The sequence below is a fragment of the Camellia sinensis genome, chromosome 10 (assembly GCF_055761805.1).
Source record: "Camellia sinensis isolate YWXY chromosome 10, ASM5576180v1, whole genome shotgun sequence".
Classification (NCBI taxonomy): Eukaryota; Viridiplantae; Streptophyta; class Magnoliopsida; order Ericales; family Theaceae; genus Camellia; species Camellia sinensis.
This window is the reverse complement of record NC_138970.1, coordinates 121,262,624-121,406,802: the sequence shown is the minus strand read 5'-3', so window position 1 is coordinate 121,406,802 and position 144,179 is coordinate 121,262,624. Positions and strand designations below refer to the sequence as shown.

Genomic DNA, 144,179 nt, shown 5'->3' with positions numbered 1-144,179 from the left:
AAGTTTACAAGTTTGCAGACCGCTCGAGCGACTAGAGTTGCGCTCGAGCCAAGACCTCAGTTTCACGCTCAAGCGACTGTCGAGCGTGCGTCAAGCGAAAAATTCAAGCAACCAGTACTTTTACAGAGTTTTACAGACCGCTTGAGCTACGGAAGTTGCGCTCGAGCGACCACCCTTATTTTTTGCCCTCCGCTCGAGCGAAGAAAGCTACACTTGAGCTAATACCCTGTTTTCAGCAAATTTGACTAAGTGTTTTGAATCACATTTTGGCATCTTCATTGCATCTTAGGCATTCTTAAACCCTAATTAAAACATAATAATGAGGATAAGACTTAGAAACACACTAAGAACGAAATGAAATAAGTTAAGTACTATCCGAGTGTGCGTTTTAATATGTGTATCTGTTATGTTTGTATAGGTCACACGCCGTAAGCTAGTTGATTTGTCTGCTTAATCTATTCTGCAAATAAAGCCATCTGTGAGTAATTATAGCAATCCCCGTTTTGACCCGACCTTTGTTACATTCCGGACTCGGGTTTCGTGGTTTAATATTGTATCCATGTCTTGCTTTTCTCCTCTAACTCTTTGAATTTGAGTTTTAGAATATGTTGGGCGTGTTTGGAACAAGTTGGTTATTAGTCGGTCTAGATTTTTGTTGCCTAGATTTTGGCTTCTTCGCTCGAGTGAGGCTTCCTGTGCTCGAGCGAGGCTTGTGAAAATTGCTCCTTCACTCGAGCGAGGTTTCTTGCACTTAAGCGAGAATTGAGAGTCCTCAGGTTTCTTTCCCAGACGCAGAATTTCTGAGAATGTTGAGGTCTTCGCTCGAGCGAGGCCTCTTGCGCTTGAGTGAGCATATGTGTCTGTAAAACTTCTGAAGCTTTGCATTTTGTGCTCGAGCGAGGTCACTTATTATGTCTGGTCACTCGAGCGACAACTCCTTTGCTCGAGCGAAGGTCACCTATATCAGTTCGCAACAGGGTGATTTTACATCACTTTTTGATTTCCATTCTCCTAAAAACCATAATTCGACTCTCTCTCTCTCTCTCTAAAACTTTATCTCTCTACAAATACTCCATGATCTAAGGGTCTCTCCATCTTACTCCCTTTGACAAAAAGTTAGAGCATCTTGTAGGCTTCCTCTTGATCCGAGCAAAATCAGGTTTGGACACTTTTGAGTTTCTTCTTCATCTTCTTTGAGCTTTTACACTTGAGGTAGGGACATTCTACACCTTGATATGGTTTTTAACCTAGGTATTTGTCATTTTGTATAAGTAGTGGAATTTGGAAGGATTTTGGTGAAGTTAGGGTTTGGGTCCAAAATTTAAAAGAGGGATTTTTATATTGGGTTCCATGAAAATATATGGGGTATTGAATATGAGGTTATATGGATTAAAATGATGAAATTTGGACTTGGGATTGATATTTGGAAAAGGCAGAAAATTGCCCTAATTTGTATTAAATAATTATTCTGTATAAATAATGAAATTGACATGGGAAATATGAAATTGGGAGGATATGTGAATGAATGGAGTAGTTGGATTTGACAAATCACTCACCTATGAAAAAATTGATAAATTATTTGTTTGATAATTGTACATCTGTTTAGAAATATATGTTTTGGGCTATCGGTGGAGAATAGTTATGATCGTTATAGAAACTGTATGAGGACTAGGTGAATTAAAACTGGTCATTTGAATTATGTCATTGAATATGACTGTTTGATTAAACCATTGAATATGTGATTTGGATAGTCATTGTATATGACAACGCTTTTAAATAAATTGTTTTGGAGGAGATAGGGAATGTACTTCATTGTTTCGGAGGAGATAAGGGATGGACTCCATTTTAAATTAAGTTGGCCGAAGTGTCCAGGGTGAAAGTCCCGAAATCTTATATGTGTATATTTAGGTGCCGATTCCCTCGGACGAGAATCCGTAAAATGGAAAGAAGTTTGAAGTGCTTGAATAATAAACATTATTGAATTGTGAATGAATGAGTAGTAGTCTCATTTGGGATTGCTTAGATGATAAGGAACTACACTTATGCATTGATTTGAAATGAATGAATGGAAATGAATTAATATGTGGTTATCAAAATTGAATGGAAATGGGGAGAATGTAAGTTTGCCTTGAGTATTGGACCTTTATCTGACATTTATATCTTAGTTAAATTTCATATATTGTGTTAATTTATCTCTATTGGGTTTTGGCTCACCCTACTTGGGAAACCATTTTCAGGTACAAGTGATATACCTCCTCCAAGGGCGTAGCTTGGGAGGACTTAGGGGTTGGAGGCTTTGTTTTGTTACTTTTGTGTTTAAATGTTAATTCAAGCCAAGGGCTTTACATGTATAGAGCTTAGGACTCTTTTGTTGTAACCAAGTGATATCTTGGAAAGATGTAAGCCCGTAGGGCGTTTATTTTGTTGTAATCAATTAGTGTTACATGTTGTAGTTTTAGAATGAATATTTATGAAAATATAATGCATGTAATATCTCTTGTATTCATGGATCTCATGGGTTGGATTATTCACTTTATTTTGAAGGCATTACAGTAATAACTTAGTAAAGCTATGTTCAATTTTATTTATTTTATGTATGATGAAATAAGATCTTTTTAATGAAATGTTATATTCTGTACAATGAATGACTGTCCAATTTCTAACAAGTACTCGTGGCATCCTTAGCACAAGGCCCTAGCCCAGAGGTAACAATACTGTAATCTATGAGCACAAGACCCTTACCCGGGGGTAATAATATCGTGGTCTCATAGCCCTCGCCCAGGGGTAACAACACTGTGGCTCAAGTATGTTATATGTCCCTGGTACTAGAGGTTCCTTTATGGAGCTGGTTAAGTTTGACCTTTAATGCTCTGTATATGATCTGTTAGCGCTAATAGGTGTACCACATATGATCCTCTGTGAAACTAAATAAGTACATGTTTCTGAACTTTGAATAAGAATATGAATCTGTTTCTGCTTTCTAAATCTGATATGGGACATCATTCATTAAACCCTTTACTCTGTTATTATTCACTGGGCTTTCACTCACTATTTATATTATGTATGTAGGTGAGCAGGCGCATGACCAAGCCTAAGCTGCTACCTGGAGAGTTTTAGATCAGCCAGCCACTGTGTCTCCTAGGGAGGTTCCCATTTGAAGAAGTCAAGTTTTGTGAATCATGTTAAGGATGTTTAGGTTTTGTTTTGTTTTTGTTTATCCGTACACTGGGCTAAGTCCCTTTTGATAATACTTGTACGGTGTTGCATGACTTATGTGGATATGACGTCATACATGTATATATTTTATATAAAGTTTTAAGTTATCTGTCTCATGTGTGTCTGCACAGCTCAATGGACGTTGTATTTTCTATATTTGCTTCCGCAGTCCCCTTATTACGTGATAATCTATTCAGAGGCCTTTGGTAATACAAGTATTACTGGCCGGTTACAACACTAAACCTATAGGAGTGAGTTTGGGTCATGACACATCTAATTCAAAACCTAGAAGTGCTTACTCTATCAAGCTACAGAGATCTTTGTACGAGTTAAAACAATCCGAACGCATGTGGTACAATCGCCTTAGTGAATATTTGTTGAAAGAGGGATATGAAAATGATCCAATTTTTCTACGCATTTTGATTAAGAAATCCGAATCCAGATTTACAATCATTGCAATATATGTTGATGATTTGAATCTTGTGGGAATTCTAGAAGAGCTTACAAAAATTGCAAGATATTTTAAAAAGGAATTTGAAATGAAAGATCTTAGCAAATGAAATTTTGTCTACAGATCGAACACTTGCCAAATAGGATTTGTAATAGCTCGGGTTGAGACCCAACCCTTATTTCTTTTCATATAAAGATGTTATGGTAGAAAAAGATTTTTTGTAAAAAATTTGACTTAACTTGAAAATCTACTAAGTGTGAAAATTAAGTTTTTCAAAACTTACAATTTTGAAAATAATTTTTGGCGGTAATTGTTCCTTTTATATTAAGTAGTCTAATTCAATTTTATAGGATTTTTCTACCAAGTATTAACTCTTTTACTTCAACATCAAACTTAGAAATTTCAAATGAAAAATTATTTTTGTACTAAAATTTGGGGAATTACTTTTTGATTTACTTGGATTTTTACATATGTCAATAAGGTTGAAGTGTTGGGAGTGTCTTAAGAGCTGAGTTGTGGGACTAGCTGTGTCCAGGGTGATTGCTCGAGCGTCACTCAAGCGGTGAGGAGGGTGCATCTAGTATCTTGTTTTGCAGACAGAAATGCTAAGAGATTGAGTTCACCGCTTGAGCGGTAGAAAGATCGCTCAAGCGGTCTACGCGATATTAGCAACTTAAAAGTTACTTTTTGGATCATTTCTTTTACTTTTTCTTTTCCTCTTTCTTTCCCCTGTCCTAAACACCTAAACCCTAGCTTTCTCTCTCTAAAAATCTCTCTTTCACTAAGAATCAAGCCTAGATCCCATGCAAAAAACGAAGATGGAGTGAAGATCAATGTTTCTATCGATTGAATTGTGCTTTTCTTGAAGCTCTCTTTGGGTTTTCATCTTTTTGCCTCCATTGTTGAGGTAAGGATACTTTTAACTTAGTATATCTATGACTTGATGTATATATGTGGTATTTTCTTAGTAATAGAAATGTACAAGATGATTTTGTTATATAAAATGGGTTGACAAACAAAAAATGAATTATACCTAATGTTTTTAGGAAAGATTATAAATGTTTCTTGTTGATTATTATTGTTGATGATGAATATTGACTCTTTAAGTGTAAAAAAAGGAAAAAGTCCCAATTTTCTCAAAAACTCTAATTTCTAAATTTGATTTAATAATGAAGTTTGACTCAATTGACTTTTAAACCTTGAATTTGGGAGAATGATTGTTACAAATGTGTTGAAACATGTAAGTTTGATTCATCTTGGAAATGTGTGTTAAGATAGATGAATGTTGGAGTTGTGGAAATGAGAAATTGGAGAAAATTCTTTTGTTTCTTGTGATTGTTAAATCTTGCTTATAAACTGAATGAATCTTAGGCAAATTGGGTTTGGAAACTCATGCATCATGTGCATTATGATTTTCTCGTATGATCTTACAATTTTGTAGATGTTTGGAAAATGTTGAAAAATTGTAAATAGCATATGAGTCCAGGTAGTTGAGTCAGATTTTGGGAAATCGTTGTGTTGTGTTGGAACCCACACGGGGGAGTTAAGGTGCCCAATTACCCTGTCTTAAGCTTATCGCCGAATGAATGTGGAAAAATGTTTTGAGTGTCCACTGGTCCTACCGTATTATAGTCGGTAAAAGTGAAAAAAAAATAATGATTTTGGGTGCCCATTTCCTACCGTATTAATGGCCGGCAAATGTGGGAATATTTTTAGTGTACAAGTCTATAGATGTAAGTATGGTTTTGTGGCTCTTACTTGGGATGTCATAGCGTATTTTCCACCCCACGATTGTAAATGAGACTTTGAATGGAAATCATGCATTAAGTATTTTTTATTTTAGAAGAGAAAATATAGATTTTATAACAAGTGTATGGCATGATTATATACATCTTGATTATTTATATACTCTGTTAAATGTATTCCTACTGGGCATTAGTTCACTCCACTAACAACATTTCAGCAAATGATGGTGTGATTCCGCCGAAGTGACTTGGCGATGGATGGATTTTTACTGGAGCATGAAGGCTCACTAGATGTGTTACTTGTTGAAGCTCCCAAGCTATTTTGTGGTTTGGGTCTGAATGTCCATTTTTGTATAATCAAGGACTATCCTTGAAAATGTGTACGACATTAGGGCACTTTATTTTTGTATTCTCTTACTCTCTAAACTGTTGTTATTCATGATTGTATGTTAATGAACAATAATGTATATTTCACTTGAAATAGTACAATGATAAGAGATTATCTTGGGTAAAAGACTTTGTTCTTTAATGGTATTCATTGTAATGGTTGAAAAACATTGAATAGATTTAATTATAAAATGGGTGATAAATTTTGGGATGTTACAAGATTCTTATACATCAATCAACATATACAAAAAAAAAAAAAAAAAAAGTCTTGAAGAATTTTTATATGGATAAAGCTCATCATTTGAGTACTCTTATGGCTATTCGATCATTTGATATAAAAAAAATAAAAATAAAAATAAAAAAGAAGATCATGTTCGACCTCAATAAGATAACGAAGAACTCCTTGGTCCTGAAATACCACATCTTAGTGCAATTGATGCTCTTATGTATCTTGCAAATTATACCAAGCCCAATATTGCATTTGTTGTTAATTTATTAGCAAGATATAGTTTTGTACCATCATGAAGACATTGGTATGGAGTGAAACAGATATTACATTATCTTCGTGGAACAACATGTATGGGTTTATTTTATTCAAATAAATCAAAACCACAACTAATTGGATATGCAAATCTTTGATATCTCTCCAATCCACATAAAGTCAGATCACAAACATGATATCTTTTTCTCTATGGAAATACTACTATATTTTGGCGATCAGTAAAACAAACCTTGACTTCTACTTCTTCAAACCACTCAGAAATACTTGCAATTCATGAAGCAAGTCGATGATGTATTTGGCTAATATCCATGATCTATCATATTCAAGAAAGGTGTGGATTATTTTCAATAACGGATAGCCCAACTATATTATATGAAGATAATGTTGTGTGTATCACACAAATCAAAGGAGGTTATATCAAAGGTGATAAGACCAAGCACATTTTACCATAATTCTTTTATACACGAGTTTCAGAAGAACAGTGACATTGATGCCCAACAAATACGTTCAAGTGATAATCTGACAAATTTGTTTACTAAAGCTCTATCGACTACGACATTTAAAAAAATAGCACACAATATTGGGATGCGTCAACATAAAGATCTATTATGCAGCATTGAGAGTGAGTCATCTATTTAATTAAATTTATGGATTGTACTCTTTTTCCTTTATTTAAGGTTTTTCCCACTGGGTTTTCCTCAGTAAGGTTTTAATGAGGTAATCTAAGAATATTGCAATATTGTACTCTTGCCTTTCACCTAAGATCCTAGCAAGGTTTTTAACGAGATAAATTCTTTATGTATGTTCATTTAAGGGGGAGTGTTATATATATAAATGACTACAATAGAATATTATTTGATGTAAGATAAGAAGATAAAGTTGATGGAAGCAAATGTAACAAGGTAGAAAAATGGAAATAATGATGAACTAAGATAAACTTGAAATGAGATAAGGGTTGTAATCTTTTTGTAGACAAAAAGAAAGAAGTAGAAGATAGGAGAAGGATAGAGAAACTTTGAGGATAAGATTGTGTTGAATTTTCTCCACCAAATTTGGCTATAAAAGCAAATGTTTGCCAGGTGTATTTGCATGCATGAGAATCAAGAACAATATCGACACTTATTCTCTTTTGACTCAAAAGTTCTTTGTTATTCTCGTTAGCCCTCACTTTTCCTTTTATTATTCTAGTTTTATAACAGTTTTTTTTCGTGTTTTTTTTTTCTTGTTTTTGGTATTTTTTTTAAATATTTTTAATAAATTTTTTACTTTTTAAATATACATAATTTAGATGCACCTAAAAAGTAAAATATTTATGAAAAATATTTTTAAAGTTCAAGATATACATACGAATGCAAAAATGTACTCAATTTTTATATATTTCTTTACATTTTTTGTATTTAATTAATTTTTAAAAGACTTGTTTTTATAAATATTATACTTTTTAAGTGTATCTAGATAGGTGCATCTAAAACATACAAAAAAATTTCTTAAAATATTAAATTTTTTGACTTAAAACAATATATATATATATATATATATGAAAAATAAAAAACTCAATTTTTTAAAAAATGGGCTCAATTTTTTGAAGCCAAACAAGGCTCTAGTTTCGTGAAGGAAAACAATCTTAAGAAGACTACGCTTGTAGTTTCGTGTTTCTTTGTCTTTAATTAATTTCTTTTTTCCAAAATTAAATTAGTTAAACTTTTTCAATAATGTAAAAAGAAATAAAATTTAGAACAATCTTACAAATTTGGGTTAAGTAGATACATGCATTATAAAAATCCATTTCTTACAGTTTATTAATGCTCCAAATGATTCCCAATGGTCAATAAGGAAGATATTCAAATTTAGAGAGACTGGGCATAAGGAAGATATTCAAACTTCGAGAGATTGGGCAGCCTCTTATTCAGTATAAGATAGGCTATGGCAGATTAACTTTCTTATGGCTTGACTGGGCCACTCTATTAGAAGTTTGGTAATAGAATTGTGCAAAATATTGGTAGTGCTCTTTCTTTCTGTAAGGGTCTCAGATATTATAACTAATAATGGGTGGCATTGGCCTAGATTGAGAAATAGTGCTATTCAACAAGTCATTGCTCTTACCCCATTTAGCTTCATTTCTGATGTTGCTGAGTCTGATGTTGTTACATGGCTGCCCTCTAAGAATGACATATATTCATCTAAATTTGCTTGGGAAGCACCCGTCAAAACAATATCCAATTGTGTGGTTTAAAGGAAATATCCCTAGATAGACTTTTATACAATGGCTGATTTGCTTACAAAGATTATCAACTAAAGACAGAGTGAATGTTGAAGATTGGCTCAGATTTGCTTTGTTTACTTTATCAACAATGGCTGCTGATTGAAGAAAAAAATGAAGAAGCTAGACATTTCCAACCGAGCTACTCATGGTAGGGTGACTAATCTTGTTGGTTGTTGGTCGTTGCCTTCAATGAAATCGGCAACTTGGCTCTCCCATTGATCTATAAATAGGTAATGAATGAGAGGAGTTTTATGTGGTGAAATCAGAGACTGTGAGAGTGACAACGTGTAAGCAACTGAGTGAGTGTGAGTGTGAATGTGAGTGTGAGTGTGAGTAGAGTGAGAGTATTGTCTCCTCCTCCAATGTTGTAATCTGTGCATTTCTCTCCATATAGTGAAATCCGTTGCCGATGGACATAGGCGATTTGCCGAACTACGTAAATCTTTGTGTGTTCTTGCTTGTGTGATTGTTTTCTCCTTCCTAAGTTCCTAGGCACAACATTGAAATGAGGTATGCAGGTAGATACTGTTTGCAATTTTTGTAGGAATGAAGAGGAATCTCATGAACATTTGTTCTTCTTATCTCCTTTTACAGGGAGTATCTGTTCAAAGTTGCTTTGATTGAATCATATTGACAAGGATCCTTTGGGTTGGTCTGGTGAGCTTCAGTGAGCAATTTCATGTTGTAATAACAACAATCTAAGATGCATGCACTATGTTCAAGCTTTCTTTGGCTTGTACTCCATATCAAGTCTGGCTAGAAAGGAATGGGAGAGTTTTTGCTCAGAAGTTTAGACATCAAGATGTGATTGTGGCTGAAATGGCCAAGCATATTGGAGCTAGAGCTAGCTCATTAAGGGGAATTAAGAATTCTTCGCCAAATCGGCAAAGTTTGTGGGAGTAGGGATTGCATTGCTCTATGCTGCAAGCAAAAAGCTTAGTCCCTCTATTATTTTTTGTTTTTTTGTTGCTGGTTCTATAGTTGTTTTACGGTTTGATTGTTTGTTTTGGTTTTATTGTTGCTGTTCTATTTTGAGGTGCAGAGGGTATGGCCCTTGTTTTTGTTTTGGTGTTTTCTTGTGAAATAAAATGTAAGTTACAAAAAGAAAAAAACAAAGAAAAGAAAAAGCGTAATGCCAACTTGAAAATATAGGGTAATTGTTGCCCAGATGTTTCAGGTTTCAAAACAGTGAATAATTCCATACACTTGAAAAACAGTGTGGAACCCAGGCATTTCACATATTCAACAAAAGATATAAGTCCAAAATTTATAAACAAAAGTTACAGCTTCATTCCTCTGCAGAGCTTTATGTACATACATTAAACATAAACAAATGTACAATCTTTTCTCATAGTCGAAAAAATTTACATACATAAACATACATACGAAAAATCATACTAAAAACAAAGAAAGAGAGAGATTAGGTTTTGTGGTGAGTGATACAATGGAATCTGCTATCGGGATCTCTGAACTAAAGTCTGAAGCTGAAGGATCTCCAAAGCAGCCTTCTCAGTCCTCCATGCTTGCTTGAAGAGCTAAAAAATGAAGGACTAAATTAATCCCACTCATCACAACTTTGCAATCATTGAACCCTTGTGTAGGTTGTGGAAAGGAGGGCTATTGCTGCAGGTTGCGTTGGTGGCAAGAAAGGCAAGGAGGTTGGCAATAGAGGGAGGGGATCACGATGGAGGGAGGAAGGCATAGGATGGAGGAGCGAACCATAGAGAGGCTGTCTTGCGAAGCAAAGACGGAAGATCAAAGGGAAAGAGGTTAACCAGTTGACCAGGTGCTTATTTTCCACCATTAAATAATTCTAATGGCTAAGATGAAATGTTTTGTATACAACGGATGTCAAAGGGAGTGCATATGGTGCACACCAATGAAGGGGGGGTGTACCGAAGGCGTACACTTGAAGGTATCCAAACAACAAAGTAATTCATTTAAATGTCAAAGTTGATTTCATTATTTTTGTAGAAGTCTAGTGGTTTCAACAAGATAACCTTTTATTTTATTTTCAAAGAAAATACCCAAATTTTAGGCCAACTCACCGGTTTGATTAAAAATTCCTGAACTTGTTCCCTCATACTTAGCATACCCTCACATAAGCATAAAATCATACATTCATGAAATGAAATGCAGGAAAAAAGATAAGGGATGGTGATTAGGCAGTTTCAAAATTGAACTGCGCATCTTCACTATGATGATAGCGAACATTTTTGACAATTACCTAGTGATACCTACTATGTATTCAAATTGAAGGCATCAGATGGATTCCTCATTGGCATTGGCATTGGCATTGGCATCAAACACCCAGCATCCAAACTTGGAATTATTCAATGCATCCATTGCACATTCACTATGATTCACTGTATCATGGAGTTTTAATGTTTTTTTTTCACAGAAGTACATGATATCTAGTTCTCAACTGAACTCACAGAACCTCCTTATCCATGCAAATCTATGGTTATCAATTTTCACATTACCACCCTACCAGTAATCACAACAAGAGCAGGTTCCATCTCTGAATCGATGGAAGCGATTTGCATCTCTTAGCACAATTTCACGTTGAGACACCTTTGATATATATTTGATTGCATTATGGCAATCCCCACAAACTCGAAGGTTTTTTATCACCCGGATTATTGTAGATGGAGAAGTGACTATCAGTCCAAAAGCTATTGCTAGCTTCTCACTGTGGTAATAGAGAGCACGTTCTTTTTCTTCTTCCTCCACATCAAGCATCACGTAGCCTGTATCAGGAACATATCCTTCCTTCTTTATCAGTGTTATCAAATCCTCCACCTTGTCATATATCATGCCAGCTTGTGGATGTGATCTATCATCCACCACAAACAAATGCATTTTATTTTTCACATCTATCCAACTAAACCCCGGATCCTTCTTTACATTATTTCTCTTCATCATTTTCCGAGCATTGTTCATATCATCCCATTGATCAGTGGAAGCATAGATATTAGATAAAAGAACGTAAGCTGCTGAGTCTAATGGCTCTAAAGCCAAGAGCCGACTAGCCACCCGTTTTCCAGATTCTGTGTCACCTAGAACCCTACAAGCACCAAGCAGGGCTCTATACATGGAAGCAGATGCTTCAAAGGGCATTGATGCAATCAAATTTTGTGCCTCTTGAACATGTCCTGCACGACCAAGAGCATCAACAAGGCAAGAATAATGCTCGATCTCTGGTTGAATGCCATGATCTTGATGCATTGAATGGAAGTATGAATAAGCTTCAGAAATTAATCCAGAATGGCTACACGCTGAAAGAACTCCAATAAAGGTTACCCGATCAGGTTTAATGCCAAGAAGTTTCATGTTTTTGAAAAGTTTTAGAGCTTCCTCGCCATGTCCATGTTGAGCTAAACCAACCAACATGGCATTCCACAAGGAAATATCTTGGACATTTGTTCTTTTAAATAAGCGATATGAATCTTCTATGTTGCCGCACTTTGCATACATGTCAATTAGAGAAGTCCTTAAATAAGTGTCTGAAGCACAATCCAACTTGATCACATTTGCATGAATTTGTCTTCCTTGTTCTAATGCCGTTAAGCAAGAGCTGGCTTTGATGAGTGTAGTAAAGGTGTATTCATCGGGGGTTACACCAGACTGCCTCATCCGATAGTATATCAAAAGAGCAAGGTCTTCTTCTCCATTTTCCACACATCCCGATATCATAGTTGTCCAAGCAACATCATCGGGGGAAGGAATTTCTTGGAAAACCGTACGTGCATCCTCCATCTCTCCACATTTAATATACATATCAAGAATACCACCACTGACACATAAATCCAAATCAATTCCAAGTTTTATAGCATGATCATGAATTTGCCTACCGTGTTTCAAATCCACTAAGCAACCACAGGCTTTCGCAGCAGTTGCTAACGTGATCTCATCTGATCTCTCTCCTCTTTTGTGCATCAGACAGAAGAGTTTTAATGCTTTACAACTGTTGTTGCATATTATGTACCCAAACATCATGGCATTCCAAGATGCCAAATCAAATTCATCCTTATTTTGTAGAAGCAACTCTGCCTCTTCCATCTTTCCTATCCGAGAATAAACATCAATTAGTGCTGTCGAAACAAAACTGTCCGTTACGATCCCAGTTTTCAATGCATGAACATGAATTTGTTCAACAAGAGACAATCCTGAAGTAAGTGAAGAGCATGCCCTCAAAACACTTGCAAATGTATAATGATCAGGTCTGAAGCCATCACTCAACAGACCTAGATAGAGGGTCACAGATTCCTCCTCTAAATCACTTTGTGCATAAGTAGTTATCATCGAGTTCCATGAAATTAAATCCAACTCCTCCATGCTAGCAAATACTTTGCGTGCAAAACTTAGGCACCCAGCCTTTGAATACATGTTAATAAGACTATTTGCAACTGTAACATCTAAATTGAAACCCAATTTCATTGCCATGTCATGAATTTGCTGCCCCAACTCTAATAAATCATTGCTCCCCGTAACGGCAGAAAGAGCAATTACAAGTGTCACGCTATCACAGTCTACATTCGATCTATTCATATCTATAAAGCATTCAACAGCAGCATAACGATCGCCAGCATGGATATAGTCAGACATGTGTTTATTCCACAAGAATACATCTGAAGTTTGATTGTGCAGAAACAATTTAGTTGCATATGCTTGAACTTGCTTCACAAACATGTCATTACCTTGTTGGTCGTCAGATTCAGAAACCCCGCCAAGAACACATTGGACACTGAGGTCATTGGGGTGCAATCCACTTCGATGAAATTCGGAGAAAAGAAGGAAAGCTTCATACTTGAGACCCATCTGGATAAATGCCTTAAGCATTATATTCCACAACACAACATCCTTTTCAGGATCAGGCATGTCATTAAACAAAGCCCAAGCATCCCAAACTCGCCCCAACTTTGAGTGAATGTTAACAAGAGCACCAGAGACAAAAACATCACGATCCAAACCCATTTTAACCGCATACCCATGAACCATTTGAGCAGCGGGGAGGCATCCGGAAATCAAACACAGCTTTAAAACGGGAGCTAAAGTGAGCTTAGTGGGAAGAAAGGAGGAAGAGGAGTGAAGAAGACGAAAAAGGCGAAAACCCTGTTGAAGAGTGTGGTGATGAAGAATGGAAGAAGAGTCGTGGGGAGAAGAAGAGATGGCATGGGCATAGGCGGAGAGAATGGAATTCCAGGAGACGAGATCGGGGTGGGGATAATGATCGAACAGGTGGCGGGCAGAGGAGAGAGAAGAGCACTTGGAATAAGCAGTGATGAGGTTGTTAGTGAGGAAACGGTCTGAGGAGGAGTGGCCTGAGGTTATGGTAAGAGCGTGGGTGCGTTTGAGGAGGAGCAAGTCGGTTGTGGAAATGGCGACGCGAAGAAGAGACAACCACTTGGAGCCACAAGAGGAGGAGGATTGCATTTCGTGGCGGCAGTGTCCTCAGGGTAATTATTCACGTATACTTAACAATGCTAGGTATAATGAAAAGTCTTTCATGAAAATGATCGTGACAGATTTATAACTTTTGAATTACACTTAAAATAAAGTACCACACATTATTTAAGGTAATTTAAGGGTTACAAATCTTTCATGATCATTTTCATAAAAGACTTTTCATGATCCCTAACATTTTTCTTTTAAGTAACATTGTGATTGACAAAAAAAAGTAAGTAGATGAGATACTTTTGCATGTGTTAAGAGAATAAAAAGCATAAAAGCATATTAAATAATAATTAATTAAAGAGTATAAACCCGTAATATTATAAAAAATATTGAATAATTTCCGGTCCTCCTCCTCCTCCTGGGCTGGGGCTGTATGGTCTGGGGCTGTATGGTTTGCTGTTTAAGTTAGTGTTGGTTGGGGTTGGTAGTGGGAGCTCCTTTGTCCTCTGTTTTGTTTTCCATGTTTGGTAGGGAAGTAAACCAAGCCTATACCAGGAATTATCTTGTTTTTCAAAAATTTCAACTGTGTCTTTGAATTGTATTGGTTAGTCTATCTATTATATAAGAGGAAATATAAAAAATAACGAATATGTAATTAATAAAATTATAATGATATATCACGTAGGATATGAGATAGATTTACGTAATAGGTTTTTTTTTTTCTTTTCTTTTCTTTTCTATATGACAGCCTGACCAAATTGCTAGGCCAAACAAAAAGAAGGGAAAATATCAACCCAAAAAAAAAAAAAAAAAGTAGAAACATAATTACAAATTTATGAGAGTACAAGTGATTTATAAATTTGTGCAAATAAGTGTTATATTTTTTTGAATTTACAATTATTTTTTTTATTTTTTATTTTTTTGATATTTTTGCAAAGAAAAAAAGGAATAATTCAATATAGATTAACATTCTTATTAAAAAATTTACTAAAATTATAAAACGTCAAATATAATTGATTGTAATAATGATAATATTTCAATATCTAATAACATTTGTACACAAGTAAAATTTTGGAAAAATTGGTCTAGGGTCCTTCCCCCACTTTTCGTAATGGAAGAGATTCACAAAATTATTTTTTGATGTCTAAAGTCCCTAAACATATATCAGATAAATTTGTCTCTCTTCCTCGCACACGAGAAACCTCTCTCTCATTCTCACCCAAAAATGGCGTCAGACATTCTCGTGGGAAGATTAATCGTTGCCATTACAAAACAAAATCAAAATATACACACACACAGAGAGAGAGAGAGAGAGAGAGAGGGGTTTTGTAGCAGTTTTTGTGGTTGATTATGAAAAGGAACACAAGAGGAGGCGGAGCTATATATATATATGTATGTGGCAAAGGTGCAAAGCTATGGATCTAGATCCTTCAACGAAGTTAACTTAGATCCTTCAACGAAGTTATGGATCTAGATCTTCGCAGAGGCGCAAAGCTTCAGTGATGGAGTGTTCTTGGAGGATAAGAGGTAAGAAGCTTCACTGTGCAAAGGTAGAAAAAAGTGATGAAAACAGGAGAGATGAAAAAAAATATATATATATATATATATATATATAAATATATCTCCAAACCACAAGTTTATCTATCTATGTTTTTTTTCTCTCTGTGTTTTGGGAAAATTGGTTCTTTGGCTGTAAGTTCGGTTTGTAAAATTGTTCCGGCACTCTCGATATATCCCCACAGAAATTCTCTGGATTTGAACTAAAATTTCTCTGGATTGAACTAAATATATATGTTGTCCAGGAGTACTTGATAATATGTAATCGTGAAAGGTCCAATTTTTAGCTCTGTATATAATTGCATTTGTTTTAAATTATTTTGATTTTCTTTCTGGATTTTGAACTCTACTGTACTTGTGTGATGCATCATTGTAGTGAAAATGCAACATGAAATTGTTTTGCATCTGTTTTGTACTAGCCTTAATAATGTAATAAATTTTGTGCTGATGCAAAGAGGTTGATTGGTAGGAGGTTCACTGATGCCTCGGTACAGAGTGACATGAAGTTGTGGCCTTTCAAGGTCATTGTTGGCCCTGGTGACAAACCCATGATCGGTGTCAACTACAAGGGTGAGGAGAAGCTCTTTGCAGCTGAGGAGATCTCCTCCATGGTTCTAATTAAGATGCGTGAAATTGCCGAGGCATACCTTGGTTCCACTGTGAAGAATGTTGTGGTCACTATTGAATCCAGAGAATTTCTCTGGTTTCAACCCAGAGAAAATTCAGCTTTCTTTTACCTAGAGACTGTAAATTTGATCTTGAAGTTTCAATTCTGTGCATAAATGTAAAATAAATGGTATTTTTCTTCAGGTAGTAACTCTATGGCTCACCGTGTTGCTTGAAAGGGCTTCCATAAAAAATGGCACACTTTCTTCTGGGGGATTGGACTCCAGCATAACATAGGAATTTCCATCACTATCACAGTTCTGTCTCCAAAATTCCAGAAGTGGAGTGTGTTCCCAGTGGAAATCACAAGAAGCCATCGACCTCTATTTGCTGGTGAAACCAAGCTTCATCACCTGCATCAAACTTCAATTTGAGAGTAAGAAATTTGAAAATTTCTCTGACTCCACAGACCTTCCCACAAAATTACCACTCCGGAGAAATTTGAAAATTTCTCTGACTTCGCAGGCCTTTTCACAAAATTACCACTCCAGAGAAATTTGAAAATTTCTCTGACTTCACAGGCCTTCCCACAAAATTACCACTCTAGAGAAATTTGAAAATTTCTCTACAACCTCCTTCACTTGTGCATGTGTTAAGCACCGGACCAATCAACCTGCCAAAACCTGGGGCATAGACATATATGAATGAAAAAGTATGCAAACGGGACACCAACAAAATTGCAGCATAGATACAAGGGTGGGTGTGGGTTCTACACCACTCTGTTCTGTGAATTTTTACTGTATCTGTAGCAAAAATTGTTGAGAGATTATCCTTAATTATGTTGAGAATAAGAGTGTAATCCAGAAGATCATTACATTTTTTAGAAATCTATCATCAATAATTCTGTATCATGGAATCCACCTACTAAACTCCAACACTAGCATGTGTTGAATTATGTAATGTCAGAGCATTTATTCTATGTTGGTCTGGCATTGCTTGAAAAATGTTGCTCTTCAAAAAAATTTCTTTTTAATTAAAAAAATTCAGATATTTGTAACCCAAAGCTGTAGAAGATGCAAAAAACAAAGTAAAGAGTCATAAAAGACCAAAATGCAAGTATGAATCATCTGAACAATAATCTAGAAGAAAGACATTGAGATTGTGTCAATTGAAAATACAAAACTAAAAGATCTATTAGAACTGTAGCTGTAACTACATTTGTGTACAAACATCTCAAGTTTTTTATCGTTAACATTACAAGAAATTGGAATCATTTGATTTCCATTAACCAGAGGTATTTTCCAGTCTCTACTCAGATTTTTACAGAATTTCTCTGGTGCTGGTAAGTTGTCATTGTTATCCCATTCTAATGTTGCTTACATATTACAATGTGAAATTTTTCCAGTTGAATTTAGTTTAACAATGTTGCTTACCTAATGAATCACAATGATTTGGATATGAATGAGAAGAAAAGTAGAGAAACTCATCCAGAGAAATTGGTCCAGAGAAATTTCTCTGGACCAGAATTTCTCTGACCAATTTTCTCTGGACTGAAATTTCTCTGGACCAATTTTCTCTGGACTGAAATTTCTCTGGATCAAGGTTGAGGGACCTTAGACATTATGAAAATATTGTTGAGGGACCTTAGACATTATGAAAATATTTGGTGTCCTTTATGCTATAAAATCATAATACCAGGGACCTTAAAAAAAAAACCCAAAAATTTTTAGTAAGAAGTTTGTGCATCTATCTATATTTATGTATATATATTTTATGAAGATAAATATTAATTGAAACTTATATTATTAGATGTATAATAAATTAAAAATTAATACTTATAATAACATATATTGTAAGTCAAATTACAAGATTAACCAGCTAAGTAGAGCTTAGTTGATCACCATGACTTTCTTAACGACTAAAGAGTTAAATTAAGGAGACAAACACTTTGTGCTTTGCAATAGGTGATAATCTAACAACTAACACCTGAATTTCACCGATAAAAAAATAAAAATTCAGAATTGCAAGATTAAGATTATCTCAATAATGATTGTGTAGAGAATCTCAATCCTTACTTAAACTAGCATTACAAGCTTATTGATTAGTGTATAGAATCTCAATCCCAGATTTAAGACCTCACGGCAGTGAGACAATATGGGAAAGAAACAGACCAAGTAAGGCTTCCGATTTGGGATTTTGCAGTGAAAATCAATATTTGAAAAAATTGCTACTCACATCTTTAGAATTTGTAAAGGGAGAACCAACATATGTACCTTACCCTAAATTATTTTTATTTAACTAGGCCTGTAATTAAAGCACATAAACATTATATATCTTCTACAAAACAGATATTTGGCAGAAGATGCCATTTAGGCTCCTGCAATTATGAATCTGAATATCAATTTCCAATATGTCAAACCCTCATAGAGACATCACATGCATGTGAAATTGAGCCATCATATAAACCAATTCTATCAGTTACATCTGAAATTTATAAAACAAAAACAAAAACAAAAACAAAATTACAAAAGACCGGCTCTGATGTAGATCCCAATGGCTACCATAATGTAATTCCACTAGGAGCAATGTCCATGTCCATAGGATCAGATTGCTTTGAATTCATGATTTCCAAGCTTCTCTTCAGAGGCTTCAGTGCCTCGGCTTCTTCTGAGGAATGCATTCAATCAACACCAAACAAAAGCCTCTCTCTTAACAATAAATTATTTATATAAATTTTTAAGGGATGGGTGAAAAAGGACGAGCCCTAAATATCAACAATGAGAATGGCATGAGGAAATATATGTATGACTTTTGTACGATTGTGTGTGTTGGTACTGCGTATCGAGGTTGTATACTTTTCTTGAGTAGTACAGCAAGAGTTTTTAAACACAAACCGGAAGAGAACAAAACACAGGCAACCCTTTCAGTTTATTAAAAGTAAAAAACAGGAGAAGAGACGAAGGAGTTTGAAGTCCGTCGAAGGTGTCCCAAGTACCTTTGGTCACTTACTAAGTACTTGCTGTTACCACATGTTGTGTTTGGTTTGAGAATTTAGGGAGGAATTTGGAAAGAAAAAAGGGAAAGGTGTGTGAAACTATGTGAAATATAGGCATATTTTATTCGGAATTGAGGTGGCTGACGTGCGGGGGTGCACAGCAACCACTGTTGTGCAGCCAATTGGGCCCCTTTCGGGCCCATTTTGATAATCCAAACCGTTCACATTTTAGAATACATCAAGTAGAGTATACCTATAAAAAATCAAGTTAATCGGATATCGTTTACACATTCATCCACTCACATTTGTATTCATTTTAATACTTTAAATTACAATTGTTATTTATTTTTGTAGATACAAATGTGAGTGGATGAATGTGTAAACGATATCCGATTAACTTGATTTTTTACAGGTATGTTCTACTTGATGTATTCTAAAATGTGAACGATTCGGATTACCAAAATAGACCCCGAAAAGGGCCCAATTGGCTGCACAACAATGGCTGTTGTGCACCCCGCACAGCAGCCACCCCAATTCCGTTTTATTCACATTTCACGAACCTTTTTCATTTCCCTTTCTAAATCCCTCCCCAAATCCCCCAACCAAACACAGCATTAAGTTATAGGAGAGAAGAAAATGAAGTATTAGTTAAGTTATAAGAGAAAAAGGAAAGATAATAAAAAATTATGATTTTTTTTTTAATAAGTAAGAAATAAAATAAAAGAAATGATTGTGATTTCTTTCTTTTTTATTTGGTAAGATTTTATAAGAAAAAAGAAAATAAACTATTTATGTTATATTACCAAAGTGATTTTTTTATATTTTCAATCATTTTATTTTTTTTTATTTTTATAGGGACAAAATTGATATTATGAAAATATAAGAATATGTTGATTTCTTTTCTCTCCCAATCTCTCTGCTTTTGGAAAGATTGAAAATAAGGATTATAAGATAAATGAGTTTCTCTTTATTTCTCTCCATTTTTTTTCATTTCTATCCATTTAAGTTATCCAAACAAGTTAAAGAAATATATATCTCTCTATTTTTTTTCTTCTTTTTTTTTCTCTCCAAATCACTTAATCCAAACATAGCATTAGTGCGAACTTCTAGTTACAGTGCATTTCGTTTAGAATTTTTAAAAATAATTTTTTTAATTATATTTTTATATTTTTTAAAATATTTAATCGATTTGTTTTGTTTTTTAAATTTAATTAATTTTGATATATTTAAAAAAAATTAAAAATTCATTTGATACAATAAAATACAAAAATATATATTAAAAAATCATATTTTTTTGTATTTAATGAATTTTTTAAAAAAAAATCACAAATATTATTGTACTTTTTCAAATTATCTAAAAAATAAAAAAAAATTACTTAAAATATGAAAAAAAAAATTCGTTAAAATTAAAAATAAAATAAATAAAATAAAAACTTAATTTCCAGAAATACAAACCTAACCAAACTAGGTGAATGTGATTTTCTCTTTTTACATTACTAATTTTTAATTACACCTCTCATAAATAAAATAAAAATTAGTTTTTACACCTTTCATAATTTTAAAATTTAACATTTGTAACACTTAATATTTTGAAAATCAAACTGGATCGATTGATTCAACTGGTTGACCCTTGCTTTAATTTGAAAACCGACCCAATTTTGTCAAACTGATGAAACACATGACAAATGCACGCATGAGCTTAGAGCATCTCCAATGGTGTTTGTTAAAATAGCATTACTATTGCTATAATTTGGCAATGAATAGTACTATTTTGTCAAATTGTAGTAATGTTACTCCAATGGTCACTTGCTATTTTAGCAAATTTTAACCAACTTTCCCTCCAAGTTTGTAGGTGTTGTTTGGATATAGGTTTTTTAGTGATTTTTTTTTTTGTTTATTTTTTGTCTTTTGTGACCTTTTTTAATTGTTTCTAAAGAAAATTATATATTTATATTTTTCCCGATTAGATAAATATAAAAAAATGAAAAAAAAAATTGAAAAAAAAATTAAATATAATTCACCCCAAAAAAAAAATATATCACTACAAAAAAACAAATTTATCAGGAGGCAAGGGACAAATTTAAATTGTAAATAACAAATTTATCAGGAGGCAAGGAACAAATTTGTAAAACAAATTTAATGGGTTGATCACTGAACAAGATCTCAGTCGTTGATTAAATAACAATCCAACGGCTGAAATCAATACTCTAGAATGATCTTCTCAATCCTCTAGATCACTGTCTCTCTCAACAAACCCCTCTGCTGACATTTGTTCTATCTCTTTGCGTTTTTATCCTCTCATTACTCTCTTCATCATTGTTGCCTCTATCTCCATCACTCTCACCGCCTTCTTCTCTTTCTCCCTGGTTCTCACCTTCTTTATGACCGATTCACCACAACATTTGTTTGGTTGTCAACAAATAGAGCAAACAGATAGTGATTATTTATTTAATTGTTCTCATTTTCTCCGATCTTGATTTTCTTCGATCTTCTCCGATCTTCTCTGATTTTTATGTCGAAGCTCTCTGCTCTCATATTCTCCGATCTTGATTTTATTTGTTTGTTTATTTTGTTTCAAAATACACTGTCACTAACCAAAAACAAATTTTATTTTATTTTATTTTTCCTTTCAGGATTCTCGACTACCAAACAAAGAATGACTATGCAATGAATTGAGTCTTAGATGAATTTTGTTGTAGTTTCAGATGCTACTAATAGTGCCTTTGTATCTCCAAACATGTCATGGTCTAAGATTTTCAGATTGCCTCAGCTTTACAAGCATGTACATCACTCCTCGTATGGATGCAAGTAACTTCGTTCATCAAAATGTATTAATATATCTAATTCATATTTACCACACACAAACAAATTTGGGCTTACACACATTACTCCAATTTGTGATTTTTTGTTGAAATTTGTGAGTAATTGGTGAATTTGGTGAAATTTGATATTGCTGAAATTTGGTAATTTTTGTATTGGTGAAATTTGTCTGGAAAAGGCACAAATTGATGAATTTAGTGATTTTTTTTTTAGACCCACCTTGAAGTAGTTGGTGAATTCTGTTTTAAACAAAATGATGAATTTCATTTTTTTTTTTTTTTAAATTTCAAACATTCTGGAAAAATCCCAACTGAAAGGGAAGGAGGGAACGAAGAAATCAATTGGTTTTTGGATGACTTGGCAGATTTGACAGCTACCAAATTTGACACATGATTTGGCAGTTGCCAAATTTGACAATTGCTATAGCATACTGTTAGAGCATCTCCAATGGAGCTGCTATTTCACTTGCCAAAGCTAAACAATGACAGGAATAACAAAAAGTTGTCTCCAATGCTCTGTTATTTCACTTGCCAAAGATAGCAGATGCCATATGTGTTCTCAAATTTGGCAAGTGAAATAGCAGCTCCCAAGCTTGCCAGATCAACAAAAATCAACAGCAATTTGGCACCAAATTCAGTTGAAAACAACAGAATTAATCCAGTAGGGAACCCATTTTTTCAGAATCAACCCAATTTTTAAAATCAAACAAATTTCATAATGAAATTGACAAGCCCAAATTCGGTTTCTCAATTATTTATTTTTTTTAATTCATTTATCACCAAATCAGTCAATTCAAATCAGATGGTATGCATTCACAATAAACCAAACAAAATCAGATAATCCAGTATCACAATAAAATGATCGAAAGTCGAAAAATTTGCAGAATGAAGATTGAGAGGGAGACAGATATCAAACCTGGATCCTAGCAACCATTGATGGGAAAATGATGATCCTAGCTGGATCGATGGTGGGTGGTGGTTCTACTGTGAATTGGTCAGCATCTATCAAAACTCCCAAGTTTGTGCTAAAGGAATGGGCAGAGACCCACAAAATCCCACTTTTCTCAAGCCCTCAATATCTTTCTGCCATGGATGTAGTGTGTGAAAGAATCGGTTTTACAGAGAAATGCGTTCAAGAAGGGTTTCAGAATCAAATCCTCTGTAAAGGATGTGAAAAACTTGGTCTGGACATCGAGGGATAAGGATAGGGCATGATCTAGTGGTGGTTTTGGGGAAGAAGAGAGAGAGAGAAACGACTTTGAAGTGGAAATAGGGGGGTGAAAGAGAATCGGTGAGTGTGAGTGAAAGAAAAAGGGTCAGTGATGAGAGATGAAGAGGGAATCGGTGAGTATGAGTGAGAGAAAATCAGTCAATTAGTTTGTGCCGTTGGACAGTCGGATGAAGAGAAAGAGAGAGAGAGAATTGGTTTTGATGGGTGGCTGATCAAAATGGAGATGGAAAGAAAGAAAGTAAAGGTGATCAATCTGTATCCGAAGATTCCAGATGATCAATTTCAGCTGTTGGATTATGAAAACATCAACGATGGAAAAAATCTTGAAATTTTGAATTTTCTCACAACGGCTCCTTTTCCTATTTTTTATTTTTTAAACAGAACACTATTGTCACAATGGCTATAAATGAATGTAGTTTAATATTTTTATTTTATTTTATTTTATTTTTAATTTTGTAGTGATATATGAATGGTGGGGTGAATTATATATATATTTTTTTCCAATTTTCCAATTTTTTTTATTTTTTATATTTGTCTAATCGGAAATAATATAAATATATAATTTTTTTTACAAGCAGTTAAAAAAAAGTCACAAAAGACAAAAAATAAACAAAATTAAAATCATAAAAAAACCTATATCCAAACAACATCTACAAATTTGGAGGAAAAGTTGATTGAGATTTGCCAAAGTCGCAAATGACCATTGGAGCACAATTGCTATAATTTGGCAAAATAGCACTATTCATTGCCAAATTATAGCAATACCAATGACAATATAGCAATAACCATTAGAGATGCTCTCACTACAAGAAATGTGACTTTTCAGGACGTTTATTTAACGGCGTTTTATTAAACGCCACATTTTATAATATTTAACGACGTTTTTTAAACGTCGCTTTTTGTTTAAATCAAAACGGCACCGTTTCATTAACCAAAGGCGTTTGAAAACGCCTTCGAATGTCCTATATCTCTCCCTCTCTTAAGTGGGCGAGCGGGTGAATATCAAATATAATAGCCCTAATCTCTCAGTCTCTCACCCTCTCGTTCGCTCTCTCGCTCTCCTTCATCTCTCGCTGTAGCCCTAATCGAAGTTCTCTCTCTCGATTTCGATTTCGAAATCTATGTTTGGGTGATTCTTTCTCAATTTCGAAGCTTATTTTGAATCTCAGAATAATTGTTAAAGCCTTTGTAAACCCTTATTTTGAATCCTCACGCCTTCAAATCTCGCCTCTCTCTCAACGCTCTGTAAACCCTTATCATTCTCACGATGTTGCTCCAGAGCGGTGTCATCTTTCAGAGCGATTTCGATTTCGAAGCTCCACAGCCACCACCGGCGACATAGCGACCACCATCGGCGAGTGATTTCGATTTCAAAGCTCCAGAGCGGTCTCTCTCTCTCTTGATCTCTCTTCATCTTAGAGATTCAGATCGGTCTCAGTGATTTCATCTCAGAGCGATTTCGAAGCTCCAACAAGGTATAGATTTCTCTCTCTCTCTCTCTCTCTCTCAAGCCCTTCCTTCCCGTCTTTCTCAATTTCTCAATTTGGTATGTATTTGCTTGGAAACCTGTTCAATTTCTTCTTTTGTTTGCTTTGTCATTCTTCCTTAATATGTTGTTTTTCGCAAATTTTATGTCATTCCTAGATAGTTGGCCCTTGTTTCTGTGTCATTACTGTAATTGAATGATGAAATTCTAGGAGTTTCATATCTTACAAAGCCATAAGATATGTATCTTGTTCAAAATGCAAAGTTTAGTTTGCTTATCCCTCCATGGCTTCTGCTTAGTTCAAGTGTTCTTTGCATAGTTTTTGTAGTACTTGGACTCTAGGTATTAAAGGCACTGTTATGCACATTCCCCTAGTGTTAGTATTCTTTTTCATATATGAATTGTAGAGACTGTTGGTCACTGCTGCATCTACAAATTTTTGGGATGATGCTCTTCAATCTTTTTGTTCTTTTAAGGTTCTAAATTATACATTTTGTTTTTAAGCTTATATTGACTATCTTATGCATTTGATATGCTTTGCAATCCTGCAATTCTTAGGTATCTTGCTTGTGCATTTCCTAGAGTAGCTGATCACTGGTGAGAATTGTTGCTTCTTTTTTGCAATTAGTTTGCCTATAAGGACCTGTGTTATAGCATTGAAATGACAATTCTAGTTGGGCCAAATGGTTCTATTGAAATGACAATTCTAGAAGCTTAAATTTGTTCACTTTAATTTGCACAAATCCCTCCCAGAAATCTGCTATTGTGTGTACAATATAACATGAGTCTACCATTTGATCAACATATAGGCTATAGTTTGAAAACATCACAATACAAGCTTGTTGTAATACTTTAACTTGAATTGCACATACCCTTCTTATTTTTTTTTTTTTGGGGGGGGGGGGGAGAAGGGGGGAAAGTTGGTGGGTTTTGTTAATTGTGTGATATTGATTGTCTTCTTGTAAGGAGGAATTTTTGGGTTTTGGGTCATAGACCCACCCATGGTTTTGATGGCTGAAACTGTTGTGTTGATACGATTGATACATTCCTACAGTTCAAGCAGCACTGCCTCGCCTTTTAAGAGCTGCTGCTTCTCCTGCAGTTGCTGCTCGTGAAAATCGCCGTCAGTGTCTCAAGGTAATTGTAACACTTCATACTAGTGAGGGTGCCATCATTTTTTTGCTAAAGATAAATTGAATTTATTGTATCCCATAGGTTTTGCGATTATGGCTTGAGAGGAAAATCTTACCTGAGTCTCTTCTTCGCCAATATATGGATGACATTGGAGTTTCAAATGACGATGCATCTGCTGGATTTTTCCTTCAACGTCCGTCTCGAGCTGAGCGTGCTATAGATGGTCCAATTAGAGATATGGAAGGCATGCTTGTTGGTGAATATGGGAGGTCTGATGCTTCTTAATTGCTATTCTTATTTGAATAATTTTTGCTTTTACTTTTTTTTAGTACTTAAATATGATGTTTTGTCACGATGGGAACTGTTAAACATAGCCATTGGTTGTCTATCTATTGTTTCTGCTGGATATCAAGAAAATGAGTTAGTAAAGTAGTAATCATGTTTAATGCTAATCAATTTGTCGCATGCGTTCACTTATTCACTTATAGTTATTTTGTCTCATAAAACTTTATATTGTCATTATTCTCAATGTATTCAACAATTCAGTGTATAAAAACTTTAGAAGAAAGTTACTATGTCCATTCACATAACTGGATTGGCTAAATGGAAGCGACTGTACCTTTCTAATGATGGAGACCAAGTTGTCAAATAATGTGTCGTGTTGCGTGCCCTTTCTTATTTTATTTTTTATTTTTTTTGTATTGCATATCATAATTCTTTTACATCTTGAAAATTGGTAAACATGGATAGGCAACCTTACATTTATCATTAGAGTGAAGCATTAAGCAATCTTTATTTACCCTGAAAATTGCTCTGGGTCATACATACACTTTTTGATATCATTGTTTCATAAATATTGAAGCTTCTTTTACCAATCTGTTTTGCTTTGAAAATGAAAGCTTATAAGGATAGAGATGGAGATTTGAATGTACTCCAGAAGCCGCCAAACTTTGCATCTTTTTTTTTTTTTTTTTATTAAGACCCAAAACTAGTTTTTTGTTCAATTAAGCTGTCCAACTACTCAAATTAGCTGAATGTAGCCCTCCCTTCCACTTCTATCTGAGTGTCGAAAAATTATGGCATTGCCGCCATACAGTGGTTGTTGAGGGCAATTTATTCTGTTGTCACCAAACATTCTTGCTCACATTAGCCTCCTAAAAAAAGCTCTAAATGTCATGTTTTCTCACTAGCTACTTAATATGAGAGAGAGAACTGAGAAAAGATTAGAGGAATAAGAGGAAAACTTCCATTGCCAGCCTCTCTATAGAAATGAATATCTACCGTGACTGGACAAGGCCATATTGAGGCCATTATGGGAAAATGTGATAGGAACTTGGTTTTGATGATGTCATGTCAGCTGGGTGGATAACAGGCTTGACTGAATGAAACGTACATCGATTACATTTTTTTTTCCCCGTCTTTTTTGCCCACAGTGGTCCTCATTTTGATTGGGTGTGTAAAACATTTAATTGAATGTGAATATTGGTAGTTGCTTGTGTTAATTAGTTAAGAGTACTGTTTTTTCTCAGAGGAAAATCTTGCTACTTGCATCTTTGCATGTCTTATCAGCATGCTGGTCTCCCTCCTGTTGGATAAAGATTATGTTTCAAGGTTATACTACAATTTTGGAGCTGAAGTCTGTTTTGGTTTGGTCATTTTTTGTCATATTTATGGGTAAAACTATGGACTTAAGTTGTTCTAACTTCTGAGTTCTACGCTCTTGGTGTGCTACATTGATATCTCTCTTTATGTCTTTAGATAGTTCTGAAAATCAGTACCATCCTTGAATACTAAAACAGAAGGATGTCTTTAGATAGTTCTGAAAATCAGTACCATCTTTGGGGTATCTCTTTTTTCTGTTTTATAAGTTAGACTTGGTCTAGCTTAATTGTGGTCTTTTTCCCTTTCCATTTCAATAAATGTGTATGTTCCCAAAGATAGAGTCACCAATCTTCATCAAGGATATGGCTTTGTGGAATTCAGAAGTGAGGATGATGCAGATTATGTAAGCTATGCTTCATTGCTTTGTACTTTCTTTATTGTTCATCAGTTATGCTCTTTGTATTTATTTTACTGTTCTCTTGAGTTTTGATTTCCCTACTTGCTCATGGCTGTATGATCGGTTCTTTTTTTTAATTTTATTTATCTATTATTTTTTAAATCCACAATGCAGGCAATAAAAGTTCTGAATATGATTAAACTTTATGGGAAGCCAATAAGAGTGAATAAGGTGTGAATGTTTATCCTTGTCATGCATCATTTTCTGTTTCTTTATGCTTATGCTTAGGATATTGCCACAGGAGCCATCATTAATGATTTCATGGTTTGACTTTCAGAGCCTTTGCTTGAATTAGATTTAAAATCTGATCAATAGTTTTATCTTCTTGTTTTTGGGTTCCAGGCGTATCAAGATAAACAGAGCTTGGATGTTGGAGCTAACCTTTTTGTGGGAAACCTCGATCCTGTAAGAAATTTGATGCACTCGAATGTATTTTCATGCCTTGTAAACTGCTATATGCCTATGACATAGTTTTTCAATTTCGAACCTGGCTCTGATTTCTTTGCAGGATGTAGATGAGAAACTTTTGTATGATACTTTCAGTGCATTTGGAGTCATTGTTACAAATCCCAAGGTCAAACTTTTTTTCTCTTGCTCCCGTATAGTTGTGTTGTTTGTTTCTTATTGATATATATAATAGAACTAAGGACATGCACTGCTCTTCCATCCTTAAAATCTTATCACTATGTTTTTATTCGTGCATATTATTATTTTTACTCCTTTGGTTATGAAACTCAGTTTACATTATAGAGATTGTTCTTTGTTTTGCCCGTGTGTGCTTTCTTGTCATAGGTTCTTTGACTAGGGCATGAACAAATTAACAATGTTTTAATTTTTTTGGTATGGACTGACACAGTAGTTTAAGATAATATGTGGATTAAGAGGATTAGTCTTTACCATTTTCTGTTGGATTGGGGGAATGGGTAACGTAGGTATATTAGACAATTGAGAACTTGAACGTTAAGAGAAACAAGAAGACAATAGGAGGAAAATTCTTGTCAGTTGCATCCAAATTCGTAGGCGCGCGCGCACACACACACACTAAAGAGAGTACGTGCAGATTTTCAATCATGAATTGAGATTTTGGAATCTCAATTGCAAACTGCAGGCGTGCCCGTTGCACCAGCTGTTGCACCCTCAAACCCAGTACATAGGTAGCAAGTATTTTCATTATTTTTACTAGTTATTACTTTAAATTGTCCAGAGCTACTATACAACTTCAGCCTCTTATTCAATGATAGGTTGTTGATTCACTTAGTAGTCGTCCCACTGTTTGGCCAATGTCACATCAACAACAATCTCATGCATTCTCATCCCAAGAGGTGAGCAATCATTTAATCAAAGCTTTTTTGACAATGCAATATCTTATTAATTACAATACTTGTCCTTATTAAATATAGGTTCACCTTTCAAAGAAAGGAAAGAAGAAGAAGAAGAAGAAGAACTAACAAGGTAAAAGTACTAAACATCACTAGTTTTTAATTTTTCACTTTTCTAATTCTATTAAGACATGATGTGATTTGGTGTTGGAAATTAGTGATTTTGTCATGGACCTAGTCAGGTCTTTCTTATTAGCCATTGTGTAGTTGGTTAGAACATTATGAGTCTAGTATGTAGACCTGACGAGTCTTCATATGAATTCTGTAAGTGGGTTAACTTATAATGTCCCATTACATCATGGTTCTGTCTGTTTGACCCTTCTATATTGAATGGAGACCCTTACCTCATGGTTAAGTTGCAATTCTTTTTTGTTGGCAATCCAAAAAAAAAAAAAAAAAAAAAAAAGAATAGGCCTTATTGATTCTACATGTTCAATTTGAAAGTTGAGGATCTTGTTTAATGTGTGTTTTGCATGTTGTTTTTTACTTTGTTTTACTGCTGGGACATTTGTTGCTATTTTGGGAACAGTCGGAGCTGGTTTTTTTGTTGAATTAATGGGTTCTTTTTAGGGATTTTTATATTTTTCTGCTGCCCTATTCTGGAACTTATATTCTACAGGAGGGAGAGAGAGAGAGAGAGAGAGAGAGAGAGAGAGTCAATTTGTATTTTAAGATAATTCTAATTGCCTTCTATATTAGATTGTTGGATGATTGAGACCCCTGTTGCTTTTCTTTTGGAGTGGTAAAATGGCATGCTTTTTGGCCTTTTTGGCTGCTGTTTGTTTAATGAGAAATCAGTAAACATGTTGGGAAAACAACTATTTGTTCCTGCACTTCTTCCCAATTTACTTTTATTTTTTTTTTAGCACTCAATTGAGAATTTGTATATGTGGAGATCATATGATATGCTTGTTTTAATTCCTCTGGTTTTGGGCATTTCTTGTGGATATGTATGTTGGGTGAATGGCAAGGTTAAGTTGGGAGTCTTGCACCACTCACTTTTATGTACATTAATGTAATAGGAAGGCTTTTAAACATAGCAACTTTATATTAGTGCTATTTTTCAATTTTATTATAGGAATTTTTTAGTTCAATTACATAAAATTAAAAAAAAAAAAAAAAAGCAAGGCTATTGCGGCGTTTCTAAAAATGTCGCTAAATATCACACCAAGGGCTGGATAACTTTTAAAAAAGAGATACGGCGGCATTTTAAAACGTCGCTAAATAGCATGGTGACGTCATGTTAACGTTAGTAAAACTTTTAAACGCCGTCTATAGTCATATAGCGATGTTTCTAAAGCGCCATAGAGTTATAGCGACGGCCGCGTCTTCAGCATTTGGTGCCAAATGTCACAAAAGGTTTTGACGGCATTTTTAGGACCTAACGCCGCTAAATCCTTGATTTCCAGCAGTGTCTTAGAGAAGTGATTTTTACCCAAGCTGCTATATTATGACTTTCGGATCTGTTTTAGCCATCATGCTCTTAACGATTCTGCCATTGCAAACACGCACGCATTAGCTAAACTATTTGGCCATTGCAAACACTTTTTTTACATGATCAAAACTGAGACCGCTTATACAATAACCCAACTTCATGCCGCTGGAGCAACAAAGTTCCATGTTAACAAATAGTAAATCATTATATATTCATAAAAAAATTAATATTTTTAATTATCAATATTTATAAATTTTATCACTTATTTATAATTATTTTTTAGGATAAAATTTATTTTACTCCCTTATAGTTTGATGTAAAAGCATTTTACCCCCTATAGTTTAAATATAATCAAAAAGTCCCATATGATTTTGGATCAAATGTAACTGTTAATACCATTAATTATAGATGTGAAATGATTATAATATCCTTAAATCCTATATTTTTTTTTTTGTTATTTTGTTTCTCTCTTATCTCTCATACCTATAATTTATATTATCTAACATTAATTCAATTAAATCACAATCATTATGAATTTTTTTATTATTTATTGTAATTCTTAACTTTTCATTCTAATTTTAATTTAATTATATTTTAGATCACAATTAATTCTAAATATTTAATTATTTATTATAAATCCTATCTTTTTATTCTAATTTTAATTTAATTATATTTTAGATCACAATTAATTCTAAATATTTAATTATCAACAATGCTAGGTATCTCAAAATTTTGTGGTTCAAATAGCTTAAATCCCTCAAAAACGACGTCGTTTTGAGTGTAAATAAGTGTAAAACGATGTCGTTTTGAGAGATTTAAGCCATTTGAGCCACAAAATTTTGAGCTACCAAACATTTTCCTTTAACTATTTATTATAAATCCTATTTTTATTTTTATTTTAATTTAATTATATTTTAAGATTACAATTAATTCTAAATATTTAATTATTTGTTGTAATTCCTAACTTTTTAATCTAATTTTAATTTAATTATATTTTATATCACTATTAATTCTAAATTCTTTATTATTTATTGTAATTTATAACATGTTAATCTAATTTTGGTTTAGTTATATTTTAGATCAATTTTTAATTATTATTTATTTTATATTTTTATTTAATTATATTTTAGATCAATCTTAATTATATTTTAATTTAATTTATTTTAATTAATATATTAATCTAATTTTAGATTTGGAGAAAATGGAGGTAAAATCATCTTTTTGTTGTATTAATTTCAGTTTATTTTTTCAGAAAATCAATCACACTCTTAGAAAAATGATGTGTATGATACACCTTCTATTAGTTTGGCTAGAAAACCTAACGGTGACACTTTAGTCAAAAAATCACATGGGGGCATTCTAACTATATTTGAACCATAAGAGATAAAATGCTCCAATCTCAAATCACAAAAGGATAAAATGAATTTAACCCTATTTTTTAAACCACCTAAAGTGAAATTTTTCTATATTTTATATATTCCTTTCGGTGTATTTTCTCTTATACACAGTAAGGTGTGCAAGAACCCGTCCAAACCAATAAACCTGCCTGGCCCAATGTGAGACTTTGTCTTTTGTAAATTCTATTAAGGCCCTTACTTTTGAGAAATTCTATTTCTATACGCCTAATTATTTCAGCGCACACACTTAATGAAATATTATTTTAATTGCAATTATATCCTAAACTAATGACCATAATGGACATCCATTGACACCCATAATATTATATAGAAATATTCTTTATACACATCTTTTAAAAAATAAAAAAATCTCAATGTATATCTTTTGAGTAAAAAAAAAAAAAACTAAACCCTAGTTTTTTCATTGTTTGTCACTTCGTCCATTGTTTCTCAATTTGCTTGCTACACACTTTATATTCCGCTATTACTTACAAAGCAATATTGTCATAACAACTCTCATATTGCTTTACTTTTTAGATTTAAACTCCATTATTTATATTGTTTTCTCCTTAGTTTCACAATTTTGTACAAGTCTATGATCACGACTTGGTGGTACAAAGCTGCGATTGCTGCTCCAATAAATGGTCCCACCCAAAAAATCCACTGCAAATCAATAAAATAAAAAAAGAAAAAAAGCAAAACAACATCACCCATTTATATGAGTAAATGGCAATCAAGATCAAATGTCTCAGAATGCATATTGCTTTTATATGTGGACCCCTTACAAATAGACTATTGGAAAGAAATAAAGGTTTGTGAGTGGAGCTTATGTGGTCATCCCATGCGTGGTCCTTGTTGTAGACGATGGCTGCACCCAGACTCCTTGCTGGGTTGATACCTATACCAGTTACGAGGATGGTGGCCAAGTGCACGAAGAACACAACGAACCCAATGGGCAATGGTGCCAAAATTGTGGGTCTACAAGTCTGGAAGCAGTGGACCACTCAACAAATGTGTGAAAATGAAGGTTGAGTGGTGTGTGTACAATAGTTATGAGTGAAAGGTATAATTATAATTTTTGGTGTGTGAATTGAGAAAATTAATTAATAATCAAATTAATAAGTGTGTGCACTGAGGTAATTAAGTGTGTGGAAATAGAATTTCCCTTTACTTTTGCATAATTATAATGAAAGCCCTCGGTTCCTCGTTTATTCACAATTTTAACCCTAGAATCGAAAACGCATCACAGTCAAAATCGTGCAAACCCTAATCGACCCCGATAGCTTAGCGATCATTTCTAACACTCTAATATTAATTATTTAACTCTCTAATTATAGATTAATCGCTCAAAATTCTAATTTCTAATTTTCACAGTTTTCATTCAGTCATTCACCTTTTTAATTTAGAGTGAAGTAACTCAAAACGAATTAATTTCCCTAACGCTATTTTAATTAATTCTACACTTGACATAGATATTTTAATTAAGCCCATGGCCTCACATTTTATTAAAATTGCACTTTAGCCGCAAAATCATCCTTTATATATAAAAGGTAAATCATTATTATATTCTTTTTTCACAAAAATATCTACAATATATATATATATATATAAGTAATTTGTACACAAAAGGAATTTTAAAAAAATCCCTCAAAACCCCCTCACATGGTTGGCCACCCTAAGAGCATGTATATGTGGTGTATTTTGCAAACATATAGCATGAAATATGGAAGAAAATTGACCGAAGTACCAAAAATCAAGGATTTGTGTTTGTACTTGACCTCAATCTAGTTCAATCTTGACAAACATATAACTAAATCATGCTTTAGCACATAATTAGACCTCCTAATCATCCTTTATTCCATTACATTCAAACTAAATCCAAAACAGTTCCATTCCATTAGAACCAAGGCTATTTAAGACATTTCACCACATTTTTACTATAAATAGACCACCCCCTTGCATATTCTTCACACTCAAACACACACCCAAACCAACGGCATAGAGAGAGAGAGAGAGAAGAGAAGGTGTGAGCTTGGAAGAGAAAGGAAGAAAAAGAGAGCCAACTTTGTCCAAGCCTTAGCAATCCAGCAAATGTAAACCACAACACAACCTATCTGTCACGACCCATACCCGCCCTTAAATGTTTGAACCGTAATTGGCCAGTAATCTTAGATTACTCGACCTCAAAGATAAAATTAACAAAAATATTTAATTAATAACTGGGCCAGAAGTGGAAGCAGACTAACAAATTTTGTACAGTAAATAGTGTGTATATAAAGTAAACAGATTATTCATACGGTAATAACTCACATCCGAAAACAAACACATAGATACCATATATGTGCTGGAGTCCATCACAAGTACGAGTCATTGCATTACAAAACTCAAAAGGGGTACATATAGTAGATACAAAAAGGAGTTCAAGTATGACTGACAAAGTAAAGGACAAAGATAAAAGCCTTGTGCGTGAGGCATCATCGGCTAACTGCACAAAACTCGGTAATCTTTTCACAGGTTTATTGGGGCTGAACAACTCCCTGCTCACCTACATACATATATTGTTAGACTTATTTATTTTGATGATTTATTTAATTATGTTTTAATTTATTTGAAAGAGAAAAATAAAATCCAAAATTTATTTTGATGATTTATTTGAAAGAAAAAAATAGAATCAAAATTTATTTTGTCCCATTATTTCTCACATAAACCTTTATCCTAAATGTTGTTAGAATGTATTTAATATTTGATTAAATCAGGAGTTCAACACAGTTCAAAACAAAGGTTCAAACAGCTTAGCACAGCAGCAAGCCAAAAGGTTCAAGTGGAAGATATTCAAATTAGTAATGATGGAAGTACAACGGTTATAAACGGCTATAAAGGTTCAAAAGGCCAAAAGGTTCAAAAGGTTCAAGTGGAAGATATTCAAATTTGTAATGATGGAGTGGAAGATATTCAAATTGGTAATGATGGAAGTACAACGGCTATAAATTCAAATGACTACAATGGCTATAAACGGTTATAAATTCAAATGAATACAACGGCTATAAACGGCTATAATTTTCATTATATATGCTAAAGCCTCTAATGTAAACAAGTTACAAAAAACCTGAAAATATTCTTTGATCTATAATCACTCACATCTTTTCTCAGAAATTATACACTAAGCCTTATAGCTTTAAGCTCATCTTTCCTGTGTGAGATTTACAGAAAAATCAAAGCTTCATTTTATATATCTATCTTTGAGAGATATTTATTGTAAGCTTTCTTTGAAAGCAAAAATACCATTTTATCTTGTAAAAGTGTTATAAACACTGTATTCTTGAAATCTTGAGAGTGATTGTGAATCACCTAAGATTTGCAAGGGTTTGGGCTTGTGAAGTCTGTGTAAAATCCGTAGAGGATTACTCCATTTGTAAAGAGGTTGCTAGCACCTCTATGAAGCTAGAAGATAGTGGAAAATCTCAAATGAAGCTTGAGGAGTGGATGTAGGCCGAGTTGAAGCCGAACCACTATAAATTTGTTTGCCTCTCTCTCCCTTATCTCTTTATTTTATTTTAAATTGCCATAGCTATATTTCACATTTTTACTGTGCTAAAATTATTAACTGACATAGTTGTTAAGACACTTGTTTTAATTATTTTTATTTCATTAATTATATTTATATATTGTGCTAGTCATAATTTTTATTAGGGTATTATTAATTTTTAATTATAAAAACCTAATTCACCCCCCTCTTAAGTTGTCTTTTGGGTAATAATTGGTATCAGAGCATAGGGGCTCTTGTTTAGATTTAACAATCTTGAGTTTTTTATCCATAGCAACCATGTATTCTACTTACTCTGCTGTAGGACAAGCTAGCAATAGGCCACCTCTCTTTGATGGTAGTAATTACATTCATTAGAAAGAAAAAATGACTTTGTGCCTTCAAGCTATCAATTATGCTTTGTAACTCATTATCACTAAAGGTCCTAAAATCCCTACCAAGGTAATAGACCATATCAGTGTGCCTAAACTTGAGGATGAATTTGATGAGCTTGATTATAAACTCCTTCAAGCTAATGTTAAAGCCAAGCCTATTCTTGTGTGTGGACTAGATGCAAATGAGTACAATAGAATTTCTGGGTGTATTACTGCTAAAGAGATTTGAGATAAACTTGAAATCACCTATGAAGGAACTAGCCAAATAAAAGAGTCTCAGATTGACATGCTTCTTCATGATTATGAACTCTTTACTATGGAATCATTTGAATCTATGTCTAAGATATTTTATAAATTTACCAATATTATTAATGCTCTAAAATCTCTTGGTAAATCTTATACTAATGATGAGCTTGTAAGAAAAATACTTAGGTCTTTGCCAAATGAATAGGAAGCTAAGGTTACAGCTATCCAAGAAGCAAAAGACCTAACAAAATTAGGCTTTGAAAAACTCCTAGGCTCACTCATGACTCTTGGAAAAGAAGAATTCACTCAAGATAAGGTAATTTCTAATTATGTAGAACTTGAAAGTGCTTTCAATGAATTACATGACATATTTAGAAACGTTTGTGTTAAGAATTCTAAATTAAAGAAATTAGTTACTTCTCTGTCAAATGATGTGGGTATTTTAAAAATGAAAAATGCTACTTTGAAAAATGGCTTTACGTCTATTGCCAATAAGAAAAACATTTTGAAAAACAATGATGAGGATTTAAACAAAACTCTTGAAAATTTTGTAAAAGGAAAAGAAAACCTCAACAAGCTTCTTGGAAATAAAAGATGTGTTTTTGACAAAGTAGGCATTGGTTTTGATCCTCCTAAACTTTTTATGAGATTAAATATTCTTGAGACCAATCCTCATGGACCCAAGAAACTATGAGTACCAAGAAAGAAATCAAGATATTTTGTAGGTGGAATCTCAAAGAACACCAAGGACTTCGAAAGGAAATGCACAACAAGAGTGTTCAATCTAAAGAGCAAAATCAGCTCCTACAAGAAGAAGAATGATGAAATGAAAATCACCAAGATGAACAATAGAGGTAATGTATGGGTGAAGATTCCAAAGAGGTAAATGAAGGTATAACTCCTAACACACCTTTAAGCTTAAAGTTCTATATTATTTAAGGTGTGATTTGTGTACAATAGGTTGTGTCTAATCATTGCTTCCATATATCCTAATTGTACTAAGTTTGCTAAGTCATGTTCTGCTAGTTTCTTTCAAACATTCATTGAACTCAAAAATGAGAATTATATTATTTTGATGAATGCTTATTAGAATATGAATGATTCATGTATTCATTAACATTTTATATCATGTCATCCATTGCTATGAAAAAGAGATAAGAAGTGATAATTTTTTTTGTGAGCATATTTTTCACATCTTATATATGACTTCATACTAATATGTTAATTCCTTTTTGAGTCATATCTTTGTAAAATCAATTTTGATGTCATAGCATGTTTTTGAGATGTATACTATCTATATTTTGAATTCTACATTTGTGATCTCAAGAATATGCTCAATATGAAAATTTCATGCTTATATGCTTTACATTGGAATATTTGAATGAGTTGTGAAATTCCTTAATTATGATCCATCAACAATGTCTAAATGAAAAGAATGATCATACGTTTGTAGAGACATTGCATCTATCCTATTGAATATCTTTTGAATATGAATTATATTGGCATACATCTCATAAAATGCTTTTGATTGATAAATTGTTGAATTAATTGTTTATAACATTCACGTTGTGTTCCATATTAAGTAAAATATTTTATCACACTTGAGCATGTGGATTGAATTGATGAAAATGCCTCTTGATAATGTTATGTGATTAAATGAGATTGTTGCATCATTTCTTAATAAAACAAAGAGCATAAAACTATTTTCTTATGCATATTATGCTATGCATTACAACTTAAAAATTCTAAAAAATAGCATTCCAAACTCTTGTTTGATCATTGAACTATTTTTCACTTTTTTAGTTTGTGATAAGAAGTGATTTGTGTTGTATTTTTATTGAGTAATAGTAATTGTTCTATGAATGCTATATTTACACAAAATAGAAAAAGGTAGCACTAACTTAGGAGGAGAAATCATTTTGCTAACATACTTGTTAATCCCTTTTGAGATGAACTCCTCATGAAAGAAAATTAAAGATTGAAAAACTTCCATCTCTTGAACCTAAGGTATGCCTCATATACTCTCTTAAGCTTTTGAGGTAAAAATTGTATCTTATATCCCTTGAGCTAATACTGTTATTACTTTGATATGAAAAAGATTGATTATACTTCATATGATTTACAATGTATACTCTTTGATGATGCTCTTACCAAAAAATCATGCATATGCTTAAATGTGTGGTACATATTGAAATTCATGATTTTTCTTGGCATATGAATTGCTATACCTTGAGCATGCTTCATTTTTTTTTGGAATTACATTAGTTCCATGAGATTATATTAAGTTGAACCTATTATGAGCAATATTTGGTATTCTACATAATGCTTGAGCAATGATTGTTAAATCTTCTAGATTGCATATTGGTATCCTTGCTAGATTGCTTGTTGGTATCATTTTGGCATCCTATTTGATATTATTGACGAGAACATTTCAGTTATGAGCTTTCATTTATTATATCTCCTATTGATTTTGACAAATGAAACAAGGGAAAGAATTTAAACTTGATTATTTTTTAAAATTCCCTCAATTTCTATTCTGTTTTTGATATCAAACTTATGGGCTTGCACCTTCACATGTTACTATTTTTTTTGCCCATTATTGTCAAATGGTATGAGCTTCAATTATATGATGATTATGTGTTATCATTTTTTTTGGTATCATAGAGCTACCTTGATATAAATGATTATTTGTACTATAATGAGACTTACATTCTTTCATCCTATATGTTGTACCATACTCCCTTCTTGTGCTTGATTTGTTGAAAATGTCATCGGGGGAGAAAAAGAGACTTGATTGTTTTAGTATCTCTAATTATTTTAGTATCTCTATGCTTTTGGTATCTTAATTCTTACAACATGACCTTTGAGCTGATTAGTTGTTGATAATGTAAGAGGAAGATTGTTTTCCTCAAGGGAGATTGTTTTCCTCAAGGAAGAGTAACTTGAACTTTAGCTCCATATTTATGCTCTTGCTTGGCAACCTTATTTGATCTATGCACTGTTATGTCTATTATAGTCTTGAGATTGGTATGATCTTGCTAAGAAATTGAGAATTAGATCATGCTCAAATGCTTCTCATATACTAATTAACAATTTGGTCTCTCATTATTATTTTGTGTTTGGGCTTAATTTTCTTATTTTTTTTCTCTGCTTTTTAATTTCATTTTTCAGTATTTAAACATAAACACAACAACAAATCAAAATACAAATATTTACATAAAAAAAAAAACCAAAAAAAAAAAACACCCTTCATTTTTTTTACAACTACACGCCGATCAAAATAAACATAAAAAAAAAAAACCCTTCATTTTTTTTCAGCCATACGCCGATCTTACGTACTCGTCTCTTCCATCGTTTTTTTTTTCTTTTTATCACCTTAGGCGACCCTTGACACCCCCACCCCCGTGCTTTCGTCGAGAGTGATTATTTATTTAATTATGTTTTAATTTATTTGAAAGAGAAAAATAAAATCCAAAATTTATTTTGATAATTTATTTAATTATATTTTAATCAAATTTATTTTGATGATTTATTTGAAAGCAAAAAATAGAATCAAAATTTATTTTGTCCCATTATTTCTCACCTAAACCTTTATCCTAAATGTTGTTAGAATGTATTTAATAAATGATTAAATCAGGAGTTCAAACAGTTCAAAACAAAGGTTCAAACAGCCTAGCACAGCAGCAAGCCAAAAGGTTCAAGTGGAAGATATTCAAATTAGTAATGATGGAAGTACAACGGCCATAAACGGCTATAAAGGTTCAAAAGGTTCAAGTGGAAGATATTCAAATTGGTAATGATAGAAGTACAACGGTTATAAACGGCTATAAATTCAAATGACTACAACGGCTATAAACGGTTATAAATTCAAATGAATATAACGGCTATAATTTTCATTATATATATCAAAGCCTCTAATGTAAACAAGTTACAAAAAAACCTGAAAATATTCTTTGATCTATAATCACTCACATATTTTCTCAGAAATTATATACTAAGCCGTATAACTTTAAGCTCATTTTTCCTGTATGAGATTTACAGAAAAATCAAAGCTTCATTTTATATATTTATCTTTGAGAGATATTTATTGTAAGCTTTCTTTGAAAGCAAAAATACCATTTCATCTTGTAAAAGTGTTGCAAACACTGTGTTCTTGAAATCTTGAGAGTGATTGTGAATCACTTAAGATTTGCAAGGGTTTGGGCTTGTGAAGTCTGTGTAAAATCCGTGGAAGATTGCTCCATTTGTAAAGAGGTTGCTAGCACCCCTATGAAGCTAGAAGATAGTGGAAAATCTCCAACGAAACTTGAGGAGTGGACATAGGCCGAGTTGAAGCCGAACCACTATAAATTTGTTTGTCTCTCTCTCCCTTATCTCTTTATTTTATTTTAAATTGCCATAGCTATATTTCATATTATTACTGTGCTAAAATTATAACTGACATAGTTGTTAAGACACTTGTTTTAATTATTTTTACTTCATTAATTATATTTATCTATTGTGCTAGTCATAATTTTTATTAAGGTATTATTAATTTTTAATTGTAAAAACCTAATTCACCCCCCCCCTTTTAGGTTGTCTTTTGGGTAACATATATATATAACGAAGTGAGAGAAAGTCCAGCGAATAATATCAAAGTAAAGAGGTTATATGAATGAGTTCTACATACATAAGTAAAATCATAAAATAACCTTATTACATAGCAGAACGACCTCAGGTCCAATATATGACAAGACGACCTCAGGTCCAATATATGACAAGACGACCTCGGGTTCATAACAGAATGACCTCGGTCTATCATATGACAGAACGACCTTGGGTTCAATACAGCTGTATAAAATGGCCTCTGACCCAATACATAGCAGAACGACCTCAGGTCCATACATGAGACACACGGAACAACCTCGGGTCCAACAGATACATTACAAATAACATACCGATCAAACCGATAGAAGGTTCATTCATACTTTTAAAGTCATAAGTGTAACGCCCCAAACCTTCACACATCATCAATATTGTCCGCTTTGGGCTACGTCCGCATGGATTTGTTCTTCCCAATGAGTCACTCATCCCAAAACTACTCCAACCTGAGTATGCTTAACTAGGCAGTTTTACTAAGGATTTTACTACCCGGAAAAAGGCCTCGATACTGTATAAGGGTCTAGGTTTTTACTTTTATAACCCAGGAACTCCCCTCCATTCTCGATGTGGAACACTGGGACCCCAATATGCATATTATGGTTATATTTATTTAATTATGTGTTCATTATTAATTGTGATATATGTCATATGATTAATTTGAGTATATCTATCCGATTTGAAAATTATCTGTTTAAATTGGAAACTATTTGTTATGATTTTTGCTTAGAATTCAAAATTGGTGGCTTAAATGATTTCAGAAACCGAATTTGGTTTTATGAATAGACTTATTGGAATTTTTAGAACCTTATGGCAAGTTTGATTAAAAAAAGATTCAGTATAATTAATTACGTTGTGTTTAATTAGCCTATTGTTCTAATTATTGTATTAAGCCATCCTAACTATATATATGAATGCCTTAAACTCATTTGAGCTCATCTTCTTCATTTTGAGTTCACAAAATCTGAGAGAGAGCTTCTAGAGAGAGAGAGAGAGACTTCATTCTAGATAGAGAAAGTTATATTTATGTTGAATTGATAAAGAATTGAGGTAATTAAAGGGAAATCATCTCTTAAACTTGAAGATTCAAGACTTTAGGTTTGAATATTGTGAAAGAACAACAACCTACTCAAGCTGAGTAATATCTTAATAAAGATATTTTCTCCTATTCTATTTTTTGACTATATCAACGTGGTAAACTTTTCTGTGCTTATTGTAACGCCCCAACCTTTTACATGTCATCGATATTGTCCACTTTGGACCACGTCCGCACGGATTTGTTGTCCCAGTGGGTCACCCCTCCTAGAACTACTTCAGCCTAAGCATGCTTAACTGGGGAGTTCTTTTAGGGATTTTACCACCCGGGAAAAGGCCTCGATGCTATATAAAGGTCTAGGTTTTTACTTTTATAGTCCAGGAACTCCCTCTCCATTCCCAATGTGGGACACCGAGACCTTACAATCCATCTCCTTTAGGGCTGTACGTCACTTTGCAGTAGCCTGCTAGCTCACAACCCCGCCCACATACACTGAGAGACGCCGGGGGCCCACACTCGGTACTTTGGAGAGTCAGCTTTGATACCATTTGTAATGCCCTAACCCTTCACATGTCATCGATATTGTCTGCTTTGGGCTATGTTCGCATGGATTTGTTCTTCTCATTGGGTCACCCATCCCAGAACTACTCCAATCTAAGCATGCTTAATAGTAGAATTTCCATTGGACCCTTATATAGCATTGAGGCCTTTTCTCGGGTGGTGAAATCCCTAGTAGAACTCTGTAGTTAAGCATACTTAGGCTGGAGTAGTTCTGGGATGGCTGACCTAATGGAAAGAACAAATCCGTGCAGACGTGGCCCAAAGAGAACAATATCGATGACATGTGAAGGGTTGGGGCATTACAAATGGTATCAGAGCCGACTCTCCAAAGTACCGAGTGTGGCCCCTAGCGTCTCTCGATGTAAGTGGACAAGCTTTCGAGCTGGCAGGCTACTACACAGGGACGTGCAACCCTAAGGGAGGTGGATCGTAAAGTCCCGGTGTCCCACATCGGGAATGGAGGGGAGTTCTTGAGCTAGAAAAGTAAAAAGCTGGACCCTCATATAGCATCGAGGCCTTTTCTCGGGTGGTGAAATCCCTAACAAAACTCCCCAGTTAAGCGTACTTAGGCTGGAGTAGTTCTGGGATAGGTGACCCACTAGGAAGAACAAATCCATGCGAACGTGGTCCAAAACGGACAATATCGATGACATGTAAAGGGTTGGGGCATTACATCATCACACTATCCTTCTCTTTTCTCTACTAAATACATGACATTATATGCTTAGAATATTATTTTCATATGTTAATGTATAGGGTTCTTCTGTTTGAAGAAGAGAAGTTGAGTTTTGATTGCTATCTTACTTGTATTCTCTATTTGTTGAAGTAAAATCACCTATTTCTACCTATATCTATATTATTTTTAAAGGCACACCTTCAAACTAAAAATCTGAATTATTAATTTGGCATATTTTCATCATAAGAGAATTGTAAAATTACACATTGTTGCCCCATTTTCTTATAACTCTTTCTATTTCAAGTTTATGTACAAATAACTAGTATTTTTAGTCCACTTCCAAAATTCTAAAAAAATGTAGAAAAATCAATTTGAGCTCAATTTTAAATCAAAACCTTCATTAAAGTGTTAAATTTCAAGAAACATTGGTTTTACCAAAAATGAATGAGTGGTTTGAGAGAAAAATCGATTTTCGTAGAAGTCAACAAATCTTGATATAGTTGGAGTATTTCATTAAGAATTAAAAATCTAGAAAAGCTATCCTTCTTTTGTAAATTGATTTTAGACTATACAAAATTATCTACAAATACTAAAGAGGCCGAATTTGGAAAAAATCTAAAAATTCTATTTTGATAGTTATCTTCAAAGTAAATCAAATCTGAAAATCTGTAAATCTTAATAGTTTCTGTGACACCCCAAAAATCGGGAGTATCAGAGAATATGTTAACAAATAAATACAGGGTTTATCTAAGGTTACAAGAGTAGGACTAATGAGTCCTTTGGCTAATAACCAAGTAAAATCTCAAGAAGGTCGAAGGAGTCAATATAGCCTCCCTTCTAAGTCCAACCACCTTAGATACCAAAGTTACTTTTTTGACAAATCTTAACAAAGTATTAACACAAAGCCTACATGAGTTGACGGAGTACAAGGAAAGGTTACAAATGATATATATAATAATTATAAAATCATGTCTTAAATACAACAAGCGATTAATCACGTACAGTCTCAAAATGTGTTTACAAAACTAGTTCCTAACTCTCATAGGGTAGCCATATGTCTTGAAATACTTTAGTTTTGCCTTTGACTGGTCTAATAGTCTTCAATACCTAGTATGAAACGCCATGAGCTTTGAATGCCTAGTAAACGCACACACACCCCGTCTCTTTTTCCCAATCGAATACACCATCACAATTATAACAAGCACGTAATGAAGCATGATAATCATTAAATAATAAAGGGTTACAAGGTTAGATGTTAGTAATCTAGAAATCTCCCAAAGAGATTTCATCCTCCCAACCGTAAGAATTGGACACCGGACTATTCGAAACTCCCCCTTTTGGTGCTTTGCAGAACTTACCACAGATGCTTACAACGATTATATATCGGGCAGTGCCATCAGTGGACCTCGAAAAGGACAATGAAAAGAAAAATGTTTTATCATCCTGAATTCAACCTTATCCTTCAAATATATATATATATATATATATTCTCCTGAATGTCCCATCTAGATCCAACCTTATCTCACCAAATTAAATCATCACAAAGAGTCCAAATACGTCCGTTCCATTCTAGGGTTTACGCGATAACTGTTTGCACAAGACTTAAACCTTTAATTAGGAAACACATCCCATTAATCCATACATAGCATATTATCATCTCTTCATTATTCAAGTGATCGAAAACCCAATACCACCCCAATTAAGGTTTCCGTTGAGTTAGATGTCTTAAATTAAAGTTAAAACAACTTAACAAGATAATAATATCCACATAAGTATGAGTATCATCAAATGAAGAAGATAAGGAATATAACCATAACACATGAAATATCATACCAAGACATGATATACTAATAAGCATATTCATGAATACAAGAGCATAGAATACCAATGCAAAACTAAATTTCCAGATTCAGTACCATTTAAAGATTAAAATCAAAAGGACCATTTCAGATTTTTCCCGAGCTTGGCCTTCCTATAGTTCGTAGAGAATTTTATCTAGTTTTCAGAACATATTTCGGAAATGGAATAGCTTTTCCATATTTTTAGTCATTTAAGAAACACTACAGCACTGTCCAGATTCGTCAACCGTTACAAAAATCAATTTTTCTTACAAACCGCTCACTCTTTTTCAATGAAACCAATTTTTATTAGAAGCTAACTCTTTAAAGATTTTTTTTTTCATAAAAATGAGGTTCAGGAGATTTTTCTATATTTTTTTAGAATTTTCGAAAGTTGGCCGTAAAACTAGTGTTTTTCATGCACAATACTCAAAATAAGAAAATTGGTGAGAAAATGAGCCAACTAAGGGAAATTTTTCACTTATTTTGTGATGAAAACATACTAAATAATGTATCAATAACTCATATTTTTAGATTGATGGTATGCCTTTGGAAATAGTGTAAGATATGGGAAGAAAAAGGTAGTTTTGCATTTGTTAAGAGGAAATATAAGTAGAAGAAGGATCAAAGCCCAATTCATCTACTTTGAACACATGAACACCATTACAATACATCTGAAAATATGATTTTAAATATCTAATAACATATATTTGAAAAAGGAAATAGAAGGAGAGATGGTGATGTGGCTTACTTGAGGCTTGATTGGTTTGCTAACAAGGCCTTCTCTTTCTCTACTTTCCTCCACCAAGCTCACTCTCTTGCCCTCTCTTCCTCTCAGCCAAATAGGGTGTTTGTGTGTGTGTTCTTGTGTGCAAAATGTTAAGGGAGAGGTTTTATTTATACTAAAATTGGTGCAAAATGTCCAAATTGCCCATTGGTTGGAAATGGATTGGATATTTTGGATTTACTTTGAACTTAATGGAATAGTGGATGATTAGAGGCCTTAATTATGCAATTAATCATGATCTAGTTAGGCTTTAGTTAGGATGGAACTTGAGATGGAAACAAAGTTCCATGTTTTAGATGTACTTGAAAACTTTTTCATGAATTCATGGATCATGTTTGAAAAAGTTGTATATATTTCTTTTCCCTAGGGTGGCTAGCCAAGTGAGGTGGATTTGGGGGGATTTTTATTTTTATTTTGTGTGCAAATGAATATATTTATTATAGATTTTTTGTACAAAAAAAATTGGTACATATATGTATATAATGGTTACTAGTTTGGGGTCAAAATGTGATTCAAGAAAAATATGAGGGCTAAAATCTTAGTTTATGAATTTGAACATTTAATTAAGTGTAGTATTTAATTTAATTAGGATTTGAAAATTCATTTCGGTTAAAATTTCTTTATTTCGTAATTTGGTTAATGTTATCAAAGATTAAAGTGTATCATAAGCTATTATTTGTTTTAAATATTTCTATTAAATTTTATATAATTATTATGAGAATAAATATGCTATAAATTTTGTAACTGTTAAGGCTTTAGAGTACTTTATGTTTTTTGAGGAATGATTAGAGCTGCAAACGAACCGAGCCGAGCCGAGCTTTGCTGAGCTCGAGCTCGGCTCGTTTACTTATCGAGCTTGTTTATTGAGCTCCAGCTCGGCTCGATAAGGAATTGGGCTCGAGCTCGGCTCGGCTCGGCTTGTTAATTTTAATGAAACTCGAGCTCGGCTCGACTCAGCTTGGCTCAATAAATTTTTTTTAATATTATTTAAATATAAGTATTTAAATAAAAAATATTATTTATATTATTTAATATATAAAAAATGTATTTATATTATTTTTTTATATATATTTATATATTTTTAATATATAAATAATGTATTTATATATATTTATATATTATTTAATATATAAATAATATATTTATTATATAATTTAAATAAAGATAAACGAGCCGAGCTTATGCGAGCTCGAGCTCAGCTCGTTTATTAACGAACCTAATATTCAAGCTTGAGCTCGGCTCGTTTACTAAACGAGTCGAACCGAGCCGAGCCCTTAACGAGCCGAGCCGAGCTTATTCATGAACAGCTCGGTTCATTTGCAGCCCTAGGCATGATCAAGTGGATGCAACTATGTATGTGATAATAGATTTGACATGAATAATGAAAGTATTTCTAATCTGTAATAACTCATTTATTTGTATATTGTGTTTGTCAACATTAGATTATTTGATCATGTGTTCGTAACTGGTTTTGTTAAAAATATTTATGGTTTGTAACGGACAAAAATTAGAATACAAATTATTTTGTACAGTAATGCTAGGTATCATGAGAAATCTTTCATGAAAATAATCATGAAAGTTTTGTGACCCTTGGATTACACGTAGAATAAAGCACCACACACTAATTAAGGTAATTCAAGGATCATAAATCATTCATGATCATTTTCATGAAAAAAATTTCATGATCCCTAACTTTTCTCTATTTTGTAACGGTTAAAATTTTAAAGGATATCATCAATCTTACAATTGGTGAATTAAAAGTTATTGGCCTTGTTAATGATGTTAGTGGGTTAGTAAAATAATTAAGTTTGTAACATATATTTTATTCATGGTATTGACTATAGAGTAATTACCTAATTTAATGCTTTATAAATTACGTGAAAACATGTGTAAGCCCATTAGTGTCATCTAATTAGAGATGGTGGTGCTATTATTGACCCCACTCATTATACAAATTACAAATATTAAAAATCTCTTAAATTATGTCACATCATTAATTAGTACACTAATTAATATACTAATTGGTGTATATAGTATTATTCAATTAGCAATGTTAAATTTGCATATATTAAATGCTATTATCTTTTACTGATCATGTTTCTTTTATTGGTACATTACGAGTATAAATGGTAGCGGACTAGACTTTGTGCGGTAAAAGGAGAATGATTTCTTTTAATGTGGTAGATTTTTGTATATGCTATAGCTATCAACTTATCTTCACAATTGTTGTTTTTTTTTTTTTTTTTGTTACTTTTAGGTGCTGTAAATTGAAATGTACAAATACAAATTGGTTGGTTTCATCTAATAAATATTTGATTAATTATATTTTATGGGTTAGGTTATTCCTTTGGACTGGTTTACATTTACTTGTTGAAAGTTACAATATTATAACCATTGCAATGCAATGTTACTGTTAGAAATTGGGCGCCCATGTGGAATGACCCTTAGAACCTTTTGAACCTCATCCAAATAGGTTTTGAATTTGAATTCAAACCTATTTGGATAGCCACTCAGGATATATATCTATCATATCATGATATGGATAGATGATATAGATATCAGATATTATCTCATTTAACAAATGGATAAATGAGATAAATAGATTATATATCTGATATATGGGATATGGGTGATTAAGTGGAAAAACAACGTATGTTTGTTTTTTTTCAAGATACTGACTCTCTCCCAAAATAACGATCAAAGCCATTTGCACTGTGGTTTGTGTGGGTGATATTCAATATTGTAATATCACTTCACTGCTGGGTTGATTGACTAGATTCAGGAAGCACGTGATTTATCCACGAGGTTTTAGATCAAAAAAGGTATGATCTAAACATTTTATTCCGCTGCATGTTTTATACTTTGATTTACATTGGTATCAGAGCCTTTGATGGATATTTTCGTGTTTCCTTTAATCATGTGTATATTTTTACATGTGTATATTTACATTATATACATGAATGTTTGTAAAGAAAAAAAAAATCTACTTTGATTAGATTAAGAGCATAAATATTTTTTTTATGTTCATTAATGTCTTTTTTCATACCATAAATGGTTTTATTTTGAAAAAAGGAGTCCGACAGTATAAAAATCGGACCAGAAAACACTCTGGAAGGCGGCGCGTGGTATGCACGCGCCACCAGACGCCGTGACCCGCTGCCACGCGCTGCCACGCGCTCCCACGCGCCCACACGCGCCAGAAGCCCTACAGACGCGCCTACACGCGCCGTCACGCGCGCGTCAGCGGCGCTGTCCACGCGCACGCCGTCCGCGCCTCGCACGCGCGCCGCGTGCTGGAGCCGAGTGCCGAGCCGCGTTGGAGCCGAGCGCCGAGTCGCGTTTGAGCCGTGAGCCGAGCCACACCGAGCCGCGGGCTGAGCCGCGCGCCGAGCCACTCCTTGAGCCGACTCGCGCCGAGTTGCACTGAGCGGCGGCGAGCCGAGCCGTTTTTTCCGCGCTGGCTTGGCTCTAAGGCTCTGTTTGTTTGTTTTTAATTCTGAATTGCGTTAATTGGCCATAATTTATTCGTTATAGCTTTGTTTTAAGTATGGTTGGTACCGTTAGACTCAGAATTAATTTTTCTACATTCTGCAAAATTTTGTAAATTTTATGAAAATAAAAAATATTTTTCCTGAAATAATAATGCATTATTTTTGCTTTAAAATGCATCTGGTGTTGCATGATTAAATTTCTGGGGCTGAATTTTTTATTGTAGACTATTGATATAGTTTACTATTTACTGGTATAGTTATAGCATTTTATCAGATTCTGAATATTTATTTATGATTTTATGTGTGTTTATTAGTTATTTAAAATTCCAGAAAATTCCAGAAAATACCAGAAAATTCCAGAAAATTTCAGGATGATGTACTTTCTGTTATGGCATAATTTAAATATTTAATACAACATATTTTTTTTAGAGTTTGTAATATGTTGTAATTAGAGGAGCATGATTATTTATTTATTTATTTATTAGAATTCCATTATTAAATGAATATAGCATGAGTTATTTGTAAATTTACATTAAGATGCTATTGTATGGAATTTATCATGCTTTGTATATGCCATAGTCAGTGGGAGGTTATTCGGTTGAGAGAAATCTTTATAGATTAACTCCCGAAAATCAATATTTTGCGCATAAATTAAATTAAATTTTGGATAATTGTCACCTGTGGCGCAAGAGATGATTACGAGTATAGCGGATTTTCGATCTTGCGACTTGTGTAATATTGTCACTATTTAATTTAGATTTTTGCGGCAAAATTATATTATGCTAATCAAATTAATCCCAATGCGAATTTCTCTCTAAATTGATTTAACTTATGGAAGTTAATTTGGTTGACCTAGACTTAGTAGAGATGTTCAAAAGTGAACAAACTAATCCCATTCTTTAGATGAGCAAAAGTCTTGGAGACTTTAGGTCAAACCTTAATTGAGCCAAAGTAAGGAAACATGACTCAAAGTCGTCGTGGTTTTGTTGCCTTGTTCGGCACAATAAAAACTAATGTGTGCGCTATAGTTAGCGGCACGCTACATAGTTTTGGTTGGCGAGTTTTGGAGTTATGAAATTAGTAAGCCCTCAATAGATCAATATATGATCTTGACTAATGAGCTGCGCGGATTGACTTTGTAATTTGATTTGTAAATAATGTTACATCATTGGATGAAGTAACATTCAAGAGTCACGTCATCCTAGAAATGCGAGCTTAAATAAATTAGTCATTAAGTGTAAGACGAGTAGCCAGTATGAGCAGTGTTTTGCTCTCTACCCAATTATTGGGAGTTGGATGGAGCAAAATTTCATGCACTATAATAGTGTGCGTTGAAGTATCACTTGAAGATTAAAATATTAGCGCTTAGTAGCAGCAAAATCTATTAACACTAAGTGAAAAAATTAGCGCTAAGTGGCTGCAAAATCTATTAGCATTGCTAACTTGTCTAAGTCTGGACACTTTGTTTCCACACTTAAGTGTGAGACATGGATGAGGTGCTTCTTTGTGTGATTCCTTTACTAGGCTAACATTTTGAATAACATTTACCACTAAGCGCAAACGTTGCAGCATAGTAATGAAAAGGTCAAGGCTGAGAAGGTTGTTATGACTCTAAGAATTTGGCGCATGGCTCGTGAGAGCAAGAGCATTGTGTTGAATTAGACTATTTAGCCTAATTCGCACTTAAGTTACTTCAGGAGCTGTCATAGTTGATAGCTTATTCTCTCCTTCTTGTGGATAGTAGAATTAATTACAAGTAACTATGAAGCGAGAAATAGATATGGCAAGAGGAGTATCGTCATCTTTCAACTAGATGTATTAAAGTGTATGGAGAATAAAATTGACTTGAAGGTGCAGGGGATTAGCACTTACTAGTTAAATTTGCGACTTAGGCGCAGTTGATATCTCCATGACATCTTTTTATGATCTAATGAAAATGAATTAGTCCTGAGTCATTACCTAGTTGGGCCTAAACCTTTTAAACTTATCTTTGAGAACTCATACATTAAGATGATTGGAATTAGTTTATGACATTGGTCATGAACCAGTGGCTTATTATACTTAATCACATTAATGAGATGATGACACGATGGTTTGAGTAGGCCTTCTCGGGCCCACTCGCTTATGACATCCTGCTCTCATGTGAATGTGTAACTTTGTTCGCAATGGGTGCGCACAAGTGAGTAGGAAAGCCGTAGAAGGTCATTTGTTTTGGCGCATTTAGTCCACTATGATATTTGTGACTAGATATGTGTAAGGGTATGATAGCTAAGTCTCAATCTCGACATATTTATAGATCACAATACGCATCTGAGTCAAGACTATTTGATCTTCCATAAGTCAAAGGTTTTGAGATGATTTTTGACATTGCACATATGAGGTTGAGATCAATTAGATAAGAGCTTTTGTGCTTTTAGTTTTGACCAAGGTGGCGAGTATCTATTTGAGTTATTTTTAGAAAACTCTGTGAAGAGAGATGGATGCTTAGAAAATTGATTATTCCTAGTACTCAACAACACAATGGTGTAGTAGAGAACAAGGAATTAAATATTGTTAATGTTAGGTGGATAATGGCGCAAAATGTTTCCTAATTGGAAATTGCACTAGTTTGTTGCCTATATCCCTAACTAAGAGCCCTCCATATCAGATTTTACACTCCAATTTTGAGTAATAGGTTAGTGGAGAGCCATCTATGGGCGATCTGTAACCGTTAAGCAGCTTATCTTTATGTTACTTCTCATAAGATTGTGAAGTTAAGACCTAGGGTTCTATAGCGCATTATTGTATGCTGTCTTGTAAACACAAAGGGTCGTATGGCGCATTATTGTATGCGGTCATGCAAATCCTCCGGGTCATGTGCATATAGGTAAGCAGCTTTGTGGTAGTGTAACTAAGTCACATAAAGTTTTATTAGTAAAGGTGACGTGAATAGAGTTTTCGGAACTCTATAAGATGGAGAATTCCAAGCATAGCGCTCTATGTAGCCTAGTTGAGAATGGAAAGAAATTTCCAATATCCTAGGGACAGTGGGAGCGATGTGCCTACTAATGGATTACTCCATTAGAGAAGAATACTCTACATTCTTAGTTGCGTGGTAGCAAATGTGAAAATTTTCCACGTCATCACTGGGTGATTGAGAGGGAAACATTCATGATTGCTCCGCAAGATGATAAAGAGCCTAGGATAATGCCTAAGGCTCTAGTCCCCTATTTTAAAAAAGTGGATCAATGTTGCGCAGTTTAAGACAAAGTCTTTGAGGATTAACCATTTTTTATAATTTGGTTGACTTTCCATTATGACGCAAAACTGTTATAAAGTTATGTGTAATTTGGATAGTCATTGTTGAGGCATAAGGCTCGCTAGATACCGAAAAGTCGCACCATTGAGGAAAGTGTAGACCATGAGAAGACTTCCTCCTGGGGAGTGAGGTTATTTTGACTTAGGCTATAATTGACATAAGTTCGGAACATTGATTTGTGGACATTGTGACCCGATTTCTCATTAGAGAATTGGATAAGTAGATCCGTAGGGATTTACCTTCTGCTTTTATGGTGAAAAGTTAGGAGCGCAAAAAGGTTGCTAGTTCCAATAAATCTTTTACAGCCTAAAGCAGTTATCCAAACAGTGGTTCTTAGATTTCGTCAAGCCATGATAGGCCAACGATGATCAATGAAGACCACTGAGGCATGATCAATGGTCCAAAAGAAGTTTTTTCCTTACTTAGTCATTATGAGCCAGGAATTTAAAAGGTTGTCGCCACCTAGGGTGGGCAGTCCTCCATTTTAGATATGATGGACATGGGTGATGTAATTCATATGCTCGGATGTACGATCCTTAGGGATTGTTTTAGGAAAATTCTCGGTTTGTCTTCGATGACTTACATAAGGAATATCCTAAAACGATTCTAGATACAAAATTGTAAACCCATTGACTTACCTATTGGTAAAAGCCAGAGCCTTAGCTATTGAGTGAATCCTCAGATTGTCTTTGGGAGAAACAGATGACCTATATTCCTTGATCTTTTCTTTGTTGTGGGAGCCTAAAGTACGCTATGTGGGCGTATTCGGCATGATAAGTGTTATCTTTGATAAATGGTTAACTGAGTTGTTTAGACATTGACCTTACTCATTAGACTGTGGATAAAATGCTTTTTTAGAAGCATATTAATTTGCTCCTTGTAAAATTCAATGTGCTAGTTGGGCGCATCTGCGCTAGTTGGGCGCATTAAGAATGAACGCAAATTAGTCACCAAAAATATCTTTACAGAGGTTATTGCGCAAGAGGCAGTGATCTTAAATCATTTCATGTGAGGTGCACATGGTGGATTCCGTTGTATATACTTATCGCAAGAGGTGCTGATAAGGCTTATGTTTGGAATCTATAATTGCGCAAGCTGTAGTCATTTTTTTTAAATCGATCACTTATTTTGAGATGATGGGATGTTGACACTATTATGATTTGTGTCATAATGATTAGCAAATGATGATGTCAACAGGCAAGATTGGCTCACTCACACGAGCAATCGCCCTTGGCGCTTGGGAGCGAGCAAGGATGAGACTGGTGGTTTATTTTTATTCGGAACCAAGAGAGGCTTAAATCATCCACTATGTATGTCGCCTTGGTTATAACCAAGATGAGGTCGTGTTAAGGACCAAACATGGATGTTAGTACCCACTTTCCATGTTGTGCCTGTTATGATTAGCCAGATTCGAGATCTCATTTGGCGCCTAGAAGGCGAGCAAATAGAGAATTCGGGTTAGGCGCTAGAAAGCGACTAGACTAATATCTGTACGGTGTATCGAGTATGACGTCACTCTTTATGGAAGAGTTACTCCACCGTAGCATGTATTCATACTATATGTGCTTGGCGACCGAGTAATGAGGTGAGAGAATGGATCCCTGCTTCTTCACCGTGTGAGTCTTACGTGTCATTATTGATATGACTTTCATTTATGTACCCTTTTGTGACTTTTGACTATGTCATAAGGTAAGGGATTGATGTTCTGCTACTTTGGTATGTTGCCTGCGGTCATGCATGATTCGGCCTTAAGGGACATCACTGGGAAAGCGGTCAATCCTAAACTAAATGGCATGAGTGCAAAGGGAAGATCATCTAGTATTACACCATTGTTGTATATTCACTGCCGGCAACTCACATCACTCTGTATAAGAGGCGAATTGAGTGTGAATATATTGCAAGAATTGAGAGGGTCAAACATGCTCTTTTTTTTTTTGAGGGATTAGAGATGTTTTTTGGACCGGTGTAATTAGATGGGTCTGGGGTATATGAGACACTATTTCTTTTCTTTTTGGGTTGATGTCTCTATGCTGGCTCATTTTGAGTTTCTAGTATAGAGCTCCCACATGCAGGTGTTCTCAGCAATCGCACGGTGCAGTGGCTAGTATGAGATTGTTTATTTTTGGGGAGATTGAGATTGAGACGTGGCAGTGTCATGCCAACTCATGTCCGAGTGGGAGATGTTAGAAATTGGGCGCCCATGTGGCATGACCCTTAGAACCTTTTGAACCTCATCCAAATGGGTTTTGAATTTGAATTCAAACCTATTTGGATAGCCACTCAGGATATATATCTATCATATCATAATATGGATAGATGATATAAATATCAGATATTATCTCATTTAACAAATGGATAAATGAGATAAATAGATTATATATCTGATATATGGGATATGGGTGATTAAGTGGAAAAACAACGTATGTTTGTTTTTTTTCAAGATACTGACTCTCTCCCAAAATAACGATCAAAGCCATTTGCACTGTGGTTTGTGCGGGTGATATTCAATATTGTAATATCACGTCACTGCTGGGTTGATTGACTAGATTCAGGAAGCACGTGATTTATCCACGAGGTTTTAGATCAAAAAAGGTATGATCTAAACATTTTATTCCGCTGCATGTTTTATACTTTGATTTACAGTTACAAATGGGAGTTTGGTAACTATATAAGATTTTTTTCTTTTTTTTTATAAAAAAAAATTTTATAAAAAAAAGAAGAGAGATTGGAATATGGTGGTGAATTATTTGTATAGTTTACAAATATAATTTATAAATTCTTATTTTATGAAAGTAAAATCAAGCTACGTGTGATATTTTAAAGATGATAAATATTTGGAATATTTTTCAATTTTTATACAAGTGTGAGGAAGAAAATATCTCTTGGGAAAATGATTATTTGTGTATTGGCTTTATAAAGTGTACGGGGAGCAAATATTTCGGCGTGCCCGTATTCCTTTCTTCCGAGTTCCGTCGATATCCGATCACCTGCGAGCAAATAACGGTGAGCTACCCGGCGGTGTGTGGCCGGAAACACCCTCCGACGGTCAAATTAGCACACACCTTAGAGGGAATAGAGAGAAGGGAGAGAGTGTTTGAGTGTAAGAAATTCCTTACAGAGTGTTCGTCTGTCGCATATGGGGGGCGCAGACATGCTTATATACCTTCTGAGTCCCATATCCACTCCCTGTCATCTCCTGACACGTGGCTCTGCTATCCCATCTGTCAGCATAAACCATGCCATTCATCACCTGCTCTCAACTGCCTGTCAGCACAGCTGGAGCTCGGCAGCCGAGCTGCCCTACCTCGGTCGTACCATGCTTCATACCTTAAGCGCCTATCCGGATAAACAAACAGAGGACCGGGCTAACCGGCATCCCGGCCGAGCCTAGCCCGGATACTTACTTTGATCGGCCTTCCTGCCGACCATACAGTCTCCTCGGCTGACCACGCCTTTCCGGGCACCGGCCACTCAACTTCCTCGGTTGTCCATGCCTTCCTGGCCGCCGGTCACTCGGTCAATCCGGCTTTGGCCATCTTCGGACCGGGCACCCTGGTCCGACCGAGCACTGCCTTACCGAGCAGTTTCTGTCCGGTCCGGGGTGACACTCAGCCCGTACTCTGCCCGGCCCAAATTCTGGCAGCCCATTTTGGGCAAAAAGTCAATCGTCTCGCACCTATGCACCGTTGGGCCCTCAACTTGCTCGGCCGTTACCTCGGCCCAACTCCAGATCACAATTCACCCTCTCAATTGCCCCTTAATTCCGTCCGCGGAAGCGTGACAGGGATTACTCACTTCGACCGAGATAACATTTCTCCGGTCTTCAAGACGCCAAGCCTCGACCGAGCTAGTTGACGTCATTGTCTACAGATTTGACCGGTTATATTCCTCGGCCGACCTGTTCTCGTCGAAAGTAGCTCGGTTGGCTCTTCGTCTTTTCAACCCGTCGCTTCAGCCCCGACGTAGCCATAAATGGGGACACGTGGCGGCCTGCCATTGGGCATCGGGCAGCCAACCCGCCGTTTTTGTTAGAATTTGAATTTGGGCGGACTCCCCCTTGCTTATACATACGAGACCTCCCCCAAACTCCAATTCCTACTGCCACTTCGATATTCAACCTCAGAGCCCCAGCACTCTCGTCCTCAAATCTTCTGCCATTCTGCCATCCTTCGTGTTTTGGAAGAACACCTTCAGCCCTTCACAGGTAAGATACTCAATCCCTCTTACGTTGCTATTTTCTTTTATTTTACACACATTAGGGCACAAAAACGTAGTTTTAGGGCATTGACCATTGAAAACGTCACAAACCTCCCACTGTTCTTGGCGTTCTTCGTCTTCCTGAAGACCGCTGAAGAACTGGGGTGAACCGGGCTCTGGGCCTTCTTTTGATCCAAAAAACCAACCAAACCGGGCAAACAACATGTTTGTAATAACCACGGCACAAACCGAGATAACCCAATTACTTGATCGCTTAACCGGGCTAAAATCAGGTCTGCTTGGGCGACCGAGCTCCTTAATTAGTCAACCGAGGTGGTTTGGCACCCTTACCGACCGAGCTGAAGTCTAGCTCCTAATGCGAAACCGCGCTCACTTACACTTGCCATCCTTTTCCTGCAGAGTCCAAGGGGACCACTGCCATTCCTGAACCTCTCAGGACCGAGCTGCAGCCAATTACCACCGTGCCCAACCCATCAACCGGGCTATAGTAAGTCGGCCACAAATGGGGAAATTCCGCTTCCTAGTGGACACTCCGGCCGCGCTAGCCGCTTTCAGAGAGGAGTACGGCGTCCCGGCCGACGTCCATCTGGAGCTGGCCGAAGAAGAAACCACGCCTTGGGGTAGGGAGGAATGCCCCTTCACCGTGCTGTCCATTGTCGAAGGGGGCCTTCGTTTCCCTCTTAACCCGCTGATTACCGAGTTCTTACGCCGAACCGGGCTAGCGCCAACCCAAGTGTCCACCAACACGTACAGGATAATAAATGGCGTGCATGAGCTAAATAACCGGTTAGGCATAAGCCTAGGTTTAGCCGAGATCCTACGCCAATACACACTTGGTCACACCGGCGACGGTCTCGCCTATTACCTGAAGATTCGACCGGGCCGAGAGAAAATCGTAACCGGCACACCAGACAAGGATCTTCATGACGATGATTTCTTCTGGGTGTCTGGTAACTATGAAACAGCCGAGACACCGGGCTGGATGATTAGCAAAAATTTTGGGAGCACATGTAAGCTGCGCAAATAATCTCGGTTTACACACTTATGTTTTCCGCAGTTTAATCATTCTCTTGTTTCTTTTGCAGCCATCCAAGCCTTGCAAGCCAACTACAATTTCCCCAACGTAGAGGCGATCAGGACCGCGCTTCGCTACCGGGATCGTGACTGTAACCAACTACTCGGCTATAGTCCTACATATAGATATTTCGCTCCCCGCCGGAGTAAAGTAACCGACTTCCTCAGAGCTCCTTCGCCACCGCCAGATCCAACCCTTCCCGACGTCCCGTTAATCCGGTTAACAGACGAGCAAGAAATGGCCAAGAGAAGTCGAATCAAGAACCTGCTCACCGCCACATCTGCCGAGGTGCCGAGCGTGGTAACCCGGTCGCCAACCGCCGGTCAATCCAGCGGCGCCGTGGTCGCCCTGGCCACTCAATCCGCCGGGCAATCCAGCCGAGAACCTTCTGCGCGGCGGGCCGGAAAAAGAGCTCGGGCAGATCCGTCCGCCGAGCTAGTCACCGAGCTTGCCACCGAGCACCCCACGGACGCCCCCGCCCCAGTGCCAGCCTGGCGCCCACATCTGAAGCACCGGGGTCAGGACATCCCGGCAACGGCTTCGATCAAGGCTGACAAAGAGCATCTGCTCGCCTTTGATCTGTCCAAAGCATTCCTACTACCGAGCGACGTGGTTGGCAGCGACCACGTCCCTGACACTCGGTTAGTCAAGTCATCAGTAAAGTCCATGGCCAGGGTAAGCCAATGCAGCTCTGAAAATTTTCCGAAGTGTTTGCCCGGTTACGTTTCTCATCAACTTTGTTTTTTGCAGGCCATTCAAAAACAGCATCTTGTTTTGGAGCGCATCCACCGGCTTAGGCAAAAGGCAAACGACACAGCCAGCCAGGTTGAGAGCTTTCAAGCCGAGCTGGGCCGGGCTAAGGCTTCCCTCCAGATAGCCAACGCTGACAATAACAGACTGCTCGGCCAGCTGGAGGCGGCCGAGAAAAAACAAAGTGAGCTCCAGACTGAGGTGGACGCTTTTAAGAAGACGAAGAGGAAAGCTTGCCGGGCTGCCAACAATGCCGGTTTTAACGAAGCCGAGAAGAACTACAAGAACCAAGTCTTTGCAACACAAGACATCTTTTTCAAGGCTGGCTGGAAGTCCGCCTGCGAGCACCTCGGCCAGGGCTCCGACACCGATGTATTTACTAATCCTCCTCCCGCCAAGCTACCGGTCTACCTCGTGCCTTACGCAAATGATGTATTCAGTGCGCTTCAAGCGGAGGCCGAGGAGGGGCTTGAAGAAGGAAGTGATGAGACAGATTCGGAGGCTGAAGACGCCGAAGTGGAAGTGCAGCCCGGTCAAGTTGAGCCCGGTGCCCAAGAAGCGAGCCCAACCATCAACCTTGAGGCTGCCGAGGATGAATTCACCAATCTATCCCCCTTGGTTTAGTTTTCTTTTCTTTGTATTTTTGCTTTCAATACTTTTGATGTAACCGGGCTCTGTCCCCACCTTTTGTAATGAATTTCTTTATCAATGAAAGATTTTGAATTTTTGCAAGTGTATGCACGGTTGTAATCAGTTCTGTCTTCAGCAAAACATCTCGGTATAACTCATCGAACCGGAATACATAACACGGTCTAAGTACTTCAGCAGAACGAGACAAATTCATGAACCGAAATAGCCACTTCGGCTGTAACTAAATTGAACAAATCAACACTTCCAGCCGGAGTACATCATCTCGGTTGGGCATCCAAAGTTGGACAAGACACCAACTCTTCCAACCGGAGTACATCATCTCGGTTGGGCATCCTAAGTTGGACAAAACACCAACTCTTCCAACCGGAGTACATCATCTCGGTTGGGCATCCTAAGTTGGACAAAACACCAACTCTTCCAACCGGAGTACATCATCTCGGTTGGGGATCCTAAGTTGGACAAAACACCAACTCTTCCAACCGGAGTACATCATCTCGGTTGGGGATCCTAAGTTGGAAAAAACACCAACTCTTCCAACCGGAGTACATCATCTCGGTTGGGGATCCTAAGTTGGACAAAACACCAACTCTTCCAACCGGAGTACATCATCTCGGTTGGGGATCCTAAGTTGGACAAAACACCAACTCTTCCAACCGGAGTACATCATCTCGGTTGGGGATCCTAAGTTGGACAAAACACCAACTCTTCCAACCGGAGTACATTATCTCGGTCCGTAACATTAAAACAATAATCCAAGTGCTAATGCAAAATGACTTCTATAATTTGACAAAAAGAATTACATTCTGCTTTGCAAGCCAAAAAATTGCTTTTCAAAAAGAGGAAAGTAAAAAGCTTAAAAATAATACAATTTCAAGTTGGCCGCATTCCATGGCCGGGGTATGGCTCTTCCCTCTAGATCCTCCAAGTGGTAAGCCCCCTTGCCAGCCAGACCAGTGATCTTGTAGGGTCCTTCCCAATTTGCCCCTAGTTTGCCTTCTCCTGGCACCAGGGTGTTGCCCATAATCTTCCTCAAAACCCAATCCCCAACTTTGAACGGTCTGGGGTGCACTGTCTTGTTATATTTCTTGGAGAGCTCTTGTTGGTAGGCGGCCACATGGATGAGGGCTTTCTCCCGGCGCTCTTCCGCTAGGTCCAACTCCAAGGCAATAGCCTCGGCATTTAGCTCGGGCTCAAAACTCTCAGTTCTGAGGGTGGGCATTTCAACTTCCAAGGGTATGACCGCCTCCATGCCATAAGCCAAAGCAAATGGAGTTTCCCCGGTCGAACGTCGCGGGGTTGTTCGGTATGCCCAAAGAACGCTCGGTAATTCTTCAGCCCACTTGCCCTTAGCCTTTTCCAACCATTTCTTCAACCCATCCAGTATAGTCTTGTTTGATGCTTCGGCTTGACCATTGGACTGCGGGTAGGCCGGGGTGGAGTTGTAGAATTCTATCTTCAGATCTTCACAAAATCCTCTGAATAGGCGACCGTCAAACTGGGTGCCGTTGTCAGAGATCAAAATCTTGGGGACACCAAACCGCGTGACAACGTTCTGCCAGACAAATCGCTTCACGTCTTTCTCTTTGATGGTTGCCAAGGGCTCAGCTTCAACCCACTTTGTGAAGTAATCTGTGGCCGCGATGAAGAATTTCCGGTTGCCCGGTGCTGTTGGCAACGGTCCCACTATATCTAGCCCCCACATGGCAAAAGGCCAAGGACTGGTGAGGGGAAGAAGTTCCCTGGCAGGCTGGTGGATCTGATGGGCGAATTTCTGACATTTCTCGCACTTGCGGACATATTTTTGCGCGTCGGCCAGCATGCACGGCCACCAGTATCCCTGCGAAATAGCTCGGTAGGCTAAGGACCTGCCCCCGATGTGGCTGCCACAAATGCCTTCATGAATTTCAAACAAGAAGGCCTCCACACTATTCGGGTGCACGCATTTGAGATAAGGACCGGTGAAGGACTTCTTATACAACGCGCCAGATGGAGAGAGCCAAAACCGCTCTGACTTCACCCGGATTTTGTGCGCTTCTTTCTTGTCTGTTGGAAGAGTCCGGTCTCTGAGGAACAAGATCAAGGGGTCCATCCATGAAGGGCCTAGCTCGGCGCAGAGTACATCCGTCTGCCCGGCATTTTCAATGCTCGGCCGCGGAAGAAAGTCAATCAACAATGGGTTTGGAGACGTACTATTGACCATGGAAGCGAGGCCGGCGAGTTCATCAGCCCGGCTGTTTTCTTCTCGGCCAATCCGTTGGACTCTGATTGCCTCAAACTGCTTGATATGGTCCCTGACCAGAGCTTGGTATTTCGCCATCCTGTCGTCCTTCGCTTCATAAATCCCTGAAACTTGGTTGACCACAAGCTGGGAATCACTATATACCAGAAGCTCGGCAGCCTTCATTTGAATTGCGCTCTTGAGCCCGGCAAGAAGCGCCTCGTACTCAGCCTCGTTGTTAGACGCCGGGAAGCCGAGTGTGATAGAATGCTCAATAGTTAGGCCGTCCGGGGATATAAGAACAATACCTAGGCCGGCACCATGACGGTTGGACGCTCCATCAACAAAAAGCTTCCACATGTCCCCCACAAAAAGCTTCCAGCAGTCAGATAGGTCCTGAGAGTTGCGAAGGGCAATGGGATCACAACTGCTCGGCTGTGCGGTGTCAAGTTTGGTGTTGACCGGTTCGAATTGAGTGCCCCTTGGTGGTTCGACACCGGACTCAGCAAGTTTATCTGAAATGCTCAAGTCCGTAGGCGAATCACCAGGTTGCGGTGTGAAGCCGGCCGCAGGTTCTGAACTGTCTGGAACCATTCCTTTCCCCCTTGATGATTCGGCACCGGACTCGGCGAGTTGGTGCAGAATGCCCAAGTTCGTAGGCGAATCATCAAGTTCTGAGCTGTGTGGAATCATTCCTTCCCCCCTTGGTGATGCGGTGCCGGACAGAGTGGATGGGTTGGTGATACACAACTCCGTCATCGCATCGCCGGGTGGTATTACCGTGCAAATTGAGGGAACTTCGAAGGTGCGCGCTAACTCCGCGGCGCGACCTTCTTCAGCTGGTTGTTCCTCGGTTGGCATTGTGTGCGTCTCATCATCTGCCTCGGCAATATCGACCGGGCATACCGGATGAGTACCAGGTGAGAACTCGGCAACAAAATCGGCCAAGGTTTGGGCTTTGATTGCGGTGCGCGGCTGGAACTTCACATCGAACTGTCCCAACTCGACCGCCCATTTTAAAATTCGGCCTGAAAAGTCTGCGCGCTCAAACAAGGCTTTGAGGGGAAACTTGGTCAGTACGACGATGGTATGGGCGTGAAAATAATGTGCCAATTTCCTCGAAGCCATCATCAGTGCCAACGCAAGCTTTTCCAGAGGCAAGTACCTCGTCTCAGCCGGCAGTAAGGTCTTACTTACGTAAAAAATTGGGAGGTGCTTGATCCCTTCAGCCCGGACTAACACCGCACTTACTGCGTGCTGGGAGACGGCAAGGTAAAGGTAGAGTTCCTTACCGGGCTCTGGTGTAACCAACAGTGGCGGAGAAGACAAATAATCCTTGAGCTCGGCCAAAGCTCGGTCACACTCGTCATCCCATGAGAACTTTGACTTCAATGCTTGAAAGAAAGGGCGGCAGCGATCTGATGACCGGCTTATAAATCGATTGAGCGCGGCGGCCATCCCAGCCAGATGCTGCACGTCCTTAGCCGAGCTGGGCTGCTTCAACTCTTGCACGGCTCTAATCTAAGTGGGGTCTGCTTCGATGCCTCGGTTCGTGACTAAGAAGCCCAAAAATTTCCCGGATCCCACACCAAAGGCACACTTAGAGGCGTTCAAGCGCAGCTTGTGCTTCTTCAGAATGGCGAACATCTCGGTTAAGTCGGACAAATGGTTTGCCTCATGTCGGCTCTTTACCACCATATCATCGATGTAAGCCTCCATTGTCCGACCGAGCAAAGGAGCAAACATTTTGGTCACCATCCTCTGAAAGGTTGCCCCGGCGTTTTTCAAACCAAAAGGCATAACTCGATAGCAAAAGAGTCCCCTTGGAGTCGTGAAAGAGGTGATCTCTTGGTCAGGCCCATGCATGGCAATCTGGTGATAGCCGCGGTACGCATCCAAGAAACTGAGCCGATTGTGTCCAGCCGTCAAATCCACTAGCTGGTCAATGCGCGGCAAAGGGAAACTGTCTTTTGGACAAGCTCGGTTGACTGTCTTGTAGTCGACACAAACTCGCCACTCTCCATTCTTCTTAGGCACCACTACCGTGTTGGAAATCCACCGAGGGTAGTGCACTTCCTGTATTGCTCGTGCCTCAAGTAAGTTTTTTACTTCCTCTGCTACTACCTCGGCGTGATGCAGCGCCGATCTCCTTGTTCGCTGGATGACTGGCTTTGCTCCAGGGAAGACATTGAGGTGATGGCAGATAAAACTTGGGTCAAGGCCAGGCATGTCGTAGGGCGACCATGCAAAGACTTCGATATTAGCCATCAAAAACTCAATCATCTCGGTTCTCTCCATAGCTGAGAGACTCGAACCGAGCAAGAAGAATCTGTCCGGCTGCTCGGCATCTATCCGCACCTCAACCAATTCTTCAACAGCCTTGTCTTCGGCTTTGGTGCCAACATCATCCAAGACACTCTGGTCCTCCGGTCCCTCGATCATTTGAACGAATCCTTTGGCAGCCCGGCTCCCGTTGACCGCCACGAAGCATTGCTTGGACATGACCTGGTCTCCCCAAATCTCCTCGATTGCCCCCATAGCCGAGGGGAATCTCATCACCTGGTGGTAGGTCGATGCTACGGCTTGCATGGCGTGAAGCCATCCTCTTCCAAGGATAAGGTTGTACGTTAAAGGCACTTGTAGCACCCAAAACTCTACTTGCTTGACCACGGATCCCGCTTTGACCGGCAGGATAATCTTTCCCAATGGCCACTCCGGCTGCGAGTTAAATCCAACCAGTGGCGAAGTGGCCGGAGCCAAGTCTGTCTCGCAGAGTTTGAGCTGTTTGAACGCATCATAATACATGATCTCGACCGAGCTTCCCTGATCGATCAAGATCCGTCTAACATCAAATTCTTTGACGCGTAGTGTTACGACAAGAGCATCGTTGTGCGGCGTCTGGATACGCTGTAAATCCCTTGAGGTGAAACTGATCACGTCTTTCTCTTCTGTCTTCCCCCTTTTGATGGCAGGCTGTACTGACAAAACTTCCCTCATATGCTCTGTCTTCTTAATCATGCCCCGGAGTTCGCAAACACGCTCCGGTTCCACGATTCCGTGGATGACATTAATAACTCCCTGTGGTGGTGCATCTCGGTCGTCCTGTCCCCTGGGATCGACCGGAGCCTGATTCGGTTTCACTCCGCCATCAATGTAAAGGTCCAGATGCCCGGCCGCAACCAGTTCTTCCAAGTGTTGTCGCAGAGGCAAACAATCCTCAGTCCGGTGGCCCCTCTCCCGGTGAAACGTACAACGATACCGCGGATTGTAGCCCTTTTGTCCATCGCCCAACTTAGCAGGAAACCGGACATACTCCTCGTCTCAGATTTCACTAAGTATGCGATAGATTGGAATCTTGAAGACCGTGGTTATACCAGTCCTTGCCTTCATTCTTCTGTTTGCGTCCTCAACGTCATCTCGGGGGTAATCATCCCGGTCATTCCGACGTCCTCTACCCCGGTTTTTTCGATTTGAACCTCGGTCTGATTCCTCTGCTCGGTCATTTGAGCGGTTGGACTCTTGCCCAACTGCGTGCACCTTGCCTGCTGTCTTCTTGTCTGTTCCGACCGGAGTGGCCTTCACGGTGGAAGCCGACGCATCATCCTCTACTCGGATGTGCTCATTGATGCGCTGCATGAGCTGGCCCATGGAGGTCGGTTGGTGCATGGTAAGCGAGTCCCGCAGTCTATGTCCGACCGGGAGACCGCGCTTATATTGTGTGATAGCAAGGTTGACCGGGCAGTCTAAGGTCTCGTTGAAGGTTTCCCAATACCTTGAATTGTACGCCTTCAGTGTGTCGTACGGTTCCATCTTGACACTTAGCAAGTGATCGACTTCCTTTGGTGTTTTTGTGTTGGTTTTGAAGCGCGTAACAAACGCCTCGGCCAACTAATGCCACCTTTGTATGCTCCCTTCCGGCAGCCTCTCGAACCACTTTAGGCCCAGCTCGCCTAAACTTGACGGGAAGATTAGGCACATAAGTCCGTCATTGCGCCGATGTCCGGCCATACCCTGTCGGAAGTGGCTCACATGCATGTACGGATCGGTTTTTCCGTCGTAAAGTGTGAACTTAGGCTGGTGGAAGCCTGCCGGAAGCGGCGTTGTTTCTATTTCCAGGGAAAAAGGAGTGGCACTCAGCCTTGCCAAGTCTGTATCTTCGAATATTGGCATTGCTTGGCGGGGTGGAGGCATTCCGACCTCCTCGCTGCCGTGAACCCCGTAGGAGAGCCGCTGGAAAGCAGGTATTCTCTGAGCTTCGCGCCGGCGAGCTCGCTCCCTTAACACTGCCCGTAGGTCCTCTGACTGAGCAGAATAAGAGTACCTCGACGTCGTCGCCGGACGTGAGGGTTTGTAAGTGCTGTCTTGCGCGCTAAACTTTTCTGCACGCATGTCGGAATCACCAACCTGGTAACTCCTGGTGATGGAAATGGACTGAGTACGTCGCTGACTCTGATCGCCTGACCGGCGGGATGGGGTGCGCTCACTGTGGTCTCCCACTCCAGCTACACCTTTCCCTTTGACATGCCGCTTAAGATCCTCCATCTCCGCCGCCATCCGCCTAATGACAGCGTCTTGGTCCCTTAACTTGCTTTCCAGTCGCCTGGCGTGTGAGTCTCTCCGTCGGTGACCGTCTGGACTCCGTGAATGCCCATGACTCCTTCCGCGCTTATCCCGCGCATCTCCTGACTGTCCTCCAGTGGGCGTCCCCAAGTCAGCCATTGGATGGACGGCAGGTGGTCCCTCTCTCCTTCGGGTATACTCCGGGGTGGCTCCGTCGATGGCGGACAACGGGAACTCGTCGTTGTTCGCCATGGACGGCGATCAGATGAACCTGGAAGACAAGGTTTTGTCTGTCAAGATTCCCACAGACGGCGCCAATTGTACGGGGAGCAAATATTTCGGCGTGCCCGTATTCCTTTCTTCCGAGCTCCGTCGATATCCGATCACCTGCGAGCAAATAACGGTGAGCTACCCGGCGGTGTGTGGCCGGAAACACCCTCCGACGGTCAAATTAGCACACACCTTAGAGGGAATAGAGAGAAGGGAGAGAGTGTTTGAGTGTAAGAAATTCCTTACAGAGTGTTCGTCTGTCGCGTATGGGGGGCGCAGACATGCTTATATACCTTCTGAGTCCCATATCCACTCCCTGTCATCTCCTGACACGTGGCTCTGCTATCCCATCTGTCAGCATAAACCATGCCATTCATCACCTGCTCTCAACTGCCTGTCAGCACAGCTGGAGCTCGGCAGCCGAGCTGCCCTACCTCGGTCGTACCATGCTTCATACCTTAAGCGCCTATCCGGATAAACAAACGGAGGACCGGGCTAACCGGCATCCCGGCCGAGCCTAGCCCGGATACTTACTTTGATCGGCCTTCCTGCCGACCATACAGTCTCCTCGGCTGACCACGCCTTTCCGGGCACCGGCCACTCAACTTCCTCGGTTGTCCATGCCTTCCTGGCCGCCGGTCACTCGGTCAATCCGGCTTTGGCCATCTTCGGACCGGGCACCCTGGTCCGACCGAGCACTGCCTTACCGAGCAGTTTCTGTCCGGTCCGGGGTGACACTCAGCCCGTACTCTGCCCGGCCCAAATTCTGGCAGCCCACTTTGGGCAAAAAGTCGATCGTCTCGCACCTATGCACCGTTGGGCCCTCAACTTGCTCGGCCGTTACCTCGGCCCAACTCCAGATCACAATTCACCCTCTCATAAAGGTTTATAATGTGGTGTGAATGAGATTATTTATATATTTACAAATTCTCATTTGTGAAAAGGAGATCAAGTTTTTTGACAGGTTTCTAAAAAGATTTTTTGTGGTTTTCTAAGAGAGAGAGAGAGAGAGAGTATTTTAAATTTAAAAAGATAAAACAAAATTAGTGGTTTCTAGTAGGTGTGAGACCACTGGCCACATAGATGGAAATGGTGGTTCCTAATAGATAAAGAGACTATTGACCATATTGTGTAGTTCCTAATAGTAAGCTACTGATTATGAAAATTTGTCCATCGACTATTAAGATTTGGATCAAATATATTTGAAAGATCCAATATGCTTCGATTTAATGTTGCCTCGATTCAAAAAAAATAAAAAGACCATATTTGCTTGATGGGTCCATGTTGTCTTGATGAAAAATTGGATATATTTGCATGAGGAGTCCAATTTGAAGTGTTTACTTGATGATGCCTAAAAAGGAAAATTGTGGCACACAATAAATAAGAACGACTTTATTATAAGATACTCCATGTGATGGAGAAAATTATTGACAATTTGAAACTCGAGAAGCTCAAAAATGTTTATGATTTGTGAAGTCAAATATTGAGGCAAATAAAAATTTTAAAAACTCAAGGAGTAATTGCCGCTAGACTAGCGAGGCTAGATCCATGTTTATTTGTTGAGGGGGATGGGCTATAAGCCCTAAGGAAGTCACCTAAGGAAATAACCGAACCTTTGTGATTGGCAACCCTATGAAGAAGGTTCAATGGGTAGTAACATTCCTTAAAGCGTGACTTAATTCTAGCACTTTTTAAGAGACACCATAAGAGTGGTTCTCCTACCCATCCCTAAGGTAGCAATGCTGATGATAGGGGTGATCGCGGATTGGGTTGGGTTGGGTTGGGTTGGGTGGCATCTCTTCCGTTATCCGTCCAAAATTAGGCGGATTGAAAAAAAATCAATCCGCATTCATCCACTAGTTTGGCAGATATGGATTGAACAGGCCATGTGGATTGGTAGATAAATGTCATCGGTTTAGCGGTTTAGACTTTACAAACTTTGGGCATTTTTTTGAATTATAATTCATAACTTTTACAATCTCCAATAACTAGTAATATGAAAAAATATCTATTATTTGTCCATAATAGGCTATGGCACCACGCATGCATATTTTTAAGTTATTTTTTTTCCATTTTTCAAAAATATGTATTTTATTATTTATATTCTATGTTGTTACTTGTTAGCATTTTCTTTTTTTTTTTAAATCTTTTTTTGAACTTCATTTATGGGCAGTTTGGGTTCATGCGGGTGTAGGATGGTTGATCCTCCATCTAAATCGTATCCGTGAATTTTGAAATATTTCATCTGTATCCATCCGCTGAAAGACATGCAAGGTGCAGATTGGGTGGATCCATGATCACCTATATCTGATGAGTGACTGGCTAGGAAAAGTTTTGCCCCGAATGAATCCAAGGCAGGCAATCTCCTGCAAGGTGCATTCCGTCCCTATACCTTTGGAGGATTTTACTAAGTGGGAACCGTCGTGAAACCGTGACCATAGGACTTGGGCTAATCTCTAAAATTCCTATGAGAATCAAGATCAAAGTGCTGGGCCATTAAAAGTACTAACCCACGAACTATTGTCCAATATCAATGCTGTGTGTGTGACATGTTGACCTTTGGTCCAAAGAGTTTAGTTCAAGACTTAGTTTACTATGACTCTTTGGAGGGAAACTGTTAACACTAAGTGATGTTCAATTCCGGAAGACACCGACACCTATTATGTAGTATATGTTGCCCTTATTTTATATGTATATATATATATAATTTTATATTGTTTTGGTCGTAGTTTTGAAATGTGAGGTATGCTACAAATTTTGTGAAAATATTAAAACAAATTATTTTTATTAAAAGTGGGGGGACTGTTGAGATATTTTAATAAAAATAATATTATATCTTTTCAACATTTTTACAAAATTAAAACTTATAGTTATTGTGTTTAATTCCAAACCTGTTCGAGCCAAATATGAGTTAATGCCTTTTGTTATTAAATTTATTAGTGTCAATTAACATGAAATCTTTTTATTAAAAGAATATATATTCCTCAATGTATTTCTCATCCTATATACAGACATATGGTTTCTAAAGGGAGAGGTGGAGAAGAAAGAGTGATTTAAAAGATAAGATGCTCTGGAGAAAGTTATCTTTATTTTGTGTTTATATTATATTGTTTTGGGCAACTCCGGTTTGTGACTTAGTTCAAGCCTCCTAGTGTAACGTCCCCAAATTTATTAAAGTAAAACATCACTCCTAATCCGATTAATCTGACAACTTTCCAAACCAATAATAACAATAATCTCAAAAGTCCTCTTTTCCATATCAAATATTACAATTTTCATGTCCTTGTCCATGTAATAACAACATTTACATAATTCAAGAAACTAGAAAATAAAAATAATAATGTCTTAATGGCGTACAAACAACAAGGCATAGCCTTGGTACAACAAAATGGACACATGGTCCCAATACACATTAGCCATGAAGCTTCAACAATTATCAATCAATGAGCCCACATGCTCCGTTCAAAAATCTTCACCGCCTTGTCACTTGGGCGGAATCACACCAACAGTTCTTGAAATGTTAGATAGGAATGAGCTAGATGCCAGTAGAAATATTTTTAACAAAGTATCTAATTATCTGAAAATCTATGTGGCATTATCATAACCAAAACATTTTCCTTTTTAAACACATGATAAATGTTTAAGCATCAAAAATCAAATATTATCATTTCCATGAGAAATCACATTCCAAAACCGAGGATAAATTAGCCATGAAGTCCCTAAAGAGAGCCCCATTACATACATACATATATATAGTTTTATATCCAAAATTTCCCCACATTTACCGACTATTATACGGTAGGATGTGGGCACCCAAAATCATCCATTTTTTCACTTTTGCCGACTACAATACGGCAGGACCAATGGATACTCAAAAACATTTTTTTCATATTCGTCCAGCGATAAGCCTAGACAGGGCAATTGGGTACCTTTAACTCCCCACGTGGGTGCCGACAATACACAACTCTTTTCAAAACCGACTCTCTATCCGGATTCACATGCTATTTATCACCCCTTTAAAACAACCTTTCCAATGTTTCCACAAATTCCAAACATTTATACATCCATGAGAACAAAGGTAAATTTCCCCATTCAAATAATTGAACAATTATGGAGACATAATCTTCATATTTCAAAGGAAATTCTCAAAAGCTTTCAATTTCAAGAGTCTCATATCAAAATATATCTCAATCTCACAATTAAATCATAAATTTAAAGATCATAATCCATTCATCAATTTAAAGATCTAAAATCAATTTCATCTTTTCTCCAAATTTGACAACTAGGGTTTTCATAAATTTGGGGCTTTTGCCCATAAACCATGTAAAATGCTATTTTCAAACTAAAATCTCCATAATCCATAGCCATTTATAAAAATCTCAAGAGAAAGTAGAGGAAATCTCATTTTTGAAACAAAACCCAATTTTTCAAACTCAAAATTTTAATTATAGCATCAATGTCACAATAATACCAAATAATCATCCTCAAAGTAAAAGAGATGCAAAGCTAAAAGTAATCCTACCTCAAGAAAAGAGCAAGTGAGCAAGACCTCTAGGAGAATCCTTCACAAAACCAAGTTCCAATCGGTTAAAAATGTTCATCTTCACTTGTTCCTCATCTTTCATGCAAGATCCATGGTGGGTTCTAGGTGAAAAATTGATGAAATCAAGGTTTTTAGGGCTAGGGTTTCAGGTGTGGAGGAGAGGGGGAGAAGAGAGGAAGAAAAAAAAATAAAGTCTTGGACCAAAAAGTCACTTTAAAGTGACTTATATCGACTAGTTCGCTCGAGCGAAGAAAGCTAGGCTCGAGCGTAGAAAAAGAGCTCCCAGAATCTCTAAAATTTGCGCAGACCGCTCGAGTGCAACTTTCTGTGCTCGAGTTGACTTGCTTCCAACACAAATACTTGAAATTCAAACGGGCATCACTCCCTCGTCCGGACTTCGTTTTAGGTCGTTCTTGTGTCCAAATCGAAGCCCTGAAAATAAGCTTTTTAATGGTTCTAGCCTCACATCCAAATTCAAATTGTGGAAAAATAAAAGGGAAAAAGAGTGATGACTGCTCATAGGACAATTATCCAAATCAAAGTTTTTGGTTCAATCCTAGTTCCCAAACATGATACAACCTCAATAAATATTCCAAAATGAATTTAAGAGGCTCCAAGTATAATAATGAAGGTGTTCAGAGCAATCCCATTAATCCAAGTATGAAGTGTCACACCTTGTGCTCGTAAACACTAAAAGAGGGATGCTGTGAGCAACTTGGGTTTTATCTTGGAACTGCTTCACTCCGGTTGTACCTTTATGGGGGGAGGAAAAGCAGTTTTAGAACAGTGACAACGCGATGCCCAAAGTCTCACAGCTATGTTTCTTTACTCTTGTTTCTGTTGGAAAAAATGGTTTTATATAGGCATATTTTTTAACCCAATTTGGGTGGACCCCAAACGTGTTTTGGGGTGGGTCCGAAAAGGTGAAATGGTGAAGACGGAACGTCAAAACCATTTATGAGTGAATGGGAAGATGACGTCGTTTTCGGGTTTAACATTAATTTTTTAGATAAAATTCTTTTGAATTTTTTCAATAAAAATTATTGTGGGAATTTAATTTAATTCTAAATTCAAATTTTGGGTTCCTAAGTGGTTTCCTAAAATTTATACTTCTTTTCTTTATTTATTATATTATTCAATTTGTTATATATATATATATATTTTTTTTTTTTATTTAATAGTTTAATATATATATATATGTTCAAATAGTTTATATAATAATATAGGACCAACAGTTTGAAATTCTCCAACGGCATTATTTTCAAATTGTTTGAAATTTGTTCTTACATTTTTCAAACCTTTTTGAAAAAGAATTCATGCAACAGTTTGCACCTTTTTACTTTGGTTGGGAACTGTTCGGGGCTAAATTTGGTTGCCTATATATATAGCCTTTAATCCAGCATTCTGGTACCCCGGGAAAAATTTCAGTCCGTGTAATCTTATTTTGCAGTACGAAATATAGTCTGATATTTTTGTCTCTTTGCTGTCCAGTTTTTCTTTGAGTGCATTTATTCTTCATATTTAGTTTTAGAATAAATTAAAGAGAGTATAGACCACAGGTTTGGTTTGCCGAACAAATTTATTTGAAGTGCTTCTATAAATTTGTGAAGATCATTGTATCCTGAGAGATAGATGCCATTCAACCGTAAGCACCTTAGTGGGGCGAATCTGTCTTAAGGACAGAGTGTTACACACTCGACTTGGTCTTGTAATTTTTATTTGGTTCGACAAAATAAATCTGGTATGTTTTTATTTATTTTGTTTGAATTTATTTGGAGTTATTTTATTTACACAGAAGATTGGTCCAACAATCTTAAGACATATTCGAATTATTCTGTTTACAGAATTTTTCGTTTGTTTCCATTTTTCTTTCTTCGTAAATAATTTCGAAAGAAAATTATTTTCTATGGATTTACAAAATAATATTCTGGTTGGAAAAACAAATAGTGATTATCTGCTATTTGACAGATAGTAGTAATATACTGTCTCTTTTCTTTGACAAACAACTAGTAGTACGATACTGGTGTCATTAACAATTCAGAATATATTTTTGTGAAATTTTTTCAGAAATTAATTTTGGGTTTTAGAAATTATTTTCTGAGTTTTTCATTAATTAAAATTCTGTTTTCAGTATTTTAATTATTGGAGTGTTACAAGAGATTTAAATTCTTGTGTGGAATTAATTTGGTTAAATAAAGTTTTATTTTATTTCCAAATTGATTAGAAAAATAAAAGTTATAGTTTTTATTTCTTTTATTTTACAAAATTTAATTTCTTGTGTGGAATTAATTTGGTTAAATAAAGTTTTATTTTATTTCCAAATTAATTGAAAAATAAAAGTTATATTCTTATTTCTTTTATTTTACAGAATTTAATTTTCTGTGTGGAATTATTTTGGTTAAATAAAATTTTATTTTATTTCCAAATTAATTGAAAAAATAAAAGTTATAGTTTTATTTCTTTTATTTTATAGAATTTAATTTTCTGTGTGGAATTAATTTGTTTAAATAAAATTTTATTTTATTTTCAAATTAATTGGAAAATAAAAGTTACATTCTTGTTTCTTTTATTTTTTACAGAATTTAATTCTGTGAATTTGGTTTAATTTTCTGTGTAGTGTAAATTCTAATTATAATTTTGTTTTATATATTAGAATTGATGGCTACTGAAACTAATGCCCAAACAAGTACTACTGTGGTAGCTGCAATGACGCCAACCCCCTCTCCTGTTGTAACAGTACCGGTAAATCACAGTGAAAAGCCAGAGAAGTTCTTAGGAACTGACTTTAAAAGATGGCAACAAAAAATGTTGTTTTATCTTACAACTCTAAACCTGGCTCGTTTTCTCCGTGAAGATGCTCCTATCCTGAAAGAGGATGAAACCGACCGGCAAGTGGTTGCTGCGGTTGATGCTTGGAAACATGCCGATTTCCTTTGCCGGAATTATGTCTTGAACGGACTTGACAACACATTATACAACGTCTATAGTCCAATCAAGACAGCAAAGGAACTTTGAGAATTGTTGGAGAAAAAGTACAAAATGGAAGATGCCGGCTCAAAGAAATTTGTGGTTGGCAGATTTTTAGATTTTGTAATGGTTGATTCAAAAACTGTGATCAGCCAAGCTCAAGATTTCCAACTCATCCTGCATGACATTCACGCAGAAGGTATGTCTCTTAGTGAATCCTTTCAAGTTGCAGCCTTAATTGAAAAATTACCAAAAGGCTGGAAGGAATTCAAGAACTACCTCAAACACAAGCGCAAAGAAATTTCTATGGACGAGTTAATTGTGCGTTTGAGGATTGAGGAGGACAACCGCAATTCGGAAAAGCGGGCTGGTAAGCTTCCTACGGAGTCTAAGGCAAATGTGGTGGAACATGCTTCAAAAACCAAGAAACGAAAGTCTTTTGGAGAAAGTTCATCACAAGGCTCTAAAGGGGGGGAAAATAAAAAGTACAAGTTTAATGGCAAATGTTACATCTGTGACAAAGAGGGACATCGGGCCAAAGATTGCCGTAGCAAAGGCAAAAGCAAAAGAAGAACGAGCAAGAAGCCTGCTCAAGCCCACATGACCGAAGTGGATAATATTTCCAATGGTGTCGATGACATCAATCTTTCTGCAGTTGTTTCCGAGGCAAATCTTGTCGGAAATCCTAAAGAATGGTGGGTGGACACTGGTGCTACTCGCCATATCTGTGCCGACAAAAAGATGTTCACATCTTATTCTTCAGTGGATAATGGTGAACAACTCTTTATGGGCAACTCCTCAACTTCCAAAGTTGAAGGACAAAGAAAGATTGTACTCAAGATGACATCTGGAAAAGAACTCACTCTCAACAATGTGCTGCATGTACCGGACATTCGCAAGAATCTTGTTTCCGGATCTTTGTTGAGTAAGAATGGGTTTAGGCTAGTATTTGAAAGTGATAAATTTGTACTTACTAAGAATGGGATGTATGTAGGAAAAGGTTACATGTCTGATGGCCTTTTCAAGTTAAATATAATGACCGTTGTACCCTCAATTATTAATAATACTACATCTTCTTCTTACTTGCTTGAGTCTTCAAATTTATGGCATGGTAGACTAGGACATGTTAATTATGGTTCTTTGCGTAGATTAATTAATATGGAATGTTTACCTAAATTTAGCATTGATTCAAATCATAAATGTGAAGTTTGCGTTGAGGCAAAATTATCTAAAACTCCTTTTCATTCAATTGAAAGAAGTATGGAACCACTTGAATTAATTCATAGTGACATTTGTGATTTTAAATCAATTCAAACTAGAGGTGGGAAAAAGTATTTTATCACTTTTATAGAAGACTATACTAGATATAGTTATGTTTATTTAATTCGAACCAAAGATGAAGCTCTGGAAACTTTCATTCAATATAAGAATGAAGTTGAAAATCAACTTGGTAAGAAAATCAAGAAACTTAGAAGTGATAGAGGTGGTGAATATGAATCACCTTTTGGTGAGTTTTGTAAAGAACGTGGAATAATTCATCAAACCACCGCTCCTTACTCACCTCAGCAAAATGGAATTGCTGAAAGGAAAAATAGAACTTTAAAAGAAATGATGAATGCCATGTTAATTAGTTCTGGATTACTTCAGAACTTGTGGGTGGAAGCAATACTTTCTGCTAATTATATTTTAAATAAAGTACCCCGAAAGAAAATAAATCAAACACCTTATGAATTGTGACATGGAAGAGTACCATCCTACAAATATTTAAAAGTGTGGGGGTGTTTGGCTAAAGTAGCTATTCCTAGTCCTAAAAAAAAACTAAGATAGGTCCTAAGACCATTGATTGCATTTTCATTGGTTATGCCAAGAATAGTAGTGCATATCGGTTTTTGATTCATAAATCAGAACATTCCGAAATGCATGTAAATATTATTATTGAATCTCGGAATGCATCGTTCTTTGAACATGTATTTCCAAATAAGATTGGACAAGAGACTAGTAATAAGAAAAGATCTTTTGATGCTATTACTAGTAATGATCAAGAACATGATCAAGAACAAGAGTTAGATCAAAATGAAGAAGAGGAACCTAGGCGTAGTAAACGTGCTAGAACCTCAAAATCTTTTGGTCCAGATTTTCTAACATATATGGTAGAAAATGAGCCTTTAACTTTTAAAGAGGCTATGTCCAGTCCTGCAGCTCCTTTATGGAAAGAAGCTGTCAACAGTGAAGTTGAATCCATCTTGCAAAATCACACTTGGGAACTAGTGGACTTACCACCAGGTTGTAAACCTCTTGGATATAAGTGGATTTTCAAAAGGAAAATGAAAGCGGATGGATCAATTGACAAATACAAGGCAAGACTTGTAGTCAAAGGATTTAGACAAAAAGAAGGTCTTGATTACTTTGACACGTACTCACCGGTTACTAGAATAACATCCATTAGAATGCTAATTGTCATTGCATCTCTATACAATCTAGAAATTAATCAAATGGATGTTAAAACCGCTTTATTAAATGGTGAGTTAAATGAAGAAATTTACATGGAACAACCAGAAGGGTTTTTTGTTCCAGGGAAAGAAAAGAAAGTGTGTAAATTGATTAAATCGTTATATGGTTTAAAACAAGCGCCAAAACAATGGCATGAGAAATTTGACAAGGCAATGATGTCAAATGGATTTAAAATTAATGAATGTGACAAATGTGTTTATATTAAAAACACAGATAAAGGTTATGTCATTGTATGTCTTTATGTAGATTATATGCTCATCATAGGTAGTAATAATGATATAATTAAAACTACCAAGAAAATGTTGAATAAACATTTTGAAATGAAGGACATGGGCATTGTTGATGTAATTCTTGGTATGAAAATTACGAAAACATCAGAAGGATATGCTTTGTCACAATCTCATTACATTGAGAAAATACTTGACAAATTCAGCAAAGATGATGATCATCTTGCTAGAACTCCTGTAGATGTTAATTTGTATCTTTCTAAAAATGTACAGGAAAGTATTTCTCAATTAGAGTATGCCCAAATTATTGGGAACTTAATGTACTTGATGAACTGCACCCGCCCAGATATAGCTTATGCAGTAAGTAAATTAAGTAGATATACGAGTAATCCGGGAGTAGAACACTGGAAAGCAATGATAAGGGTTCTAAGATATCTCCGATTTACTCGTAACATTGGGCTTAACTATACTAGATATCCAGCAGTACTTGAAGGATACTGTGATGCAAATTGAATATCGGATACTAGAGACTCGAAGTCCACCAGTGGGTATGTCTTTACTCTTGGTGGGGCGGCTGTATCTTGGAAATCTTCCAAACAGACTTGTATTGCTAGGTCTACTATGGAATCTGAATTCATAGCTTTAGACAAAGCAGGGGAAGAGGCAGAATGGCTTCGCCACTTCCTTGAAGATATTCCAATTTGGCCAAAACCGGTGCCTGCTATATGCATACATTGTGATAGTCAATCAGCAATAGGTAGAGCACAGAGTCATATGTATAACGGTAAGTCTCGACACATTCGTCATCGACATAATACTGTAAGACAACTACTCTCTAATGGAATTATTTCCATAGAATATGTTAAGTCTAAAGACAACATAGCGGATCCACTAACCAAAGGGTTAGCAAGAGAGTTAGTTGAAAATTCATCGAGGGGAATGGGACTTAAGCCTATTAAATAAGAGTTACCACAACGGAAACCCAACCTAGTTGACTGGAGATCCCAAGATCTAGGTTCAAAGGGACAACTGAGTTGTGATTGACTCAAAAGGATCACTGTGGAGTCCAACTCCTACCCATTTCTATGATGAAATAGTGATGTCTGCAGCGTTTGAGGTTAAGTAAAATTTTAATGATTCTTATATCTAGGTAAACCTCGTGGAGTATGGCAGGATACTCTTCATAAGAATCACCTATGTGAGTGTGAACTGGGCCGGTTCTATGAGATTTGTGAAAGGCTGCAATTCTCTAAAGCACTCATGAAGACCAGGTTGTTCAGGGCCAAAATGAACACAATAGTGAGAACTAAACTGTGTCTGGAGATAATCTGTGTGAGTTCTATTGTCTTGGTTTACACAAACGGCTGAACAGTTTAAGACATCATGTTCACTGTTTAGCTAGTAAATCCGATAGTGTCTCACAAAGGAAGGTTCAAAGGCAAAAGCTACCTATCCTTTACAGAATATTTCCAATTTCTAAACTCTCTGATTAGATCATGTTGTTGCATTTTCTCTCCGTCAACTTCCATTCATGTGGGGGATTGTTGGAAAAAATAGTTTTATATAGGCATATTTTTTAACCCAATTTGGGTGGACCCCAAACGTGTTTTGGGGTGGGTCCGAAAAGGTGAAGTGGTGAAGACGGAACGTCAAAACCATTTATGAGTGAATGGGAAGATGACGTCATTTTCTGGTTTAGCATTAATTTTTTAGATAAAATTCTTTTGAATTTTTTCAATAAAAATTATTGTGGGAATTTAATTTAATTCTAAATTCAAATTTTGGGTTCCTAAGTGGTTTCCTAAAATTTATACTTCTTTTCTTTATTTATTATATTATTCAATTTGTTATATATATATATATATTTTTTATTTAATAGTTTAATATATATATATATATATATGTTCAAATAGTTTATATAATAATATAGGACCAACAGTTTGAAATTCTCCAACGGCATTATTTTCAAATTGTTTGAAATTTGTTCTTACATTTTTCAAATCTTTTTGAAAAAGAATTCATGCAACAGTTTGCACCTTTTTACTTTGGTTGGGAACTGTTCGGGGCTAAATTTGGTTGCCTATATATATAGCCTTTAATCCAGCATTCTGGTACCCCGGGAAAAATTTCAGTCCGTGTAATCTTATTTTGCAGTACGAAATATAGTTTGATATTTTTGTCTCTTTGCTGTCCAATTTTTCTTTGAGTGCATTTATTCTTCATATTTAGTTTTAGAATAAATTAAAGAGAGTATAGATCACAGGTTTGGTTCGCCGAACAAATTTATTTGAAGTGCTTCTATAAATTTGTGAAGATTATTGTATCTTGGGAGATAGACGCCATTCAACCGTAAGCACCTTAGCGAGGCGAATCTGTCTTAAGGACAGAGTGTCACACACTCGACTTGGTCTTGTAATTTTTATTTGGTTCGACAAAATAAATCTGGTATGTTTTTATTTATTTTGTTTGAATTTATTTGGAGTTATTTTATTTACACAGAAGATTGGTCCAACAGTTTCTTGTGTATATATTACTATTATTTATTGTCATTGTTAATATAATATTTGTGCTAATTATTTGGTTTATTATTTTTCTAAACTAACAGAAATCTCCTACTCATATACTTTCTAAAGAGGAACTTCTAGAAGAGGTATCTCTTGAAGAATTATCCTCTAAAGTGAAAAAGGTACTTGAAAATAATGAGATCGCAATACATTATATAAGTACATGAGATGCTTGGGATATAAATCAAACTATTGTTGACAACATATTTTCATTTAAAATTGCTCTTGACATTATCAGAAGTAATTGTAAAAACATTACCAAAAGTGATGATGATAATGAACCACGAATTGTCAAGGAATGTCGATAGAGAAATGATTGGTCATTGTGGAAAGAAACAATATAAGTAAAGTTAAACTCATTTACGAAACGTGAAGTATTTGGACATGTAGTCCAAACCCCAGAAGGGATACAACCTGTGGGATAAATGCATATTTGTTCGAAAACGCATTGAGCAAAATGAAATTGTAAGATATAAAACACGACTTGCTATGCAAGGTTTCTCGCAGAGACCTGGTATTGCTTATGAGGTAACATATTCATCCGTAATTGATACAATTACATTCAGATTTTTTTATTAGCTTAGTAATCATAGAGAATTTCGATATGTGTTTAATGGATGCGATTACAACATATTTATATGGATCACTAGATAGTGATATATATATATAAGTCCCTGAAGGATTTAAGATGCCAGAAGTATCTTGTAATAACCCCGACCTGTGATTAGCTTAAGACCTATGATTAAGAATGCCTAATAAGTAATTAAGATGAAATTTTGTGTTAATTGCATGTGTTATATGTTATATGCATTTGTATCTGTCTGTCATAGAAATATCTATTTGCGCTTTTGTTCTATTTTGCGAATTGAAGGCCTTATCTGCATCCGATCACGAAATTGACTTAGGTTATATGTTATTTGGAATTTTTAATATTTTATGGTAGGTTTAATTTAAATTCGATTCAAAACCGAATTAATTAGAATAATTAATGTCACTTAATTGGTCATTAAGTAAACTCCCTAGTTAAGCCTACACAAGGCAACTTGTTGACTTAAGAGCCATTACTTACACTCTCATTCCCTCATCCTGGGCTCAAAAACGTGAGAGAGAGAGAGAGAGAATTGAGATCAACAAAGGAATTGTTAGAATTTGGAAGAAATTAGCTTGGCAATTCAAGTATATGGTTTGGAAGCTTAGAGTATTCACCATCTAGAGCTTAATTGAGAAGTTTAGGTAAGGATTTAACACTTAGACAATATAATTATGATATCTAGGATATGAATTCTAAGAATCAAGTGGAGGAATGCAAAAATTGAGCTTATGAAGCCAGAAAGAAGAACATTTTATGCATGCATGCATATTTTCTTTCATTTTGAGTTTAATTGTTAAGAATCCTTACATGCATGTCCCAATTCTATCTTAGTTTTGAGGACTTATCATGTTTTCCATCAATTTACCTTATTCGATCATGATTTGGAAGCTTTGAACTGAATCCATTACTTACACGTTATGTTTTCAAAGTTTTGAGTTTGATTTTGCACAATTGGCATGCTTTTGGGCTTTGATTTTGCAAAATGATTTTGAATTCCCAATGTTTTACAAGTTTAGACATGTTTTCTCAAGTTTTGGGGCCCAAAGGTTGCATTTTGAGGTTTTGAATTCGGGTTTTGAGTTTGGGAGCAAATCTAAAAATTCTAGAATTATGCTTCTCCGCTCGAGCAACAGAACCTGCGCTTGAGCAACCACTCTTTATTTTGCACTTCCGTTCGAGCAACCAAAAATTGGCTCGAGCATAAAATGCATGCTCCCAGAAGTTTACAAGTTTGCAAACCGCTCGAGCAACTAGAGTTGCACTCGAGCGATGACCTCAATATCACGCTTGAGCGACCGTCGAGCGTGCGTCAAGCGAAAAAATCAAGCAACCAGTACTTTTGCAGAGTTTTACAAACCGCTCGAGCTACAAAAGTTACGCTCGAGCGACCACCCTTATTTTTGACCCTCCGCTCGAGCGAAGAAAGCTACACTTGAGCTAATACCCTGTTTTCAGCAAATTTAACTAAGTGTTTTGAATCACATTTTGGCATCTTCATTGCATCTTAGGCATTCTTAAGCCCTAATTAAGACATAATAATGAGGATAAGACTTAGAAACACACTAAGAATGAAATGAAATAAGCTAAGTACTATCCGAGCGTGTGTTTTAATATGTGTATCTGTTATGTTTGTGTAGGTCATGCGCCGTAAGCTAGTTGATTTGTCTACTTAATCTATTCTGCAAATAGAGTTATCTATGAGTAATTATAGCAATCCCGATTTTGACCCGACCTTTGTTACATTCCAGACTCGGGTTTCGTGGTTTAATATTGTATCCATGTCTTGTTTTTCTCCTCTAACTCTTTGAATTTGAGTTTTAGAATATGTTGGGCGTGTTTGGAACAGGTTGGTTGTTAGTCAGTCTAGATTGCTGTTGCCCAGATTTTGGCTTCTTCACTCGATGGAGGCTTCCTGTGTTCGAGCGAGCCTTGTGAAAATTGCTCCTTCACTTGAGCGAGGTTTCTTGCGCTTGAGCGAGAATTGAGAGTCCTCAGGTTTCTTTCCCAGACACAGAATTTCTGAGAAGGTTGAGGTATTCGCTCGAGCGAGCGTGTGTGTCTGTAAAACTTCTTAAGCTTTGCATTTTGTGCTCGAGCGAGGTCACTTGTTGTGTCTAGTCACTCGAGCGACAACTCCTTCGCTCGAGCGAAGGCCGTGTATATCAGTTTGCAGCAGGGTGATTTTATAAAACTCTCTCTCTACAAATACTCCATGATCTAAGGGTCTCTCCATCCTACTCCCCTTGACAAAGAGTTGGAGCATCTTGTGGGCTTCCTCTTGATCCGAGCAAAATCGAGTTTGGACATTTTTGAGTTTCTTCTTCATCTCCTTTGAGCTTCTACACTTGAGGTAGGGACATTCTACACCTTGATATGGTTTTTAACCTAGGTATTTGTCATTTTGTATAAGTAGCTGAATTTGGAAGGATTTGGGTGAAGTTAGGGTTTGGGTCCAAAATTTAAAAGAGGGATTTTTATATTGGGTTCCATGAAAATATATGGGGTATTGAATATGAGGTTATATGGGTTAAAATAATGAAATTTGGACTTGGAATTGATATTTGGAAAAGTAACAAAATTGCCCTAATTTGTGTTAAATAATTATTCTGTATAAATAATGAAATTGACATGGAAAATATGAAATTGGGAGGATGTGTGAATGAACGGTGTAGTTGGATTTGATAAATCACTCACCTATAAAAAATTTGATAAATTATCTGTTTGATAATTGTACATCTATTTAGAAATATTTGTTTTGGGCTATCAGTGGAGGATAGCTATGATTGTTGTAGAAACTGTATGAGGACTAGGTGAATTGAAACTGATCATTTGAATTATGTCATTGAATATAACTGTTTGATTAAACCATTGAATATGTGATTTGGGTAGTCATTGTATATGACAACGCTTTTAAATACATTGTATATATATCATTGTTTGGGAGGAGATAGGGAATGTACTTTATTGTTTGGGAGGAGATAGGGGATGGACTCCATTTTAAATTAAGTTGGCCGGAGTGTCCAAGGTGAAAGTTCTGAAATCTTATATGTGTATATTTCGGTGCCGATTCCCTTGGACGAGAATCCGTAAAATGGCAAGAAGCTTGAAGTGCTTGAATAATGAACATTATTGAATTGTGAATGAATGAGTTGTAGTCTCATTTGGGATTGCTTAGATGATAAGCAACTATACTTATGCATTGATTTGAAATGAATGAATGGAAATGAATTAAGATGTGGCTATCAAAATTGAATGGAAATGGGAAGAATGTAAGTTTGCCTTGAGTATTGGACCTTTATCTGACATTTATATCTTAGTTAAATTTCATATATTGTGTTAGTTTATATCTACTGGGCTTTGGCTCACCCTACTTGGGAAACCATTTTTAGGTAAAGGTGACATGCCTTCTCCAAGGGCGTAGCTTGGGAGGACTTGGGGGTTGGAGGCTTTGTTTTGTTACTTTTGTGTTTAAATGTTAATTCAAGCCAAGGGCTTTACATGTATAGAGCTTAGGGCTCTCTTGTTGTAACCAAGTGATATCTTGGAAAGATGTAAGCCCGTAAGGCGTTTATTTTGTTGTAATCAATTAGTGTTACATGTTGTAGTTTTAGAATAAATATTTATGAAAGTATAATGCATGTAATATCTCTTGTATTCATGGATCTCATGGGTTGGATTATTCACTTTATTTTGAGGGCGTTACAGTAATAACTTAGTAAAGCTATGTTCAATTTTATTTATTTTCTGTATGATGAAATGAGATCTTTTTAATGAAATGTTATATTTTGTACAATAAATGACTGTCCAATTTCTAACAAGTACTCGTGGCATCCTTAGCACAAGGCCCTAGCCCAAAGGTAACAATACCGTGGTCTATGAGCACAAGGCCCTTACCCGGGGTTAATAATACCGTGGTCTCATAGCCCTCGCCCAGGGGTAACAACACCGTGGCTCAAGTATGTTATATGTTCCTGATACCAGAGGTTCCTTTATGAAGCTGGTTAAGTTTGACCTTTAATACTCTGTATATGATCTGTTAGCGCTAATGGGTGTACCACATATGATCCTCTGTGAAACTGAATAAGTACATGTTTCTAAACTCTGAATAAGAATATGAATCTGTTTCTGCTTTCTAAATCTGATATGGGACATCATTCATTAAACCCTTTACTCTGTTATTATTCATTGGGCTTTCGCTCACCATTTATATTATGTATGTAAGTGAGTAGGTGTGTGACCAGGCCTAAGCTGCTGCCTGGAGAGTTTTGGATCAGCCAGCCACCGTGCCTCATGGGGAGGTTCCCATTTGAGGAAGTCAAGTTTTGTAAATCATGTTAAGGATGTTTACGTTTTGTTTTGTTTTTGTTTATCCGTACACTGGGCTAAGTCCTTTTTTATAATACTTGTACGGTGTTGCATGACTTTTGTGGATATGACGTCATACATGTATATATTTTATATAAAGTTTTAAGTTATCTGTCTCATGTGTGTCTTCACAGCTCAATGGACGTTGTATTTTCTATATTTGCTTCTGCAGTCCCCTTATTACGTGATAATCTATTCAAAGGCCTTTGGTAATGCAAGTATTACTGGCCGGTTACAACACTAAACCTATAGGAGCGGGTTTGGTCATGACATATCTAATTCAAAACCTAAAAGTGCTTATTCTATCAAGCTACAGAGATCTTTGTACGGGTTGAAACAATCTGAACACATGTGGTACAATCGCCTTAGTGAATATTTGTTGAAAGAGGGATATGAGAATGATCCAATTTTTCTACGCATTTTGATTAAGAAATCCGAATCCAGATTTACAATCATTGCAATATATATTGATGATTTAAATCTTGTGGGAATTCTAGAAGAGCTTACAAAAATTGCAGGATATTTTAAAAAGGAATTTGAAATGAAAGATCTTAGCAAATGAAATTTTGTCTTGGCTTACAGATCAAACACTTGCCAAATAGGATTTGTAATAGCTCAGGTTGAGACCCGACCCTTATTTCTTTTCATATAAAGATGTTATAGTAGAAAAAGATTTTTTGTAAAAAATTTGACTTAACTTGAAAATTTACTAAGTGTGAAAATTAAGTTTTTAAAAACTTACAATTTTGAAAATAATTTTTGGTGGTAATTGTTCCTTATATATTAAATAGTCTAACTCAATTTTGTAGGATTTTTCTACCAAGTATTAACCCTTTTACTTCAACATCAAACTTAGAAATTTCAATTGAAAAATTATTTTTGTACTACAATTGGGGGAATTACTTTTTGATTTACTTGGATTTTTACATATGTCAATAAGGTTGATGTGCTGGGAGTATCTTAGGAGCTGAGTTGTGGGACTAGCTGTGTCCAGGGTGATTGCTCGAGCGTCACTCAAGCGGTGAGGAGGGTGCATCTAGTATCTTGTTTTGTAGACATAAATGTTAAGAGATTAAGTTCACCACTTGAGCGGTAGAAAGACCGCTCAAGTGGTCTGCACGATATTAGCAACTTAAAAGTTACTTTTTGGATCATTTCTTTCACTTTTTCTTTTCCTCTTTCTTTTCCCTCTCCTAAACACCTAAACCCTAGCTTTCTCTCTCTAAAAATCTCTCTTTTCACTAAGAATCAAGCCTAGATCCCATGCAAAAAATGAAGATGGAGTGAAGATCAATGTTTCTATCGATTGAATTGTGTTTTTCTTGAAGCTCTCTTTGGGTTTTCATCTTGTTGCCTCCATTGTTGAGGTAAGGGTACTTTTAACTTGGTATATCTATGACTTGATGTATATATGTGGTATTTTCTTAGTTATAGAAATGTACAAGATGATTTTGTTGTATAAAATGGGTTGACAAACAAAAAATGAATTATACCTAATGTTTTTAGGAAAGATTATATATGTTTTTTGTTGATTATTATTGTTGATGATGAATATTGACTCTTTAAGTGTAAAAAAGGAAAAAGTCCCAATTTTCTCAAAAACCCTAATTTCTAAATTTGATTTAATAATGGAGTTTGACTCAATTGACTTTTAAACATTGAATTTGGGAGAATGATTGTTACAAATGTGTTGAAACATGTAAGTTTGGTTCATCTTGGAAATGTGTGTTAAGATAGATGAATGTTGGAGTTATGGAAATAAGAAATTGGAGAAAATTCTTTTGTTTCTTGCTATTGTTAAATCTTGCTTATAAATTGAATGAATCTTAGGCAAATTGGGTTTGGAAACTCATGCATCATGTGCATTATGATTTTCTCTTATGATCTTACAATTTTGTAGATGTTTGGAAAATGCTGAAAGAGGGTAAATAGCATATGAGTCCAGGTAGTTGGGTCAGATTTTGGGAAATCGTTGTGTGTTGTGTTGGAACCCGCACGGGGGAGTTAAGGTGCCCAATTACCCTATCTTAAGCTTATCGCCGGATGAATGTGGGAAAATATTTTGAGTGTCCACTACTCCTACCGTATTATAGTCAGTAAAAGTGGAAAGAAAAATAATGATTTTGGGTGCCCATTCCCTGCCGTATTAATGGCCGGCAAATGTGGGAATATTTTTAGTATACAAGTCTATAGATGTAAGTATGGTTTTGTGGCTCTTACTTGGGATGTCATAGCGTATTTTTCACCCCACGATTGTAAATGAGACTTTGAATGGAAATCATGCATTAATATTTTTTATTTTAAAAGAGAAAATATAGATTTTATAACAAGTGTATGGCATGGTTATATACATCTTGATTATTTATATACTCTGTTAAATGTATTCCTACTGGGCATTAGTTCACTCCACTAACAACATTTCAGCAAATGATGGTGTGATTCCGCCGAAGTGACTTGGCGATGGATGGATTTTCACTGGAGCATGAAGGCTCACTAGATGTTACTTGTTGAAGCTCCCAAGCTATTTTGTGGTTTGGGTCTGAATGTTCATTTTTGTATAATCAAGAACTATCCTTGAAAATGTGTACGCCATTAGGGCACTTTATTTTTGTATTCTCTTACTCTCTAAACTGTTGTTATTCATGATTATATGTTAATGAACAATGATGTATATTTCACTTGAAATAGTACAATGATAAGAGATTATCTTGGGTAAAAGACTTTGTTCTTTAATGGTATTCATTGTAATGGTTGAAAAACATTGAATAGATTTAATTATAAAATGGGTGATAAATTTTGGGATGTTACAGGATTCTTATACATCAATCAACATATACAAAAAAAAAAAAAAAAAAGTCTTGAAGAACTTTTATATGGATAAAGCTCATCCTTTGAGTACTTCTATGGCTGTTTGATCATTTGATATATATTTAAAAAAAAAAAGATCATTTTCGACCTCAATAAGATAACGAAGAACTCCTTGGTCTTGAAATATCATATCTTAGTGCAATTGGTGCTCTTATGTATCTTTCAAATTATACCAAGCCCAATATTGCATTTGTTGTTAATTTACCAGCAAGATATAGTTCTGTACCATCATGAAGACATTGGTATGGAGTGAAACAGATATTACATTATCTTCGTGGAACAACATGTATGGGTTTATTTTATTCAAATGAATCAAAACCATAACTAATTGGATATGCAAATCTTGAATATCTCTCCGATCCACATAAAGTCATATCACAAACATGATATCTTTTTCTCTATGGAAATACTACTATATTTTGGCGTTCAATAAAACAAACCTTGACTTCTACTTCTTCAAACCACTCAGAAATACTTGCAATTCATGAAGCAAGTCGATGATGTATTTGGCTAATATCCATGATCTATCATATTCAAGAAAGGTGTGGATTATTTTCAATAAAGGATAGCCCAACTATATTATATGAAGATAATGTTGCGTATATCACACAAATCAAAGGAGGTTATATCAAAGGTGATAAGACCAAACACATTTCACCATAATTCTTTAATACACGAGTTTCAGAAGAACAGTGATATTGATGCCCAACAAATACGTTCAAGTGATAATCTGACAAATTTGTTTACTAAAGCTCTATCGACTATGACATTTAAAAAAATAGCACACAATATTGGGATGCGTCAACATAAAGATCTAGTATGCAGCATTGAGGGTGAGTCATCTATTTAATTAAATTTACAGATTGTACTCTTTTTCCTTTGTTCAAGGTTTTTCCCACTGAATTTTCCTTAGTAAGGTTTTAATGAAGTAATCTAAGAATATCACAATATTGTACTCTTGCCTTTCACCTAAAATTTTTTCCCATTGAGTTTTTCTAGGCAAGGTTTTTAACGAGATAAATTCTTTATGTATGTTCATTTAAGGGGGTGTTATATATGTAAATGACTACAATATAATATTATTTGATGTAAGATAAGAAGATAAAGTTGATGGAAGCAAATGTAACAAGGTAGAAAAATGGAAATGATGATGAACTAAGATAAACTTGAAATGAGATGAGGGCTGAAAATATTTTTGTAGACAAAAAGAAAGTAGAAGATAGGAGAAGGATAGAGAAACTTTGAGGATAAGATTGTGTTGAATTTTCTCCACCAAATTTGGCTATAAAAGCAAATGTTTGCCAGGTGTATTTGCATGCATGAGAATCAAGAACAACATTGACACTTAGGGGTTGTTTGGGGTGTCCTAAATAAGTGTACTTTTTGTCTTTTTTAACTAAAAAATTGAGAAAAAAAAATATGAATATTTGGATTAACTTTTTGACTTTTTATGAAAAAATGTATATTAAGAAATTATATAAATTAGTGTGTAAGGAAAAATTAGGATTAGGAGTTGTCTTGCGAAGAATTAGTGTGTAGGGAAAAATTAGAATTAAGGAAAAATGTGTATTAACCATAGAGGCTGTCTTGCGAAGCAAAGATGGAATATCAAAGGGAAAGAGGTTAACCAGTTGAGCAGGTGCTCATCTTCCACCATTAAATAATTCTAATGGCTAAGATGAAATGTTTTGTATCCAACGGATGTCAAAGGGAGTAAATACAGTGCACACAATTGAAGGGGGGGTGTGCCGAAGGGGTACACTTGAAGGTATCCAAAGAACAAAGTAATTCATTTAAATTTGTCAAAAGTCGATTTCATTATTTTTGTAGCAGTCTAGTGGTTTCAACAAGATAACCTTTATTTTATTTTCAAAGCAAATACCCAAATTTTGCCAACTCACCGGTTTGATTAAAAATTCCTGAACTTGTTCCCTCATACTTAGCATACCCTCACATAAGCATAAAATCATCACATTCATGAAATGAAATACAGGAAAAAAAGATAAGGGATGGTGACTAGGCAGTTTCAAAATTGAACTGTGCAACTTCACTATGATGATAGCGAACATTTTTGACAATTACCTAGTGATAACTACTATGTATTCAAATTGAAAGCATCAGATGGCTTCCTCATTGGCGTTGGCATCAAACACCCAGCATCCAAACTTGGAATTATTCAATGTATCCATTGCACATTCACTATAATTCACTGTATCATGGAGTTTTAATGTTTTTTTCACAGAAGTGAATGATATCTAGTTCTCAACTGAACTCACAGAACCTCCTTATCCATGCATATCAATGGTTATCAATTTTCACATTACCACTCTACCACTAATCACCACAAGAGCAGGTTCCATCTCTAAATCGATGGAAGCGATTTGCATCTCTTAGCACGATTTCACGTTGTGACACCTTTGATATATATTTGATTGCATTATGGCAATCCCCACAAACTCAAAGGTTTTTTATCACTCGGATTATTGTAGATGGAGAAGTGACTATCAGTCCAAAAGCTATTGCTAGCTTCTCGCTGTGGTAATAGAGAGCACGTTCTTTTTATTCTTTCTCCACATCAAGCATCACGTGGCCTGTATCAGGAACATATCCTTCCTTCTTTATCATTGTTATCAAATCCTCCACCTTGTCATATATCATGTCAGCTTGTGGATGTGATCTATCATCCACCACAAACAAATGCATTTTATTTTTCACATCTATCCAACTAAACCCCGGATCCTTCTTTACATTATTTCTCTTCATCATTTTCCGAGCATTCTTCATATCATCCCATTGATCAGCTGAAGCATAGATATTAGATAAAAGAACGTAAGCTGCTGAGTCTAATGGCTCTAAAGCCAAAAGCCGACTAGCCACCCATTTTCCAGATTCTGTGTCACCTAGAACCCTGCAAGCACCAAGCAGGGCTCTATACATGGAAGCAGATGCTTCAAAGGGCATTGATGCAATCAGATTTTGTGCCTCTTGAACATGTCCTGCACGACCAAGAGCATCAACAAGGCAAGAATAATGCTCGATCTCTGGTTGAATACCATGATCTTGATGCATTGAATGGAAGTATGAGTAAGCTTCAGAAATTATTCCAGAATGGCTACACGCTGAAAGAACTCCTATAAAGGTAACCCGATCAGGTTTAATGCCAAGAAGTTTCATGTTTTTGAAAAGTTTTAGAGCTTCCTCGCCATGTCCATGTTGAGCTAAACCACCCAACATGGCATTCCACAAGGCAATATCTTGGACATTTGTTCTTTTAAATAAGCGATATGAATCTTCTATGTTGCCGCACTTTGCATACATGTCAATTAGAGAAGTCCTTAAATAAGTGTCTGAAGCACAATCCAACTTGATCACATTTGCATGAATTTGTCTTCCTTGTTCTAATGCCGTCAAGCAAGAGCTGGCTTTGATGAGCGTAGTAAAGGTGTATTCATCAGGGGTTACACCAGACTGTCTCATCCGATAGTATATCAAAAGAGCAAGGTCTTCTTCTCCATTTTCCACACATCCCGATATCATAGTTGTCCAAGCAACATCATCGGGTGAAGGGATTTCTTGGAAAACCGTACGTGCATCCTCCATCTCTCCACATTTAATATACATATCAAGAATACCACCACTGACACATAAATCCAAATCAATTCCAAGTTTTATAGCATGATCATGAATTTGCCTACCTTGTTTCAAATCCACTAAGCAACCACAGGCTTTCGCAGCAGTTGCTAACGTGATCTCATCTGATCTCTCTCCTCTTTTGTGCATCAGACCGAAGAGTTTTAATGCTTTACAACTGTTGTTGCATATTATGTACCCAAACATCATGGCATTCCAAGATGCCAAATCAAATTCATCCTTACTTTGTAGAAGCAACTCTGCCTCTTCCATCTTTCCTATCCGAGAATAAACATCAATTAGTGCTGTCAAAACAAAATTGTCCATTACGATCCCAGTTTTCAATGCATGAACATGAATTTGTTCAACAAGAGACAATCCTGAAGTAAGTGAAGAGCATGCCCTCAAAACACTTGCTAACGTATAATTATCAGGTCTGAAACCGTCACTCAACAGACCTAGATAGTGGGTCACAGATTCCTCCTCTAAATCACTTTGTGCATAAGTAGTTATCATCGAGTTCCATGAAATTAAATCCAACTCCTCCATGCTAGCAAATACTTTGCGTGCAAAACTTAGGCACCCAGCCTTTGAATACATGTTAATAAGACTATTTGCAACTGTAACATCTAAATTGAAACCCAATTTCATTGCCATGCCATGAATTTGCTGCCCCAACTCTAATAAATCATTGCTCCCCGTAACAGCAGAAAGAGCAATTACAAGTGTCACGCTATCACAGTCTACGTTCGATCTATTCATATCTATAAAGCATTCAACAGCGGCATAACGATCGCCAGCATGGATATAGTCAGACATGTGTTTATTCCACAAGAATACATCTGAAGTTTGATTGTGCAGAAACAATTTAGTTGCATATGCTTGAACTTGCTTCACAAACATGTCATTACCTTGTTGGTCGTCAGATTCAGAAACCCCGCCAAGAACACATTGGACACTAAGGTCATCGGGGTGCAATCCACTTCGATGAAATTCGGAGAAAAGAAGGAAAGCTTCATACTTGAGACCCATCTGGACAAATGCCTTAAGCATTATATTCCACAACACAACATCCTTTTCAGGATCAGGCATGTCATTAAACAAAGCCCAAGCATCCCAAACTCGCCCCAACTTTGAGTGAATGTTAACAAGAGCACCAGAGACAAAAACATCACGATCCAAACTGATTTTAACGGCATACCCATGAACCATTTGAGCAGCGGGGAGGCATCCGGAAATCAAACACAGCTTTAAAACGGGAGCTAAAGTGAGCTTAGTGGGAAGAAAGGAGGAAGAGGAGTGAAGAAGACGAAAAAGGCAAAAACCCTGTTGAAGAGTGTGGTGATGAACAATGGAAGAAGAGTCGTGGGGAGAAGAAGAGAGGGCATGGGCATAGGCGGAGAGAATGGAATTCCAGGAGACAAGATCTGGGTGGGGATAATGATCGAACAGGTGGCGGGCAGAGGAGAGAGAAGAGCACTTGGAATAAGCAGTGATGAGGTTGTTAGTGAGGAAACGGTCTGAGGAGGAGTGGCCTGAGGTTATGGTAAGAGCGTGGGTGCGTTTGAGGAGGAGCAAGTCGGTTGTGGAAATGGCGAAGCGAAGAAGAGACAACCACTTGGAGCCACAAGAGGAGGAGGAGGAGGATTGCATTTCGTGGCGGCAGTGTCCTCCTCCTCCTCCTCCTCCTGGGCTGGGGCTGTATGGTTTGCTGTTTAAGTTAGTGTTAGTTGGGGTTGGGGTTGGGGTTGGGGTTGGGGTTGGGGTTGGGAGCTCCTTTGTCCTCCTCTGTCGAGTTTGGATCCTCGGCCGAACTTACCTGCGGCCCTCCCTGCCGCGCATCAAAACGACGTCGTTTTGATTTTTTTTTTTTTCTTTTCTTATTCTTCTTCTTCGTTTCAGGCCCTTATCGTTTTTGATCTGAGAGAGACGAACAGAGCTAAACAATCTGGACGAGAGAAGCGACGAAATCTAGGCAGCAAGAGACGAAGATAGAGAGACGACGGTGAGACAAATTGTCCTTATCAAACCCATTTCACAAATCAACAACAAATTGTCCTAGTTCATGAGCAACAACCCCTTCTGATCTTTGTCTTTTAAAATCAAAATATAGGTTTTACTTTGATTTCTCAACAACTTAATACAACAAAGCATAGGCACCAGCAAACCCAAGAAATCAAATAACAAAAAATCTGTCCTCTGTGATTTTTTTTGGTTATGAACAATCAGCTTATTAAACTAGGCTACGAATAAAATTAGATCTTTGATAGAGTAGACATCATCAAATCTATTTCATTTCTCTCTTCCATTTATCAAACCCATTTCCGAAATCAACCACAAATCTGAGAAATCAACAACAATTTTTTACCTAACAATTCATATATATATATATTACCTAAGAAATCATATATATATATTACCTAAGAAATCATATATATATATATAACAGGAACAAATGAGTTCAGATAAAGGGACTTCGTCACCGCCGCAATCTCGCCTTGCCGCAGTCGTATCGCCACCGGAGTAACCGTCGCCCGCCATCCTCTGCGTTTGCCGTCGCGTCACTCCGCTTCTCCTCGTCTCTTAGTTCGTCTCTTCTCTCTCTCTCTCTGTTAGGTTAAGTGGGTTGTGGAGCAAATGAAATGACAGAAGAGAAAAGAGGGGGACATGAAAATATTTGGAAAAAAAATAATAATAATTAAACAAAACTAAACAAAACAACGTCGTTTTATCAAAACGACGATGTTTTAAAAAGTGCCGCGCCGCAAGTAAATGCGGCCGAGGATCCGAACTCGAGGAGTGTTTTGTTTTCCATGTTTGGAAAATTAATTTCACCCTTATATTTTAATATTATGTTTAGTTTAAGCTTTTAAATTATGATTTCAAATTAATATTAAAACATATTTGATAAATCAAACAGTTTTTAAATTTTTTATCTACTCAATCGTCTATCCAGACATCCTTCCATACAATTTTTGAATTTTTGAGTCTGTTCAATCGTTCCCCTAACATTCTCCTAGATGTCCAGCCAGTTGACCTGAACATTACTTTTTTTTCTTTTTTCTTTTTATAATTGTTAATCGCCACCTGTTATTTGGAAGAAAAACAAATTATATTTGTTTTTTTATATTTTTTAAATATAAAAATTATTTTTTTAGACTAAAATGACATTATTTTTTTTAATTGAATTTTCAATAGAATTTTGAATTATATATTTGGTTATAAGTTATAAGATGTTGAATTAAGTTTTGAAATTTTTTTTCAAAATTCAAAATCAAATAACTTTTCTCATTTCATATGTCACATTAAAAATAAAAAATTCAATTCGAAACACTTTTTAAAACTTATAATCAAATAAATTTTTTATTTTCAACTATGTGCGTCCATTGAATTTTATTGATTAGTTTATCTATTATATAAGAGAAAAAATAAAAAATAATGAATATATAATCAATAAAATTATAATGATATATCAAGTAGGATATGAGGTAAATTATTGTGATAGCCTTTTCTTTTCTTTTCTTTTTTTTTTCTATATAGCAGCCTGACCAAATTACTATACCAAACAAAAAGAAGGGAAAATATCAAACCAAAAAATAAATAAATAGAAAGTGAGAGGGTAATTTATGTGAAAATTGGGCCGAGCTAGGTGATGGGCCGTTCTATGGGCTACAGTGAGAAAGACTGAGTAAAAGGGCCTGATAGCTAGCCCGGTCCCAAAAAGCCTTGCAGTTAGCCCGGTCCTAGAGAACCTTGCAGTTAACTCGGTCACCACGGTCGGCACGATGGCAGTTAACTCGGTCAAACCATCTTGAGCCGAGGTATTATTGGCTTCTGCTTTGAACCTTGTTGTTAGATAGCTCGGTCCAAGCTCATTGTGGATAGCACGGTTTCAGACAACCCAGTTGGAATATGTCAACCGAGGTACACACGCAGTGAAAAGGAAGAACCGAGCTAGTTGGAGCTCGGTCTAGTCTGCGGCTTTAGCGTGGCCATGTTATCTCGGTCGTATTGACATCCAACTATGGTAAAACCATCTCACTTGGTTTTAAGCAGTGAGGAGGGTATTGAAGGATAAGCATTATCTTTCAGGAATGTGATTTCTAGGAGGACTCTACATGGAGGAGTAAGAGTCCTACTAGGATTGTGTCACACGGAACCTATAAAAGCTCATAATATCACCTATGGAGAGGTAACACAACTTTGATTCCCGAATACACAGAGCTTTTTGTCTATTTGTCTATTTTGCTGACTTAGGCATCGGAGAGGTATTCGGCATACACCCGCCGGCTAGCTTACGTTTGTGTTTTCAGGGAGTAAAGCGACGTCGTACGGAGGAGCGCAAACTTGATCAATAGGATTATACGAGAAAGAATATTTCTTGCTCGTACAATTGGCGCCGTCTGTGGGAATATCAGACAAAGAACAAAACCTCTTGATCAAGTTTCCCTCGCTAGTTGAATGGCGCACAATGAAGATTTGCAGCAGTCCGCCATCGACGGACAAACCCCAGAGGGGGGTGGGAGGCGCGAAGGTTTGCCCTCTATCCTTCCCATGGCGGACTTAGAGCTCCAGCGACAGAATCCCCGGAGGGATGCAAGGGGGAGGCGGAACAACAGCCCTCGTCGCTCTCGCTCACAAAGTCCTGAAAGGCAAAGGCGAAGAATCGACCCTCAAGCTCTAGAGGATCACGTAAAAGAGCAAGATGAACTAATAAGGAAGATGGCGGCGGACATAGAGGCCATGAAGCGCCAGATCAAGGGAAAAGGGGTGGCAACAGGAGAAGGGCACAAAAGCAACACGCCCCCTCGCCATTCGGAGAATCGTAGTAGGCATACTACACAGTCTCAAGCAGAGAGTAAAAGCCTCGGGACAGGCGACACTCAATCAAGGTCTTCCAGGACTCGTTACTCCAAGTCTGAGAGAACGAGAACATTGAGGTCTTACACTGAGGGAAGCACCTATCGGCCCTCACACACCCACCAGACTGCGTCTAGGTAAACGGAGTTGCCTAGATCATCCGACCTGCGGACTGTGCTTGAAGAAAAGGCATGGTGAAAAGAGGATACCAGGGCACGCGACCCGCGCAGAGTCTCAGCCCTTCAGCGATTGGCCCCTCGGACGCATGGAAGCGTCGAGGTAGGAATGCCAATAGCGCGCCCTACTTACGAACCAACAGATAAAGCCTTAGAAAGACTGCAGACCTCGCCGTTCGTTCCGGAAATTGAGAACGCGCCCCTACTTTCCGGCTTCCTTCAGCCCAAATTTACCACGTATAAGGGGAAGACAGACCCCTACTCGCACTTAAGCCACTTTTGCCAGGTCATGGCAGTATACCGGTGAAACGAGGCTTTGATGTACATCCTATTCCTATCAAGCCTTGGCGACCTAGGTTTAACCTAGTTCGAAAGGCTACCAGAAGACAGCATAGCCTCCTAGGCACAATTGGCAGAGGCGTTCGTGACAAGGTTCAGAACGAACACCAAGACCCCAGTAGAGATCGATCGGCTACTCTCCATTGACATGGGCGACAAGGAAACATTGAGATCCTACAACAGTCGCTACTGGGAGACGTTCAACCAGATAGGGAATTGTCCCACCAATCTCGCCATCGCACAATACAAAAGAGGACTTCCAGTTGGAAACAGGTTAAGGGATTCAATTACTATAACGCCACCCCTCACGATGGAAGCCTTGATGGAGAGAGTGCACCAACATATTCGAGTGGAGGAGGATGACGCCTGTGCTAAAGCAAAATCTGGTGCAACAGCAACGCCAGATAAGAAGACTACGGCAAAAGTGAACACGGTAGAACGTCCAAGCAAGAATGGACGAGGCAGGTGAGACAACGAAGATGACCGAGATAAAAGATGGTTGAGAGTCCGCACTGCCATTACCACGGTATTCAAGAAACCAATCTACCGAGTTCTCAGTGAGATACGTGATGAACCTTTCGTCAGATGGCCAGCTAAGCTGGGAGAAACGCAAAAGGACTACGACGAAAGATCCCGGTGCACCTTCCATAAGAAAAAGGGACACCGCACTGAAAATTGCACGCCGTTGAGACAGCATCTGGAAGAGTTAGTGGTAGCTGGGCACCTGGACCGATACATAGAAGGAGGGACACAGCCAGTCCCCTAGAACCACGATCACCCAGACGGAATGCCGATCGACGCCCCACCTCAAGGCGTGATTAATGTAATACATGGGGTATTCGAACCTGAGCGAATATGTGAGCTCAAGGGAACGATCAAGAAGGCTGAACAATTAAGGGAGGTATTGAGTGCGCAACCTACCATCAAAAAGCGGAAAACAGAAGCCACGAACGTCATATCCTTCTCAGACAGAGACTTGGCAAGGATATATTGCCCTCACAATGATGCACTGGTCATCACACTCCGCGTCATGGATTACGACATCAAACGAATTTTGATCAACCAAGGAAGCTCGTGCGAGATAATGCATTACGAAACCTTTAAACAACTGAAACTGAAGGACAAAGACTTGGCACCTGCCGTATCTCCCCTGATCGGGTTCAACTCAATGCCAGAGTGGCCAGTCGGCAAAATAATCCTCCCAGTCAGAACAGGAAGCATGACTAAACAAGTGGAATTTTGGGTAATGAAAGTGCCCTCCACTTACAACATAATCTTGGGAAGGACATGGCTGCATACCATGAGAGCGGTAGCGTCAACCTACCATCAAGTAATGCGATTCCCCAACGAAGCCGGAGTAATTGAAGAGGTCTATGGAGACCAAATTATGTCCAAGCAATGCTTCGTCACAGTAAATGGCAGCCGAGCTGCCAAGGGGTTTGTTTAAATGGTAGAAGAGCCCGAGAGTAATGAATTGTTTGCGGATGTTGGCAAAGCCGCTGAACAGAAGGCAGTGGAAGACTTGGTACAGGTAAGAATAGATGAAAAGAATCCGGATAAGTTCTTTTTGCTTGGCTCATCTATGTCCAGCATTGAGAGAATAGAGGTCATGGAATTCTTGACCTCTAACATCGAAGTGTTTGCCTGGACGCCATATGACATGCCTGGCATTGACCCAAGCTTCATCTGTCACCAATTGAATGTCCACCCAACTGGCAGACCAATTATACAGCGCACTCACAGATCGGCATTCCACCATGCCGAGATAGTGGCGGAAAAAGTAGAAAACCTGCTAGAAGCAGGAGCTATTAAAGAGGTGCACTACCCCAAATGGATCTCCAATACAGTAGTGGTGCCTAAGAAGAATGAAAAATGGCGTGTCTGTGTGGACTACAAAATGGTCAACAAGGCATGCCCAAAAGATAGCTTTCCTCTTCCACGGATAGACCAACTGGTAGATCTGACGGCAGGACACAACCGTCTTAGCTTTCTTGATGCGTACAGAGGTTACCATCAGATCGCCATGTATGAGCCAGACTAGGAGGTCACATCTTTTACGACGCCAAGAGAACTATATTGTTACAAGGTCATGCCCTTTGGCCTTAAGAACACAGGAGCAACATTCCAACGGATAGTCACCAAGATGTTCGAACCATTATTAGGCAGAACAATGGAAGCCTACATCGACGACATGGTAGTCAAGAGCAAGGATAAGAATGACCATCTCAGGGACTTAGGTGAGATGTTTCAGATCCTGAAGAAGCACAAGCTACGCCTTAATGCATCAAAGTGTGCGTTTGGCATAGGATCAGGCAAATTCCTCGGCTTCCTGGGGACCAACCGAGGTATAGAAGCAGACCCTTCTCAGATCAAAGTAATTCAGGATCTAGAGAGGCCCAACTCAGTAAAAGAAGTACAACATCTCACCGGTATGGCAGCCGTGCTAAACCGGTTCATAAGTCGGTCGTCAGACAGATGTCGACCATTTTTTCAAGCATTAAAGGCCAAGTTTGAGTGAGATGAAGAATACGACCGCGCCCTAGAAAGTTTAAAAGAATACATGTCTTCTCCACCACTATTAGTGACCCCAATACCTGGAGAAGAGCTATTTTTGTACCTGGCAGTTTCGCAGCACGCAATCAGCGTAGTGTTGGTCCGAGCGGAAGGAATCCAACATCTGCCCATCTTTTATGTCAACAAGACATTGCTGGGCGTGGAAACCAGGTATTTATCGTTGGAAAAATTGGCCTTAGCCTTGATGATGGCATCAAGGAAATTGTCGAATTACTTCCATGCCCACACAATAATCATCCTCACAGCTTTTCCATTAAAAGCTTTGTTTGAGAGGGCAAACTTTTCTGGACGAGTCTTGAAGTGGGCAGTCGAGTTGGGACAATTCGACATCAAGTTCCAACCCAGAACCGCGATAAAAGCCCAAGCCTTGGCAGACTTTGTCGCAGAATTCACCCCAGGAAGTCATCATATCTGCCCAGTCGACCTGACTGATACAACCGAACTAGGGTTGGAAGTTGACGCCGGAATAGCGCAACCCCTGGTGCAGGATACCCAGTCAGACCCTAAGGCAGACTAGAGTAAAGTAAGGGAGGAAGAAGCAAACCATGCTACACCAAGCCAAGACTCACCAACAAATAAAGACTTGGTACAATCAGATAGCGAGGGGCAAACAGCAAGCATAGACCTTGAAGAAAACACTAGCAACACTCTTGATCCCAAGGCATCATCTGATCCCTCCACTTGCTGGAAACTGTTCGTTGGAGAGATGTGGAAGCTCTTCGTGGATGGAGCATCCAACAGGCACGGTGCAGGACTAGACATAGTCCTCATCTCACCAGATGGCCTAATGGTGGAGTAAGCAATCAACCTTGGCTTCCCAACATCAAACAATGAAGCGGAATATGAAGCGCTTCTGGCAGGCTTAAAATCAACATCCTACATGAAGGCCACCGAGCTAATGGTTTACAGTGACTCACAGCTAGTGGTAAACCAAATTTCAGGTGACTACGAGGCAAAGGATGACAGGATGGCTAAGTACCAAGAGTTAGTCAGAAAAGAGATCAAGAAATTTGAAGTAGTGCGGATAGAGCAGATCGGCAAGGAAGAAAACAGCAGAGCGGACGAACTAGCTGGCTTCGCTTCAATGACAGATACATCCATCCCTCATCCGTTGCTGATTGACTACCTACCAAGACCACGCATTGAAGAACCCGAAGTAGAAGAGGTATGTTGTGGCGAACTAGGTCCTTCATGGATAGATCCAATCATATTATTCTTAAAAGACGGCGTCTTACCTGAAGAAAAGAAAGAAGCTAACAAGATCAGAGCCAAGTCACAGCGATTTTGGTCTCCCCCATCAATGGCCTTGTACAAGAAATCCTTCACAGAACCTTACCTAAAGTGTGTCCACCCAAGCAAAGTTGAAGCATTCTTGTTCGAGATACACGAAGGTGTATGCGGAAGCCATCAAGGAGGAAGATCGTTAGCTTACAGAGCCATCTCGCAAGGATATTGGTGGCCATACATGCAAGCAGATTCAGAGAAGTATGTCAAGAAGTGCGAGAAATGCCAGAAGTTCGCACACCAGATACACCAACCAGCCAGAGAGCTTCTACCGTTAACTAGCCCATGGCCCGTCGCAATGTGGGGCTTGGACATAGTAAGACCACTTCCAACGGCACCCGGCAACAGGAAGTTCTTTCTTGCAGTAACAGACTACTTCACAAAGTGGGTGGAAGCAGAAGCACTAGCATCAATAAAGGAGAAAGATGTGAAGAAGTTCGTTTGGCAGAATATCATCACTCGGTTCAGCATACCCAAGGCGCTAATATCAGACAACGGCACTCAATTCGACGGCAAGATTTTTAGAGGTTTTTGTAAGGAATACAAGATAGAATTCTACAACTCTACACCAGCATACCCCCAAGCAAATGGCCAGGTGGAAGCATCAAACAAAGTCGTCTTGGATGGATTGAAAAAAAGGTTAGAGAAAGCAAAAGGCAAGTGGGCCGATGAACTTCCTCATGTTTTATGGACTTACCGTACCACACCTCGGCGATCAAGTGGAGAAACACCATTCTCTTTAGCCTATGGCATGGAGGCAGTAATCCCACTAGAAATTGGCCTCCCCACAATTAGAAGTGAAAATTTCGATCCAGACTTAAATGGGGACGCCATAGCCTTGGAACTCGACCTTGCGGAAGAAAGAAGAGAAAGAGTGCTTGTTCACATCGCCTCATACCAACAGGAGTTATCCAGAAAATACAACAAGACAGTATATCCAAGGCAATTCAAAGTTGTGGATTGGGTACTACGCAAAGTAATGGGAAACACCCTAGTACCCGGAGACGACAAGTTAGGACCCAATTGGAAAGGACCTTACAAAGTGGTTGGGTTAGCAGGAAAAGGGGCATACCAATTGGAAGACAAGGACAGCAAAGCCATTCCCAGGCCATGGAACACTGCCAATCTCAAGCTATTTTATTTTTAGCCTTTCTTTAAAGTACTTGTAATTTTTTTTTCTCAATAAAACAAATAGTTTTCTTTTCGGTATAATGGTTTTATTCTGTAAAAGTTATTTTAGCGAGCTAGGGGCAACAAAAGCAGAGCTGGCCGGAATAACCAACTCAAAGGTTGGCTAGAAAAACCAACACCCTTCCTAAGCCCAGGATAAGGATTCAGGCTGCAGGACGTTTGGTCGGAATAACCAAACACTTTACTCTAGATTGGCAGGAATAACCAACTTAGAGGTTGGCCAGAAAAATCAACACCCCTCTTAAGCCCAGGATAAGGATCCAGGCTGCAGGACGTTTGGTCGGAATAACCAAACACTTTACTCTAGGTTGGCAGAAATAACCAACTTAGAGGTTGGCTGGAATAACCAACACCCCTCCTAAGCCCAGGATAAGGATCCAAGTTGCAGGACATTTGGTCGGAATAACCAAACACTCTACTCTAGGTTGGCAGGAATAACCAACTTAGAGATTGGCTGGAAAAACCAACACCCCTCCTAAGCCCAGGATAAGGATCCAGGCTGCAGGACGTTTGGTCGGAATAACCAAACACTTTACTCTAGGTTGGCAGGAATAACCAACTTAGAGGTTGGCTGAAAAAACCAACACCCCTCCTAAGCCCAGGATAAGGATCCAGGCTGCAGGACGTTTTGCAAGAATAACCAAACACTTCACCCAAGGTTGGCAGGAAAAACCAACTTTTAGCTCTCTTAAGCCGAGATAAGGATCTAGGCTGAAGAGGTTGGCAGGAAAAACCAACACTTATTGTTCTTCAGCCGAGATAAAGATCTAGGCTAAAGGGGCTGGCTGGAAAAACCAACACTTATTGTTCTTCAACCGAGATAAGGATCTAGGCTGAAGAGGTTGGCTAGAAAAAACCAACACTTAGTACTCATCACCCGAGATAAGGATCAAGGTTGAAGAGTGGTTGACCGGAGTACAACTTTTTGAGATCTTCAACCGAGGTCAAAACCTAGGCTAAAGAGGTTGGCAGGTATGGCCAGATTAGATTGCAAAGCTAAGACCGGGATAAAAGTATCTCGGCCAGAGAATGTTACACTACATTCAGATTACATTTGAAAGGTAAATACAAGCATGGAAAGATACCGAACAAACAGTTGGCACAAAAGAAGACTTCATTGATAAGCGCAAATATGAAGTACAAAAGGTAAGGCCTTAGCCCGGTTACAAATTCTTTTACTAGACAAAAAAGGAAAATCAGGAGAAAATGTCGTCTAGATCGGCGTCCAAAACAACCCGGTCTTCACCCAGGGATAGCTCGGTTGTTGCAAGCACCTCGTGATTCAGCTCGGTAGGAGGCACCACATCAGACACAGCAGGCAAAGGTGGGATGGAGACCACTAGAGTTGGGGAGATAGACTGGCGACCGGGCTGGGTGTTGTCATCTGGAGCAGCATCTTCATCCTCCTCCTCTTCAAGAAATTGTTGTTGAATGGCAGCAGCATACTCCACCATCGAGCTCGGTATGAAATACGAAGGAGGGTTGAAGACCTCGATCTCGGGGCCGTGACCGAGCTGCACCACGGCCGCCCTCCACCCGCATTTAAAGAACAGGTCCTTCGCAGCTTCACACTGCTTGATGTACAGGGCTTCGCCTTCTTTGAAACCGCGGTTCTCCGCATCCTCCAGCTTCTTCTCAAGCTTTGTTATTTCGGCATTCTTTTTTCCTTCAAGCTTGGCCAGCTCGCGCAGATATTTATCTTTTATCATGGCCGCAGCCTTTTTCTTGTCTACTTCGGCCGAGCTAACAAGACCGGTCAGACGACCATTCTCGGTTTGTAGCTCGGCTATCTGCTTCCTGGCCTGTTCTAGCTCGGCGATTTTTTCGGTTACCTCTGTCATTAGCTGCCTTGTTATTTTGCGAAGCTCCAATACACGCTTGTGAGCGATGTGGTTCTTCTGCATGGCCTGCAAAAAAATGGAAAGAGACTTGTAATAAAACCGAGCAGAAAGTTGTGCAAATTAGAAAGATAAGCAAAGGAGGTTACTTACCAGCACCATTGACTTTGTGGCTGAGCGAATGGCTTTCAGCTCGATGATATGGTTGTGTTGCTCCATGTCGGATGGAAGGCAAACACTCTTGGCCAGATTGAATGCCATTAGGTGGTCTTTTTCAGCGACCACTGAATCAATATCCCGTTGTCATGACCCGAACCCGCCCCCGTGGGTTAAGGACATAACCGGCCAATAATCATGAGATTACCTATGGCCTCAAACCAAACCAAACGTATTTTAACAGAGTTAATGGGGGCCAAACGGAAGCAATTTAAAAAAAATAACTCTGTTCTTAGAGCTGTTCTTACATGGCACGTCAAACAAGTCATACATATAAACATTAATAACTCACAACAGAATTACAGTATCAAAAAGTTCTGTACAGATAGGATCATCCAAAACTAAGTCAACCCATGAACTATATACAGACATATACAAAGGCTCCGCCAACGTGACAACATAAAACAAAATAACAAAGGCGAAGGCGAGTCTCATGCGTGAGACACATAGGCTGACTTTCCAAAACTCGGTTGTTCCATACAGACTTCACTGGGGCTGGGTCTGGACCTCTCTTGGCTCACCTACAAACACATGAATGAGCGTGACCGGAAACCCAGTGAATAATATCAAATAAAGAAAATACATTGGAACATTATACATCGGACGGCCTTTGGCCCAATTCATTCATGTCAAACTGGCCTTTGGCCCTTTTCGAACGTTTATATCAGACTGGCCTTTTTGGCCTTATCAAACTTTCGTATCAGACTGGCCTTTCAGCCCTTCCAAACTTGTCATATCAAACTGGCATTTAAGCCTTTCAAACTTGTCATATCAAACTGGCATTTAAGCCTTTCAAACTTGTTATGTCAAACTGGCATTTAAGCCTTTCAAACTTGTCGTAATAAACTAGCGTTTAAGCTTTTCAAACTTGTTATGTCAAACTGGCATTTAAACCTTCCAAACTTGTCATATCAAACTGGCATTTAAGCCTTTCAAACTTATCATGTCAAACTGGCATTTAAGCCTTTCAAACTTGTCATATCAAACTAGCATTTAAGCCTTTCAAACTTGTCATAATAAACTAGCATTTAAGCTTTTCAAACTTTGTCCACCATTCAAAATTAATGAACTTTACAAAACTTACATAGAAGTAAGCAATTGGACAACAATATGTATTTTAGATATTACTCACAGTGATCGGCTTGTGGATTTGCCTTGGAGCTTGATCCTACACACACATAACACATATGGGTCACAATTAATTTAATCCGTTCTTTAATTCACATTTTCCTCTTTAGGCTTCATTCTTATCTCTTTAATTCAATTACAATGCTCAAAGTATGCCTAAGAGTGATTAGAAGTGAAAGAGGACGGAAAACGAAACACAGAACGCGTAAACAAAATTTCAGAAAATAGGGTCCCGGCTCAAGCGTGGACTTCCCCGCTCGAGCGGACCCGTAAGGCCTGTAAAAGTACTGGTTGCATCAAAAATACGCTCGAGCGTGAATTAGGGCGCTCGAGCGAAAGGCCTGTTTAAATAGCTCCCCAGCTCGAGCGTGAATTACCCTGCTCGAGCGGACACCAAGTCTGCAAAAAGTATTGGGAGCACGCATTTCCCGCTCGAGCGTCCATTACCCCACTTGAGCGGACATCAAAGTTCTGGGTTTCCCAGATTGTGTTCTTGAGTTCAAATTCGACTCTCAACCAACATTTCATGCATTTTATAGCTCCAATTCCACACATACTTGTACTAACATGGTATAAATACCAAAACACATCAACATGGAGCTCAATTTCAAAGATTTAACACATGCATGGCTCAAATTGACACCAAACTCAATTCTAACATACACATTCATGCATTGAAAGCTCTTTTCTTCATAGATTGTACATGTATGTGATGCCTAGCTCTCATTCTCAACTTAGATGATACCAATGGTGATTATACATGAGCTTCAACTACAAACTTACATGGATCATACCCCTTTGAGCTCAAGCATGCAATATTCAAAGCAATTACACACACATTGTGTTCAAATATGGAAATTCATAACAATTTCCTACATGCATGTGTTCTAAGACTTCAAATTTAACAAACCAACTCAATTCATGTTCTTTAACATTTTTCAACTTTGAATTTACAAATTACAAACAAGAGTCCATGAATCCACTCACCTAAGAGCTTCAGGACTCAAGCTCTAGCCAAATCTAGAGCTAGATCTTCAAGAGATTCAAGTCGTGAACCAAAATTGCACAACTCTCCCCTTTTTCCTTCTATAGCCGACCCTCCTCTCTCTTATCTTAGAGTTGAAATCAGCCCAAATGAATATAAAAAGGGAATTGAGTGTAGAATGCCCATTTAAAATAAGTCTCACTAGCCAATAATATAAATATCAAATAATTGGGCACTAAACCATTAATTAAATCAATTTAATCTGACTCAAATCAATTTTCAATTAAATTTCACCGCAGGTTCTAAAAATTATGCCAATCACAATGGCACAATCAATTTCGGGTTCTGTGGCCGACAAGGCCTTCAATTTAATTTCCAAAGTGGATAATCAAACAGATATTCCTACGGTGAACAGATAGAAATTCAAAACCATATATTTTCACATAATGGTGCACACAATCATGTCAAAACACATAATCACATTCATATTAAGGACCAATTAACATATTACGGAACAGGGGTATCACACTCGTATAGCACGGTTTTGAAAAGTGATCTTTGGAGCCCACTTGGAAGAGCTAGCTCGGTCAGAGCGCTCCGGTTGTAGGCTCGGTGGAGGGCTTGGCGGAAGGACGGTATCTTCTTCATCAACAAGGCGTGGCTCGGTTGTGGAAGTCCGAGCACGCTTGTTTGGGCGAGATGATGAGGGTTGATGGGATGGAAGGGCCATCACGATCTTCTGAGTCTGACCGGCTGGTGGTACCTCAGGCTGGTTTGTTTCGGTCGGGAGGGCCCTTACAGCTCGTTTCTTGGCCATCTCTTGCTCAGCGGTTAGAGGGATCAAATTGATTTGGGGCAAGGTTGGGTCTGGTTCAGGAGAGGCTTCCAACAAAAAGTTAGTTACCTTGGTCTTTCGTTTACCGCTATATCGGTAGGTCGGCTCAAAATTCAGTAACTCAGTCCAACTTCGGTTTGGATATCGCAACGCGACGCGAAGAACATTCAAGTTGGGGTAGCTGTATTAGGACTTGAGAAAGTTCAAATCTGCATGAAGGAAGACAACAGTTAGTTTGGTTCAGGAAGTGAAAACCGAAGTAAAGAAAAGCATGCAATGAAGCCGAGGTAACCCTACTTGCTACACCCTTGTTCCAATTTATTCTGTGGCCAGGGATCTGGGCTTGTTGGTCCTCAAAATTCCCAGGTACCCAGAAGAAATCATCATCATTCATGTATTTATCCGGGGTATTCTATATTATTTTTTCACGCCGCGCCTTATTCTTAAATAGTAAACCCACCCATCTTCGGCCGATCCTATGGAGTATTGATGGAAAAGCTCAGTTAGACCGAGATTAAGGCCAACCCGGCGGTTTAGCTCGGCAATGCTGTTTATTATGCGATAAGAATTGGTGGAAAGCTGGGTAGGGCAGAGCTTGGTTTGTCTAAGAAATTCACAAAGAAGGGGTTGTACAGGGAATCGCAGATCGCACTCTATGATAGAAATAACGTTAAAAGGGACAAAGCCTTATTTTTCCTAGGAGACGGTGTCTAGTTCGGCTAGTGAAAAGTGGACATCATCCGGAATTTGGTAGACCTTACGGAATTCGGCTATGGCCCTTGGTGAGTTTACTAAAAACTTATATTTACCCATTGATTATTAAATTATCAATAAATTAGCTGAAGGATTAGCTCGGTCAAGAAAAGGCGCCTAGTAGCTCGATTAAGCAATCAGAGGAGTGCCTGACCAACCTAAGTCTGCAAAGTAAAAAAGAAATGTGTTAAGCACTGATCATTGGACCGTGTTACAAAAAACAAGGGCAAGATAAATGAAGTCCTAGCTCGACTACGCAAGATGCTATCAGTTTTTAGCTCGATTTAAGCAAGGGGCTTTTTAGCCCCGTTAAGCCTTTGGGGCAGCATTCTTAGTTCGGTTTGTACTAAGGAAGCTAGTTTAGCCCCAAGTTATAGCTCGGTTGGAGGTTAAGGCTTTTTAAGTACGGTATTGCGCAAACGTAGTACGGTTCGATTGCTCGGTTAGATGAAGCTAAAGGTACCTAACCTATGGAAACTACAAGTATAGTGTGGAGTTATAGTTCGCTTGTTAGGTGCAGCAAGGCATGCAACCGAGGCAAACAAATTTTTAGTTCGGTTGAAATGTAATTTTGGATCAAAATTAGTGTTTCTCAGATTATTCGAGGTTCTACTACATGGATTTTTCCCAGAAAAATAGAAGCAAAGATGGAATATGTGTTTTGCAAAAAACATACAAATACGCATATTATGTGTTGCAAACAAGTGTGAAATCAACAAAAAGGAAATCAGTTTGAGCAAACATACCAGTGCAGGGCAAGGGTACTAAAGATGAAAGTAATGGTAGCAGAAAACACGAACTCAGCAAAATGCAGGGTCAAGCAGGAATGGAGACTCAGAGAGAGAGAAGAAGGTGAATAGTACAAGTAAATGATTCAAAAAGTAGGGTTTTGGTGAAAAACTCAAGTTTTTGGCGGGACTGTTCAAATATCGCGAGGTACGAGGGCGCCGTGACAGCCACACTGGCCCAATAAGGGTGTGCCGCGTGTCCTTGGAATAAGAAGCGGTTCAGTTACAAAGATTGAAGAGACGTTTTTTGACCGGGCATATTAAAGTAGCCCGGTGTGAGTTTAGCTCGGTTGGAAGGCTGAAGTTTCTAGCTCGGTTGGAAGGCTAAGGTTTTTTAGCTCGGTTGACAAGCTAAAGCTTTTAGCTCGGCTGGTAACAGGTAATCCCAATCATGCTGCGCAAATGAAATTAAGGGGCAATTGAGAGGGTAATTTATGTGAAAATTAGGTCGAGCTAGGTGATGGGCTATTCTATGGGCTACAGTGAGAAGGACTGAGTAAAAGGGCCTGATAGTTAGCCCGGTCCCAGAGAGCCTTGCAGTTAGCTCGGTCCCAGAGAACCTTGCAGTTAGTTCGGTCACCACGGTCGGTACGGTGGCAGTTAGCTCGGTCAAACCATCTTGAGCCGAGGTATTGTTGGCTTCTGCTTAGGACCTTGCTGTTAGATAGCTCGGTCCAAGCTCATTGTGGATAGCACGGTTTTAGACAACCCAGTTGGAATATGTCAACCGAGGTACACGCGCAATGAAAAGAAGAACCGAGCTAGTTGGAGCTCGGTCTAGTCTGCGGCTTTAGTGTGGCCATGTTATCTCGGTCGTATTGACATCCAACCATGGTAAAACCATCTCACTTAGTTTTAAGCAATGAGGAGGGTGTTGAGGGATAAGCATTATCTTTCAGGAATGTGATTCCTATGAGGATTCTACATGGAAGAGTAAGAGTCCTACTAGGATTGTGCTACACCGAACCTATAAAAGCTCATAACATCACCTATGGAGAGATAATACAACTTTGATTCTTGAATACACAGAGTTTTTTGTCTATTTGTCTATTTTGCTGACTTAGGCATTGGAGAGGTATCCGGCACACACCCGCCGACTAGCTCACGTTTGTATTTTCAGGGAGTAAAGTGACGTCGTACGGAGGAGCGCAAACTTGATCAACAGGATTATACGAGAAAGAATATTTCTTACTCGTACAGAAAGTTAAAAAAATAATTACAAACTCATAAAAGTACAAGTGATTTATATATTAAATTATAAAAATAAGTGTTGTATTTTTATGAATTTAAAATTATTTTTTTACTTTTTATTGTTTTGATATTTTCGTAAAGTAAAAAAGGAATAATTCAATATAGATTAACATTCTTATTAAAAAATTTAATAAAACTATAAAACGTCAAATATAATTGATTGTAATAATAATAATAATATTTAAATATCTAATAAATTTTGTACACAGGTGAAATTTTTAATAAGAAGTTTGTGCATCTATCTATACTTATCTATGTATATTATACGAAGAGAAATATTAATTAAAACTTATATCATTAGATGTATAATAAATTAAAAATTAATACTTATAATAGCATATCATCGTAAGTTGAAATATAAGATTAATCAGCTGGATCTAACTTAATTGGTCACCATGACTTTCCTAAGGACTAAGGAGTTGTATTAAGGAGACAAACACTTCGTGTGCTTTGCAAAAGGTGAAAAAACTAATTCTCATAAGTACTAATTTAACAACTAAGGCCTCATCTGGCAAAAGGTTTTTTTAATCAAAAAGTCAAAAAGTTATTAAAAAAATCAAAAAGCCAACAATCCATACTAAAAAATCTAAGATTCTCTTTTCTCTTTACTTTTTACACATATTTTCGTAAAAAATCAAAAAATATCTCAAGCATACTAATTTTTTTTAACTCATATTTTCGCCAAATAGCCAAAAAAATTACTAAATTAGTCTGTTCCCAAACGAGGCCTAATACCTGACTTTCACCAATAAAAAAAAAATTAAAAAAAAAAAAAAAAAAAAGAGTCAGAATTGCAAGATTAAGATAATCTCAATAATGATTGTGTAGAGAATCTCAATCCCAGATTTAAGACCTCACGGCAGTGAGATAATGGGAAAGAAACAGATAAAGCAAGGCTTCCGATTTGGGATTTTGCAGTTAAAATCAATATTTGAAAAACTTGCTACTCACATCATTAGAATTTGTAAAGGGAGAACATAAACATTATATATCTTCTACAAAACAGATATTTGGCAGAAGATGCCACTTAGCCTCCTGCAATTATGAATCTGAATATCAATTTCCAATATGTCAAACCCTCATAGAGACATTTCATGCATGTGAAATTGAGCTATCATATAAACGAATTCTATCAGTTACATCTGAAATTTAAAAAACAAAATTACAAAAGACCAGCTCTGATGTAGATCCCAATGGCTACCATAATGTAATTCCACTATTGACTGATTAAACATTAATAATACATTTCCGCCTTGCTTCTTTTTTTTTTTTTTTCTTTTTTTTTTTTTTTTGGCCCTTTTGAGACATTCTTCTTTCTTTTGATTCCTCATCCACTATACAGATACAAGAATTTTTCATGACCGATTTCCTGGGCTACACTGTTGTCAAAAAAGAAACATCCTCCTAAACCTCCCAAAACTCAACTCAACATATCACAACCCGGAGAAGTCCTGGCTGTGGTTCCGAGTAATCAAGGCCCTCCTCCTCGAGCAGATAGCGCTGGACAGCAATCGGAAGTCTTACAGGAGTGCGAGAACCCCTAGTATGGTGGCCCGTTCCAACACATACATAAACTTGAAGCCGCTGCTCCACTGACTTAGCTGTGCTCCTCAAAAGCGCCAGTTCATGCTTTAGGACATGAAGGGCTTCACTCACATGTAACCCATGCAGGTCTATCATCCTCTCTTGTCCACCACCTCTTCCATTGCCCTGAATTTCAGGATTAACTGGGTTTCTGCAAAACAATTAATTAAGAACAACCCAAAATGAACACCACAACATCATTAGACTAAATGGAATATATGGGCTGAATAATTGGAACTGCTAGCATTTAAAAGTAATGGATTTCATATGGACACAGCACCGACATCATTCCTTTGCATTAACAGCCTATTTCATTAAAATACAAACACGCATCTTCACACATCTCAGCAAGACAATACTGTACATTTAACTTTTTTTTTTCTTTTTTTTTAAATTGAAAATTATGCTGGTGGTTCCTACACTTTGCCTCGTGTCATCTTGATCCTTGTCATGATTGTTAGAATCTTACAATTTACAATTTACAATTTGATAAAAGTTTTAACTAAAATGTTTCAATTAGTGGTGTATAAATTAAGTGAATCAAATCAACAACGATTCACTACGATTCATTGCGATTCACTTATATTTGCATAATGCATGAAATGACGTCATTTTTACAAAATAATAATAATTTAAAAATTTTAAATTAAAGAAAAAGATATCAATTAATTATATCGATATACGCAATTTAAATGTATACACACACACACACACATATATATATATAACGCTATACATTATGCCTACAATTAACGACTCATAAATTTAGCAAAATAATTCACATTTCCATTCGCAATTTGACAAAAATGATTCAAGTGTATTCAATTTACCTGATTTTGACCCCGAATTTGTGGTTTCCTCTCATTTTGGTCCAATCAATAACGCCAATTTGTTTTTTGACAAAAATAATGCATGTGAGCCACACGCTCCATATTTCTAGGGGTAAAATAGTAATTTTGCATATATTACCTATTTTTTAAATCAAACTCAATGAGTTAACTCAAATGTGAGTTGACTAATAATGTTAACCTAAAATATAAATCTCATCCAATTTGACAATGGGATCAATTTTGATGTTGGCTGGCGGGGGAGGGAGGTGACAAGCTAGCATTTGAAGGAGAGAAGCAATGGTTCTAAGAAGGGGGTAAGAGGATGACGATCAAATAGGGGAAGGGGGAGGGAGGCGAACGGTTGGGGTCAGGTAAGAGGATTGAGAAAGGGGAGGCATTGGAGGTTTTAGGGAAGGGGAAGAGGGAGGGGCTAAAGGAGGAGGCGGGAGGTGTTGGCAAAGGCTGAGGAATGGTGTAGAAAGGAGGACGGACAGTAGCCCAAGAAGGTAGGCCAAGCGGGTTGCTTGCCACTAACATAAAGCCTGTTGCCGCCGCCGCCGTCACTACAGATCGTAAGGACTTGCAGCCACCATGAGGACCTAAGCTCCATCTTTCTCCTTCATCCTCTTCCCCTAATCTTCTTATTTCGTTTTAATGTGGATTTTGATCTTGATGGTTGTATGTTGCGGGTGGTGTTATTGGGTAGCAGTGGGTTGATTGGTGCTCTTGTTTGGTTGTGATGGATGCTTGGTGTTTGGTGGTGGTAGTGGGTAGAGGAGGTGCACGGTGGCGGTGGGTGTCTGGCGGTAAGTTGGAGACGGTCAAAATGAAGAAAAGGGATGGGAAATGAAATATTCATTTTATCCCTGAAAAATTATCACATGTGCACATGACCATTTTCCGTTAAAAACGCCAACAGTTGTTATCGATCAGACCATATTGACACAAAATCTAACAACGAGAATCAAAATCGAGCAAATTGAAAACACAAAGACCAAAATGACACAAAGGGCAAAGAATAAGGAGTGAGCATGGATAGCGAACCAAAAAAATTAAATTCTAGGTTATTTGACTTTAGAATTAATGTTAGTAAAAATATATGAATCAGCTAATGCTGACCACACCCAATTCTAATCCCATTCCAAGACAGCCAAATGGTCTCAGAGCAGGCACAAGACAACAAACCTCTGACGAAAAATAGATTCTTGAGCTTTTCCATGAGCTGCCCTCAGGTGCATGTTGTGTACCTGCCCTTTCACAGTGAGTTCCTTTGCTAAAGCCTTGTTACCAAATAGGTAAGCCTGCCGTGCCTGTTTATATATGCAAAAGAAGTGGTTAAAGATAAAATGGAATGGTTTTACAGAGAATAAAATATAGCAATTACAGATCAAAATTGAAATGACTCAAATGCCTAATTTGGCCCAGCAGTCAGCACTATACGATAAAATATTTACTGCACAATGGCAGAATAATAGGTAGCATTCATCATAGTGGCACGATAGAAATATTATCTCAGTGTTCATAGTGGTAGCACGCTAGCAACATATCTCATAGCCAACATGGTCAGAGACATACTCGGGCAGTATGTTTTAAGCCACTGGATGTCAGAGGAGTATGCTTACCATCAACTGTAGTTTGTTCCTGAAATGGGTTCATATTAACTTGTTATCAATCAAACACCGTAACCCTACCAATCTTGGGAGTGCAATAGAAAATTCTTCACTAGTTTCTTTCATCTCTCTCTCTCTCTCTCTCTCTCTCTCTCTTAATACATTTTTCTTTTTTCTCAGGTCTATTGAAATTCAGAAATCAAGCAGATGATTTGGTACTTTGGTCAAATTAGTAACAAGAAAAATCGAAGCTTTAACAATTAAAATATCTTCCGAAAGATAACCTGCAGATATTATTTAAATTTTGTGATCATTCTTCAACCATAGGCGTGCTTCACAAGACTATTTTCTTGCAATGCATGAAACATAAACTATATGTATGTATTCAATGAATTCAATATAATGATCACATCAGCAAGAAATTACACTCAATAGAAGAAGCACTAATATGTCGCCTACCTGAAAATTGTAACAATGGCAACAACGAACATATTTTTGTAGTTTTACTTCCAGAAAATGCAATCATGTATCTATCTCTTCACAAAATACAAAATTTATTTATCAAAAAAATAAAATAAAATAAAATAAATCCAATATTCCAAACCATAAGGGCCATTAAAATGCCTTCAGGAATCACCTGCAGTTAAATGATTCAAGTACACCTAGAACATAACCTATGTGGCATTCAAATCCTAATAGCCCCAACAACTTTGCAGCAGCAAATAAAATCTTCAACTCCAACAAAATGATCAAGCCAAGCCTTATGTCCCAATCAATTGAGATCGGCTACATGAATCCTTTTCTGCCATTCTGCTATATCAAAGGCTATATGCTTTGTTAAATTTAATACATTCATATCCTTTTTCACAACATCTAATATCAATTTAGGTCTTCCCATCCCCATAACATTTCCATTTACAATGATCACGCTTTACTTTTCCATTACATCTACTGCAATTCATTGTACATCACCAAACAATCTCAGTCTATCCTCTGTACCATCAACTTAAATTTAATTTATGCAACTACTAATTTTCACAAATACATATTTTTAATTCTATCTTTCTTTCCTAGTTATATTGCACATCCATCTTAAAAAAACTCAGTTTATTAACGTATTGTTTGTTATTTTCTCAACATTATATCTTGAAAATCATTGTTGACCGCACAGTTGTTACATAAAAAAATTCTTTCTATTTTGTTGGTATCCATATGCCATAAGCACTCTTCCACTTGAGCCAACTAACACTGATTCTATGAGTCACATTATCACCAACCTCTAAATCCTTATTAATAATCAAACTTAGATAATGAAATTGTTCACTATTTGGTATCTCCTGATTTTCAATCTTCACTTCTCCACAATTTCTACCTTTTTTTTTTTTTGAAGTTTTTTAGGTGGGTTCTATTTTTTAAGTTACATCCCATATATTCAGTTTCTGTCCTACTTATCAATGTTGTAGAATCATGATATGTATTGTGGATCGTGTATTGTCGTACCAATTTTATGTATTGCGTATCATATCGTATCATAAAATACATTAATATATCAGAATATAAGTTGAAAAAATAGGTATTATAATACAAACTACAAATATATTGCAACTTGTAAGAATTAAACATTCATTATATAGAACTAATATATCTTTTAATTTGCAACCAATTCAAGCATCCCCTTTCTTGGAAATTGCTTTCAAGTTTCAACCCTCATGAATGACTCTCAATATGATTCAAGAGGAGAAATTTTTGTTGTCTCATGAGTCGTTTTTCTCTCTTTCTTGAGGCTTATGGAGAACTACTTTCATCGATCTTGATTTGTGGAGCGTACATAAGATTCAATTAAGTTGAAAAATTCTAATAAAAGGCCCTTATTGCTTTTATACAAATGCACATTTTAAAGCACAAAGTCTGAAAAATCTTTTAGAAGTAATTATTCATATATATAGTATATCTAACTATTTCTTTAATTAAGAGTAAGTTTGAACAACTTTGAAAATATGAGGTCATTTTTATTTCTATTTAATTTGAAGCGTTAAAATCACCACCCAATGATAGTTCAGGAAAATGTTGTTTTAATCTTGAAGTTTTTCGAAACAAAAGTATTTTTCTGATATTGATGGTTTAGATTTATTTCTAAATTAAAAGTTTTAAAATAATTTATACGAAGAAAACAAAAAGGAAATACAATAATTGGCATATATAATTATATCAAAATAATTAAATTATTTTCCTATTACATGTATTGTTTACAACATATTATTAACAATACTCATAACAATTGTTTTTGCAAAAAAGAAAACTTTCAAAATTAAAATTGATAAAATCATACCTACGATCAACTATGTCCCAAGAATAATGGGTGAATTAATCAATTTATCAATTGAAAAAGACACATTAGAAAAACTATTTTACAAAAAGATTAATTGTTAATTACATCACAAAAACAAGAAAAATAATTTCAAAGGAACATAAAATATTAAAAAAAAATTATTAATATTTAAATAACAAAAGACCTCAATTTAAAATTTTGCCTTAGGCCCTCAAAAGGGTTGGACCGCCACTTTGAAGATACAAATTCCTAGTCTCCACTCAAACCATATAGTATGTGCCAAAATCAAGCACTTACAATCCAAATTTTCACTAGGACCACCACATATCACATACTCGCATCACTATGAAATGTATTGAAATAGTATAGTTAAGTTAGTCAACATAGTAACAAAACCAAGTCGCAAGTTCAATAACCATGTTTTTTTAAAGATCATCCATCAAATCAATATCAATGAGACCATCATCCACATCATCTTCCACGAGCATCCCATCACCATCAATACAATCTTCCTCTATATCATCTTCAACAACACCATTCTCTTCAATCACCTTCTTTTTGCCTTTCATTTAAGAATTAAAATAGCAAGCTTTCAAACTTTATACAAAAGAGTGAAAAAAGGAAAGAGAGGGATGGGATTTCTCTCACTTTTGGCACAGCGAGTCCCTAGTGGAGTAACTTATTTTCTATTTTTTAGAAGGTTATGAAATTAATCCTCTTTTTCCACTAGTTTCCCCCTCATTAACTTCAAAACATTCACTAATATCCATCCATGAGTCGCTTCGGATAAGCATGGGTCTTCTCTTTCGGTGATCCATTCATCATCAGATTCCATATCCGAGAGGCAAATAAGATCATAAGCATCACCATTTTTCTTCCCTTTTCGTTTGCCTTAGCTCCAAAAAAGAATTGTACTTGACAAACAATAGTGCATTCAATCTTTGTTGTTCCAAGCAGTTCTGTTCTTTTGAATGCACATGTTGAAAAGTACACGAATTTCTTTCACATCCCACAGCACAACATGTAAATAGAATTTTAATGGCTGATTATGGCTAATTGTTGGAGCTCTTTGCAACCACTTCCATAACTCTCCCACCATAGTGCCATATGCAAAGAAATCCTTCTTGTTCCAAGCACTTGCTTTTTTATGAATGCACATGTTCTCATGAGTCATGGCTAATTATGGCTGATTGTTGGAGTTTGTTTGCAACCACTTCAATAACTCTCCGACCATAGTGCCATATGGAAAGAAAAGGAGAGAGGGAGAATCAAATAATGCAATAGAATATTGAGATATAATTGTTTGGGCATAAAAATCAGTTCACAAAAAAACATTAATTAGAAAATTACCGGGATGTTTCTCGTCTCTTGCTATAACCACCACATTTATTCCAAACATACCAACGGTATTATGACACTTCTCCAATTGTGCATCAAGTTTTAACCTTGTTTGAAGATCTGGAAACATCCTTTAAATGGTTTTATACAATCCTATTTTCACTTCCATAACCACATTAAAGGTAATATCATAATGAATCCTAAAAAGAAATCCAAAAAAAGATTTCCATGATATAAGAATTCTCCAAGAAATCAAATGTAAGAAACGCAAGATGGAATTAGAATGTTACCTAGTAGTAAGATAATAACCCACCACATGAAGAGGCCGATGGAGTTGCAATGCCCAGCTAGTGCTCATTAATAATATTCCAAATTGAATCATACCTTCTCTTTACAAAACTTCATTTATTTTTTTATTTATTTTTTTTTCAATTTGCTCCTTAGTTCTATCAATAGCTTCATAAAACCATTCTGGGCTTTGCATAACTATTGTTACAAGTTCAATTTTCGAGTTAAATTTTCAGCTTGCAATGACACTAAATTATAGCACTTAGTCTCAACCAAACATGCATGAATTATTCACAATGAGGTTTGTAAACAAACAAACATACACAAACACATTACAGCAACCATTCCCAACCTTTATTACCACCAGATAATATAAGGATACAAGAGCGTTCGTACATATTACACCCTCTACCTGAAACTCTCAATGCCTTGGCATTTTAAAGGCATTTACAAATTAGTTATGAGCAGTTGACACTCCTAACTACTAGGGTAAATTCAAACCAACAAAGGCTGCTGCAGAAAATAACTGCTGGTAACCGCCAGGATTGTCTTGGACCAGATCCTTAATTTCAACCTTCTTTGTCATGGCTCCTGGCAAGCATAACTGCCAATAACCGCCATGTCTGTTAGCCTTGCATCATGCCAACATAACTGCCATGAACTACCATCCATGTCATCCTTTGAACCCTCCTAAGTTTAACCCGCAAATTTGTGAGTCTTGGTTTGCCACTAAGTGTCAAGCCCACTGATCTATCTAACCTAACAAGCACATGCTGCCAACAGCATTCGGGCTAAGTCTAGCCTTGCATTTGCCTACATGAAGCATCATTTGTCTTTTGAGTCTTGTGGCATTGCCACTGCCATATTGTTACCTTGACTTAGGCATGCCTCCCTCGTGCCTGTCTTGAACGGTTGACATGGTTGTTAAAATCGCGATCCGGATCGCAGGATCGTACGATCCTACTTTGCCAAAACGATCCAGATCGTTGTAGGATCGATGTTATAACAGGATCGCAAGTAGGATCGTGTAGGATCGCATGGGATCGTGTAGGATCGTATGGGATCGTTGGTAGGATCGCAAGTAGGATCGTAAATTTTATGATTTTTCACCTTATTTTTAATATGTATCATTTTAATTTTTATTTTTATCTTTTTTTTAATAGAAAGTTGGATCTTACGATCCTCGATCCGACCCTACGATCCGATCCACCAGACCCTCTCACCGATCCTACTTAGGATCCCGATTTTAACAACCTTTGTTGACATAGGTGCAAGGTGACACCACATGCCAACCTAAGTGTCCAAGTCCTAAAGTGCCAACAAACCACCCCACCAGAAGAAGCCAACGTCCTCGTCGTTAAGGCCTCTAAGTACTCAACAATCTATTTCTCAAACTGCCATAAAGTCACGTCCTTTTCCAAACTCGCATCCGCTTCAAGAGAACCCTTCCACTTAACCAAGTAATGAGTTCTTCAATTTTTCTTGCTTTGCCCCCCTCTGTCTTGTGATCCAGAATTCGTTCCACTTTTTAGTCAAACTGTTTTCTAATCACTAGAGGAGCGCGTCGAGCTTGCGTCCGTGCTAGATTAACCTGATCCTCATGATAAGGTTTCAGGAAACTAACATGGATTGTTGGGTGTATCTTCAACCAGTCAGGCAACTTCAGCTTGTAAGCAACATTTCCCACACATTTCAGAATTTCAAAAAGTCCATCATACTTTGGAATAAGGCCTCGGTGCGTTGTCTTACTACTTATCTTCTTCCAAATCTGTGGTGTAAGTTTCAACAGCACTTTGTCCCCCACTTTGAATTCCAATGGCCTCCGCCCTTTATCAGCTTACTTTTTCATTTGTTTGCTTGCCTTAGCCAAACTATCTTGTGACTCATCTAGCAACTCTTGTTTAGCCCTTGCAAACCGATATGTTGCTGGACATCTACCCCTGAGCCTGTCCTTGCCACTTCACGTGGATTGAGGGGCTACTGCCCCATGGCTAACTCAAATAGATTCATACTGGTGGCAAAAGACCGATGCAAGTTATAACAGAACTGCGCACTATCCAACAGATCAACTCAATTCCTCTGACTTGCAGTCACATAATGTCGGAGGTATCCTTCCAACAAGGCATTCATTCTCTCGGTCTATCCATCCGTCTGAGGATGATTTGTTGTAGAAAATTTCAATTATGATCCCATCAAGTTGAAAAGCATAGTCCAAAACTGCCCCATGAATCTGGTATCCCTATCACTAATATCCTCTGGCAACCCAAAATACTTCACCACATATTTATAAAACAAGTCAGTTGCAACATCAGCTGGGCAAGCATGAGGAGCAGGGATAAACAATGTATTTAGAGAAACGATCAACAACAACCATAACAGAACGCAAACTGTTCACCTTTGGCAACTCGGATATGAAGTCCACGGAAACAAACACCGAAGGCTTCAACAATCCAGCCGCCTTCTTTCTCTCTGTCTTGTCTAGTTGGCACACTAAGCAAGTTCTGGCATAGGCTTCTATATCTTCCTCCATCTTTGGCCAACAATAAGAACAAGATAGTAAAGCCATCATGCCTTGTTGTTCGAGGTGACCCGCCCACTGCGGATCATGAGTTTCTCTAAGCAACTCCAATCTCAATCCCCCAACAATGGGGACATATAATCTCTTCTTTACCATGGAGTAGATCTTCTTCCAACCAATAGCGACGCACAGTGCCATCCTTCACTTTCTAAACCAACCTTTGATATTCAAAATCAATTGCAGCATTGGCCCGAATCCTTTCAAACAATTGAGTTTCAATGTTTAATATCGCAGCAACATAGTCCACAATTTCCTTCTGGCTCAAAGTGTCAGCAACCTGGTTGTGACGCCCAGGCTTGTGTCACCATTCAAAGTCATACTCTTCAAGGAATTCTTGTCATCTGGCCTATCTTTGAGACAACTTCTTTTGTGTTTTGAATAAAGTATTCGCCACATTGTCTGTCAATACTACAAATTTGGTACCAAACAGGTAAACTCTCCAAGTTTGAAGACAATGCACAACTGCTGTCATTTCCTTCTCATAGGCAAAATATTTCTTCTCAACATCATTTAATTTTCGACTTTCAAACGCAACTGAATGCCCCTCTTGCACCAAAACACCACCAATAGCCTTTTCAGAAGTGTTAATATGCAATTCAAATGGATTCAAAATCAGGTAACTGCAAAACCGGTTCACTTGCAACGACAACTTTTAACCTGACAAAGGCCGCTTAACAACTTTCATCCCACTTCCATGGCTTGTCTTTTTTGAGCAAATCTGTGAGAGGTGCCGCCTTCTTCGAGTATCCCTCAATGAATTTTCTATAGTAGTTCGCCAAACCCAAAAAAGATCGCAACTTAGCCACTTTGCATGGTGCTTGCCAATCCGTGATTGCTTGCACTTTTCTGTTGTCCATCTTCACAAGGCTTTTGCAAATCACATGCCCCAAGAACTTAATTTCCCGCTAGGCAAACTCACACTATTCTTTCTTGACATACAATTGATGTTCTCGTAACCGAGTGAACACCATCCGAAAGTGGGTTAAGTGATCCTCTAAGGACTCACTGTAGATTACAATGTCATCCAAATATACAACAAGAAACCGATCGACATAATCATGGAATACATCATTCATAAGATTGCAGAATGTAGTTGGGGCATTAGTTAACCCAAGCAACATTACCAGAAACTCAAAAGACCTCATACCTCGTAACACATGTAGTCTTTGACTCATCCCCTTCAGCCACTCTAACTTGCTAGTACCCAGCACGTAAATCCAATTTAGTGAAGTAAGTGATCTTGCATAACCAATTAAATAGGTCTGCCACCAAAGGGACTGGATATTTGTTTCTTATAATCACTTTGTTGAGAGCCCGATAATCAACACACATGCGCAAGCTTCCATCTTGCTTCTTTCGGAAAAGCACTAGGGCACCGTAAGGGGCCTTGGATGGTTGAACCAATCCAGCATCGTTAATTACCTTTGCAATTCCGTGAGTTCCATTGGAGACATTCTGTAGGGTGCCTTCACTGGAGGCCTAGCACCCGAAACCAGCTTTATTTCGTGATCGGTGGCACGCCAAGAAGGAAGAGACTTTGGTAACTCCGAAGGCATCACATCCTTAAATTCCCTCAACACATCAACCACTTCATGCAGCACTTCTACCAACAGATCAAGTTTAATTTCCACTAAGGCAGCAAGATAAGTCTTTGCACCCTTTTTCAAACTGTTGTGAACTTGAATAGCTGAGAGTGTCTCGGTCTTCCTCTTTGTGCCCTTGCCTTTGTCTGGCCTATTGCAACCAGCAACAAAACAAGGCTTGTCTTCATCCGAAATAAGTAATCCACCCAAATATGGCATCAAAGCCACCTTTGCATTCACAAAGAAATCATTCCCTAAGATGACATCGACATCATCCAAAGGAACCACCATCAAGTTAATCCGTCCAGTCTAATCTCCCACTGTGGTTTGTACTTCGGAAGCCATTCCTTGTACTGATTGAGCCACTGAGTTTGCCTCCTTGATTCGACTAGTACTTTGGGTAACTTGCAACCCAAGGGTTTATACAACCTTTTCTAACAAGAAGTTATGCATGGCACCAGTGTCTACCATTGCTGCAATGTCAATACCCCCAATGTCACCTTTATGTACATTAAACCCGTCAAAGGGGCTTTGTCTGCATGAATTGCATTAAGCAATTGAAAGGGATTCACCTTTGTCGGCCCCTTAGAATCCAACTCCCCTTTGTTATCTTCTATTACCATAGCATTATATTTCTCATGCTTAGGACAATCCTTGGCTCTATGGGGTCCATCACAGATGAAACACTCTTTATTAGATTTCCCACAATTATTCTGAGAAGATACCCTTCTTAAAACCAAACTTCTTCTCTCCAACCTTCTCTTTCCCTTACTTCTTGGATTTGTTGGTTTCTAACATAGGTTCCTTACTCAACTTGTAGTCAAGTAATCCATCTGCCGCAGCCATAGCAGACCCAGACATAAAGTTGAAAAGCTTATCTTCCTCAAACATGTTCTTGATGTCGAGCATCAACGAACTGAATTCCTTCACAAATTCCCTCACTGATCCAGAATGCTTCAACCGTTTCAAAGCGTCTCTTGCAACCCAAGACGTGTTGCAAGGAAGGAGCTGTTCTTTCATTTCCTTCTTAAGAGTCTCCCATGATAAGATCTCTGGTCAAGCATCATCCCTAACACGTATACGTCACCAGAGTTTAGCCTCACTAGTAAGGTACATACTTGTGATGGTAACTCTCTCCCCTCCTTACACATGAGCAGCCTTGAAGTACTGCTCCATGTCCCACAGAAAATTTTCAAGTTCCTTGGCACTTCGAGTACCACTGAAAGCCTTAGGGTCAAGAGCTTTGATTTTCGAAGGAGGTCTCACCATAATTCGTATGCCCACAGACAGCCTTCTTCATAAGGGAGAGATCGTCAGTAACTTCCTATAATTTGTCTTTCTAAGCATCCGAGATGGTAAGCATATCAGCCATCACTTCCTTAAACCAATCTGTCAAGACCCCTTAAGGGAAAGAAACCCATAAGCCACGGCATCCAATTGATCCGTTAGCGAGCAATTCTCGTCAGTAGGTTCACCCACAAGATTCTCCAACCGCGCCACTCGTTCCTTTAAAGCATCCATACCAGACATCATTAGAGCAAAACCATGCTCTGATACCAATTATGACAGGGTCAATTTCTAAGTTAAATTTTCAGCCTACAATGGCACTAAGTTATAGCACTCAGTCTCAGCCAAACATGCATGAATTACTCACAATGAGGTTGTAAACAAACAAGCATACACAAACATATTACAGGAACCATTCCCAACCTTTATTACCACCAGATAATATAAGGATACAAGAGCATTCGTACATATTACACCCTCTACCTGAAACTCTCAATGCCTGGGCATTTTAAAGGCATTTACCAATCAGTTATGAGCAGTTGACACCCCTAGTAGTTAGGGTAAATTCAAACCAACAAAGGCTGCTGCAGAAAATAACTGCTGGTAACCGCCAGGATTGTCTTTGGACTAGATCCTTAATTTCAGCCTTATTTGTCATGGCTCCTTGCAAGCACAACTGCTAATAACCGCCATGTCTGTTAGCCTTGCATCATGCCAACATAACTGCCATGAACTACCATCCATGTCATCCTTTGAACCCTCTTGAGTTTAACCCGCGAATTTGTGAGTCTTGGTTTGCCACTAAGTGTCAAACCCATTGATCTATCTAACCTAACAAGCACATGCTGCCAGCAGCATTCGGGCTAAGTCTACCCTTGCATTTGCCTACATGAAGCATCATTTGTCTTTGAGTCTTGTGGCATTGCCACAGCCACATTATTACCTTGACTTAGGCATGCCTCCCTCATGCCTGACTTGGACGGCTCACATAGGTGCAAGGTGCCACTGCATGCCAACCCAAGTGTCCAAGTCCTAAGGTGCTAGCAACTATCCTTCAGCCTTAGGATTTTAACCAAAGGAAGTACACATTTCAAGTAATAACTAATTGCTTGCCAAAACTATGCATCACCCAACACTATCACTTGGGCTTCGATGGTATTACTCTTCTTGGTATTAGAGCTTTTAGCCCACTCTTCAGAAGCAAACATCGCTCTAAACCCAATCCTTCGAGTTAAGATACATTTCAAAGTGAGGTAAGCAGTGGCAAATTTTTTCACAGCTAGCCTTACTATGTCTCGATTCTTGGTGTACTTTCTTGTCAAATTAAATACCCAAAAATGGAGATAGATAAAATAGTGATCACTTTTGCTTTAGTTAATGTGTTCTTATAGGTCACTCACTAATATCAGAAAGCATAAAAAATCAGTGCAATATGCCGCACTTGGAGACCAAAAAAGGGTTTCCCCCTTTTCCGTTAGAAAGATAAGCGGATGCACTATCGGTGACAACTTTAACCACATTTTCTTCACTAATTTCTTATACCATAGAATCAAGTAACTCAAATAATTATTAGCATCCTTGCAAATTACCGACTTAGAAAATCTTCTCTTTTGGACTATTAACAAGAAACATAGTGATACAGCACCCCTTTCCATCCATCCACCCATTCGACATCAATGCAATATGCTGCACTTGTGGACTATCTATATGAAGAAATAGGGGTGTTGGCCACAAACATAAAGATAATTTGTGTTTGTTCATCAAAAAGTGTCGTAGAAACTTGGTTTTGTTTGCACATTTACTGTTAATCTCAGTTTGCTGACAACTCTGACCATAATAGCAAGAAACTCCTATAGGGTCTCGTTCCTTGCTCCTCGCTCTCACCCAAGGTTTTAAAAAGCTCTAGGTACACCAAGGCGATAAGGTCTCCTATAGCCTAAGTGCGAGGCGAGGCACACACCTAACCGAAGTGAGGCACCAGTTGTAGAAGATAAGGAAAATTTTAAAATAGGCAAAGTTTTCAACATAAACAAATATATATAGAATTCCAAAAATCATGAAGCAAGTTTCACCATTTCAAAAAAAACAAAGGAAAAGAAGAAAAGGTTTATAAAAAGCCACCTTTCTTGCATGCACAAGCATAACAAAGAAGAGAGAACCCAAATGAAACAGTGGCTGGAGCAGAAAAAGAAAAATAAAAAAAAAGAGGCAGAGAGAGAACCAGAGAAGATGAAGGAGACAGGATACAGAGAACCAGCAAAGAAGGAGAAGATATAGAGAGAACCCAGCAAAGAAGGAGAAGAGAAGAAGAACCTGAAGAAGACAACGTCTTTCTCTTTTCCACGTCAATGTTGATCGATTTTTAAATCCCTTTCCACCTAGGTTTTTTTTTTTTTTTTTTAAATCATTTTTCTGATCTCTTTTCAACATGTTTGATCTTTTTATATTGAAGGGTTTTAATTCCCCAAGAGTATGCACACAAAAAAATCATTTAATCAACGGTTGGAGTAAGAAATTACATAAAGCACATGAAGCCCTCGCCTTGCGTCTTAGAACCAGGCGCACGCCTCAGCACCTCTTGTGTGACTTCCATGTGTTGCCTCACCTTGACTTGTTTGAAGCGTAGGGTTGCACCTCATTGCGCCTTGCGCTTAAGCACACCTAAGCATGCTCTTTAAAACACTACTCTCACCCCTGCCCCTTGCTCCTACTCACAACCTTAAATTCTTCTTTTTGACTACAATGAAAGGCAATGAAATTTTAAAACCAATAGGGGAGGTCCCTGTAATTGTCATGTGATTAACCCAAATATAAAAACCCAAAAGTGAAAAAAATTAAAAAGGATGTGAAAGTGAAAACTATAAACCTAAAAGCTTTAATTCTATTTCTGATGTATCCAAAAAAACAAAAGCTTTAATTCTATTTCAAAATGTGTTAAAAAAATATAAATAAATAAATAAACGAATGATTGTTTAATTAAGTCAGCAGATAGACCCCACCCAAGAACTTGCATACCTGTTTGGTTACAGACCCAAGTGAAGCAAACAAGAAGTTAAGTATATTTTGTTTCTAAATAATCCATATATATGACTACATCATCAGATTTAACGAGTCCTTTTTTAACTTCATTCTCTCTCTTCGATCAACATGAAGCTCAAGCAGGAGGAACAACGTGATCAAAGTTGAGGCACCACTAATGACATTTTGTTAGCATCAAATCAAATCAACACCATGAACTCTAATCACATAAAGCATGGTGATGGTTCTCTCACTCTTCACAAAAAACACGGAGACAAGTCACTACCTCTTCGCAAAAAGCATGGAGATGGGTCATGATGATGTGCAGATATATATTTAGATCTAAGAAGCACGGACACTCCTAAAAATGTGACGTATCCATGGTGTGTCCCTGTAAGACACCGACACTCTTTGGACACTTCCTGACACGTGTCCGACACTTGTCAAAACATGTCCTATTTTTTAATTTTTTTAAGACCCAGACACTATTCAGATACTTGGACGACACACATAACTATCACTTAACACACATGTCTATTGATTAGACAGGGATGAAACTAATTATAAGTTTGAACAAAACAACTTAAGATACAATAATAAAATAAAAACCATATACATTTATAGGAATTAACGTCATATTGTGTTTTTTAATATCTTTGAATGATTTTTTCATATATATATGTCATGTCCCGCAATTTTTGAAAATTAACATGTCAGCATGTCCGTGTTCATGTTTCTTAGGGTTAGATAATATAAAAGTTGGATTTATTTAACATGAATTGCAATAAACGATACAAGACATATACCGTATCATACGATATTGACAACACAACTACTTAGTTTAAACCTTTAACCCAAGCACTTCTCTCTAAATCTCTAATTTCAAGTTAATTCCTCTTTTGGTATTATCCACTAGGACAATATCATTTGACAATAGTACACACCATGGGACATCATCTTGAGCATGTTTAGTCAATTCATCCATAACTAAAGTAAAAATTTTAAGGACTCATAACTAACACTTGGTACAATCCTTTGGTGATTGGGAATTCATTTGTCAAGCAGATCATCAAATTATAGTCAAAGTCCCATCATTCATGTTAACGCATCAATATACTTCTTTATCACTCCTTTTTTCCATAAAACCTACTATATTATATCTCTAGACCATAGTTGTCAAATTAGGATTCGAATCATGAAGTGAAATTGTTTTGTGCTAAATCGGGAATCAAATCGAATCGTGAATTGTAAAGATTTGGTCACTTTTTCTAAATTACATAGAAGAATATATCTACACACTTAAATATTATATATATCTTACAAATATGAAATATTTAGACTTTAATTAATGAAAAAGTTGTTTTGAATGATGATCACGTGTGGTCAAATAGGTAAGAAGTAAGCATAAGTTCCCACGTAAAATTACCACTTTACTTTTTCCCTTTTAGATGCTATTTCTTATCAATCATTCCTAATAAAGAAAGTTAACAAAGATAAACTCTTAATTTCCAAGTAACAATAACTCCACAACAATATTTTTAACTTCTTACAATTGAAGTAATAGAAACACTCACCTCAAATCTCCAAACTTTTTCAAAAATCTCACTTGATACCTTAAAAAAATTCAATTTATAAATGCAAATAATTAAATAAAGTTGAATATGTAAGCCCACAATATTGTAAAGAGAGAAGGTTCTCTTTTTGTCCCTAAGATTTGATTATTTAAGTGTACATCGAAAGGGAGAAAGTCAAAGGATAACATATAGTTTTTTTTTTTTTTTTTCCTTTTTTGATTGGCACTAAGATGTCCGGATCAAAACTCGACTAATCCCCAGAGGTGCATAGGCTATCGGCAAAGAGTTTCTCGCAAGTACACCACGATTTCAAGGGTTTTACCCCTAGTCCGATGGCCTCAAAAAATTGTTAGCACCAAAGAGGTTTTGATCCCTAAACCTTGGAAGGAGCACACCCCTAAGACCTAAGGCCTTGCCACCAGGCCAACCCCTTGGGATTAAAGTGTACCATACGCAAGTTATGTCCTAATGCGGTCTTGGTTATACCCAAAGTGTTGTTGGTTATGATTTGAAGTAGTGGTGGGGTGTGGGCTAACCTTGGTTACACCCAAAAGTGATTTTTGGTAACCAACTTATGACTCAAGAGTGGTGTTTGGTTATGCCCCAAAGTGGTGATCTTGGTTGTGCCCCAAAGTGGAAGGTTTATATGGTATGCACCAAAAAAAAGGTGTGTACTGTGACAGCACCCTTTAGTAAATATGTAGCTTTAATAGTTGATCTGTATAGGCATAAACCCAAACTAATTCTCTAATATTGTTGTTGTAATCCAAGTAATGCTCAACCACTCTCCCACAATTTCTTTGTTCAAATTAATTTAATACCTAAAATTAATGCAATTTTAGGTATCTTCTATATTTTTATACAAGCCAAACCAAACCAAACCAAACCAAACCAAGCCAAGCCTAGCCTTAAGTCCCATCAAATGGAGTCGGCTACATGAATCCTTCTTCTCCACGCGACCCTATCAAAGGCCATTTCGTTAGTCAAATTAAGTAGATCCATATCTCTATTTACAACGCTAACCAGCGTTAATCTAGGCCTCCCCCGTCCCCTAACACTTCCATCTACCGTTACAGCATCGCATCTCTTCACTACTGCATCTGTTGGTCTCCGTTGAATATGACCAAACCATCTCAATCGATTTTCTCTCAAGTTATCTTCTATCGGTGCTATTCCTACCCATTCCCGAATACACTCATTCCTAATTCTGTCTTGTCTAGTCTTGCCACACATCCACCTTAACATTCTCATCTCAGCCACACTCATCTTATCTATATGTTGTTTCTTGATTGCCCAACACTTCGTCCCACACAATATTGCTGGTCTAATAGCCATTCTATAGAACTTACCTTTAAGTCTAGTGGGTATTCGTTTATCGCACAATACTCCAGACACACTTCTCCACTTACACCATTCCGCCTTAATCCTATGGGCCACATCCGCATCAATCTCCCCCGCTGTTGTGATAATCGACCCTAAATAACGAAAATGTTCACTCTTAGGCAGTTCTTGATTCTCAATCTTCACTTCTCCTCTGCTTTCATTGTTACTGTTACTAAATTTACACTCCATGTACTCTGTCTTAGCTCTACTTATCCGAAATCTTTTAGATTTAAAAGCTTTTCTCCAAATCTCCAACTTTGTATTAACTTCTTCTCTAGTCTCATCCACTAGCACTATATCGTCTGCAAAATACATACACCATGACACGTCATCCTGGATATTTTTTGTCAACTCATCCATAACTAAAGTAAAAAGATAAGGACTTAAGGTAGATCCTTGGTGTAACCCTACAGTGATAGGAAATTCATTTGCCTCTCCAACAGGCGATCTAATAGTGGTCACCACCCCTTCATACATGTCCCTAATCACATCAATGTAACCTTTTGTCACCCCTTTCTTTGCTAACACCCACCATATTATATCCCGGGACACTCTATCATATGATTTCTCAAGGTCGATAAACACCATATGAATGTCTCTTTTCTTTTCTCTATACTTTTCTATTACTCTCCTCAAAAAATAGATCGCTTCCATTGTTGACCTGCCAGGCATAAACCCAAATTGATTCTCTGACACTTCCGTTATATCTCGCAATCTGCGTTCTATCACCCTCTCCCACACTTTCATTATATGACACATTAACTTGATTCCTCTATAGTTGTTGCAATTCTAGACATCACCTTTATTCTTATAAATTGGCACTAAAATACTTTTCCTCCACTCATCTGGCATGTTCCTAGTCAACAAAATTTTGCTAAACAACCTAGTCAACCAAGCAACTCTTTTTTACCCAAACACTTCCAAGCTTCAATAGGAATATTATTTGGTCCTAAAGCCTTATTTGATTTCATCTTCTTAAGTGCAATCTCCACTTCAAAGTTCCTAATCCCGCGATAGAACCTATAGTCTTAGTTTATCATATTACTGGCTATTTCTTTCCCTATTGTCGTACCTCCATATTCCTCATTTAATAGTTTCTGAAAATAGTTCTTCCATCTTTCCTTAACCTCTTCATCGCTCACCAATACCTTAGAATCCTCTTAATGCACTTAACTTGATCAAAATCTCTTATTTTCCTCTCCCGTATCTTAGCAAGTTTGTATACCCTCTTGTCTCCCTCCTTACTATCTAGTCTATATTTTTATACAAAGGTATTAAAATACTTCTCTACTTGTTAGACATTTTCCATATTATTAGAAAAAGATTAATAAATTTGTGAGCCAAGACACCCCTTCTCACATAAACATTCCCAGGCCTCACTAGGGATACACTACTAGTGGCATACCTTATTTCATCTTCTTTTGTACAAATTTCACCTAGAACTTCTTTATTCTATGATAAAACATTTATTCTCTAGTTCATCAGGTCTATCATATCCCTCCCCTAAATTTCTAAATATATTTTATTTAACAGATTCTCAAAATAACCTTCCAAATTTTCTTGATCTCTTCATCCTTCATTACCACCATTGAATCATTATTCTTTACACATTTAACCTAATCTCAACTACGCAAGCTTGTAAATGTTCTTTTCTTCATACTTATAGCCTAATCTAATATAAAGGTTGCCATAAGCTTTCAACATAGCATCTCAAACTATCCTTTAACCTTCTTGTTAGCCCATTTATAACTCTCAAAAGCTTCTCATTTTTATGTTTTTAAAGAATTCCATTTTTTTGTTTTGAGTACAGCTTGTACCTCATCAATCCACCATTATATATGACATCTTCCTTTCAACTCTCTGATGACTTCTTTAAATTTTTTTTTATAATGCATTCCGAGCACATTATTAATTTCATCTTCCAAATTTCACATTACCTCTTTAAATATTTTATCCTTGAAGCATTTCTAATTTTGCACCTTTCAAATTTAACCATCTAGTTTGTAAGTTTCTAATATTTTTTATGGATCAATATCTCCCATTTAATGTACATATTTAACATTAGCATTTCCAATGGAGTGCTAAAACAGCTGCCAAAGCTATTTTTTGGCAAGGCCTTCTCAAATTTGCTCTCCAGTGGTCTACCAAAAGGCTTGCCAAATTATGGCATTGCCAAATCTTCCACCTCAGCAAAACCCAACTGTTGAAGCTACCCTTGTATCATCTTCCCAGCAAAAGTCCAACCCAGAACAATTAAGATCAAAACTCACAATCAAAAAACAAAATTGCAAAATGGCTAAAATAACATAAACTCAAAACTTTAAATTCTAAAAAACAAAAGTTACTAAAATCGCATCTAAGATCCCATCGTTGAGGATCCCGTGAGGATCGCCATTATAGAGATTTGAGATCTAGCCAGTGATCTGAAATTGTTGTTGCTGAGAAAGAGAGACAGAGTCGTGTGCGGTCATCGATGATTCGTTGAGCTGTCCAACAATATTATTGATCGTCATTAATGGTGACAATTTGAGAGATCCTGTTGCCATTGTTCCCCTTAGATCTCGTCATTTCCTTCCTCAAGATGTGATCCTCACTATGTTCCCCTCATCGGATTGTGATCTTTGGTTGATCTCAAGGGCTTCATGACAGCAATTGGAGATTCATATGAAGAGAAACTCCACTCATGGATGGCTCTCATCTTCAGTGGAGATCTCCTCTCTATCTATCTGTGTGTGTGTGTGTCTGTGTGTGTCTGTGTGTGTGTGTGTGTGTGTGTGTGTGAGAGAGAGAGAGAGAGAGAGAGAGAGAGAGGTTGTGAGAATTGATATATAGTGGTAGACAGACAGATGACATTGAGAATGATCCAAAGACGTGAATAAAAAAATTAAAAATAAAAAGACAATGATCTAGAGACTTTGCAAAGGCCATAGATCTTGCTTTTTGAGGTGCCTATCCAAATTGTTATAAATTAATGTCCATCCAACAGAAGTTAACTCATCCAATGGCTAAGATAAAAGTTGATTGTGCCAAAATGGCATTTCCACCATTGGAGTAACATTGCTAAAATTAAACATTTTGGTATTTAAGCATGCCAAATTATAGCTTTGGCATTGCCAGATTGGCAACCACCATTGGAGATGCTCTATGTTGTAATGTCAAACTCTCTAGAAGACAGGCAATCTTCCAATCTTCACATGTTAAGTGGTATCAAGGTCTCATATTTGACCCACTTTTAAGGATATTCAGTGTTCCTATCTCTCTTTAAATAGAGTGCCGGTTACCATAAGATCAAATGCTAGTGCAAAATCTAAAATGCCCCTCTATCCTCGTTTCAGTCACCAAAACCATATCTACCATGCACCCTCATTTCATATCCTTGCTTATCTTTTCCTGCTTGAACGTTAAAATCTCCACCTATAATTAACTATTCTCCCACTGGTATCTTGCATTAATTCATCCATTTTGCACTAATTTATCCATTTGATCCCAAAATTGTCCTTAATATAGTTCATCTAATTCTACTTCGGGTATTTTGGTGCTAAATTTTATAGCCAACAATTTTTCTGGTTTTTGCTTTCTCACTCACTGTCTTAGTTTCTTGTAATACATGGACTCATGTACGATGCATGCTAGATCTTCTTAAACCTAAATAGTTAGATATTGGGACATGTATCCAAAAGTTGGGTATATCATACATGTAGACACCTCTATAATATTTAAATATATCGTGTGTTATATGATATTCTACCATAAGATGTAAAATTATTAGGAATTATCAAAGGAGCACTGAGACACATGATAGGCTCGAGGCACACTTGAGATACCTCAATACCCCCAAGGTGAGATGACTTTAATGAAGTGTAGCCAATGTGCTCATCAAGGCATGTGATGCCCACAAAGGCGCAAAGAAGTACACACCTTTTTTTAATTTTTTCCAATTCGTCACATCCTATCAAGGCCCTCCTAATAAATAAATAGATAGCCTCAAACCTAGACAATCAATTGAAGATAAAACCTAAACTTTCATATAATGGCTTAGTACCATTTTTGTTTTACTTTTTTTCCCCTGTTAGACAATAACAATAGCCAAACAATAATTTGCAATCTACGTGTTTATAGTTAAATGACTAAATTGGTTATTTTATTTACTTAATTTTAAAAAAAAATATATATTTAATTGCCTAATTAATGAATTTTGAATTCACTTTATCTGAAATTATTGATGTAGTGCAAGTTATTAAGCACATTATATGTGCTACATGCTAAAATCTCATGTAAAGATATAGGTCATGTTTGGTTTGTATTTGTGAAACAATTTTGAAAAATAATTTTCTGGAAAGACTTTACAAAATTTGAAAATTTGTTTGGTCATACGTTTTGAAAATAGTTTTGGAGTTTGGGGTGATTTATTTTTATTTTATTTTATTTTTTTGTGATTGAATAGATGGGTGTGAGAGAAAAAGTGATTGGTTGATGTGTAGGATGTGAGAAAAGTAGAGATGTGAGAGAAAAGTGATTTTGAATATTTTTTCAAAAATTTTCAACCAAACAAATTTTTGAAATTTTTTCTCAAAAATTGTCTCTCAAGAGATGAACCAAACAAAGTCATAATGTTTCATTAGTTAAATCATGGTAAACAAAACAAACAATAAATTTCTTATACTAACATAAAACTACGCATTATTTATAACATGTGCTTCAATTCAAAGGAGCATGTGCCTCGTCTCATGCCTCGAGCCTGCCTAAGCCCCAAAAGACCTCGGCATCTCAATGCCCTCTCGCGTTAAATATCACTTTTAGGAATACAATTAAAATTATTATAGGATTAAGGGGAAAGGGAAATTTCAATCTCTCATCCATGTCAAAGAATAGAAAGTTTTCTTTACTACCAAATGTGAGCTTCTTTTGTAGACATGAGCACACTAGGAGTCTAGGCGGAATAGAAGAGTCCATGTAACAATGCTTAAGGATGCTACACCAACTTTCCTTATAATTATAGTATCTATTAATTCAAATGTTTTACCCGGTTAACGTTCATACATGACAAGTTACTAATTTAAACCTACTATCCTAAACTAGATTCTTTACCCGTGCTTTTCTAGAGAAATGCCCCCTGCCTATTCTTCACCACAACAACAACAAAAATATTAGCAATAAAGAAGAAATTATATAAAATGGCACCTAGGATTTCTCATAGCAAGGACAAATAATGCCTTTTGCTTGGGAAATGATAATTGTAGTCCTCATTCTAGTAAACAAACATGTCATACCATATATGTCATTGAATGTTATTTTTTTTCCCAGTAGAGGAAAAAAATGATGTACTTGTAAACAAAAGAATAAAGCTCATTTCAATGATGATAAAAAAAACATGTGGTAGAGGCTATAACTGTCTATTATATTTGAGACATCCTTGTCACGTTTTGCATGTAAATAAAATGTGGGACAATGAAGTACATATAACATTTCATCATTATGAATTCTAGAGAAATATTGTTCAATAAAATTTTCTTCACTAATATGACGTGATGCTGTGTACAGATTAGGGAACCTAGGCCACTGCAAATGATACTGCATCGTGGTGGTGTTTTGTTGGTAAGGGTGGGGGGATCTCTACTTAAAAAATTTATCTCCAATTAATCTAGGTTAGGTAGGACGTACCTGTTCAAAGTATGCATTACGTAATTGTGCATGGTCACGAGCTTCGTCTCGCATTTCAGAGTACATATTCCCTGCCATCTCAACAATGTTAACAGTATGTACATGAGCAGCACTTGTCCCACAATTAAAGTTTTATAAAGCAAGTAAATTTGTGGACACAGAAGTATTACCTACTGCTTCTCCAGTTTCAAGCCAGACAGGAGCTGCCTGGGATGAACTCCGACTTTGTAACCTATCCCCAACATAGATGCCCCTACCACCATTGTAAGAGCTAGCCAATACATTTGCAGTTCTACTTGATCCAACACTAGCATCAGCAGAACCATTTCTATCATACTTCCATATACCAGAATCCTGAGAAGACATTTTCCTGACAGCTGAAGCAAAATCTGTAGTACTTCTTGTAGGAATGGAAGAGTTAGATTTGAACAAGAGCAAACTGTCCTTGCTGGCAGACCGATGAGGACTAAAAGATTGCTGGATATCATCTCCAGCATATTTTGGCAGACCATTTTGAACATCTTGCACAGAGAGTACAGGAAAATCCAGTGCACTGAGATTTGGAGCTGACAATGCCTTTGGGTTGAAATTCTGATTCAAACCACCATCATCTTGCAGCTACAATCATAAATAAATTGTTCTGAGAAAGACCCAAGGTAACAAGATCTGTGAATCACTCAAGGAACCTAAACTGCATAATTTTCTTAGTACATAAATATAAAAAATGATTTAGTTTCCAAATATAATAGCCATTAACTGCACCAAATTAGTGAAGCATATGACTGATATGGCCTAAATCAAACTAAGGAAACATATTAATCAAGAAAAGCTTGATACATGAGAAAGGATATGTTCCACATTGAGTCACTAGCTCCCTTTTGCAACACCAAAACAATGAAGTTAACTCATATTTTACATAAACAGATTTCATCATTTGAGTTTTTCAATCTTATTCTACTTCGTCTAGTTCACCTGCCTAAGAAAGTGGAAGCTAACATAAGAACAACGGTTGCACTAAGTCACCTAATTTCTGAACAGTAGTGAACGGTTCCCTGCCAAAAGAAGGCATCAGAGGGACTGCTTTCCACAATTAGCATCCAACCCATTAAAAATTTTCAGTGCTTCTATGCAAATTCTAGGATGTAAAACAATATTTCCCCAATGTTACATGGACTCACGTACAAGTGTCGGCTGCGGATATGTATTTAGAAATCGGACTCATCAAACCATAAATTTAAAGGTACACGGACTCAGCAAAAAAATATCATATTTTGATATTTTTAATCAAGTATGTGAGATAAAATAGTGCTATATGTAACTTAAAGTGTCAAAAAGACATTTATAGCAATTATACAACAATATGTATATAATAAAGTATTTGACACATATTCCATACCTTTGTCCAAGTGTCGGGTGTCCGACACGGGTATTTGATTTATTTTGAAGAGTCCATGCAACATACCACTCCATATATAGCACATATATATACATATATATCAAAAAAAATTCTTACAGTCAAGTTAATTGGAAATGTATCAGCCCTTTCCTTAATTGAACTAGATCTTGACCCTTTAAGAAAGATTTAAGCCCATTCAACTTGGCCAAAGTGAAAGTGTTGAGCATACCTCAAGTTGAGTAAGCATTTCAATTGTCAGGTTCAAGTCACCTCCATTGGTAACATACACCTCTGCAAGGCTCTCAGCAGCAAAACCAGGAAATTGTGAAGCTAAAAACTCAAGAGGATTCATCTCTGTATTTTCTGCTATTGCTTGCTCATTTAGCATTCCCTGTCTAGAATTCCCATTATATGGAAGCCCCTCTCGAATAGTTGTAAGAACCTGATCGTTGTCCACAATTGGCTTTCCCCAAGGTTTAGGTGGCAAATGAAGGAAGTTGGCTGAAGATGCATCTTCACCATAGGATGCAACAGAATATCTCATCTTCTCGGCAAAGCTATTCCTATTGATTCCTTGAGAAGATAATTCATGCTGCTCTTTCAATATAAAACCACTTCCTGTAGAAGGAGAGAACCTGAAGGTTTCATTTCCATCATGCAAGGATAAAGTTGAAAAAGGGATGCTGTTGATTCCCAGAGACTCATCTTCCCCCATAACCTTAAAGTCAGGAGTGATATCATCAGGGAGCTGGTGGCGCCAGAACTGGTGAGCCTCGTCATCAGAATTATTTGAAATTGATGATTCTGATCGATCTATCACTGCTTTTCCTAATGTCCCAGTCCCAGAGGCACCCAAGCTTGTCGACAAATCAGCAGTGCTGGTGCTTCCAGCAGATGATCTGAGAGCAAAGGGGATGAATTCTGCAGCATTTGGATTCAAAGTCATCGCCTTGCCTCTGGTATTTAGCTTTTTATCATTGGTAGTGACCCCTTTGTTGGACAAGCTCATTCCTTCTTTGTTTTTTTCTTTTGTTTTCTCAAATAAGGAAAGAAAAAAAGGATTCTACATACGTTAGATAAGAAGACTTCGGACTGAGAAAGTACCCAAAATTGCACTGGTCATTACCCAAATCCTGCAAAAGAAATTAATCACAAACACAAATTAATCATCCCGGTTCACATTTGATGATGCACAATGTGCACATAATCAAATCCTTGGAATTTAATATTTGACAACTAAAAAAGAGGCTTTGGTGATTTCTACCCTGATAGCAATTCCGCAGTACCATTAACTAAGTAAAATAAGTACGTCAAAATATACCAATTACACGGGCTGTATATAAATCAAGTTATAAATAGCAACGAACGACAAAAACAGGTAAATACAAAGAACAAACGGACCATTCCAAAGAAATCATCTCACAACCCAATTGCAAGTCCAGAGATAAGCTTAAGCTAAGACCAAAAAGTGAGTTACTTAAAAAGAAAATAACCCATAATTAAATACCAAATTATGCATTAAATTACATATGATACGAATTCGAAACAAAATAAGCCGACAGAAACAGTGTCCTAAATCCTAAGACACAAACAATAATGGATGATTTACACAACCCACAATTAATCAAATTTCACACATCAAACAAAAACCCTAACCAGAAAATCCAGGATCAGACATTAACTACAACATCTGACGAAATTATATTTTTTTAATAAACTAACAAACAACCACAAACTTGCACTTCTTCGAAAAATCAATTATGAGAGATGCGATAAATATAGGGAAACATACAAAAAAATTAGAAAAATCACAAATGACGAACAATAAACAAGATTTATATATATCTATATATACGAGCTGAAAGGTAAACAAAAAGGAAGTAGAAGATCGGGCGGTAACAGATGATGACGATGAGGTAATTATATATACCTTTGCGAAGCTCTATGATTGAAGAAACCAAATCGAATGGATCCATAGAACAAGATAAGGATGAGATATGCAAATAGCGAGAGAGAGAGAGAGAGAGAGAGAATAGTACACGCACAGAAAATAAGATTTAGTAATAATATGTCTTCTTCAGAGTCTGAGTTTCGAGCCTGCTGTGTCTATCTGAACTTGTTCGTGTTTTTCGTCCTCTCGCCCTCTCGCTTCTCTTTCAGATTTTCTTTTGTGTTTTTCTTTTCTGCCAAACACTCTTCGCGACCACAAAATGATTAAAAAACAAAAAAAAAGAAGAAGGTGAAATGAAACCCAACGCCTTCGCCACTAGATTTGACTCTCTGTCCCCTCTCTCTCCACTTTATTATAAATCATATTATGCATTAAAAACACTTATGAATGATAAGTAATTATCAATTAATATTAAAAACACTTATGAATGATAAGTAATTATCAATTAATATATATATTAATGTATTAGTTAGTGCTATGTTTAATGTATTAGTTAGTGCTATGTTATTTAGTTATTATTATTATATAAATTATAAATTAATATATATATTAATGTATTAGTTAGTGCTATGTTATTTAGTTATTATATAATCTGTTAGTATATTAATTAATAAATATAGTATTATTCAAGCAATTAAGCACATTCAATTTGATTAAGAAAAATATTCAACACAACTTAATTTTTAAGAGCATTTTCAATGTTTTATCCTTTTTTTTAATTAAATTTAAATAAAAATTTCATCTGATATTATGCGCTCAATGAATTTTTATCAAAATATCGGTCGACCGGGTGGACGACCGGCCAATATAATTTTTTCACAAATTTTTATAAGGAGGTGGTCATCCGAAGGGACAGGGACAATCGGGCGGACATCCGACCAATCGTCCTATGGTGAAAATGACTTGTAGTTTCAACGACTATGAACAGTGATTCTATGAAAAGGCACATCCATCCTTAATTTGATGAAAGATTTGAGAGATCCTGAATTTGATACTTATTTGGTGATAGGGTTGGAGCAACAAACGGCAACTGTTTTCATCAAATTTAAATTTGATAAAACAAAATGAGCTGGGTTGGAAATGGTCTAAAAGGAAAATATTTGAGATCTTTAAAAGGTACTCATAATTGTATCCACAATGATGTAGCAAGATATGTGTGATTTGTTATAGTGATGATAGGTCCAACTCTCATGCCAAATGAATTTGTGAGTATAAATATGTAGGCTTCTACCATTACTCACCCCTAAATATCACCTCTAATGATGTTTGATCAGTGTTAAATTTTGATTTGTCAAACATTTTATTGTGTGGGGGTCTAACTCCAATGTTACATCATTAAGAGTGATAAATATGAGGATGTAACATTGTTGTTTTGTTAAATTAGATTATAAATCTTCTCTCATACCAAATTTTATTTCTAACACATCAATTCCCTTCATTACACATTTTTAATGAATACATTTTTAGTGTATACATAAAAAATAAAAATAAAAATTGAATACCCATCTTTTTATTCTAATAATATCTTCATCTTAGATCTCGTTTGGGAACATATTATTTTAATAATTTTACGAAAAGATGTGCAGAAAAGTAGAAAGAGTGATGTGACAACTTATAGTGACCTTTTAGTTTTTTGACTAAAATACGTCCCCAAACGAGACCTATTGATAAGGATAGGAAATGTTGGAACATGTCGTTTGTGGAGAATCTATTGCTGGAACAGGATGTAGAGGTTATCTGTCAAATTCTGCTATGTCCTGGTTTGCTACCAAATAAATTGGTTTGGCATTTTACAAAGAGTGGCGTTTTTCGGTTCGGTCTGCTTACCATTTATAGAGATCAATCAGTGGCCAAGATTTTAGCTCTAAATCATCCAATGGTGATAATGATTCAACGCGATTATGGAAAAGGTTTGGAATCTCCGAATACTGAGCAAAATTAAGGTGTTTGTTTGGAAAGCGTGTAATAATATCTTGCCGGTTAGAACATTGTTGAAATATCGCAAGGTGGTGTCGAGTGATATTTAAGGAGTATGTGGTAAAGAGGCGGAATTAATGGCCCATTGTTTCTATACTTGTGTTTGAGCTGCAGTGGTAAGAGATCTTAGTCCAATCTTAGAGGTCTACATAGATTCTTTTTGTGGTGATTTTGGGCAATGGATGTGGATGATGATCGATAGAAATGGCGAAGCTATGGTTGGGCAATTTGTCATGATTTGCTAGAATATTTGGAATGCTCGAAATTAGCTCATTTTTAATAACAATCATCAGTCTAGCGAAGAGATTGTGTAGTCATCGTGTGAGCTACTCCAAGAGTTTATTCAAGTACAAGAAGCAGCGTGAGGTCGGCAATGTGATTTAGCGGAGATTCATTGGTAACCACTGGCTGATGAAGTGTTTAAAGTTAACTTTGATGTTATGCTATTTTGGGAGCAAAGGGTTGACGTTGTTGGAGTGATTGTGCGAGATCATAAAGGTGAAGTGATTGGTGCACTCTCAGAACAAGTTTCGATATAGATAGATTCAAATTGTGCTAAAGTTGTTGCGGCGAAAATGACAATGCGGTTTGCTTATGATCTATTTCTTAGGGACGTCCTTCTCGAAGGAGATTCTTTGGTTGTGTTTGATTGGAAGGATTAGGGGGGGATTATTCACTGTTCGGATTACTTATCCGAATAAGTGAGTAGTCCATTATTTGTTTGTTTTTTAGTCCGTCGGACATGGAGTCTAGTCGGACTTCTTATGCCCCATATGGGGGATTATACTATCCCGAAGGGGAGTGTGGGACAATTTTGAAGGGGCTATTTACTGTTGGTATTAGGTGGTAAAATGATCATTTTGATCATCTACTATTTAATTATGTATTATATTTAGTAAAATTTAATAAAATTTAAACGTCTCAATTTAAAAATAAAATAATTTTATTTAATTTTTTATTGATGTTTTATTTATTTAATTTTTTAAAAATAATTTTTTATAGATATTTTATTGATGTTTTATTTTAAAATTTTGTTTATATTTTATTTAAATTTTAATAGGTGTTTTGTTTAATTTCATTGTTTAATTATTATTATTTTTAAAAATAAATTTATTTAAAATTTTAATTAAAAAAATAACATATATTTTTGTTGATATTTTATTTATTTAATTTTTTTAAAAAAATTATTTAATTGTGTAAAAAATAAAATAAAATAAATTTTTATTTAATCTAGCTAAAAATAATTAAAATATTAAAGATATGTTTAATATTGTTATTACTTAATAAACAATTGAAAAATGGTAAAATAGTCATTTGTTCATTTATCATATCCAGTCCGTCTAACCAAACGTTGGATTCACTAAAAATAGTCATTTCCAGACATCTAATCCCATGAAAAAACAAACACGGGATACATATCCAATCCAATCAAATAGTCCGGGGGATTCACAGTCCCAGGACTCAAGTCCGATGGATTCTAATCTCCCTTATCCAGTCTGTCCAATCAAACACACCCTTTATGTATTGTTCGAACAATCAATGATGGTGGGTTTGCTCTGTCAATGTTTGGTCATATCATAGATGAAGTGCAATGAGAGTGTGGTCGATTTCGAAAGGTAGTGGTCTCTCACATTCCTAAGGTTAATAATAAGGTTGCACATTGTTTAGCTAGGAGAGCTATAGATGTTGCTCTTAAAGATGTTTGGCTTAAAGAAGTCCCCGTCTCTTTCATTTCGATTGTATCTTCTATATTTGTTAGTTGAGTTTTGGGCTAACACCCTTATCCAAAAAAATAAATAAAATAATACCTTCATCTTCAATTTTAAAACTTTATATTTTTCCATCGACCCACCCCTCATTCACCACTATTGCCGCCACTCTCAACTATCAATCATCACCACCACCACCACCACCACAACTCCAACTCATCATCTTCCATCATAGACTTCCACAATCAACCTTAAAAGTGAGTGGTTCGCAATGGGGGTGCTTGTGAGATTGTATGGTTCATGGTAGAAGGCTATTTGTAGGTGGAGAGGGAAAAAGGTGACAAGAGAGGATGGTAGAAGGAAAGAATTGGCACTGGCGATGAAGGATGGTAGTAGTGTTTTAGAATTAGGATTTTGATGGAAAAAGATAAAGGTATTATGGCATTTTTATTTTAAGACAAAATCATCGTAAGAAAAAATATATAAACTGAGGGGAATTAGTGAGTCGCCTTGCTCAACCTCGATGAAGACAAGTTTTGTCATTAATTTTTAAGTTTGAGGCATACTTGAGGCTTAAATTAAAATTCTCAATTATGGTAGTATGGGAATGACTATAGTTGTTCTGCCCTACCTCTACTTTATTTAGTTTTAAATTTTTTTTTATATGTTATCAGTAATATATGTTAATATTACCACACAAACAAAAATATTAAATGAAACATATTCAAGGTTGAAGAGCCTTACATTTCTATCTAACTCTTCTCATTACTTTAAACTCTCCTCTTTTTCCTTCTCTCTGTCACTATCTACTACCACAATCATTTTTTATAGTTAAAATTATCTAGTGAAAATTTATTTGTCTTCCAGTTAGGTTTGTCATCTTTCGTTCTGTAGCTAGTTTTTCGCGCTCCTCGGAGGGGTTTAGTCCCCTCGGGTACGATAGCCTTATAATTCGGACTCCTGTGGTTCTGAATCTGGTTTTACAAGTGCAATGTGAAACAGAAAAACACAAATGAGAGTCCAAATCCAGCAAATCTTATAAAATCCATTAATCATCAGATATGCCAAAAATGGACTGCATTGTTAGATTTCAGAGTCGTCGCCTAGATATTTTTGAGAAATTTAGAAAACTGGTGACTCATGCCAAAGGTCATTTGTCCGTCATAACCAAAGTGTCTTGGCTCGGGAATTTAGGTACGAAAGGGGAAGGTCATGGATTGAGCACCCCCCTCACCCAATCAAAGATCGGCCTCTACTAGTCATAATGCGATTCTTATCAACACTATATGCTCTTGTTTTGATTGTTATGCTAACTTATTATGTGAGGCACACAAGTATAGACTACGTCACTCACTTTGGAGTGCTTTGATTTCATGTTTATTTTGAAAAGAGTTTTGAATATGTACTACTTGAACGAAAAGTAAGTTCATATGTACATTAATCAAAATCATTCATACTTAAGCAAAATAGTTTTCATCCACAGGCATTCGAAGAGATAATTCAAATAAGCACTTAGCCTCACAGTAGTATGCTTAATATGGCAACACAAATACACATGCAATATGCTAAAGCAAAAATGCTCACCTAGTACTCAACCGAGGCAAGCCAAAGAAAAGAAAACAATTAGAAAAAATGCATGCTCCCAATATGCAAAGTGACTAATACAACACATACAAAATGCAACTATTAGGTTCAGTTTATTTTTCATGGCATATGAATCAACTCAAAGCATGCGGTAACTCATGTATTCAAGTAAGTAGGAAAATGACAATGACATTAAAATGATGAACCAAATCCAATGCATGCAAAAATCGATACAAATCATGGCAATGATATGAAATCAAAACATGATACTACCATGGAAAGCATGTCAGTAAAAGGGAGAAAGAAATGCGGTTTAAAGGCATACAAAATATTTCAAGTTTGCCCTCACACAAGAGGGTCCGAATAGATGTCCTAATTAAACTAATTATTACAAATGAATTAACTAACTATTAAGAGTTCAAATGAAACTAATTAATGGAAGTAAAGCAACTAATTAATTACAATATACGAATCTAAAAGCTATTAATCTAATGGATTCGAACGGGAGACAAGGAACCGTATGCGCATAACCGAGAACATCCTCCGGAAACTTCTTTGTTTGCTGGCAGAATCTACTTTGTTTGCAATTAGAAAATTATTCTATTTTGGCCTCAGATTCTGCTCTATTCTGCTATAAAAATGCCACTACCTGTACAAAATAGGTAGCCGGCTGGCCCTGAGAAGTGGTCAATCGTATAAAATAATGGCCGATCGGCTACTGTTTCCGAAGAATACCCTGCTGCAACAGAGCTGAAACAGAGCAAAAACAGAGTGTTTTCAGGAGATGTTTATCCTCTCTACTATTCCTTATCATGAAGATGATCAAGAGAAGAGTAGATTCGATAATCAAATCATCAATTATCGTAAATTTGTTGCATGATAATCTTAGAAACGATAGGACAAAAGCTCAATAAAATGAAAGAAAAGACAAATAACACCTCCTCCCTATTATGGAGTTACCTCAAGGGAGGGAGTAGACTTGCTTCATGAATCATCAAACATCACTAAAATAGTATGCGATAGTTCAAGAAGCAATAAGTTCAGTATAACGTCTGACTGAACCCAACCAAATTTTATTATCTTTTACCTCTTTTACTCTAATTTTATTAGCCCTTTTTACTTTACCTTTCTATTTTCTTATCTTTTTTTCTTTTTTTGTCCAAAGGTGATGATTACATCCACTAAGTCCAAAAGTAATAAAGAGCTTTTTAGGCTCTTTTCCATGAGGGAAATTACAAAGGATAAATCAAACCCATTTACAAGCAATAATGAATTTGGAGTCCAAACTCGAAATGAGCGATAATGGCTCTAAATCCAAACTCGATCATGAGCTATAATGACTCTTTCCTTTATGATTTTCAAGGGTCTAATTAGAAAGTTAGTCTTTTAAAAGTAAATGCACCGACGATAAAGGGAAGTGTCAAACCAACGATCATACTTAGCATAAGAGAGATGTAATACCCTAGTAATGAACCTTCGAAGAGATTAAACCATTTAGCATGAGGGGTCTCTTTCTTATGCCTTGAGTGGTGATCTATTGTTTGATACAACTCTTAATCAAAAGAAGCAAAGAAATGAGGGAGGTTGCAGATTATGAATGAACAAGTGGATGGTTAAAATGGTGTGAATATGTACATGAAAGTTATAAAAATGAAAGAAAAGACTATCAACTCAAATGGATTGGAAGCTATGGCCTATACACTAAATCCATGAGGATTTACAAC

General features: G+C 37.1%; 3 protein-coding genes, 1 long non-coding RNA gene and 1 pseudogene across 19 annotated transcripts; 1 reads left to right on the top strand and 4 right to left on the bottom strand.

Annotated features, from left to right (window-relative positions):
* Positions 1-9,830: 9,830 nt before the first annotated feature.
* On the bottom strand, positions 9,831-14,229 carry LOC114309195 (pentatricopeptide repeat-containing protein At4g33170). The gene has a single exon (XM_028254886.2). It carries the CDS (start codon positions 13,998-14,000, stop codon positions 11,052-11,054), a length of 2,949 nt encoding a protein of 982 aa, XP_028110687.2. The 5' UTR covers positions 14,001-14,229; the 3' UTR covers positions 9,831-11,051.
* Positions 14,230-18,433: 4,204 nt separating this feature from the next.
* LOC145801287 (uncharacterized) lies at positions 18,434-22,993 on the bottom strand. The gene is made up of 2 exons (XR_014342534.1): positions 22,855-22,993; positions 18,434-18,791 (listed from the first exon to the last, which is right to left on the bottom strand). It is a non-coding gene; the product is annotated as an uncharacterized LOC145801287 (long non-coding RNA).
* Positions 21,381-29,948, top strand: LOC114321520 (uncharacterized). 14 transcript variants are annotated; one of them, XM_082892185.1, is made up of 9 exons: positions 21,387-21,927; positions 25,214-25,252; positions 25,710-25,792; positions 25,871-26,058; positions 27,706-27,794; positions 27,963-28,019; positions 28,191-28,277; positions 28,357-28,422; positions 29,090-29,266. In XM_082892185.1, exons 4-9 carry the CDS (start codon positions 26,010-26,012, stop codon positions 29,240-29,242), a joined length of 501 nt encoding a protein of 166 aa, XP_082748311.1. In that variant the 5' UTR covers positions 21,387-21,927; positions 25,214-25,252; positions 25,710-25,792; positions 25,871-26,009; the 3' UTR covers positions 29,243-29,266. The 14 variants fall into 14 exon arrangements, 13 of the variants coding, with proteins under 13 accessions (XP_082748308.1, XP_082748311.1, XP_082748309.1 ...); XM_082892183.1 differs by having other exon boundaries at positions 25,622-25,792; XM_082892181.1 differs by lacking the exon at positions 21,387-21,927 and adding an exon at positions 24,402-24,644.
* Positions 29,949-88,925: 58,977 nt separating this feature from the next.
* LOC114309196 (pentatricopeptide repeat-containing protein At4g33170 pseudogene) lies at positions 88,926-93,220 on the bottom strand (annotated as a pseudogene). Its single transcript, XR_014342532.1, has one exon. The product of XR_014342532.1 is annotated as a pentatricopeptide repeat-containing protein At4g33170 pseudogene (transcript).
* Positions 93,221-109,870: 16,650 nt separating this feature from the next.
* CID7 (CTC-interacting domain 7) lies at positions 109,871-137,568 on the bottom strand. Of its 2 annotated transcripts, none has more exons than XM_082892176.1 (6): positions 137,280-137,568; positions 135,464-136,367; positions 134,009-134,456; positions 133,839-133,909; positions 112,375-112,499; positions 109,871-110,510 (listed from the first exon to the last, which is right to left on the bottom strand). In XM_082892176.1, the coding sequence occupies exons 2-6, from the start codon at positions 136,241-136,243 to the stop codon at positions 110,201-110,203; spliced, it is 1,734 nt and encodes a 577-aa protein (XP_082748302.1). In that variant the 5' UTR covers positions 136,244-136,367; positions 137,280-137,568; the 3' UTR covers positions 109,871-110,200. The 2 variants fall into 2 exon arrangements, with proteins under 2 accessions (XP_082748302.1, XP_082748301.1); XM_082892175.1 differs by having other exon boundaries at positions 137,165-137,548.
* Between the last annotated feature and the right edge of the window lie 6,611 nt (positions 137,569-144,179).

Excerpts from the sequence above, each read along its gene's own strand:
- CID7 (XM_082892176.1), bottom strand. The coding sequence starts at position 136,243 with ATGAGCTTGTCCAACAAAGGGGTCACTACCAATGATAAAAAGCTAAAT. Across the intron at positions 134,457-135,463 it reads AAATGCTTACTCAACTTGAG|CTGCAAGATGATGGTGGTTT; the intron begins GTATGCTCAACA and ends TTATGATTGTAG. Across the intron at positions 133,910-134,008 it reads TGAAACTGGAGAAGCAGTAG|GGAATATGTACTCTGAAATG; the intron begins GTAATACTTCTG and ends TTGAGATGGCAG.
- LOC114321520 (XM_082892182.1), top strand. The coding sequence starts at position 26,010 with ATGGTCCAATTAGAGATATGGAAGGCATGCTTGTTGGTGAATATGGGA. Across the intron at positions 27,795-27,962 it reads GTGAGGATGATGCAGATTAT|GCAATAAAAGTTCTGAATAT; the intron begins GTAAGCTATGCT and ends TCCACAATGCAG. Across the intron at positions 28,020-28,190 it reads AGCCAATAAGAGTGAATAAG|GCGTATCAAGATAAACAGAG; the intron begins GTGTGAATGTTT and ends TTTGGGTTCCAG.
- LOC114309195 (XM_028254886.2), bottom strand. The coding sequence starts at position 14,000 with ATGCAATCCTCCTCCTCTTGTGGCTCCAAGTGGTTGTCTCTTCTTCGC.